Genomic DNA, 132430 nt, shown 5'->3' with positions numbered 1-132430 from the left:
GGAAGGGACCTTATAGGTCATCTGGTCCAACCCCCTGCCCAAGCGGGAGACCCTACACCATTTCTGACAGATAGCAGTCCAATCTCTTCTTGACAGCTTCCAGTGATGAAGCTCCCAGAACTTCTGAAGGCAACTTCTGTTCCATTGGTTGATTGTCCTCACTGCCAGAAAGTTTCTCCTTATTTCTAGGTTGAATCTCTCCTTCACTGGAGTGTAACATATAATTATTACCAAATCTGTGGATTCTCTCTTTTTTAAAAAAAATATACAGTCCAGGTGGTCCTCGACTTAACAACCATAATGGAGCCCAACATTTCTGTTGCTAAGCAAGGTGGTTGTTAAACGAGTTTTGGCCCCATTCTGTGACCTTTCTTCCTATGGTTGTTAAGTGAATCCCTGCAGCCATTAAGTGAGTCATGCTTCTGTTAAATGAATCTGGCTTCCCCTTGAGCTTTGCTTGTCAGAAGGGTCGCTAAAGAGGATCATGTGACCCTAGGACCCTGCGACCTCATAAATACAAGTCAGTTTCCAAGTGGGCTGAATTTTGATCACGTGACTGTGAGGATGCTGCCACGATCATAAGTGTGAAAAATGGCTGCAAGTCGCTTTTTTCAGCGCCATCTTAACTTCGAACGGTCACTAAACAAAGTCAATCGAAGACTTACCTGTGATTTAAATGACACCACTTAGTACTTTTTGGTGTGCAGGAATCTTTCATTCCCAAATCATTCAAACTTTGGCCTCCCTGCCTGGATCCATCAAGCTCAATTCCATAATCTCAGTTTCACTTTCATTCAGATCTATATCATTCCTTAATTTCGTACACAGGCAACATATCTTTTGGGTCATTTCATTCATGAATTCATAAATCTGTTTACTCCATTGACATTCCAAATATATCCACCTTCTATATGCTATGGTCATTGTCTCTGCTGTCCAAGGGTGGGATTCAACTTGTATAACAACTGGTTTGGTGAGCGCTTGCGCCCAGTGTTTAAAGACCGCCAGTTTTCACTCTAATATTTGCCTTCTACTGCAGCCCGGGTGAATGAAACAGTTGAGGTGCAGCAACTGGCTGTGCCGTGTGAATCAGCTGAGCTGCAAAACACGGATTGCCGGAACTACCAGTTCGCCTGAACCTGTTTTGACCCAGGGTTCGTAAACTGTAATTAGTCATAAACTTGTTTTAAAAACTCAAACCTATTTTATTGCAATGCTGGGGATTGTTTCCATTCCCAACCGGAATTAATCTCAAATAGTCCCCCAAGATAGGCACACAGCTTTCAGTATCTGTGAAGTGCTGCCAAAAACAGAAGTATCAAATTAACTAAAAAAAGAAACCAACCAAAGTACAAGAAAAACCAACCAAAGGACAAGGAGCTTCAGGGATGACTCAGAACCGATCGAACTACTTTGCTTCCTGCAAAGGTTTCATCATCTTGGCCTGACTTTTATCCCTTATAGGAGGGGCAGTCACCTCCCAGCCTTACTCCGGAGTCACCCCCTCTGTCTCAGCTGCTCTCTCCTTCTGGCAGCTCTGTGCACACGTATGCACTGAGAATAGGCTCCCCTTGTTCCTCTGCCTCACTGCTGCCAGTCTCCGGAGGCTCCAGAGTCAGCACCTCACTCCCAAATAGTCCTGGCCCTATCTGCATCGGATGCAGGACTCTCGTCTGAGTCCTCTTCAGACTCCTGGACTGGTTCCCATTCTTCCCCACTATCCGATTCCACTGCCATCTGTACCGGCTGCTGACAAACCACAACAGAACCATACATATAAGATATAATTGGCTACAATGCAGCATTCCTTACTTTTATGAAGACACAATACTAATCCAAACTGGCCCCATTTGGGCCCGTGTGATGTGACACAAGCACAACCAATGCACCAAAGTTTTACTTCAAGCACATTCTCCTATGCACTTTATTATGTTGGTTCTCTCAGCATCCCTATATGTGCCAACCCAAACTCTTTTAATGTGTAGGTTATATTATACCTTCCCAAGGTTTGGATAAACTTAATAGCTGGCATGAGTGCTCTCTAGGTTGAAAGGCAAGATTTGTAAAAATAAAAATATGATCCATTGACTGATACATCTTCTCGGTGCATCGAGCTGGTCACAGCAGAAGCATTCTTTTTAACCGTTGCGATGAGTTTTTCCATCATGGATTACTGAAAGTTTATACATGCCTCTGGTTAACTTTTTAAAATTGTTCTTTTCATTGTTTCAGAAAAAAAAAAGGATGGGATCATGGGTGCTAGAAGTTTTATCCAATAGGTTAAGGGCTGGAGTTTGTGAAGGGATGTCATTTATTGAAAGAAGAACAATGTTTTTAAAAACAAAACAAAACAGAGAAAGAACAGGAACCAATGCTTTGAAATTTGTTCTTAAACCTCGTAACGCATCTCTGCCTCTGTCTTACCATACAATTTTTGTCCCCCTTACAGGTTTCCATTGTATTGTGAAATGAAACAAAACATTCATATTCTGTCTGCAGGTAGTCCTTGACTTACTCCCACAACTGAGCCCAAAATTTATGTCGCTTAGTCAGACATTGGTTCACTTAGTAACCCGGTTGTTAAGTGAATCTGTCTTACCCGTGGACTTGGCTTGCAAAAGCCGATCACATGATCCCCTCTCCTGGGGCTCTGCGACTGTCGTAAATACGAACCAGTTGTCAAAGCGTGTGGATTTGGATCATGTGACTCTCTGGGGAACACCGCAATGGTCGTAAGAGTGAAAAACGGCCATGAGTCACTTTTTCCAGTGCTGTTTCACTTTTTTTCCCCGGTGCTTCGGTGTAACTTCGAACGGTCACTAAATTAAATGGTCATAAGTCGAGGACTTGCCTGTATATCACCCAAACCAATTGCCTTTTGAGCCGCTGTTTTAAAAGTTAAAAAAACTAAGGAGCATAGAGGATTGGGTCTGTTCATTCCAGAGCGTTCTCAAATCGCTCTCCTTGCAGCTTATTTCCGTGTGCCGAAACTTTTGATGATTACCTTAGTTATCGAAGGTTCATTCGTACAATCGATGTTGACGACGTGTCCTTGCTAATTCGATGTGGGTGGGGGGAGTGTAGAGGGAGCCCTCGATGCAAACCTAGGGAGTCACACTTAATGCTGTGAGTTACCATCTCTCAGCAGGGCAGAGAATATGACTCGTTAAACTAGACGTACTGAAAAATATTGAGCTTCTGCTGACTGTGTATTCGGTTTTCCCTTTTCTCCCCTGGATAGTAAGGGAAGTGCAAGAGCGCATGGTTCGTTTTCCTTCCCTAATGCAGAATGGATCAAAGATGGCAAGAAAGAACGGAGTTCGCCATGGAAATAGCCAATGGTCCATTATTGCAAGATCTGGGGAGGAACCACGCACCATCATTCAATTCAACCTGATTTCAACTCTCTTTGACTGAGGCCAGGTAGCAGTTGTGTACCTGAGCCTTGAAGCATACACCATCCCATCTTGACTTCTGGATAATTGGCTCCAGAATAAAACCAACCAAAGCATTCCAAGAAGCCGTTATTTTCTACCACGTTTCCCCGAAAATAAGACCCTGCCTTACATATTTTTTGCCACCAAAAAAAAAAAAAAAGGCACCAGGTCTTATTTTGGAGGGATGTAATCCACTGACTAACCTCACTTGTGCACGTCGCCCCCAGCCTCCTTTTCGTTGTCATAGGCCTTCAGGAACTACTACTTCTGCGGCCTGCAAGGTTTTCCTCATAACAGAGTCTTGGATTGATCCGGAACTTTGTTATCAGCTACAGAGGCCTTCAGGAAAGCCTTGCCAGCTGCAGAAGAAATGGGTAGATGTCGGGCTGTGCGAGGCCTGGCTACAACTGTCCAAAGGTAAATAGTAGGGCAGTTCCAACCCCCCATCCCCACCCTACCTTAATTTTTACCTGTGTACTCTGGAGTGGGCAGGATCTTAATTAGGGCTTATTTTGGGGGTAGGGCTTATATTCAGCACACATGTAAAAATCCAGCTAGGACTTATTTTCAGGGTAGGTCATATTTTCGGGAAAATGGTAGATTTCAGGAACGAATGCAGTAAGATTAGCAATCCCTTTCAAATAACACAGCTGTTACCTCTTGAATATTTTAGGGTTGGGGTTATTCCTAGACTTTGGGAAAGGTGTACAGGGGAAAAAAATAGAATTAAAATGTACGTATGCTTGTAAAATGTGTTAAGAACTACGACTGTACTCCTTGTTATGCCTGCTTGCTAGCATTTTTAAAGCCGTGAGCACTCACACATTTCCTGCTACGGACACCATAAACCTGTGGAACCGTTGTGCCAAAATGCTGGTCTCCACCGTTGGGTCTCCTAATCTTTTAGGCACCTCTCAGGAGTGCAAAGAATCCTGGCTTTTTTGCTTGAAATTTAGTTGACCAGCACGGATGGGACAAGGGTGGGATGAGAAGGGAAGGGCCTTGGTTGCACAGCCACGCTTTCCAAAACTCAAACTGATATTGTATAGCTTGCGTTCTCTCCCCTGCTGCTAGGAATATCTAAATCCCGAGTTTGAAACCATAGCTGCCAAGCACTTCTTCAGATTAGCCTTGCGCCCGGTGTGCTAATTTTCTAGAGGGAATAACATTTTTAGAATAAGTTCTAAGCAGGAATATCTGCTTAGAGACGTGAAGTGGGGGCGTCCAGCTGAACATGTAAGCTAGTTAGGAGATTTAAGCCTGAGAATCTGGCAGCCGGCCATGTTTAAGCATTTTTTTTCTTTCGGGAAGAGTGTTATTAATTTTATTTAAAGATTTAACAGCATGCTTTTCTCCCCCCACACCCCCGAAACCTTCATAAGCTCCAAAAATGTTAAGTACAGCATGTAAGAGGGATTTGATGCCTTTTGACGCTGCCGAAGCTGAAGCCAGCTTGCCACGCCTTCCGGTATTCCCGTGGGAAAAAAATTTGGGAAGATAGTTGCCACTACGGGCAAAAAGTGGCTTAAGGGAGGTGTGATTGTTTTAGGTGGAAGAGATGGCTGGCTTTCCTTTGCTGTGTCTTTGGGCACAGTTGGGCAAAGAGAAATCGGCTCCAGATTTGGGGGCTGGGGGGGGGGAACAAGGGATGGAAGGTGGATGCACCAAGAAACCAGCTGGAAAAAGAAAACCCCTATTATTAAGGATTCACTATTCTGAAAGCCCGTTCTTAGCACATCTTGTCCGAGATACAACTATCCATAACTATTGACTGAAGGGGTAATGTAACAAAACTGCACGTTTGTGGATGGATAATTCCCAGAAGGAAACAATTATTGTTTTGATGATTTAACTATGCATTTTAAGCATGTTTTAAATAAAAACCGGATACTGAATAAAAACCTGGTTCTGTATTGATGCTAAGCAGTGCCGTGCAAATTGAATGTCGAATAACCGGGTTGGAACGGACCTTGGAGGCCCTGATTAGATCAACAGAGATGGAAGGGGCCTTGGAGGTCATCGAGTCCAACCCAAGCAGGAGACCCTACACCATTTCTGATAAATGGCAGTCCAATCTCTTCTTGAAAGCTTCCAATGATGAAGCTCCCACAACTTCTGAAGGCAACTTCTGTTCCATAGGTTGATTGTTCTCACTGTCAGAAAATTTCTCCTTATTTCCAGGTTGAATCTCTCCTTGTTCAGTTTCCATCCATTATTCTTTGTCTGGCCTTCAGGTGCTTTGGAGAATAGCTTGGCCCCCTCCTCTCTGTGGCAGCCCCTCAAATATTGGAAGACTGCTATCATGTCTCCCCTGGTCCTTCTCTTCACTAGATTAGTCTTTTAGAATCTAACCCTGTGATGGCGAACTTATGGCACGCATGCCACAGGTGGCACGCAGAGCCATTTGTGCCGGCACGCGAGCTGCAGGCAAACTTACCTCACTGAGCATGTGCAGGCCTCAAAGCTGATTTTCAGCCGGTTTGAGGCTTTTTTTGGCCTCCCAAAGGCTTGAGGAAGGCTTCTGCAGGCTTTGCAGGCCGAAAACTAGCCCCGTTTTGTCACTTCCTGTTTTTCCGAAAATACCTAAAGTGACAAAACGGGTCTCTTTTTTGGCCTGCAAAGCCTGCGGAAGCCTTCCTCAAGCCTCTGGGAGGCTGAAAAAGGCCTCAAACCCGCTGAAAATCAGCTGTGAGGCACAGTGCAGGTAAGGGGGCAGCGCGGGGCTGGAGGGGTGGGGATTGCACGTGCATGCATAGGGGGCATGGGGGGGGGGCATGGATTGCCTTCTGGGTGCTGGCCCGTGAGCGTGAGTGTGCAAACGCACGCACAATTTTTGGCACAGGAGCCCAAAAAGGTTAGCCACCACTGCTCTAACTGATGAATTGTTCTCACTGTCAAAAACCCCCTCCCTTGTTTTAGGTTGGATCTCTCTTGAAGACTGTAATTGACTTAGAACCCCTTGTTTAGTGATGATTTTGAAGTTAACAGTGACCCTGAAAGAAGTGACTTACGACCACTTTTCACAGTTTACAACCATTGCAGCATCCCCACAGTCATGTCATCAAACTTTGGATGCTTGGCAGCTGATTCATATTTATGACGGATATAACGTCCCAAGGTCGTATGATCGCCTCTTGCCCACCTTCTGGCAAGCCAATGGGGAAGCCAGATTCACTTAACCAACATGTCACTAACTTAAACAACTGCAGTGGTTCACTTAACGACAGTGGCAAGAAAGGTCATTTGGGGCAAAGCTCACGTCAACTCCTGTTTAATTAGCAACAGGAATTTGGGGTTCAACTGTCATAAGCCGAGGACTATCTGTACTTGGCCTGACCTCGGGTGCTTTAGACAACCGAACCTTAGTTGAAAAAAATATTCAAGTTTTTCATTTTTGAAGAATAACGCCCAGCAAAGTAGAATAGAATCACAGAGTCGGAAGGGACCTTGGAGGTCATCTAGTCCAACCCCCTGCTCAGGCAGGAAACCCTACACCATTTCAGAGAAATGGTTGCCCAATCTCTCCTTTAAAACCGCCAGTTGTAGTTTTAAAGCATCCACAACTTATGGAGGCAAGTCGTTCCAAAGATTAATTGTTGTAACTGACGAAAGTTTTCCTTATACTGTATATATAAATAACCACTGATAAATTGTACTGGTTGGTTGAGCTGACCCATCCATGCCTGAAGTCCAGGACAGAGTGGAAAGTCCAGAGATATGTTTGGGGAACATGAAGAACCTGTCTGTCTGTCTGTCTGTCTGTCTGTCTATCTATCTATCTATCTATCTATCTATCTACCTACCTACCTACATACCTACCTACATACCTACCTACCTACCTGCTTAATACCCCTCATGCATCATCACAAAATCTCCAGAACCATAAAGCCTACAAACTTGAAAGTTGGCACATATGTTCCTCTTGGCTTCTAGGTGCTCACTAAGAAAGGGTTCTTCGAAATGACCATCAGAGCATTAGTATTTGCTATATTATTATTATTAACACGCTCTGATGCTAAGGAGTTCTACTCCCCCTCTTCTCCTGAAAAGAAATCTGTTCCAAATGCAAAACACAAGCAGAGGAGAGGAGTTTCCGTTTCACAGCACCAAGCAGCTTCACTACAGAACAGTTGAGCTAAGCCACGCCCAGGCTCCTTGCTGTCTCTTTACTCCCACAGCAAATACCGTTTCAGTTTCCAAACAGTCCTCAACTCTCTCACTTCCCACCTGAAAAGAAATCTGTTCCAACTGCAGTTCAGCTAAGCCACTCCCAGGCTCCTTGCTGCCTCCTTGCTCACACAGCAAATACTGCTTCCGTTTCCAAACAGCCCTCAACTCTCTCACACACCGACAAGAATGCTATACAGATGAATACCGATGGATGCTGGTAGGCAGAGGCAGAATTCACACACACCCCCTTATTTTCCTCTCTAAAAACTAAGCCCGACTACATAGTTTCGTAGCGAAGTACGGGTATCCAGCTAGTGTGTTTAGAAAGCGAGGTGCCAATCAAGCCAACATCGGTATGTTTCACCTCTGCTTTTCATTTCCTCTGATCCTGTTTGCCAACCCTCACCACTTTTAATAGTGTTGTAGTCTATTCTGATTGTACGTTAATGCTTTTCTGGCTGCTTTGGAGCGTTCAGTTAGCTGGAAAGGCAGGGTGAGAAAAAATGTGTTAAATTAAATTGACCCCATTGGCTTCTGATGGAGGAAGATCAATCGGCGTTTTTTAGCAGCGGAGTCGACGAAGGTTTTTCCTTCTGTGATGATGTTCACTGTCTTAGACATCTTCAGTGGGGACGCCGGAGGGGAACGTGTGTGTGTTTGTGCGTGTGTGTGTGTCTAAGAAGGAACATCGCTGGGCTACCACTAGCACCGCATGAGAAGAAGTGTGGTTTTCAGTGTGTGTGTGTGTGTGTGTGTGTGTGTGTGTGTGTGTGTGTGTCTAAGAAGGAACATTGCTGGGCTACCACTAGCACCGCATGAGAAGAAGTGTGGTTTTCAATGTGTGTGTATGTGTGTGTGTGTGTGTAACATTGCAAAAGAGGTGCCCAGAGCAAAGACAGATGAGGAGCCAGTGAAGCAGGACTCATTTGGGAGAGGAGGGGCAGGAGGGGAAAACAATAAACCGCCTCCCCCCCTCCCCCCCCACACACACATCCTTTTAGACTTTAAAGGGGATGACCTAAAAACCACATGCACTACTTTCGGATCCAAACTTAGAAGATGGTTGAAAGAAAGGAGAAGAGGAAGGATGGCCTGGAGGACCAAATCTAGAAGCAGCCGAAGAAAGAAAGCGCAGCTGGGGTGGTAGGGAGTTTGTCCCTCTGGCAGCCTGTCCTATGCCAGTATCCTGTAGCCTCCCACCCCTGTGACTGTTTGCACAACAGGACACCCTCTCTCTCTTCCTCTTCCTCCTCCTCCTCCTCCCCCTTACTAGTAGCAGGTGCACTGGACAGTTGGGATAGGGAAGTTATCCCTATTGTAGTCTGTCTTTCCCCAGCATCCTCTCCTTTCTGCCATGATTGTTCACAATCAGGACACACACACTTCCTCCTTTTTCTCTTCCTCCTTCTCTTTCTCTTCTTCCTCTTCCTCCTCCTTTTTCTCTTCCTCCTTTCTCTTCCTCTCTCTTCCTCTTCCTTCCCCTCCCCCTTCTCTCTTCTCCTCTTTCTCTTCCTCCACTTTCTCTTCCTCCTCCTTTTTCTTCCTCTTCCTCCTCCTTTTTCTCTTCCTCCTCCTTTCTCTTCCTCCTCTTCCACTTTCTCTTCCTCTTTCTCTTCCCTTTCTCTTTCCTCCCTCCCTCCTTTCTCTTCCTCTTCTTTCTCTTCTCCTTCCTCCTCCTCTTTCCCTCCTTCCTCCTTTTTGCCCTCCTCTTTCTCTTCCTCCTCCTTCCTCCTCCTCTTCCCCTTTTCTCCTCCTCCTTTTCCTCTTCCTCCTCCACTTCCTCTTCGTTTCTCCTGCTCTTCTTCTTCCTTCTCCTCCCCCTCCTCCTCTTCCTCCACTTTTCCTTCCTCCTCCTCCCCCCTCCCCCGACTAGTAGCAGATGCACTGGACAGTGCTGGAAGCACACACACACGCAGACAAACACACAAACACACACACACACACACACACTCTCTCTCTCTCTCTCTCCTATTGCATGCAGAAGGAGGTGAGGCGTCATCCTTACTTGGAGGAACAGGGGACTTGCAAAATAGGGCAGCTGCAATTCGTTCCACATAAAATGAGGTTTCCTTACAGTTTTCTTCTTCTTCTTCTTCTTCTGAGCACTAGGAGAACTGAGCAGAGAGAACCAAAGGCTGAGACTGCCTTGCACATTGCACCGGCTTTTAAGTGTTGTCCACGGAGAATTGATAATCGCCTGAGAACTAAACCCCCCCCTCCCCCTTCTTCCTCCTCCTCTCCCCAGGAAAGTGGTTGAGATGCTTTTTGGAAACCAAAATCTGGCATTATCTTTTGAACCTCCTCCTGTCGCGGCCACCACCGTGTGACCCCAAGCAAGCTGGAAGAAGAAAGCAGGAAAAGGAGGCTTTGAGTGCCTATGATCTCAGAGGGCATTTTTCCTCCCCCTTCTCCTCTCCTTTCCTTTTCCCAATTAGAAAGCACTAACCCAGCCGTTCTGCAGGAGGAGCTAAAAACAAACAAACGCCAGCTCGGAAAGGTGAAGCATTCCAGAACAGACATGGGAAATGGAAGAAGGGTAGGAGAATAAGGAACACTCCACGGAGAAGAAGAATTTCACAACCAACGAGCTGGAGGGGAGAGATTCTCCGCTTTGAGTTAAAATGCCCACCGGTGAGACAGAACAAAGAAATAAATATGCTAACATTCGATGAACGTGGTTTTTTTACCCCACGGTCAATCCCTGTTCTCAGCCACTTGAATGTTGGCCTGATTTGTCTGGTGCCTCTTGCTACACAGAAGGCAGCGTTCTGACCTAGGCTTCTGTGATGACCCGGTTTGGGTGGGGATACAAAAGCAACAAAGTCCCCAAAACAGGTGAAGTCCCTTTAATTCCTCCAACTTGGCTTCAGAGCTCCAATTATCATTGACTGGAGAAAAAAACTCCCCCACAAACAGTTGCAAAAAGGAAGAAATGCCACTGAAACTCAAAATAAATAGAAAAAAATAACACAAACCACACTGAAGTGATTAATGAGACAAGGCAGGATAAGGGCTTGAAGACATCCACAGATACTGAAATACACATTCTGGGAAGGATGCCAGAACTCAGATAAGAACTGAAAGACTAGAATTATTTCACGCTTTGCTACCAGCACTGGGCCATGCGCAGTTTGTCCTTTTAAACAGTCCTCACAGCTGCCGCCCATGGAGGGGATCAAGGCCCTTTCCTCCCCCATAGACCATGTCATTCACATTTCTCCCTTATCCGCTCCTCCCTGTGTGCCCTAGGATGGAGAGGGGATGGGCCTGGGTCTTCCTCTGAATGCCCAGCCGGCCTGTGCCCTTCCCCAATTTTCTCCACAACCTCCAGAGCCACACTTCCACTCCCTGTCGGCTGTTCCTCCTCTCCCTCATAGTCAGACTCCAACAGGGGCATGACAGCTTCCTTAGAAAGCATAATCTTAATCCTGGCAAAACCTCTTTTATTTCCACAGCTGTGAATTACGTTCATTCCCAGCCTGCAAGCCTTCGCAAACAATCTTTCATGGGAACGTTTAGAAACACCCATCTTTATCACACTTGGAATGTGGCCAGAGAACTAATTGCCAGACACAGGGCAAGGCCAAACTTGACACAGAGTCAAACAGAAGTTTTCAAAGCTTGAACCGACCAGGTGAACTAATTGCTTCCTGCAAAAGCTGACGTCCTGTTTGCTCCTCTTCTATGGGAGGGGATAATCATCTCTGAGTTGTGGCCTTACTCCTGAGTTGGCCCTGCTTTCTCAATTGTTCTTGTCTTCTGTAGCCCTGTACTTGCACAGGCTGGGAACCAGAGTCAGCTAACTGTCAGGATTCCATCAGTTCCCCCCATTTTAATCATGAGTCCCGAGCCAAACTTCCAAAACTTAAAAAGGATTTATTGAGAGTTAACATGTCTGGCACTGCCTGGGTGTAGCTGACTCTGAGGCACATAATTCATTGTCCCCCTTGACCCTGGTTTTCCCCCACCCCCTGGGTGTATCGTAATTCAGATTCTCCAATGGGACACCTCCATAGCCCAGAGTCACCAATCATGCTCTCCAGTTAGAATTTTGCAAGGCATAAACTTTGGTCACCTAGTTACTATCTTTGAAAACATTTATGGAATGCAGTTTCTGTTTGCAAGCGGCTGCACTGCTCCCCCCTGCCTTTCTATTGGCAACTCTAAAAAGACCAGAGAAATATTTTATGAGTTGACACCCCGCATCACTGCTGTCCAAACCCAAAGGCAGCTGCTGACTGCCAGCCTGCCCTGGCCCCATCTCTGCCTCTGATGCAGAACCCTCGTCTGAGCCCTTCTCAGCCTCCAAGACTGGCCCAGGCTCCTCCCCAACCTCCTCACTACTGTCCAACTCTGCTGCCAGCTTGGTCAGCTGCCAGAGGGCCACAACAGGCAGTTGTGTTTCTTCTCAAGTTTTGTTGCTGGGGAGGTGGCAAAGGAACCACCCGTTTGGGCACTGCCCAAACTGGTAAGAATGGAGAGTTCTTAAACTGAAGCTACCCAAGCAAGCTAACTAAAGAGTGAAGAAGGGGCTGCCCAAGGGATTCAGGAGGAGCCGCTAATCTTAACAGATTATCTGGCAATTGACGTCAAGGTAAAAGTTTCCCCTTGTCCAGTGGTGTCTGACTCTAGGATAACAGATAAGCAGAGTTGGAAAGGACCTTATAGGTCATCTAGTCCAACCCCCCGCCCAAGCAGGAGACCCTACACTATTTCTGACAAATGGCAGTCCAATCTTTTCTTGAAGGTCTCAAGTGACCGCTCTAGGGAGCGATGGTCATCTCTGGTTCTTAGCTGAGGGATCCAGCATTGTCTGGAGATACTACTGTGGTCACATGGCCAGCATGACTACATGCTGAGGCAGATGGAACGCAGTTACTTTCCCACTGAAGTTGTACCTAATTATCTGCTCGCATTTGCATGCTTTCAAACTGCTTAGATGGGCGGGAGCTGGAGCAAGGAACGGGAGCTCACCCCATCATGCAGCACTCGGGTCTCGAACCCCGGGCAGGTCAAGCTTTCTAGCTGACAATCTGAACAATCTTTAACTGCTGAGTCATCGCCCCGTCTCTGACAGTTGTGCTTTAAGAAACACGGGGACAAACGATACAACATAGTGCGACGATAACCACAACATCACCAATGTTGAAAGCCTTGGGAGGAATCACAAGACCCTCGGGGTTCAGAGGGTATTGCGGGAGATCTTTCAGGGAACAAGGGAAAAGACATAATTGCCGAAAAGCAACTGGCACAAAGCAGGGCAAGGTCAGAAAGTGAAGTTACCAAAATTAAAACCCAAGAGGTTGTAAGAGGTGAGGGGATGACACCAACTGTTGGAAGGGCTTCTCTTCTGTTCTTACCATCTGGATTTATGACAAGAAAAGGCACGAGGAACTTCAGCCAGGTTCAAGCCATCTGGATGGACTTTGATGGTCTTCAAGGCCATTGTCCAGTCCGCAGAAAGCCAAGGAAAAATATTGAGGTCAACATTGAGGTCAGACGAGCTGAGCTCCCATTACTTGCTCCACCTCCCGCCCCACCTAGCAGTTTGAAAGCATGCAAATGTGAGTAGATGAATAGGTACCACTTCGATGCGTTCCATGCACCTCGGCGTATAATGCTTGGCTATATGACCACGGAAATGTCTTTGGACAATGCTGGCTCCTTTAGCTAAGAAACAAAAGATGAACAAGATTGCCCCCTAGATAGGAGAAACTTTTACCTTTATCTTTAAAACTACGTGAATGGAACCATGCAAATCTGAAAACCCAAACTTCCCCACCCCCACCTCACCCCCACTTTTAACGACTGTACTTGATCCATTAGGACGAGTCCTTCTTAACCTTCTTCTTCTGGCCTTGAAGCCACTTCCTCTCTTCTCTAATGGTTTCCTAGGCAGCCTCTCCTCCCTTCTTCCCCCCCAAAATCCATTCCCCCATTACAGGAAGTGACGGGCATTGCTGAGAACTAAATCTGGGAGGGCTCTCAGGTCCGGTCAGTGTTAATGGCCCCCAGAAGGGGAGAAAGAGCAGGTGGGGGAGGGGCGAAGGAGGACTAGCAACCCAGCTTTCAGATGGGAGCCGGAGATAAAACGCTGGAGAGGGATTTCCTGCAGTGTTGAGTACGGAGAAAAGAGGACTCCCGGTCTCCATTCTTGGCTGTCCCAGAATAGAATTCCTTTATTGGCCAAGTGTGATTGGACACACCAGGAATTTGTCTTGGTGCAAAGGCTACATAAAAGAAAAGAGACATTTGTCAAGAGTCAGTCAATAGGAAATTGAATGAGAATAGAATAGAATAGAATTGAATGAGAATTAGAATAGAATAGAATAGAATAGAATAGAATAGAATAGAATAGAATAGAATAGAATAGAATAGAATAGAACAGAACAGAACAGAATAGAACAGAATAGGAAATTGAATGAGAATAGAATAGAATAGAATAGGAAATTGAATGAGAATAGAATAGAATAGGAAATTGAATGAGAATAGAATAGAATAGAATAAAATAGGAAATTGAATGAGAATAGAATAGAATAGAATGAGAGTAGAGTAGAGTAGAGTAGAATAAAATAGGAAATTGAATGAGAATAGAATAGAATAGAATAGGAAATTGAATGAGAATAGAATAAAATAGAATGAGAGTACAGTAGAATAGAATAAAATAGGAAATTGAATGAGACTAGACTAGACTAGACTAGACTAGACTAGACTAGACTAGACTGGAATGGAATGGAATGGAATGGATTTATTGGCCAAGTGTGATTAGACATACAAAGAATTTGTCTTGGTGCAAATGCTCTCAGCATACATAAAAGAAAAGATACATTCATCAAGTGTCAAGAATCCTAAGGTACCACACTTAATGATAGTCAGAGGGTACAAGGAGGGAAGGAGTTGAAGCAGTTTATGTCCCGGATGTGAGGGGTCTGTAAATATTTTCACAGCCCTCTTTTTGACTCAGGGTCCTCCATGGAAGGCAAATGAAACTGCAAAAGGCTAAGCTTTTCAGGCTCCTGGTTTTGGGCTAAAAAAAAGATAACTGGAAAACCAATTCTTTTCCTTTGAAGAGTTAGCAAACATTTTGGGAAGGGGAAACAACAAGGCGGCAGGAATAGGGCGTTTCAGCCGGGTTCCGGATGCAGCAGGGGAAGCATGTGAAGGGCCTGGCTCCTTGAAATTGGGGGGCTGGGGGGGGGGAGAGCCCACTTTCTGGCCTTTGGCTTCCATCCAGGGGAGGGAGGCTATGGCGGATTAAGGCTCACTGGTGCCCTAAACACGGACAAACCTTGGGGCCACACCCTCTTCCTTTGTACATACTGTACAAACGAAGCCATGTTCTCAACTTTGTGGTGCTCCCCTTTGGGGTTGGTGCCCCTAAGCACGTGCTTAGGCTGCTTCGTGGTTAATGCACCACTGGAGGGAGGCTATCCTGGAGGAAGGGTGCCTTTCCCTTCCCTGTGTTTGGGGCTTTGCCTCTTCCTTGTCCATTGGTGCAACCACTAGGCAGGGGCTGACTCAATTAACTTGCTTAGCGCGCCGTGCAGGTCCGCAGTCAGGACAGCGGCGACAAGCCCGTCCGGCTGAGGCCGGGGTGGGGTGCGGGGGGGCTCCCCAGGCCGGGTGGGGAACCCTCCAATTCGGGCCGAGAAGGCCCTTCCGGGCTCGGGGAAAAGTCCCGGGGATTGGAAGAGAGTCTCCGATGGGGACCGTCTCTCCCGGGCGGACGGGACAGGCCCGGAATCGGGGAGGCTCCCGTTAGGAGCGCGGCTCCGCTCCGCGGCGGGGAAGCGGGAGCCGCAGCCGTGCTCGGCTGACCTAGAAAGCTTCCCATCTTCACCGCGGCTTCCGCGGGACAGCAGTCCGGCGGGGCTAAGGAGCGAGCCCCCTTCCTTGGAGGAAGGGAAGGAGGCGGGCGGGGGGGAAGGAGGAGGAGGAGGAAGGCGGCCAGTCGAGGACACCCGGACTCGGCTCAGTTCAGCTCGGCTCGGCTCCTTTCCGCAGGGGGCGGCCGGGGACAATTCAGCCCGAACGCCAGGCAGGCAGGCAGGCAGGCGAAGAGCGAGCGACCTTGCGGGGGGATACAGCGGAGGGAGAGGCGGGCGGGGGGCGGTCGCTCGGGTGCCGGTGGAAGAGGGAGGAGGAAGAGGAGGAAAAGGAGAAAGAGGCGGAGGAGAAGGAGAAGGAAGAGAAGGAAGAGGAGGAGGAAGAGAAAGAGGAGGGGAAGAGAAGGAGGAGGGGAAAGAAGAGAAGGAGGCTCGCGGCGCTGGGTTGGCTGGCTCAGAGCGGAGCCGCTCGCTGAGCGCCGTCTGCGGGCACGGGAAGGGCCGCTCTTATGGGCATGAAACACTCGTCCCGCTGCCTGCTCCTCCGGAGGAAAATGGCGGAGAACGCCACCGAGAACGCCGAGGTAGGTAGCCAGCGGCGCCGCTTGGCCGTCTCTTCGCTCCGGGCCCCGGAGAACCCGACAGGCACCGCCGCCGCCGTCGCCGCCGCCACTCTCGGACTTCCGCGGCCGCTGCAAGCGACCGATCCGGCGCCTTGTCCCGGGCCGGGCTCGCTCCTCGTTCGGCTGAAGCCGGCAAGCAGGCGGTCTCCGGCGGCGGAGCTGTCCAGGGTGCTGAACCCAGAAGGACCCCCTCTGGAATCTGAGCTGTTACTCGTGTGGTCTCTGCGTGTGTTTGTGAAGGGGTGTGTGTGTGTGTGTGTGTGTGTCTTTGTACACCGCTGGATTCTCTGTTGCGTAGCCCTTCCCAAAACTTAGCACCGGGGTTCAGGGAGTTTCTCTTGCCCTGCGTGGAGCGCGGGGTGCGTTGCTTTGCCTTCTCCCTGCCTGGCTCTCTCTCCTCCCACCCCCAAACATGCAGGAAAGCTATCTGAACTCCCGCGAACTGAGGAAATGGGAGCAGAAGGATCTGGAGAAGCTAATTGAAGCAATACATCAAAAAGAGAGAGAGAGAAAGAAGAGAGGTGCTAATGGCTGCGAGGCAGCGGCTGTATTTAGAGGGAAGTTAAAAATAGCCCCGGCAAGGCAGGTGGTGGCACATCTGTAATCCTTCGAGAGAGTAGCGGTGGAGGAAATGTCATTGAGGTCTCGCGGTTCTGCAGGAGCTGCAGGACTCCTGGGCTTAGGGGTTTATTTGGTACACGGGGTGGGAGAGGAGAACCCCATTCCCTTAGCAGAAACGCATTCGTGGTTTTAATGAGATAGATGATAGATAGATAGATAGATAGATAGATAGATAGATAGATAGATAGATAGAATTCTTTATTGGCCAAGTGTGATTGGACACACAAAGAATTTGTCTTGGTGCAAATGCTCTCAGTGTACATAAAAGAAAAGATACATTCATCAAGAGTCAAGAATCATCAGGTACAACATATAATAATAGTCATAGGGTAGGATAAGCAATCAACTCATACTAGGAAACAGTCAATAAAAATCATTAGGATGCAAGCAACAAGATTGTCAATTGGATGTATCTTGCCTTGATTCTTGGGTTTTGCTACCCTTTGACTGGGAAGAATCGTTTTTGCCAGTATCTCAGTGCTAGTGATGCAAACGAAAATAATCTGCAACAGCTGGAGTAAAGTCCAGCCAACGCTGCTTACAAAGGTCTCAGTCTTGGTGGCTGACCCTGTTAGAAACAATTATAAGGATTATAACTGTGTGTTTTCCTTTGGAATGGGGAAGAGAATAATCCCATTCCAAAGGAAAACACACAATTATAATCCTTATAAAGGTGACCTGGAATGAATGTTCTTCTCCATTTTTTTCCCCTTAGCATCTCTCTGATTCTTCCACTGCTTCTTAACTCCCACAAAACTTCAAAACTGAGATGCGATCCCAGAAAGAGGGTATCCCAACCTAACAGAAGCATAAAGTCAGTGCCATCCAATCTTTCTCAGATTTCAATGTTTGCCACCGACTGTAGTTGGAAAATTGGGGTTAAGGTGATTTTAGGGGCAAGGATTACAGAGAATGTCTTCATGCGTGCTGTTTTTTTTTAAAAAAAATCGTCTCCTTTAACTTGGATTATTATTAGATGTCAGTTCAAATGTCAATGTCAATGCAGATTGTGATTGTAATCAAAATAATCCCATCGTCCTGAGCCAATAATTGCCCCAGATGTAACAAAGTACGCCCCCTCTCCAAATTTATCTCTGTTTGTCTGCAGCCCTTTCTGATTATAAGTCAGATTTTCTTAAGATTTTCCATACGGTCAACTGATATCAGCTCTTTAATAGCCATGAATTGAGTGAAAGGATTGTGTTCGGTTCTGAACTCGCTGTTAATCCTTTTTGATTGAATTCTGGTATCTCGAGAGGAGAAAGAATATTTTATTCTGGTTATGTTTTCTGAACCATTATTTTCTGAATGCAGCCTGATCATAAATAGGAAGCCAGGAATGAAACATCTTTGCCTTGAAAATGAATTAAGGAGCAGAAACTGGACTTTGGTGTGTGGTGTTTTTTTTTTTTTACATTTAGTTTGCTTTATTGTCATTGCACCTTGTACAACAAAATCGAACACCATCTTCAGTGCACATCATGACCATGAAAATAAACACAAACACACATCTTTCACACTCCACACATTGAACTGAAAACCTGCAACACCGCACCAACACTGCACGATACAGTAGAATTCAATAGAGTTACTGCCCTGGGATAGAAGCTGTTTTTCAGCCTATTTGTCCTTGTTTTTATTATCCTGTACCGTCTGCCAGATGATAATAGTTCAAAAAAAGGGTGCCCAGGAAGAGATGGATCTTTGAGAATATTTTGAACTTTCTTCAGGCAGCAAGAGCTCTAAAGCTCTTCCAAAGAGGGGAGAGGGCAACCAATGATCCTCTGGGCATTGACTTTAACCCTCTGGAGTGCTTTCCTATCTGCCCCTGTGCAACTGGCAAACCATACAGAGGTGCAGTAAGTCAAGATACTCTATGATGCAGTAGTAGAAAGTCACCAGCAGTTTCTCATTCAGTTGTTTTCTGAGAAGGCTCAGGTAGTATAATCTCTGCTGGGCCCTTTTGACCAGGGGTGCAATTTGAGCCCCACAGGACAGGTCCTCTTTTGTGGTAACACCCAGAAACTTAAAACTGACCACTTGCTCCACTCGGTCTCCATGGATTAGCAAGGGCTGGATGTCTGATCTGTTCCTTCTATAGTCTGCTATAAGCTCCTTGGTCTTGGTCTTGAGGACCAAGTTATGGCCTCCACACCACGAAAGCAACTGGTCCACCACATCTCAGTAGGCAGACTCATCCCCCCCAGAGATTAGTCCCATCACTGTTATATCATCTGCAGATTTAGCAATAGTATTACTAGCGTGAGTGGGAATGCAGTCATGCACATAAAGAGTATAGAGTAAGGGACTCAACACACAACCCTGTGGTGTACCAGTGTGAAGAATAAGGGATGAAGAGGTATGATTACCTAATCTGATCCTCCGTGAGTGGCCAGTCAGGAAATCCATACTCCAAAGGCAGATTGAATAAGAAAGACCAAGATCCAGAAGTTTAGACACTAGTCTATGTGGAAGAATTGTGTTAAATGCAGAACTAAAATCTACAAAAAGCACCTGCTCTTTGTGTGATAGAAATAATAGCTCTATAGTTCCAAAGAGTTCCTTCTGTAGCCGGGGTGCCCAACAGTGATGGGCTGCAACTGGTTTAACAACCGGTTCTGTGAGCGCATGCGCAGCATTCAAAAAACACCAATTCAAACCTTTACAGCTTACCTTCTAGGCGGCCCCAGTAATTAGAACAGCTGAGGCGCGGAAATCCACTGTGCCACGTGAATCAGCTGAGCTGAAAAAGATGGAAATATAAGACAGAATATGGTGGCTGTGGGTCCAGCTGATCGTTGGAACTACCGGTCCGGTAGAACTGGTCTGAATTAGCAGCAGCCCATCAGTGGTCCTCAATCCTCAGACCAGGCCCCGGTATTGGTCCATGGCTTGTTAGTAAGCAGGCTGCACATCTGGAAGTGAGCAGCGGGTGGGCAAGTGAGCGAAGTTTCATCTGTATTTGCAGAGGTGCCACAATACTCACATTACAGTTTCAGTTTCCCCTCAGATCATCAGGCATAAAATGGGAACCCTACCCCTGTGAACTGGGGATGCGAGGGATCTAAGTTGCACAATCCTCTGCCCCACCACACCCCACAGTCCATGGAAAAAAATGATCTTCCATGAAACCAATCCCTGGTGCCAAAAAGGTTGGGGACTGCTGGCCTGTAGGATACTCAGAAGGGAAGGAGCTGGAAAGCTGCAGAGCATCCAACCACTTGGTGTTAGCAATTGTGATGACCCAGAGCATGACTCTAAAGCAACAAAGTCACAAAGGTAGGTAAAGTAGGTAAATTCCTCCAACTTGGCCCCCAATGTCCAGTTATCATCGGCTGGAGGAAAAAAAAAACTCTCCCAAGAACAGTTTTTAAAGGGGAGAAATTCCATCAGAACCCAAAGTACATCTAAATTATAAAGAAAAACCAACACAAACCCTGCTGCAGCAATTAACGAGACAGGGCAGGATCAGGAATGGCAGACTTCCAAAAGATAATGAAACACACACAGTTGGGAGGATGCCGGAACCCAGATAAGACTTGACAAACAAAGATAATGCACGCTTTGCTTCCAGCAACTTTGCTGTGCATAGTTTGCCTTTTTAAACAGTTTTCCCAGCTGCAGCTAATGAAGGGGATCAGGGCCCTTTCCTCCCCTGTAAACCAGTTAACTCACATTGCTCCTTCTCCGTTCCTCCCTGCGAGCCCTAGGATGAAGAGGGGGGTGGGCCTGGATCTTCCTCTGAATGCCCAGCCGGACTTTGCCCTTCCCCAGGCACCGGAGCCACACTTTCACTCCCTATCAGCTGCTCGACCTCCCCCTCAGAATCAGATTCCAACAGGGGGCATGACAGCAAGATACAAGATAGAGCAAGTCTCCAAGCAGGGGATACTGAGAAGATACTACTGTTGCCAGGATGAGTTTGTCAAGGATACCTTGTGCCTGCCTGATCTGACCTCTCTTTTTTTTTTTGGTTCTGTCTGTTTAGACTGGGTTAACCAAGGGAATGCTATGGATGCAATACATTTGATTGCAAAGAAGCATTTGAGGAAATCTCTCATGATATCCTTCTGGGGCAGATGGCTTAATGTGGGTCTGAAGGTACAGTGTGGAGTAAATTAGCAACTGGTTGAACAATCGCACCCAAACTCTTGTAGAGATTCTCAGTCATCCAGGTCACAGTAGTCCCAAAGGTGCTTTTTCAGAGGCAACGGGACATTCTTGTGTTTTAGATAAACCTGCAAGTGGCCTCAACAACCCTCTAAAACAGGGATCGCCAACCTTTTGGACCTCAGGGACCACCAAACTCATAATTTTAAATCCCGGGGACCACTAACCTGTTCTGTGGGTGTGGTCTAAATTTGTGGGTGTGGCTTGGTGGTCATGTGACTGGCTGGGCATGGCTTGTATGTAAATATTATAAATGTTTATATAAATATTGAATTTTTTATTAAAAAAAGAGCAACTTTTATCCAAAATCAGGCAAAGCAGGCTGGCAGATTGAGTTGCTCACAGAATCACTGATTCACTTAGAGATCTGTGTTTCCGCCATCGGCTACCTGAGTCTGCACGGCTTCAGTCCTAAGGAAGGTTTAGCTCATCTAAAGGTTAGCTAGAAAGCAAGAAATCCAACAATTTCCTGCTTTCTAGCTAATCTAAATCTCCCGCCACAGCAGAACAGCTGAGGGTCGGAAAAAGGAAAAATAGCAATTTAGCAGGCAAGTTTGCCTGATAAGGAGTGAGTGGGCGGGGACGGTTCCCGGGGGCCATGTGGGTGGCACAGCCTTGTGTTCCCGCACAGCCTGGATTAATTGCTTTGGGGAGAGGGCTTTGGGGGGGACATTTCTCTGTGGACCACCAAAATTTTCTCAAGGCCCACCAGTGGGCCGCAGCCCACCAATTGGCAACCACTACTCAGAGCTGAAGAAGCTTCTTGGATGAGAAGTGGAACATCTTCGAAAGGAACAAAACAACAACAACAAAAAAACAATTGCACCCAAAGAGTGCTCATAGATCAGAGGTGGGATTCAGCAGGTTCTGACAGGTTCTGGAGAACCGGTAGTGGAAATTTTGAGTAGTTCCGAGAACTGGCAAATCCCACCTCTGACTGGCCCCGCCCCCATCTAGTCTCTGCCTCCTGAGTCCCAGCTGATCGGCTGGGTTTTCTTTAGTTGCCCTGCACAGGAGAACGGAGCTGGAAAGCAGGCTAGTGGGGTGGGGAGGAAATGGGGATTTTGTAGTATCCTTCCCCTGCCCTACCCACCAATCCACATCCATCAAGCCATGCCCACAGAACCAGTAATAAAAATTTTGGAATCCTACCACCGGTCGTAAAGTGTGGAAAACGGTCAGGAGTCACACATATTTTCAGTGCCATTGTAACTTTGAACAGGCCACACTGCTCATTTTGGGGAACTGCACTTTGAAAAGAACCGGAAGAACCCGGGACAGATTTAACGGAGAAGCCAAAGTGGAGGAATGATGAAAGTTACCCCTCTTTAACTTGCAAGAGAGGAGGCCGGAGGGCGTTTCTAGAATGGTCTAGAAAGACTGTCTGATGCAACAGGGGCAGACTTGGTTTTGGTCAAGACGGAGAGAGAGAACGTTAAAACGAGAAGGAAGGAGATTCAAGCTGGATATTAGGAAGAACTTCCTGAATTGGCAAGGTGTGGAGTAGAGAAGCTGGCTACTGGCATTCCTAATTACAGGAATCTTTTGAGTTCACATCAGAGGGTTAGCTGTCTTCGGGGAGCTGGCTCAGAACACAAATTTCTGACCCAAATGAGGATGCGCCTTCCATGTCTAGAGAGACCCTGCTTCCCCCAAAATATGACCTATCCTGAAAGTAAATCCTAACTTGATTTATACACGTGCACCAAATATAAGCCCTACCTCAAAATAAGCCCTAATTAAGACCCCACCCACCCCAGAGTGGATGGGTAAAAATTAAGCTAGGGTGGGGATGGGGGTGTGTGGAGATGCCTTACTACTTACCTTGGGCAGTTGTAGCCAGGCCTCGCACACCTTGACACCTGTCTTCCTGCCTATTTCTTCTGCAGCCTGCAGGGCTGGCAAGGCTTTCCTGAAGGCCTCTGTAGCTGATAACAAAGCTCTGGATCGATCCAGAGTTATCCACTGCAGAGGCCTTCAGGAAAGCCTTGCCAGCTGCAGAAGAAGAAGTTCCTGAAGTCCCCTGACAGCGAAAAGGAGACCCAGGATCGATGCATGCAAGTGAGGTTAGTGGATGACATCCCCCCAAAATAAGACCTGGTGCCTTTTTTGGTGGCAAATTTTTTTAAAAATAAAACAGGGTCTTATTTTTGAGGAAACACGGTACATAAGCCTCCAACCTTCTTATTTGGCAGTTAACCTGCACATTTCACTTGGCACACAAGAAGGTCATATTTAGAGAGATTGGTCATTCCCCTAAGAAACTTCCATCCTGATTTCTTTTTAATAGCTATTCTTTCTGGTACCACAGATCTTTTGATGCCCTTGCTCTTAACTTTTGGCTACAGATGACTCTGGTCTCACCACAGCTGCAGCTCCACAGGAGATGGTGAAGGATGTGACAGAAGACAGAATGCTGAAATCTATTCTGGATCTCTCGGTGGCTTGGCTTCCCTACTTTTAACATTCTTGAATGTCATCAAATGGGATTTGTTTCCTAAATGTTATGGTTATAAATGTGACGCTGAAGAAAACCGGTATCATGTGTCAAAAATAGTAAGAGTAGGCATTTAAAGCTCTTTTGAAAGGTTGGGAAAAAAATAGCACCATAGCAACCATGGGAAGCGATACAACTTGCAAATAGAAAGGAACTAGCAGGTTCACCCCTAAATGAGATGACCTCTTTGTTCCAGCTTTCTGCAGTTTATAAATAGACTGAAACCTATTTTCAAAAGCACCCAGGAGGGGTGCAAGAAATGACGCCATCTTCCAAACCACATTCTTATTCAGATTGGCTCTGATGGACAGAGATGAGTAATCTAAGGGTAAGACAATCTAATAGATTCAGGTCTCTCTCTCCCTCCCTCCCTCTCTCCCCCTCTTTCTCTCTCTCTCTCTTTGCTTTGAGGCCAGTGATTCTACCGTGTTTTCCCCCAAATAAGACCCTCTCTTATATTTTTGCCACCAAAAAAAGGCACCAGGTCTTATTTTCAAGGGATGCCATACACTGACAAACCTCACTTGCGGGCATCGCCCCCGGCCTCCTTTTTGCTGTCAGAGGCCTTCAGGAACTTCTTCTGTAACTGGCAAGACTTTCCTGAAGGCCTCTGCGGCCAATAACAGAACTCTGGATCAATCTAGAGCTTTGTTATCAGAGGCCTTCAGGAAAGCCTTGCCAGCCTTGCCGGCTGTGGAAGAAATGGGCCAGCAAAGCAGGTGTCGGGGTGTGCGAGGCCTGGCTACAACTGCCAAAGGTAAGTAGTAAGGCATCTCCACCCCCTCATCCACACCTTAGCTTAATTTTTACCCATCCAAGCTGGAGTGGCAGGATCTTAATTAGGGCTTATTTTGGGGGGTAGGGCTTATATTGGGTGCATGTGTAAAAATCAAGGTAGGACTTACTTTCAGGATAGGTCATGTTTTCAGGGAAATAGGGTCTCTGCCACACCTCTGGAATTTGAACAGTGAATTACGGCTTATAGATGGCCAGAGGTGGGGCCCACCAAAGGCACCTGCCAACGCTAGGTTTCCAAATGTAATATATGCAGTTTTTTTTAAAAGAAACAAGTGAGAAGAGAAATAAGGGGGGAAAGGGAGGGAATGCATGAAAACAGTTCTTGAGTGACATGCGGTATCTGAGTTTGGTGAACATCCGTTCCCATTTCCCTTACTCAAGCCCTTTCTGCAAAGAGTGCAAGGCTAGAGAAGAATCTTAGAATCATCAAAAGGGTGATTGGAAGGGGTCTTAGAGATCATCTACTCCAACCCTTCAACCCTGTGCTGTGGGGTCCACTAAATTGTAACTAACAGGTGGATCTCCAGCCCGTGTTCAGAAAACCCCCAGTGAGGGCAACCCATCATCACCTTCTTGCCAATTCTGGTAGTTCTTCCTTATATCCAACTTGGGAGTTGGACTAAAAGATCTTCAGGGTTTTTTAAGGGTGGTACAGGCATACCAATGCAAGCGTACCAAGTTCTCCCAGAAAGCAGAGTGAAGTAATATTTGCACCAAGTCTCAAGTTTATCCAACTCTGTTCTTCTGTTCTGTTCTTCGGTTATTCCCCAAAAGAGAAGTTAGAGAAACTCGAACAGCAGAAAAAGAGCTGGTTGAGGTTCTAGAAATAAAAGAACGAGAAGGATGAAAAGTTGCACTTTCCAAGATCGATAGAGGGAGATGAATCTCAATAGATCCATTTTGCTGGCTGCAGCCACTGTTCTTTCCAGATTCGTGTTTCTCTGCTCTCTTCCTTCTTCTTACAGCTCCTCTGATATTTCAGCTTCGAGAGCTGCAAAATCAGCTTACTTACTATTTGGCTTCGGCTTATCCCGTCTTCATCAAAATAGAACCCTGACCTTCATTACCGCTTGCCTCTGGGTGAAAACTGGGAACATCTGCACTCTGGGGCAGGGCAAATGGCCAAATACTCCAGAAGTCTATTGAATCACGAACAGGATAACATATTCCAATAACCTTTCTGCAGCTATCATACCTTTTTTCACATGGCAGAATAATTCTTCTTCTTCTTCTTCTTCTTCTTCTTCTTCTTCTTCTTCTTCTTCTTCTTCTTCTTCTTCTTCTTCTTCTTCTTCTTCTTCTTCTTCTTCTTCTTCTTCTTCTTCTTCTTCTTATTATTATTATTATTATTATTATTATTATTATTATTATTATTATTATTATTATTGGCAGAAAATAGCACACTTTCCCTCTGTTGGAAGAAATGTCCCTCTGGGTTCAGATCCCACGTGGGGAGAAAGACACTGGAAACATGGAGGCTGATGAGAAAAATGGTTTTAATGGTGGACAGGACCACATGGGTTTGAAGTCCTGGGTAGCTGACCACATGGAGTGGAGAGCGAGATATTTGTATACCTTCTCTTGGGCTTTGTATGTGCTTCCTGTTCCTGTGAAAGAAATGTATCCTGATTGGTTGTCAGACTCCCGTGGGGCCATGCAGGGGTAACTTTGTAGGTTGTCTTGAGTCCCAGGCTTGGGTTGAATCTTGCTGGGTGATGCAGTCTTCCCAGGTGCCATGTGGTGAGATGGATAGAGGGCAGTGGTGGGATTCAAAATTTTTCACTACTGGTTCTGTGAGTGTGGCTTGGTGGGCGTGGCTTGGTGGGCGTCGCAGGGAAAGGATACTGCAAAATCTCCGTTCCCTCCCCACCCCTGGGGGAAAATTACTGCAAAATCCCATTCCCTTCCCACCCCACTTGCCTGCTTTCCAGCTCCGTTCTCCTGCGCAGGGCAACCAAAGGAGACCCAACCAATCAGCTGGGACTCAATGGGAGGCAGAGAAGAGATGGGGGCGGGGCCAGTCAGGGGTGGGATTTGCCGGTTCTCCAAACTACTCAAAATTTCCACTACTGGTTCACCAGAACTGGTCAGAACCTGCTGAAGACCCACCTCTGGTAGAGGGCTAATCCTATTATGTCCTGAGGGTGAAGGTCTTTTGAGTTGTAGATAATCTGGCCCAGCCTTTTGTCTTTAGATGGGATGGCCTTTCTGGGGCCATTAACAAGGGTGGGAGCTGCTTTCCAAGAGCGTGTTTCTTCCTTTCTCATCCAGGGAGGTATAATATTCTGCCTTTTTAATATTCCCTACAATATTTCATTCTTCTAGGAGAAGGGTGGGTGCTAACTTTCTACACCTCAGAATAGGTACAGTCCCTCAATATAACATTTAGGGATCAGATGCTCAATTCAATGCAATACCTTAGTTCTTTCTTTCCCCCACCCCTCCCTAAGGCTGCTGGAAATCCAAGATTAGACTGAAAAGAACCTTAAAACCTCTTGCAAGGGGATTCTTTATAGGTTCTCACTCTTGGAAAAATTCCAACAGAGGATAATGTCTATGTTGTATTTGCAGAGAAAGGTCTAATTACTATGTTGTGACTCGCCAGGGGAAGGAAGAATATCACCTAGCAACCAGAAAAAAGGCAGCTTGGTTTTAAACCCGTTTGTTACCTTTTCTGCTCTTTTGAAATAGATTTGGTGGGAAAATACGGCAACAGGGCTCCCCTTTTGAACCTTCCCGTTTTCTAGCCAAAACCCGACCCAAAACTTCCACCTGTCGATATTTGTGGCTCATCGCTTCCGAAAGCTAGATTGAAAAAGTTGTGCGAACAGGTTGTCACCCTTCCTGAGACAAATGTTTTGCACTTGTAAATTGGCAGTGTGGATTCAGTAAAAAAAAGAAAGAAAGAAAGCGGAACGACTTGAGCTGTGATTTGAAGTCAAATGTAATCGTGCTGCCAAATCGGGGGATTTAGAATAGATTTCGCCAGTAGCCAGTCAACCCAGAGAGGCCTTGGGAGAAACTAGGAGCAAAATTAATGAATGACCATCACTAATGAGTAATTAACTTTGGGTTTTTGCAAGAAAGGGGTGAGGGTATTAGGGTTCCCCCCGTCCCCAGGGAAGGGAGTTTGTGCTGGATCCATTGACAAAAGGGAGAGTGTGATGTGATCGACTCAGGTTTATGGACAGATTTTTCTTTTTAAAAAAACCTCTCATTTCCTAAATTGGGAAACAAGTGCTAACTGAGGACAAGGACTATTTAATCTGTGCCGATACCTCAGATTTTGTGCTTCTTATCTGTTTTTTTCCCCCTCTAATACATCCCACCCCCGTAACTAACCCAATAATTACAACTGATCCTGCTTTGGGAGCTGTGATAGCTACAAATGCAACTAGTTGTACTAGGTCTTCCTCAGCTTACAACCTTTAGTAGACGGTTCAAAGTTACATAGCACTGAAAAAAGTAACTTCGGCCCGCTTTTCACAGTAACAACCCTTTGCAACATCCCCTGTGGTCACGGGATCTAAATTTGGAATGCTTGGCACCTGACTCCTATTTATGCCAGTCCTGGGGTCACAGGGAATCCAGTGGGGAATGAGTCTGCCGACCGAGATGAGGTGGACTGGTTGTTTTCGTGGTGTGGAGACAATAACTTGGTCCTCAACACCAATAAGACCAAGGAGCTTATAGTGGATTATAGAAGGAACAGATCAAACATCCAGCCCTTGCTTATCCATGGAGACTGAGTGGAGCAAGTGGTCAGGTTTAAGTTTCTGAGTGTTACCACAAAAGAGGACCTGACCTGTGGGGCTCACATTGCAGCCCTGGTCAAAAGGGCCCAGCAGAGATTATACCACCTGAGGCTTCTCAGAAAACAACAACTGAATGGAAAACTGCTGGTGACCTTCTACTGCTGCACCATAGAGAGCATTTTAACTTCTCTGTGTGGTTTGCCAATTGCACAGGGGCAGACAGGACAGCACTCCAGAGGGTTAATGTCATTGCCCAGAGGATCATTGGTTTCCCTTTCCTCTCTTTGGAAGAGCTTTAGAGCTCCGGCTGCCTTAAGGAAGCTCAAAACATTCTTATTAAAGATCCATCTCATCCTGGGCACCCCTTTTTTAAAAAAACTATTGCCATCTGGCAGACAGTACAGGATAACTAAAAAGAAGGACAAATAGGCTGAGAAACAGCTTTTATCCCAGGGCAGTAGCTCTTTTGAATTCTGCTGTAGAGTGCAATATTAATGCAATATCAGGGGTTTTCAATTCAATGTGTGGAGTGTGAAGGATGTGTGTTTGTGTTTATTCTCATGGTCATGATGTGCACTGAAGACGGTGTTTGATTTCGTTGCACGAGATGCAATGACAACAAACTAAACTAAACTTTTGCACCTTCTGACAAGCCAAGTCAAGGCGGGAAGCCAGGCTCCCTTAACAAACCTGTGTTACTAATGTCACAACTGCAGCGATTCGCTTAACAACTAGGTCGTAAAATGGGACAGCGGCCACTTAACAAATGTCTCACTGAACAACAGAAACGTTGGGCTCAATTGCCGCTGTAAGCCAAGGACTACTGTACTAAAGCATTTGGCCTTTTGGTTTCGTTAACATTATACATTTCCTCCCAAATCATAGCTGTGTCTTAAATTACGGGCAGGGAGGCTGTACACAGCAAGAGATCTCTCTCTGTGTAATCACGAAATCAATTTCAGTGGCACTTTTTCTAATGCAGTTTTTTTTTTAAAAAAAAAGAAAAGCGTGAATTTTTGGCTCTCCTCCTACAGGATTTATCTCTCTCTTTTTTTGGGGGGAGCACGTTTATTAACATTTCAATAAATAAATGATCAGTCTCTCTACCTTGAAGAAAAATGGAGGGAAAAAAAAATAGAATCTAGCCTAAATTCCATTGTCAGCAACGGACAAAGCTCAATAAATGCTGCTTGTCTATTAAAAATCTTAAGGTGTGTGGCAATGCAGACTGAAGATAAGAAGGCTAATTAAGGAATCCTGTCTCCTGCTCAGCCCTCTTCTGCGTTGGGTTAAAATTGTGAGGTCCCTTGACGCCTAGCTTAGGAAAACCGGGGACATCACAAACTCTCTCTCGGAGTTCTCAGATCAAGAGCCAGGAATTAGATTCACAAGAATCTAACTCCTTCTGTCTCTTCTTTTTTAGCGAAGAGAGGGCCACTCCAGGTGAGGAGGATGGCTCTGCAAATTCCATAAATTATCAACGGGGCCTTCCTTTTGCTCCTGAGAGAGCAAACATCTGGCCAGCTGGAATCCTGCCCACTTCCCTTCATCGATGCAGAAGAGATTTATAGGGCTGATGTAGTTTGGCTCCTACATCTCAAACCTTTCGTGAGCATTCTCATAGTTGAGGTACGGGGATACCCAGATAGAAAGCATAAGGAGCTGTGTGTAGAATTGGTAAGCGAGACCACGCCTTGAACATTGCATCCAGTTTAGGTCACCAGATTGTAAATAAAAGATGTTGAGATTCTGGAAAGAGGACAGAGAAGAGCAAGAAAGGTGATTAAGAGCTTGGAAACCGCAATATATGAAGAACTGTTGCAGGAACTAGATATGGCTGTTCTAGGGAAAAGAAGGACTAGGGGTGACATGATAGCAGTCTTCCAATATTTGAGGGGATGCCACAACCTTGTGTAGGAATTAGATATGTCTAGTTTAATGAAAATAAGGACTAGGAATGATATGATAGCAGGGTTCCAATATTTGAGGGGCTGCCACAAAGACCAGAGGCTCAACCTGTATTCCAAATCAGTGATCGTCAACCAGCAGGAAAATTTTGGTGGTCCATGGAGAAATGTCACCCCCAAAGCACCCCAAAAAGCACCCCCCCAAAAGCAATTAATCCAGGCTGCATGGAAACACAAGGCTGCGCCGCCCACATGGCCTGCGGGAACACAAGGCTTGCGTCGCTTGCATTGCGAACAACATGAGGTAGTGAGGAGAGGGGGGAAAGGAGGAGGGGGGGAACTTGCCCCACTCACTCCACACACCTGGCCTGGCCACTGGGCTGCTTCTTTCTGCTTCTTCCTTCTTCTGCTTTTGGCTGCACGCAAGGAAAGCAGCCAAAGTCTTTCTTTCTCCCCCACAAACTCCGCCAGAAATGAGTCTTTGGGACCCTGCAAGGCCTCCTGCTCCAAGAGGCTGCACCAGTGCAACTGGTCTCACAAAGACTCATCTCTGGCAAAGTTTGGGGGACAGAAAGAAAGAAAGTCTGCTGCTTCTGCTGCTTTCCTTGAATGAAGCCAAAAGTCTCTCTCTTTCTTCCCCTGAGAATGGAGCTGGAGATGCTATATTGCGATCCCAAATAAAGAATGATTGATCGGTAGGGAAATGGGGTGGGGAATTTTCCTGTGGACTTTTTTGGGGATTTTCCCAGGGTCTCTAGTCCGCGGGATTTAAAATTATGAGTTTGGTGGTCCCTGAGATCCAAAAGGTTGGTGACCCCTGTTCCAAAGCACCTGAGGGCAGGAGAGGAAGCAGTAGACAGAAACTCATCAAGGAGAGAATCAACCTGGAACTAAGGAGAAATTTCCTGACAGGGAGAACAAATAACCAGTGGAACGTCCTGCCCCTAGAAGTTGTGTGTGCTCCATCATTGGACATTATTTAAAAGGAGACTGGACAGCCATTTGTCTGGAATGGTACAGGTAGTCCTTGAGGTACAACAGTTCATTTAGTGAGCATTCAAAGTTACAATGGCACTGGAAAATGTGACTTATGGCTGTTTTTCACAGTTACAACCTTTGCAGCAATCTCCCGGATCGAGGGATCAAAATTCAGGTGTTCGGCATCTGACTCATACTTATTACCTTTGCTGTGTCCTTGGGGGTCATGTGATCCCCTTTTGTAACCTTTTGACCAGCAGAGACCATTGGGAAGCCAGATTTGCTTAACAGCCAGGTTACTAACTGATTAACTGCAGTGATTTACTTAACAACGGTGGGAAGAAAAGTCATAAAATGGGGGCAAAACTCACTTAACAAATGTCTCACTGAACAACAGAAATTTGGGGCTCAATTGTGGTCATATGTTGAGGACTTACATAGGGTATAAGCAGGGGTGGTATTCTACCGGTTCAGACCGGTTCTAGAGAACTGGTTGTTATGATTCTGCGCAGTTCAGAGAACCGGCAAATCTAAATCCTACTTGATCAATGGATTGGACTAGAAGACCTCTAAGTTCCCGTCCAATTCTGTTCTTTTGTAATTCTGTTATTTATTTATTCATGGCATTTATCTAGCCAACCAGCTCATTTTGCCCTTAATATTTTCACGGCTATTTTAGCTACCTCTTTTGCAGCCCAAACCAGATGGTTGCTTTTTGCTTTAGATATTGACAGAGACCTATTTATTGTTTGCTTGGACGATGCCCAAGAAAACTTTGCTTGAAGTTTGAAAGAGGATGGTTTGAGCTGCAGCTCCTGAGAAAGATGTCATACTTGAGGTCCCGGAAATGCAAGAGAGATATAAAAGCTATTAAAGAGGCTGTTAACAACCATAATGGACAATTTTCTTTGTCGGTGATTTAAAGGAATCTCCATTTGTGCGAGCTTGTGTAAGCCCTACTGCAGAGAGTGGTCAGATTTTCTGGCAAGCTTTAGCGAGGGAGGCAGTCTGAGAGTGAATGTGCCAGAATATCTGAGAGACTACAGATAGCTCTTAACTTACAACAGTTCATTTAGTCAGTTGCCAAAATTGTAAATTTTGATTACATGACCACCGTGGGGTTGCTGCAATGATCATAAAATGTGAAAAATCGTCATTTTCTTAAAAAAAATTCCAGTGTTGGAGAATTCACAACTTCTGGAGGCAGCTTGTTCCACTGATTAATTGTTCTAATTGTAAGGAAATTTCTCCTTAGTTCTACCCTGTTTCCCTGAAAATATGACTTAACCTGAAAGTAAGTCCTAGCTTGATTTTTACACATGCACTCAATATAAGCCTTATCCCAAAAATAAGCCCTAATTAAGACCCCACCCACCCCAGAGTGCATGGATAAAAATTAAGCTAGGGTGGGGATGGGGTGGTGGTGGAACTGCCCTACTAGTTACCTTTGGGCAATTGTAGCCAGGCTTCGCACACCCCAACACCTGCCTTGCCGGCCCATTTCTTCTGCAGCCAGCAAGGCTGGCAAGGCTTTCCTGAAGGTCTCTGTAGCTGATAACAAAGCTCAGGTTCGATCCAGAGTGCTGTTATCAGCTGCAGAAGCCTTCAGGAAAGCCTTGCCAGCCACAGAAGAAGTTCCTGGAGGCCACTAACAGTGAAAAGGAGCCTGGGGGTGACACACACAAGTGAGGTTAGTCAGTGGATGACTGAAAATAAGACCTGGTGCCTTTTGTGGTGGCAAAAAAATATATAAGACAGGGTCTTATTTTTGGGGAAACAGTGTAAGTTTCTTCTCTTCTTGATTAGTTTCCATCCGTTGCTTCTTGTCCTAATTTAAAGAGAGCAAGACAGGAAGAAGAGGTTGAGCTGGTAAAAAAAGTAAGATCCTTAAATACCGAAAAATATGAATAGAAAGAAAAGCAAATATGGAAAGTGCAGAAGAAAAAGATGCGTGGGCATAAAATGCTATGACTATTTATTTTTTCTTTTTTTTTGAAAACAATTTTATTGATTTTTTAAAAACAAACAAAACAAACAAAACATAAAAACATCAGCTCTCTTCCATACATATATACAAGCAGTGTGTTGGTTGGTTCATCAGTTTTGTGCATTCATTTCATAGTCTCAATTACAGTTACATTACATAATAACTCGTATTATCAATCCAAACTTATATATACTAGTATCACTATTAGAAAATCATTTGGCTATAATTTTATTCATTCATACTTTATGAGATAACTATAATTTAGGTAGTATTTATTAGGTAGTATTTACTATTTATTTTTTCTTGTGACGCCTTTCAGGTGTACAGCGGTGGCCCCAAGCCTCTCCAGCCAGTCACCATACCGAATCCTGTCCCGCCTGCCATTCAAACTCCGTTGGCGCCAAGTTGTCCCGGCCGAGGCAAGATGGCGAAACTCCTGAATCCAGAAGAAATGACGTCGAGGGATTATTACTTTGATTCGTACGCTCACTTTGGAATCCATGAGGTAATTGGTCCAAGAGGCTGAGTGGTTTTGTCACAAGGCCCAGAACGGTGTGCTATGGGGGTTTGAGGGTGGACTTAAGCTGAAATCCAGGTTTTTCAGCCAAGCCTCTGAAATCCATTTGAAAAATCCACTCGGAATTCAATGTAGAGAAAAGCAAGATTTTGACACTTTAGGCAACGAAAACCAAATTCACTGATATAGAATAGGTAGAATTTGATACTAACTTTGAGAGGGATCTTGGAGTCCTAGTGGACAATCATTTAAATATGAGCCAGCCTTGTGCAGCAGCTGCCCAAAAAGCCAATGCAATCCTAGGCTGCATTAACAGAGGGATAGAATCAAGATCCTGTGAAGTGTTAATACCACTTTATAAGGCCTTGGCAAGGCCACACTTGGAATGCTGCATCCAGTTTTGGTTGCCATGATGTAAAAAAGATGTTGAGATTCTAGAAAGAGTGCAGAGAAGAGCAACAAAGAGGATTAGGGGACTGGAGGCTAAAACATACGAAGAACAGGAACTGCGGGAATTGGATAATTCTAGTCTATGAAAAGAAGGGTAAGGGGTGGGCTGCTAGGGGTTCGGGAAAGCCCCTAGCTAAAGTTTATTTATTTATTTTATTTATTCATTTATTTGATTTGTCAATCGCTTACAAGATAATAGGTATAAGAAAAAACATAGTTATGAATACATGAAATGGATCGATATAAGAAAAACAAAAAGAAACAATAGGACAGGGACGGTAGGCAAGGGAAAGGGGTGACATCAATAGTAAACAGTCTAAGGTTAAAGTTTTTGGGGTTTGGGGAAGAAACCACAGAGTCAGGCAGAGTATTCCAGACATTGACCACTCTGTTGCTGAAGCCGTATTTCTTGAAATCAAGTTTGGTGTGATTAACTTGAGTTTGTATCTATTGTTTGCTCTTGTGTTGTTATGGTTGAAGCTGAAGTATTCATTGACAGGTAGGACATTGCAATGTATGATTTTATATACCATACTTAGATCAGACCGAAGACGGCGTAATTCAAGGTTCTCTAGTTCTAGAATTTCGAGTCTGGTGGCATAAGGTATTCTACAGCGAGTAGAGGAGTGGATAACTCTTCTTGTGAAATATTTCTGGACTTTCTCCTCTGTGTTAATATCAGAAGTTCTGTGCAGTTCAGAGAACCCCCAAATCCCACTTCTGGCGGGAGAGGGAGAGGGAGGGAGAGAGGGAGGGAAAGATAGAGAGGGAGGGAGAGAGGGAGGGAGGGAGGGGAGAGGGGGGAGGGAGGGAGAGAAAGAGAGAGGGAGTGAGGGAGAGAGAGAGGGAGGGAGAGAGAGAGTGGGAGAGGGAGGGAGAGAGAGGGAGGGAGGGAAAGAAAGAGGGAGGGAGGGAGAGAGAGAGAGGGAGGGATAGAAAGAGAGGTAGAGAGAGAGGTAGAGAGAGAGGTAGAGAGAGAGAGGGAGAGGAGAGGGGGGAGAGAGATAGAGAGGGAGGGAGAGAGGGAGGGAGGGAGAGGGAGAGGGAGGGAGAGAGAGGGAGGGAGAGAAAGAAAGAGAGAGGGAGGGAGGGAGGGGGAGAGAGAGGCAAGGAGGGAGAGAGTGGGAGAGAGAGAGAGGGAGAGAGAGAAAAGGAGAGAGATATACATCCGATCTAACCTCGGAGGGCTGGTGGTGATGTTCTCTCCCTCCCTCCCTCCCTCCTCTCTCTCTCTCTCTCTCTCTCTCTCACACACACAAAGACACACACACAGAGGTCCCTCGCACACACCCCATCCCCTCCAAGGCAGCCACATTCCTAACCTCCTCACTACCTCGTGTTGTTCGCAATGCAATCGACGCAAGCCTTGCGTCCCCCTGGGCCATGTGTTCCAGCGCAGCCTGGATCAATTGCTTTGGAAGTGACATTTCTCTGCGGACCACCAAAATTTTCTCGTGGACCACCAGTGGTCCCTGGCCCACTGGTTGGCGACCCGCTATTCTGTACGATGTTTTCTGCCCTGGCTCCCTTCACGTTTGAACCCAGGCTCAGGCTGTGGATGGCTGAAAATCTCCACAGCCATTTGGCTATGTAGGGACACCCTCAAATGATGCAAGGGTATGAACAGATTTCCATAAAGATTGCAGACTACAGGAACCCTTCGCATTTCAGTTTGAGATGGAGACAATACAGACTTGTCCCCAACAGCCCATGTTCAACAGTGAAGGGACCCAGGGCAAAAAACGTCCTGCAGAAAAAAACAGCTCCACAAACAGCAGTTCCAAGAAGGCTCCGCACCCGTTTGCACCACTCAGGTGGCCCTAAGGACACAGAGAGACTTCCAAGTGGCCTCAACGACTCTCTAAAAAGGATGCAAATGACCAGCAGTCTGCAAGGAGGATAAATCCTTCCATTCCCCACCATTCAGTCAGAACTGAAGAAGCTTCTTGGATGAGAAGCGAAACATCTTCAAAAGAAAAAGAAAAAACCAGAAAGTCCAGGTGCCTCTTGGAAAAAACAAAAAAAGTACCTTTAGGTTAACCATGACCTGGATGGCTGAGAATTTCCACAAACATCCAGGAAAATTTGCATCACCCTATTGGTAATTTCTCTTCAGAATTGCTCTGTGTAGTTTGTAGACTTGGCCTCATCCCGTAAACTTCTCTATAGTGGGAAATCTGCTTTCCGAAAGAGCTTTTTCCTCCCTTCTATTTGTGTATAATTTGATCCCACTGGAATCTCTGTTTGCCAACTGAAGCCTGCAGCTTTGGTATTGAGACTGTTGACGCATTATTGAGTCAATGTTTAGCCACCCGTATTCTTCTGAGTTAGCCAATTGCGTTGAAACAAGTCTTAGCAATATCATTATCGCTGCTTGTGTCCTAGGTTCCTTTTCATAAGCAAATGCAGGATTCAAGGCAAAGTGTGGATGCTTTTTGTTTTTAATTCTCTTGTCCCGGTCAAATCACACAGTCTCAGTGGACTCTGAATTTCTACCATTTCTACAGAGGTGGTATTCAAACATTTTTCTTTTTTTACTACTGGTTCTGTGGGTGTGGCTTGGTGTGTGTGGCATGGCTTGGTGGGCGTGGCTTGGCGGGCATGGCAGGAGACGGATACTGCTAAATCCCCTGCCCACTTGGGAAGCCATATTGAGACCAGATGCTCCCACCCCTGCCACATTTTGAGCCTGGGAAAGTGGGAGGGTGGAAGTTCTTGGCGTATGTTTAGTTAGACAAAATAACATCCTTTTTGTAGTTCAAGGTCATGCTAGTGTGCGCACAAGTGAGGGGAAGTATTAACTTGGGACGGATGGTGATTGGGGCATGTGATGTGATGATGGGTGTAGCGGGTTGGATCTGTAGTTTTGATTATTGCAAGGAAGCCCTGAATTTTCAGATTTTTCAGATCCAGTTGTGCCAGTTACTATCCAAATAAAAGAGAACTTTTGAGCAGTGCCTGTCTTGGAGTTATTGGTTGGAGTGGAGATTTGCTGGAACGCTGACATCTCCATTCTCTCTCCACTCCAGGGGAAGGTTATTGCAAAATCTCCACTCCCTTCCCACCCCACTAACCTGCTTTCCAGCTCTGTTCTCCTCTACAGGGCAACACAAGAAGACCCAGTGGATCAGCTGGGACTCAATGGGAGGCAGAGAACAGATGGGGGTGGGGCCAGTCAGAGGTGGGATTGGCCGGTTCTCCGAACTACTCAAAATTTCCACTTCCGGTTCTCCAGAACCTGCTGAAGGCCACCTCTGCATTTCTACCTTTGCAATTCATTGAGACTGCATAAAAGCTTCTGGTTTGGCAGCCGGCAATATTGTACAGGGAAGATCAAATGTGATTTTTTTTCTCCTCATCCTATTCTCCCGTGAAAATAAATTCAGAACCGTCTTGGCCAAAGCTGTCTTCGGGCTTGCTGTTGCGTGGCTGAGATTCTCCAGGGACACCTGAAAAGAAGATGTGGAGACACACATATTGAACAAACAGTCCTAACAAAAACCCAACCTATTGCAACTGCAGCCCCATTTTGCAAAAATCGATATAGGTCATCACCCATGAGCAGCCTGAGACACAGAACAATGGGAACAGCTTCAGAAATTCACAATAGCTGTCAGGTGTGAGATGCTGTCAAACAGCCAGCTGGTGATTTTCCACCAGTGTTTATTAGGATCTAGTTTCTTTCTGAACACAAGTTCCAAAGCTGCTTTTTCCAAAAAAAGCAACTCGATTTTCTTGGGTTTTTCACTCCCCCTCCCCTTTGAAACTCATTCGCTTCTCAAAGAGATTCTTACTGATGAAAATGTGATTAGAAAAATATTAGAATGTGCAGCAATGAATAGATTAACACTTGCAATTAAAGAAGGGGAGAAATCTTAATACTATAAGATAGGGGAGCTATTTTATCGGCAGCTAGAGAAAAAATAGGAAAGCTAAAAATAGCTAATAGATCAATGAAATATAGAAAATAGGTTTACAGAATTAAACATGCTAAGAAGAAGAATGTTATAGTAATAGAGATACTATGTATCTTAATAAGAGAAGAATAAGATGAGAATGCACCAAGACAAATTCCTTGTGTGTCCAATCACACTTGGCCAATAAAGAATTCTCTTCTCTTCTCTTCTCTTCTCTTCTCTTCTCTTCTCTTCTCTTCTCTTCTCTTCTCTTCTCTTCTCTTCTATTCTATTCTATTCTATTCTATTCTATTCTATTCTATTCTATTCTATTGATGAATTAATACCAAAGTAATGAACATGGATGTAAATTTTAATTGTTATTGCACAAGATATTTGTACTCAGAAGACGCACCGTTAAATGGAAGATGAATTGTATGTGCCTTAAATAAAATTTTAAAAAATTACAAAAAAAAAACCAAGAAAGAAAATAGTTCTAAGAAGCTTCTTCAATTCCAACTGATTTGGGAGAATGGAAGGATTTATACTTTACACTTTAGCTAGCCAAAGGTGTTTTGTTTGTTTTTTCCAAAAGGCAACTGGATTTTCCTTGGTTTTGCTTGAAGACATTTCCCTTCTCCTCCAAGAAGCTTCTTCAGTTCTTGGAGGAGAAGCAAAACGTCTTCAAGCGAAAACCAAGAAAGTCCAGTTGCCTGTTGAAAGAACACTTTGGGGACAACCATGACTTGGATGACTGAGAATTTCCATAGACATTGATTTGGCCAAGTGTGTGGTGAGGCACACAAGGAATTTGTCTCTGAGTGCAAAAGCACTCACTGCTTTTGAAAAAACAACAGATAAAATAATAATACTTTATTTATTTATTTTATTTATTTTGTCAAAAGCTTACAATACAATAGAAATAAGAATAAACATAAGTTTAAATACATGAAATAGGAACTACTAATTGGGGACAATAGGACAGGGACGGTAGGCACGATTATGAGCTTCTGCATGCTACTTACAGACCTCTTAGGAATGGGTTGGGGTCAATAGAGGTTAGTTTGAGGGTAAAGGAGTGGGGGTTTGAGCAGGTGACAACAGAATCAGGTAGTGAGTACTAAGGTACTAAAAGTGTGCAACTAGTAGAAGATAGAAAGAGTAGGTAATAAAAGCATAAATAATGCAGCAGCCACGTTCTATGAGTTAATATGCATATAATTAGATAGAAGTTACTATATTCCTTGTGGTCATTCACTTATTAGCACTTATTAGCAGAATATAATTTTTTCCATTCCCCACCAGTCATTTGCAACCGAGGAAGCTTCTTGAATGAGAAGCAAAATGTTTTCAAAGGGGGGAAAAAACAAGAAAGTCCCATTGCTTTTTGGAAAAAGCACCTTTGGAACAACTATGAATAAATGAATGAATGAATGAATGAATGCTTTATTGGCCAAGTGTGATTAGGCACACAAGGAATTTGTCTGGGTGCAAATGCTCTTAGTGTACATAAGAAGAAAAGATACATTCGACAAGAATCATAAGGTACGACACTTAATGATAGCCATAATGTACAAATAAGTAATCAAATCATACTAGGAAACAGTCAATATAGATTGTAAGGATACAAGTGACAAAGTTACAGTCATACAGTCACAAGTGGGAGGGGATAGGTGATAAGGAGTGATGAGAAGATTAACAATAATAGTAATGCAGACTTGGTAATAGTTGGACACTGTTGAGAGAATTATTTGTTTAGCAGAGAGATGGCGGTTGGGAAAAAACTGTCCTTGTGTCTTGTTATTCTGGTGTGCAGTGCTCTATAGCATCATTTTGAGGGAAGGAGTTGAAGTAGTTTATGTCCGGGATGTGAGGGGTCTGTAAATATTTTCACAGCCCTCTTTTTGACCCATGGTGCAGTATACAGGTCCTCAATGGAAGGCAGGTGGGTAGTAATTGTTTTTTCTGCAGCCCTAATTACCCTCTGGAGTCTGTGTCTGTCCTGTTGGGTTGCAGAGCCAAACCAGACAGTGATAGAGGTGCAGATGACAGAGTCCATCATTCCTCTGTAGAACTGGATCAGCAGTAACTGAATCACCATGACCTGGATGATTGAAAATCACCATAGACCTTTGAACACAAGTGTTCCTTGTTTGGATCTAACATTCCAAAATGTTTGGGGGTGGGTGGGTTGGAAACAACATTTCTGTTAGTGGCAGAGCTTTTAATGCACTTGAAAAGATCTTAAAAATGCAGGGAGAGCTTTAGAGACATATCTGCCTTACAAGTAGCCCGTGTTGAACTGTATAGTTCAACATGAGCTACTTTTAAGGCAGACATGTCTCTGAAGATCTCCCTGCAAAGCAGAGATAAACGTTAGGAACTGAGTGGTCAGAATGTTTTAAGACGTGTGGAATTCCATCATAAACTGCTTTACCACAATGTTCCTTGAAAAAGGAGAGTATTTGTAGCTTAGGGTTGAAACGAGGGGTCCTTGGGGCTCTCTGAATTTTTTTCTTTCTTTCTTGCAGTCATTTACAAAAAAATTACCTTTATGGTTTTTACTATGCGCACACTGGCCCACATTAAAAACGAAGAAAGGCATGCAGAGTTGCTCCTAAGCAATTTCCTTTATGGTTCCTTACCCGTAGAGAAAAACCTTACTAAACTAAAACCACGACTTGCATCATTAAAGATATACTTTGAGAATCTCTAGGGAGAAATTGTCTTGACTCCCTTCTCTCAACTAAATTAACTAAACTTTGTTGCCTCTTGGTCCTCTGGGACATAATCCCTCCCTCCTGGGAATCCAGACTACATTCCACCACAGCATTTGCCAATTGTAGTCAAGCTGTTGGTTTTTCAGTGTGGTCTTCAAAAGAACTCTCTCAATATTATGACACTTTGTGGGTGGTTAATCTATAAGATTCAGCACTACTCCAGGATGTCCAAACTTTTATAGTGTTTCATCTTACTGTGGTCCTGGAAGGCTCCGTGGAAGCAGATGCAATTCACATTCTTGGAATAAGCAGAACGGTTGTTCTCCAAGTCGTACAATGTTCTCCAGAATTAATGCCTGTTCTTCCCAGGACAGCCACAGCTTGTTAATGGTGCTGGGCTAGGTCATTCTTAAAAAGATATATCACTCACATGCTTTCAATCTCTCATTCACATTGGGGTTTATGTTCTCTCGCCTTTAAAGAATTATCACAAGAGAATCCTTGAATTCTGCATCACAAAAGCTACTTTTAGGGTTCTGTTTCTGTGGCCTCCAATAGAGTAGAGTAGAATTAATAGAATAGAATGGAATGGAATGGAATGGAATAGAATAGAATAGAATGAGGAAATTAAAATGGAATGGAATAGAAGGATAGAATGGAATGGAATGGAATGGGATGGAATAATAGAATAGAATAGAATAGAATAGAATAGAATAGAATAGAATGAGGAAATTAAAATGGAATGGAATAGAAGGATAGAATGGAATGGGATGGGATGGAATAGAATAGAATAGAATAGAATAGAATAACAGACTTGGAAGGGACCTTGGAGGTCTTCTAGCCCAACCCCTTGCTCAGGCAGGAAACCTATACCATTTCAGACAAATTGTGGTCTTCTTAATCTTCTTCTTCTCTTCTTAAAACCCTCCAGTGTTGGAGAATTTACAACTTTTGGAGGCAAGTTATTTCATTAGTTAATTGTGGAATTTCTCCTCAGTTCTAAGTTGCCTCTCTCCTTGATTAGTTTCCACCCATTGCTTCTTGCCCTGCCTTCAGGTGCTTTGGAGAATAGCTTGACTCCCTCTTCTTTGGGGCAGCCCCTGAGATATTGAAACACTGCTATCATGTCTCCCCTAGTCCTTCTTTTCCTCAAACTAGACGTACCCAATTCCAGCAACCGTTCTTTGTATGTTTTAGCCTCCAGCCTCCTCTTTGTTGCTCTTCTCTGCACTCTTTCTAGAGTCTCAACATCTTTTTTAGATCGTGGTGACCAAAACTGGATGCAGTATTCCAAGTGTGGTTTTACCAGGGCATTGTAAAGTGGTATTAATTAACACTTCATGTGATCTTGATTCTATCCCTCCATTTATGCAGCCTAGAACTGTATTGGCTTTTTTGGCAGCTGCAGCACACAGCTGGCTCATATTTAAGTGATTGTCCACTAGGACTCCAAGATCCCCCTCACAGTTACTACTATTGAGTGAGGTACCACATATACTGTACTTGTGTAGTTGGTTTTCCTTGCCTAAATGTTCAAATGTTCAAATCTTCAAAGCCTTTATTGTCATTGTACATCATGTATACAACAAAATTGGTTTAGCCTCTACTGGTGCAGTTCATACAAGAATACAAGACAACATGAATAGTATAGAGCTGTGATGGTGAACCTATGGCAGAGCCATTTGTGTGGGCACACGAACTCCAGGCAAACTTACCTCACTGAGCATGCGTGTGCCCCCCAGCTGATTTTCGGGCTTTTTTTGGAAAATGTTTTTTGAAAAATAGGCCTGTTTGATCACTTCCTGTATTTCTGGAAATACTGGAAGTGATGAAACAGGCCCATTTTTTTGGCCTCTGGGAGGCCAAAAAAGTCCTGAAAATCAGCTGGGAGGCGCACGCATGTGCAGTGCAGATAAGGGGAGGGATCGCATGCACAGGGGTCATGGGGGGATGCGCATTGCCTTCTGGGTGCTGACATAGTCTGCAAATCCATGAAGGAAGAAGTTAATTTCAAATACTTTGGTGACATTGACACAGTTCTCCCTAATTGCTCATTACTAGTTAGAACTTGAACCAAAAAATAGATGACATTTCAATTAGAGTTTGAACGTGCAACCCTGAAGGGTAAGGAAGACATTTACTGTTAAGTAGCAAGAACAATGAAAACTAAGAAGTGTTAATTCCTTGTTAATGAACCAGAATCAATCTGGATAAATGCAACCTTCACCATAGTAGGTGATACTGGGTTTTAGAACCAGGTCTCTTTCATTCATGAGCCAAAAGCCTTCTTGCTTTTACCACATCCTGACTGTTCTGTCCTAGGCTTTCCAAGATCAGAAAGCCGACTCATCGTCCTGATAAAACCCCTTTTATTTAGGTTAAAGTGAATTTCTCTCCAGCAAAGTCCTGGCAAACAGTCTTTCATGAGATTTCACAATTACAGACCTTTATCAGGCATTTTTCACCATCCACCTGCGCCCTTACTCCTGAGTCGACCCTTGTTCCTTAACTGTTCCCTTCTCCTGGCAGCTCTGTGCATGCGCACACTGGGAACAGGCTCCAGCTGTTCTTCTTCCCTACTGATCTCCCAACTCCAAAGGCAGCTGATAACTGTCGGACAACCTTGGCCCGATCTCTGCCTCCGATGCAGAGCATTATCCGAGCCTTCTCCAGACTCCAGGATTGGCCCATGTTCCTTCTCAACCTCCTCACTGTCCAAGTCTGCCACCAGTTCTGCTGGCTGCTGGCAGGCCACAATACTGACTTCTGCTACCTCAATTAGAAATCAGCAGGAAAGGTTTATCTGAGATCTTGGAAGTAGAATGGTAGTTGGAAGAAGATGGATTCAGTGTAAAGAGCTGATCAAAGCATTTTCACCAAGCCAAGAAAGGCAGGCAGAGTTGCTTCTAAGTAATTTCCTTTCTGGTTCCTCACCTATAGAGAAAAAATTTACTAAATCAAAACCACTACAAGTAGCCCTTGAACTTACGACCACAATGGAGTCGAAAATGTATGCTGCTAAGTGAAACATTTCTTAAGTGAGTTTGGCTCCACTTTAAGTCCTTTCCTGCCGCAGTTGTTGAGTGAATCACTGGTGGTATTCAACAGATTCTGACCAGTTCTGGAGAATTGGTAGTGGACATTTTGAGTAGTTCAGAGAACCGGCAAATACCACCTCTGACTGGCCCTGCTAACCCCATCTATTCTCCACCTCCCATTGAGTCCCAGCTGATCATCTGAGCTGGAAAGCAGGTTAGTGAGGTGGGGAGGGAATTGAGATTGTGCAGTATATCCTTCCCCTGCTACATCCACCAGCCATGCCCACCAAGCCACACCTACCAAGCCACGCCCATAGGACCAGTAGTAATTTTTTTTTAATTCCACCTCTGGGATGCCACATCGTTCGTAACCGTGAAAAATAAGTTATGTCACTTTTTTTTTCCAGCGCAGCTGCAGCTTCGAATGGTCATTAAGTAAACTGTTGTAACTTGAGGACTCCTTGTAAAGTCTAGAAGGGCTTCTGGTTGTTTGCAGTCTACAGCAGCCCAAAGTGAGAAGGAGTCTGGGATAGGTAGTCCTCAACTTATGACCACGATTGAGCCGTACATTTTGGTTGCTGAGTGAGACATTCGTTCAGTGAATTTTGCCCGATTTTACGACGTTTCTTCCCCCAGTTGTTAAGTCAATCACAGCAGTTGTTAAGTGAGGAACATGGTCGTTAAGCGAATCTGGTCTTCCCCATTGAGTGTGCATGTCAGAAGGTCGCAAAAAGGGATCACGTGACCTGTGACCGTCATAAATTGGAAGCAGTTGCTAAGCGTCTGAATCTGGATCATGTGACCAAAGGGATGGTCGGAAGTGAGACACGCTCATAAATCCCATTTTTAGTTTAGTTTACTTTATTGTCATTGCACCTCGTACCATGCAATTAAATGCCAGGTTCAGTGTACATTATGCATTAAAAAATAAAACAGACTAAAACACAAACACATCCACTTCACATGCTATACGATTGAATTGAAAAACCCCTGATATTGCATTCATATGGCACCATACAGTAGAGTTCAATATCTTCAGCATGTTGTAACTTCTTTTTTTTAGATAAACTTTACTGATCTTTTATATCTTTAAAAACCTAAAAAATATACATATTATATAACATTAACAGTGTGTGACATCTATCTCATATACTTCTATTTTGTGCTTATTTACAAATATATACAATATGTGCAAATATAATCTATAAATTGCTTATCATTAATTCTTCCATCATCCATATGTCTTAATTCAATCCAATCATACCATTTCCCCCAAATTCTATAATATTCAGACTCTTCTTTCTCTCGTAACATCAGAGTTAATTTATCCATCTCAGCACAGGCCATTATTTTTTGAATAATCAATTCGTCTGATGGTATACACTTATTTTTCCAACACTGAGCACAGGCAATTCTAGCAGCCGTTAGGATGTGCAATATTATATATTTTATATTTTTCCCACATTTCTTTTTAAATATCCCTAGCAAAAATAATTCTGGTTCCAAATCCATTTGTTCCTTGAGGATCTCTTGCAACCATTTTTAAATTTTAAGCCGGTACTTCTGGGCTTCTAAACAAAACCACTATACAGTAGAATTCAATATTTTCAGTGCGTTATAACTTCTAACAGTCACTAAACAAGCGCTTGTAAGTCAAGAACCTACCTGTCATGAGTTCATTGGGAAAGGGGGCACCAGAATCCTCTGGATTTGGAGTGGCAAGCCAAGAAATAGGGTTGAGCAGCTGAAAGTGACATTATTTATTTATTTATTTACTAAAGCATATTAGCTCAATTTACAGGCTCGGCATTCACCCAGAGATTAGCCTTGCGATATTAAACTGTGCTGCAAACTAATTACAGCCAATGCTCTAGATATTTGGGGGGCACTTTTTGAGATCCTGTTCTCGATGACAATTTTGTTGTCAGTGACACGGATGGAGCAGCTGCTGGTTGGATAAAAGAAAATATGCTTTGAAGGTTGATATCTCTGGTTAACATATTCATGGTTGCCATGGTATAGAAACCCTGGGCGTCTTCTCTCGAAATTGGCAATGGTTTTTTTTTTTTTTTTGCTTTGAGAGAAACACAGAGAGAGAGAGAGACAGAGAGAGAGGCAGAGAGACAGAGGGAGACAGAGAGACAGAGACAGAGAGACAGAGACAGAGAGAGAGAGAGACAGAAAGAGAGAGACAGAGAGAGAGAGACAAAGAGAGACAGAGACAGGGACAGAGAGGCAGGGGGAGAGAGAGAAAGAGACAGAGACAGAGACAGACAGAGAGACAGAGACAGAGAGAGACAGACACACACACACACACAGAGACAGAGGCAGAGAGAGACAGAGACAGAGAGACGGAGAGAGAAAGAGAAAGAGAGAGACAGAGACAGACAGAGAGAGAGGGACAGAGAGACAGAGAGAGAGACAGAGAGAGACAGAGAGAGAGAGAGAGACCGAGAGAGATCGAGGCAGATAGACAGAGAGAGACAGAGAGACAGAGAGACAGAGAAATAGAGACAGAGACAGACAGAGAAAGATTCAAGTCACCAGCAAAACAATGTAAATTCTGATTTTGATGTGACCGCATGCTGTCTTTTTTTTCCTAACCCAGGAAATGCTAAAGGACGAGGTGCGCACGTTAACCTACCGAAATTCCATGTATCACAATAAGCACGTCTTTAAGGAGAAGATTGTGCTGGATGTGGGGAGTGGCACGGGCATCCTTTCCATGTTCGCTGCCAAGGCGGGAGCCAAGAAAGTCTATGGGGTAAGGAGAACGGATGCTAGCTGTTGTTTTGCTTTTTTGGCAGCAATTTTTCCCCCCATTTGCCAGCTGGATTCCCAAACATCCTCCTCCTCCTCCTCCATTCCATAAACCCTTTTCCCTTCTAGCACTGATGAAGTCACCTAATTTGGTAATGAAACATATTCAAGAAAACAACTAAGCTCAGGGAACACCAAGGACCCCACAGTCCTCCTCCCCCTCCCCCTCCTCTTCTTCATAAACCCTACTCCCTTCCAGCACTGAAGATGTTACCTTGTTTGGTAATGAAACATCTGCAAGAAGAAAACAACCAAACTCAGAGAACACCGAGGACCCTTCATTTCAACCCTGAGCTACAAATATTCTCCTTTATCAACGGGGTTCTTTAGTAGGAATGCTATCGACATGACCTCTCTTCCCTTGACCAAAGAGCCCACAATATTCTGATGAGCAAGCTAGCTAACTGCAGATTAGATGGGATGACGATTGATTAGACACTTGTCTGGCTAGACAATAATTTTCAGCCAGCGCTCATCAAGGACGCCAGGTGTAAAATACTAATTGGATCACTCCAAGATTTGATCTTTCACCCTCTTTATCAACGATCGGCAGAAGGAAGGAAATTACTGGCTTTATGAATAAGTAGAGGCTTCAATTGGCGCAAGTTGGCTTTAGCAGCTTCAGCATGTACAGTTAAGTACAGGGAGTCCTTGACTTAACCACAGTGACCATTCAAAGTTCCAACGGCGCTGAAAAAAAATGCGACTCGTGACTGTTTTTCACACTTATGGCCACTGAAACATCCTCATGGTCAGATGATCAAGACTGAGACACTTGGCAACTGATTCGCGTTTATGACGGTTGCAGCGTCCTGGGCCAGTGGTGGGATTCAAAGGTTTTTTATCACCGGTTTGGTGGGCAAGTGTTTGGCACGTGCATGCATGCAAAGTCTTCCACTATTTGAGGGGCTGCCACAGAGAGGAGGAAGGAGTCAAGCTAGTTTCTAAGGCACCCAAAGGCCAGACAAGGAATAATGGACAGAAACCGAACAAGGAGAGATTCAACCTGGAAATAAGGAGAAAATTTCTGACAGTGAGAACAATCAACCAATGGAACAGCTTTGCCTTCGGAAGTTGTGGGAACGCCATCACTTGAGACTTTCAAGAAGCGATTGGACTGCCATCTGTCACAAATGGTGTAGGGCAGTGGTGATTAACCTTTTTGGGCTCCTGTGCCAAAAATTGCACATGCGCCAGTGCACATGCACTCACATGCCAGTACCCAGAATGTAAGGCATGCCCCCTTCCTCATGTCCCCTGCGCATGCACATGCAATTCCCCTCATCCCGCCACCCTCTTACCTGCACTGAACCTCACAGCTGACTTTTTGGTTGGTTTGAGGCCTGCAGAAAAAACAATTACTACCCACCTGCCTTCCATCGAGGACCTGTATATGGCACGAGTCAAAAAGAGGGCTGTGAAAATATTTACAGACCCCTCACATCCTGGACATAAACTGTTTCAACTCCTATCCTCAAAACGCTGCTATAGAGCACTGCACACCAGAACAACTAGACACAAGGACAGTTTTTTCCCGAATGCCATCACTCTGCTAAACAAATAATTCCCTCAACACTGTCCAACTATTACAAAGTCTGTACTACTACTACTATTAATCTTGTCATCACTCCTTATCACCTATCCCTTCCCACTTGTGACTGTATGACTGTAACTTTGTCGCTTGTCTCTTAATTATTTATATTGACTGTTTCCTAGTATGATTTGATTGCTTATTGTACCCTATGACTATTATTAAGTGTTGTTACCTGATGATTCTCAACTCCTGATGAATGTATCTTTTCTTTTATGTATACTGAGAGCATTAGCACCAAGACAAATTCCTTGTGTGCCCAATCACACTTGGCCAAGAAGGTATTCTATTCCATTCTATTCTATTCTATTCTATTCTATTCTATTCTATTCTATTCAAAACTCATTTCACAAATGTTTCACTTAGCAACAGAAATTTGGGGCTCAACTGCAATCGTAAGTTGAGGACTACCTGTACCCCTTTCCTTGAGCGTTCCCATGTGTTTTGCACCTGATGAGGACTATCATCTTCAGATCTTTCTGAGGATGTTCTTCAGCACATTGATTTGGCCGCCTGTGTGCATTCCTTTTTTAAAAAAATAGATCCATTCTCATTTTGTGAGTCTTTTACTACATATTAAAAGAGAAGTTGAATAAAAAGAAAAAGAAACTTCACATTTTCATTGGTAACGCAATTATTTGCCAGTGCAAGAGATCCCCAAAGGTGCTTTTTTTCAAGAGACAACTGGACTTTCTTGTTTTTTCTGTGAAGATGTTTCACTTCCCATCCGAGAAGCTTCTTCAGCTCTGAAAGGATAGTAGGGAATGGAAGGATTTATACTCCTTGCAGACAGCTGGTCATTTGCATCCTTTTAGAGGGTCCTTGAGGCCTCTTGGAGGTTTATCTGTGTCCTCCAGGTCACCTGAGTAGTGCAAATGGTTCACGTAGTCTACAAAAGACTTCTCTGAATTTTCAAGATCTCTTCAAGTGCATTAAAAGCCCTGCCACTAAAAGAAATGTTGTTTCCAATCCACCACAAACAAGATCTTCTGGACTTCAATTCCTAGAATGCTGGCTGAGGAATTCTGGGAGTTGGAGTCCACAAGCCTTAAAGTTTCCAGGTTTGGAGAGCCCTCCACTAGACACAAGGTGTGAAGGCCTTCTGGAACCTGTGTCTTGGTAGAACAGCTTCTCTGGAATAAGCTTATGATTTCTGCATATGCGATTCATGGGTAGGCTTCAAAATTTTTAGCAACTGGTTCTCTGCCCGGTTGCTGGGTGGGTGTGGCCATGATGAGTGTGGCCTAGTCGGACTTCTGGGAAGCCCGATTTTTGCCCTCTGAAGTCTTTCCTCAAGCCTCTGGGAGGACAAAAACAGCCTCCCCAGGATCCGGAGGCCCTCTGGAACCTGTTTCCGGCCTTCCCGAATTTCTGGAAGGCCCATTTTTCACCCTCCATGAGCCATTGCACAGGCCCTGTAATTACCTGAGATCAAAAACGGGCCACGTGGAGACTCCTTGGTGGGGCGGGGCAGGGCCGATGGGGCCAGCCAGGGATGGGATTTGCCAGTTCACCTGAACCGGCCATAAAATTAGCTACCTGTTAGCTATGGGTTCACCTGAACTGAGGCGAACCAGTAGTAGCCCAGCCCTGATACAATTTGATTCATCTGACATGCTCATTGTCGGGCTTCTTTTATTTCTCTTTTCTTTCTTGCAGATCGAATGCTCCAGTATATCTGACTACTCCGAAAAGATTATCAAATCCAACCACTTGGATCACAGTAAGACATATCGATGACGATTGGTTCTACCTGCTGTTTCTATTTTCCTTATTTTTCAGTTTCTTACCTGATGCTCTGTAGCTGGGTTTTACAGTATTTATGACTTACAATCTTATATCGTTCCAAATATTAAATTTTGTAGATTCTGGGTTTTTAAAATTTGTTTATTATGGGAGTTACTTCAATAAAAGTGACTTAATTATTAAAGTTTATTAAACTTTAAAGCCCTTTATGGGATTAAAGTGGTCTAAAGGCAAGTAACGTTAATAAATAAATTACTTAACTCCTCCTATGATTATTTCACTTTTCCTAGGGATAAAAAACTGCAGAACTTTTGTGGCTTCCAGTATTTAAATAATTCCTCTGGATTTGTGACTTTACTCTTGCTGACCTTGTCTTTCTTCTTAGTTTCACTAGTAGCAGTTAATGAACTTGGAATGACACCCGTAACGCCCCCTCCAATTATTTCTCCCATGATCAAACTCTCTGAAAACAAACATTTGATTCTATTTTTAATAGCCATGATAAACTTACCTCCTCCAAAAGTCAATCCAGTTATCCGCCTTTTTTACCACTGGTATCAATGAATTTGTGATGACCCAGGGTGGGATACAAAACAAACACAGTCACAGAAAACAGGTGAAAGCCCCTTTTATTCCTTCACTTTGCTTACTTGACTTTTGGACAGATTACTTGAATTTTTCTTCTTTTTATGACCCTGTATATCCCTTAATTCAAGGTAGGGTTGAGGCTACTGAATCGATCTGAGCGTTTACTAGCCAGATGCCCTATGCAGAGTTCACAGCAGATATTTTCTTCTTGCAACCTGAACATCTGTTGCTGCCTAGGATTGAACTCTCAACCTTCTGAGTGGGAGGCGAATGTTTTCACCTCTAGGCCATCATGCCGCTCTGGAATACAGATGATAATTGTTTCAGTGTAATCATACATACATGCATGCATACATACATACACATCCATCTATCCAATCCACATTTATCCACTTGCCAATCAGTAGGCCTGGGACATTTTAAGAAATGCTTTGCAAAAGTCAAGATATAGGATGTATTGCAGCGTTCTCACAATCTACTATGGAAGTTACCCATTCCACAAATAAGTTAACTGCTTAGAGTCAATTGAATATGGCAGGATATAAATGCTAGTTAGTAAATAAATAACCTGGCAAATTGATTGTGGACCAATAGATGTAATTTCTAGCCATTGTTTACAAGGTGCATAAGAGCTGTATCTTCACCATCTGCTGAGGAATTTTCCTAAGAATTCATATTAACCTGATGGGGTCTCTTGGCTTACTCCATCTTCTTTTTTTCCTCTTTCTGAAAATAGGGACTTCATTTGCTCTCCTCATTTCACTTCAGCAGGATTTCTCCAAGATCATCATCTTCTTCTTTTAATGACCTCAATAATAATCCCTTGCGGGGTGGAGTCTCGGCAACTGAATGGAGCTGAGTGTTTACTGGCCAGATGCCCTTCCTGTTACCAATGAGGAGTTTTTTCCCCAGCAGATATATTCTCATTGCGCCCAGAGGGAGAAATATCTGCCTCTACCTAGAATCGAACTCACAGCCTCCTGATTGTGAGGCAAGAGAGCTCCACCTCTAGACCACCTCAGCATTCGAGGATTTCTCCAAGATAATACATAAGAATTTGGCCCAACTATCAGCTGCTTCCTTCAGTCCCCTAGGATGGCATTTATCTGTGGAGCTTTAAACATAATCAGAATAAAGAGGTATTCCCTGTGTTGTGTTTCTGTCAATCTCAGGGCTCTTATTTCTCTATCCTGCTCTTCGGTTTTCTAGTGGAATGCATATATTTTGTTGGAAAAGAGCAAACCCAATAGGAGTTGAGTAGCTGTTTCTTGGTTTAACAGATTAACAGAGTTGGAAGGAACCTTGGAGGTCATCTAGTCCACCCCCCCACCCAAGCATTTGTATGATTACCCAATCATACGTGTCTTCACTTCAGCTTCATGGTTTGCATGGGTGCTACTGCTTTTAGCAGGTTTTGTAATAACATTAAAGCATATCACATCATGTGTTAATGGGATTACATTTAACCTGAGTGTATAATTTGGATTGCTTTATTTAATTTACCATTCTTCCTTTTTCACTGAGCAGCCAATACACCGACTCTTTGCTTTTCCCTATATTTTGAACATATCTAAATAAGTCTTTTAAAAAGAATACTCAACGTCCTTTGCCAACCTCAGTCACTTCTGAATTTCTCTTACCTGTCACCATTTCTACAATTCTCGGCTACATTTCTGCACATTTTACTTTCCCATTTCATACATATGTCCTTTTAAAAAATATTTGGATTATCCCAAAGCTTTCTGTATAGCTGTGTATGCCGCTTTTGCCACAGGCCACAGTGCCTCAGATAGAAAGTCCCTACAGAGAGTGGTGAGGACAATGGAGACAATTATAGGCCGTGTGTGGATTTTAACATAGAATTTTATTTGTTAATGCTATCCTTCAACTCTTTTTTTCTCATAATTTTTTTTTCTTATTTCCACTGTGCTTCTCAAAGGTCCTTTGGTGTTTTTTTTAAAAACGAAATCTCACCCATCTCGGATTATTTTTCTCTCTCTCCCTGTTTTCTTCTTTCCTTGATCTTCCTCAACGGGTATCTGAGCTTATTAAAAACAACTTAAAAGCGATTTCCATTGGTGCCATTTCCTGAAAAGGCTATGTCGGGTTTTTTTATAGTCTATTATCTCCTTGACAATTTAAAATTGGTTATTGGAGAGGGCTGTCAGAAGTTCACCATCAAAGAGTAAATTGCTGCCAGCAGGATTTAATCCACTAAAACCTTCTGTATCCATCTTGAAAAAATAGTCTCACCCCCCCCCCCCCCTTGATAATCATTACTATTAAGATCACGTACTGTTGCTTAAAAATTCTCCATCTAATTTAAAAAAAAATGAATTCCATGGAAACAGTGACATGGACCAACTTTTTCCCCCTTGACCCACTCCTGTTGCTCCACTCCTGTTAATAAGTGAGATAAGCCTCCAAATATATCATTTTATTACAAAAGAGGTTTTATCTTACTAAAAGATGGAGAATGAAATCAGGTGAAAAAGCCATCTTATGAAGCCATCTTATGAAGGGTAATCCAGGGAGTTTCTTATTTCTACTAGAAATTAGTTTATAGGCAATCGGAAAAGGTTTTAAATCATCATCATTTAATGATCCCATAATCCCTTCAGTCTGGGCAACTGAATGGAGCTAGCAGAGTGTTCACTGGCCGAATGCCCTTCCTGTCACCAATGTGGAGTTTTGTTCAGCAGATATATTCTCAGGGTACTCAGAGAGAGAAAAGGTTTTAAAAAATAACTGTATATTCATGTAACTACAGTTAGTCCTTGACTTACAACTACAGTTGGAACCAGGATTTCCAAGGCAGTTGTTAAGAGGGTCATGGCTGAACTTACGACCTTCTTTCTTTGATGGTGAAGCGAATCATGGCAGTTGTTAAGTGAATTGTGAAGTTGTTAAGCGAAGCCAGATTTCCCCAGTGACTTTGCTTGTTGGAAACTCCCTAGGAAGGCCACAAATGGTGATCACATGACCTCAGGAGATGCTGCAACCAAATACTTGCCGGTTGCCAAGCAACAGAATTTTGGTCAAGAGACCATGGGGTTGCAGCAATGGTCATAAGAATGAGGACCGGATATCACTTGCCTTTTTTTTTAAAGGCTGTTGTAACTTTGAATCATTGTAAGTCAAGGACTAGCAGTATTCTGACAGTTGGGCCTACTCAGATAGCCCTCGGCTTACAAAGGTTCGTTTAGTGACCATCTGAAGTTACAATGGTGCTGAAAAAAAAGGGACTTACAGCTGTTTTTTCACACTTATAACCGTGGCAGCCTCCCCATGGCCACGTGATTTACATTCAGGTGCTGCTTGACAACTGGTTCTTAGTTATGACCATTCCAGTGTCACGCGATTCTCCTTCTGACCAGCAAAGTCAACGGGGAAGCAAGATTCACTTAACAAACACTCACTTAAATTAATAAGATTCACTTATTAATTTAACAACTGCAGTGACTCAATAAATGTGGCAAGAAAAGCCATAAAATGGACTCACTTGACAAATTTCTCACTTAGCAAGATAAATTCTGGACACGGTTGTCGTTGTAAGTCAAGGACTACCTGTAGGATAAAGGTTGAATGATTTCCTCTCCTGAAATCCCTCTGCCCCCCCACCTCCTGGCCTCTAAGCGTGACACCCCACTACTACCACCTAACCCCCAAGGAGCCCCTTATGTGGCTCTGACCCTAATCTCTGTTTGTGACACAATTTGGGCTCCCCAAAACTACGTGCCTCACTCGTGATTAAAAAGGAAACCAGAATTTTAAAAATGGGAGAAATATATAATGTAATCTTTTGGTCAAACGGCCCAGATGAGTACAGGTACTCCTTGACTTGCAACCAATTGCTGAGTATCCATTCAAAGTTATAGTGGCATTGGAAAAAATGAGTGGTCCTCGCACTTATGACCGTTGCAGCATCCCTAGAACCACATGAACAAAATTCAGTCGCTTGGCAACCGGCCTTCATTGATGATGGTCTCAGCCTTCTCAGCTGACTTCTGAGTCAACGGGAGAAGCAACCTCAGCGATTTGCTTAATTAATGTGGCAAGAAAGGTCATTGGGCATGCCTTACTTAAGAACTGCCTCGCTGAACGACGGAAATTCAGTTGGGCTTGTAAGTAAAGGACTACCTGCATGAACAGAGATTCCAGCTCTTCTTCCTAAAGAGATAAATCAGATTTAAAACCAGTAAGAAACAATAAAAATCAAACATACTTGTCTTTTTAAATTATTTATTCAAAATATTATATTATTATATAATAACACAATTATATTACTATAATATTAATATTATATAAGATTATAAGATAATGATACAATTATATTACTATAATATTAAGATTATAACATTATAAGAGTACGTTATGTAATAATACACTGTAACATTAATTTTATATAAGATTGTAAGAGTATATTATTATAATATTAATTTTATATAAGATTATAAGAGTATATTATTATAATATTAATATTATATAAGATTATAAGAGTATATTATTATAATATTAATTTTATATAAGATTATAAGAGTATATTATTATAATATTAATATTATATAAGATTATAAGAGTATATTATTATAATATTAATATTATATAAGATTATAAGAGTATATTATTATAATACAATAATGCATATTATTATAACATTAATATCACATAATATTATATTATTATATAATAATACAGGTGGTCCCCAAGGACCTCCCTATGTGAAGAAGATGCAGATTCAAATTCAGCTGCAAACTGGCCCTCTTTGAATATCAAGGGGGGAACGATACAGCCGGCCGATTCACTCCAGTAACTTTATGTGTTTTGATTCTGTTTCCAGTCATCACAATATTTAAAGGCAAAGTGGAAGAGATTGAATTGCCTGTGGACAAAGTAGATATCATAATCAGTGAATGGATGGGTTACTCCCTTTTCTATGAGTCCATGCTTAACACAGTCATCTTTGCTCGAGACAAGTGGCTGGTAGGCCTTTGGTATCTTCTACCGTATTAGCTTCTTAGAAGGTCTTTTAAAGGTTGGTTTTGGAGTGACAGATGCCACGCGATTTCAGTGGCAACTAAAATATGAATGCCAAGGATATCTAATGCTTAGTTGTGCTTGTTAAAATGTATGTATTTCCATCTTTCCATAATCATTACTATACAATCGCTCACATATATGGTATATTGTTTATAAAACAATCGTCCCAGCACTGATGGTGTTGCCTAGTTGGGTAATGAAACGTCTGCAAGAAAACAATCAAGCTCAGAGAGCACTAAGGACCCCACAGTCCTCCTCCTCCTCCCCCCTACAATCCCTCCTCCCTTCTAGCACTGATGATGATGTTACATAGTTTGGGTAATGAAACGTCTGCAAGAAAACAACCAAGCTCAGAGAGCACCAAATAGCTCCCCACAGTTCAGCTCTGAGCTACAATTATTCTCTTCTTTTGAAACCCACTTAAATCACATTCAAATGAAAACTAAAAACGGAGGCGTATCCTTCTCAACCTCTCCAAAGTTGAGACAAACAAACAGATGAATCTGCCAAAATCTTGACCTCACTAGATGTTACAATTTAAATTCAGATTTACATGAGAAACTTTATTCACTGAGAGTCAATTAACCACCACAAGGGCTATTCATGCTTCCAAAATTTACTTTATTCACTGCCCATTGTCCTTTTTTGATCCAGTTTTTAATTGTGTGTGTGTGTGTGTTTTTAACTAGTGGGGAAAATATCTGACATTGATATGGTCAGGATTTTAAAAGTTAAACAAAACCAGAGATCCTCAGAACACATATTTTTATTTTTGGGAAGTGTGGGAGAAACGCTAGATGGCCCTCACTTCTGGTAAAATCGTTTCTCCCATCATGTAAAGCTTCTAGATCAGGGTTTGACAATCTTCTCAACTTTGAGATGTGTGGATTTCAACTCCCAGAATTCCATGCTAGTTGGGGAATTCTGGGAATTGAGGTCCATGTGTCTTAAAAGTTACCAAGGAAGATCATCCTGTTCTCTGGAACTGTAATGTGACAGAGAAAAGGAGAGATGATTTTCATTATCTTCCTCCAGTCAGGTTCTGGTTTGGTTTTGGTCTAATTTCCCCTTTGTCCTTTACTCCATTTCAATGATTCCAGACTGAGGGTAGGGAACTATGCCCCTTTTATAACCTGTGGAGTTAAACTCCCAGAATTCCATGCTGGCTTGAGAATTCTGGGAGTTGAAGTCCAGACATCTTAAAAATTGCTGGGTTGAGACATGCTGGTTTTGAGCATCAATCACAGACATATATAAACACCATTTAGACCCAGGGTGGGCAACTATGGCCCTTTTATGAGTTGTGGACTTCAAAGAGGAGGGGGTCAAGCTATTTTCTAAAGCACCTGTAGACCAGACAAGGAATAATGGATGGAAACTGAACAAGGAGAGATTCAATCTGAAAATAAGGAGAAATTTTCTGACAGTAAGAACAATCAACCAGTGGAACAGCTTTTATTTGGAAGTTGTGGGAGCTTCATCACTGGAGACTTTCAAGGAGAGACTGGACTGCCATCTGTCAAGAATGGTGTAGGGTCTCCTGCTTGAGTGGGGATGGGGTTGGGCTAGATGACCTCCAAGGTCCCTTCCAACTCTGTTAATCTGTCGTCCAAACTCCCAGAATCCCATGTCAGCTCAGGGATTCTGGGAGTTGAAGTCCACAAGTCATGAAGGGGGCCATTGTTCCTCACCTTTGTCCTAGACCAAAGAAAGATTTGAGATGGCCCCGAATGTCATCCTTCCAAGCCCTTTGGAGTTGTGAAGTGACATGAAAGAGGAAGGGATGTTTTGTCTGGTTGTTGTGTTTTGTCACTTTTATTCGCGTTCAAAAATGTGATGTTTTTGTTAGGTGAATAGATTAAGACATCCATTTCCACACAATTCGTCAACAGAAACCTGGAGGGCTTATGTTTCCAGACCGAGCGGCTTTGTACATGGTAGCCATCGAAGACCGACAGTACAAGGATTTCAAAATCCACTGTGAGTCCGCAGACAACTTATACAGCTTCGCCAGGGATGGGATTCAAATTTATGTGGGTGTGGCCTAACTTGTGGGTGTGGCTTGGTGGTCATGTGACTGGGCGGGCATGGCTTGCTGATTGGGTATGGCTTAATGGTCATGTGACTGGCTGGGTGTGGCTTGCATGCAAATATTGTAAATATTGATGTAAATATTGATTTTTTTTTAATAAAAAAGAGCAACTTTAAGCCAAAATCAGGCAAAGCAGGCAAGCAGATTGAGTTGCTTGCAGAATAACAGATTCACTCAGAGATCTACCTTTCTGCAATCTGCTGCCTGAGTCTGTCACATAAAATTTGCTTGCAAGCAAACCCACAAAATTAACTTACAACACACCATGTATATAAATATTGATTTTTTTATTTAAAAAGAGCAACTTTTACCCAAAATCAGGCAAAGCAGGCAGGCAGATTGAGTTGCTCACAGAATCACAGATTCATTCAGAGATCTATCTTTCTGCAATCTGCTATCTGAGTCTGCACTGAAAAATAGAAGCTTCAGTCCTAAAGGAGGTTCAGCTCTGCTTTTAGATTAGCTAGGAAACAAGAAATCCAATGATTTCCTGCTTTTTAGCTAATCTAAATCTCCCGGCACAGCAGGGTGGACTCAAATAAATACAAAAATAAAATTATTATTATGGTGACTAATTGAAATCAGGTCACTCTTAAATTTGATTTATTCAAGGACCAGGGTTTCTGAATCTTGGTAACTTTTAAACAGGTGTGTATAAATATGTTGGACTTCAACTGCCAGAATTCCCTTGCTCTGGCTGGGGAATTCTGGGAGTTGAAGTCCACCCAATTGAAAGTGGTTAAGATTGAGAAAAGCTGCTGTAAGCGCTTATTTACGCCAATGAAAACCATCCCCTTCTTTGCCTTGACAGGGTGGGAGAATGTCTACGGCTTCGACATGACCTGCATCCGGGATGTGGCCATGAAGGAGCCTTTGGTGGACATCGTTGACCCAAAGCAAGTGGTGACCAATGCTTGTTTAATAAAGGTTTGGTGCTTTTCAAAATATAAACTTTCAAACAAGGTCCTTCTGCAAGACTGTCATAGGTTTTTTTTAACTCCTTCTATTGCAGGGGGTCTTCAAACTTGACAGCTTGAAGATTGGTGGACTTCAACTCCCAGAATTCCTCCTCCAGTCACGTTAGCTTGGTAATTCTGGGAGTTGAAGTCCACAAGTCTTAAACTTGCCAAGTTTGAAGACCAGAGAGAGAGGGGGGGGGAGGGAGAGAGAGAGAGAGAAGAGAAGATGATCAGGGGTGTTCAAACTTGACCGCTTGAAGATGTGTGGACTTCAACTCCCAGAATTCCTCCTCCAGTCATGTTAGCTTGGTAATTCTGGGAGTTAAGTCCACAAGTCTTAAACTTGCCAAGTTTGAAGACCAGAGAGAGAGAGAGAGAGGGAGGGAGGGAGGGAGAGAGAGAGAGAGAGAGAGAGAGAGAGAGAGAGAGAGAGAGAGAAGAAGAGAGAGAGAAAGAGAAGATGATCAGGGCGTTCAAACTTGACCGCTTGAAGATGTGTGGACTTCAACTCCCAGAATTCCTCCTCCAAGTCACGTTAGCTTGGGAATTCTGGAAGTTGAAGTCCACAAGTCTTAAAGCCGTCAAGTTTGAAGACCCTTGTTGTATTGTCTTTGCATGTGGCTGTTAAATAGTAGGTGTGGGTTTTCCTTTCTTTCAGTGAAGCGAGAACCTTCATTTGTATAGATACTTTTCAACTGTGAAAGCTGGGATTTGGAACTTCTGCTGTTGCAAGCCTGCTGTTCTCATTTAGTCCCACTTCCAAGGAATCTAACATTGGCAAGCCAAGTTAACAAATTGTTTAAGAAACAGAAATTTGCAAGCAGTGAAGGGGGTGTGGGGAAACAGAGGAGGTGAGAACTGCAGCTGAGTGTTGGCAGCACTAAGGAAACACCAAATGCTGGGGTTGTAAGAAAATCCCCACCACGAAAAAGGAAAAGGAATTCCAATAAAGGTTAGATCAGTTTTGAATGAATGAGGGTTTCATGTCAGATTATTTAGATTATTTCCCACAGTAAAGCTCAAGTAGAATTAGAATCAACTGTAGAATGTTCTGTTTTATATCCATAGCCTGCTGAGACACAACCACAGCCAAATCTGTTGAGTAGCTAAAAGGTTGTTATTTAAATGCAACGCTTTGAAAGCCTAAAGATTACAACTTTTTAATTTCATTTTCCAAATTTCTCTTTGTTTGGGGTATTTCACTGTAGAAGTGTAGAGGTATAGCACTCTCTCTCTCCCTCCCCTCCCTCCCTCCCTCCCTCTCTTTCCCTCCTTCTCCCTGTCTCTCCCCCTCCCTCTCTCTCCCCCTCTCTCCCTCCCTCTCTCTCTCCCTCTTTCTCCCTCCATCTCTCCCTCCCTCCCTCCCCACTCTCTCCCTCCATCTCTCCTTCCCTCTCTCCCCTCCTCCCTTCCTCTCCCTCCCTCCCTGCCTCTCCTCTCCCTCTCCTCCTCCTTCCCTCTCTCTCCCCTCCCTCCCTTCTCTCCTCTCTCCTCTCTCCCTCCCCTCTCCCCTCTCCCTCTCCCTCCCTCTCTCCTCCTCCCCTCCCCTCCTCTCTCCCTCCTCCCTCCCTCCCCCTCCCTTCCTCCTCCTCCTCCCTCCTCCTCTCCCTCTCTCTCCCCCTCCCCCTCCCTCCCTCTCTCCCCTCCCTCCCTCCCTCCCCCTCCCTCCCTTCCCTCCCTCCCTCCCTCCTCTCCCTCCCCTCCCTCCTTCCTCCTCTCCCTCCCTCCCTCCTCTCTCCCCTCCCCCTCCCTCCCCCTCCCTCCTCCCTCTCTCCCTTCCCTCCCTCCCTCCCCTCCTCCTCCCTCTCTCCCTCCCTCCTCCCTCTCCTCCTCCTCCTCTCTCTCCCTCCCTCCCTCCCTCCCCTCCCTCCCTCCTCTCCCCTCCCTCCTCCCTCTCTCCTCCTCCTCCTCTCTCCCTCCCTCCCTCTCCTCTCCTCCCTCCTTCCCTCCCCCTCCCTCCCTCCCCTCCTCTCCCTCCTCTCCCCTCCTCTCCTCCCTCCCTCTCCCTCCCCTCTCCCTCCCTCCCTCCTCTCTCCTCCCCTCTCCTCCCTCCTTCTCTCCCTCCCTCCCTCTCTCTCTCCCCCTCCCTCCCCTCCCTCTCCCTCCCCTCCCTCCCTTCCCTCCCTCTCTCTCCTCTCTCCCTCCTCTCTCCCTCCCTCCTTCCTCTCTCTCCTCCCTCCTCCCTCCCTCCCTCCCTCTCCTCCTCCCTCCCTCCCCTCCCTTCCTCCCTCTCTCCCTCCCTCCTCCTCCCTCCCTCTCCTTCCTCTCTCTCCCTCCCTCCTCCTCTCTCCTCTCTCCTCTCCTCCCCTCCCTCTTCCTCTCTCTCCTCTCTCTCCTCTCTCTCCTCCTCTCTCTCTCTCATACTACAAACATACAAACACAAAAACACACAGTCAGAGAAACACCATGAAAACAAAGGCAAAATAGCAACATTTTTAAATTGGTGACTTTAGCACTTGCTACTCGCTTGCTATTTTGCTTCAACAGCTCAACAACTTATGCTACAGAATTTGAGCAGGAAGGACTTTGAGGGTCTCAGAAACCCCTCCAAGCAAGCAGGGGGTTGAGCCTAAGAGATATTATTTCTATTTCTTTTTTTATACAGTTTTTAATTTTTTTTTAAAGACAAAGACTAGCAAAACACAAACATAAAACATCAACATAAAACCGTCTTCCAAAATACAGTGTGTCGGTTGGTACATTTCTTTCGTGCAATGTCACAAGATCAATGGTCTTCCCTTCCAAACATACATTCATATTACATAAGTCAACTATACATATTATATTATGTTATATTGTGTTATTATTGTATCATTGTTAGACCCACTAAAATGTATATATTTCTTATCGAGCAAATCTCTATTTTAACAAACCTGGGATCATACAATTCATTTCCTTATATTCAATTATCTAACATAATTACATCATATTATCCTACATATTATACTATTCCTTTCCATAACATAGTTAACTTCTCTATTTTCTTATCTAGCCATTGATAAAATAAATCCCAAATTTTATAATATTCTTTATCTTCTTGCTCTTTGCTTGTTAATGTCAATTTACTCATTTCTGCACATTCCATCATTTTCTTCATCACTTCTTTCTTTATTGGAATTTTTTCGCTCTTCCAATTTCTAGCAAATACAATTCTAGCCGCCGTTAACACATTTATAATCAAATACATCAATTCTCTATTGTATCCTTCAGGCAAGATACCCAATAAAAATATATGTGGTTTCAAGTCTATATGCTGTTTTATCATTTCTTCAAGCCATGTATGAATCTTAGTCCAGTAACTCTTTGCTTCCACACACGTCCACCACATATGATAATATGATCCAGGTATCTGATGATACTTCCAACATCTCTCTGATTTGTTTTTGAACATCCTTCCTATTCGTGTTGGGAGTAAATGCCACCTGTAAAACATCTTATACAAATTCTCTTTATATGCTACAGACATTGTCAATTTATAATTTTGAGACCATAGTTTTTGCCATTTATCTAAATCTACCCCATGTCCAAAATTCCTCCCCCAGGCAATCATTGCTTGTTTAACTTGTTCTTCCTCCAATTTAATTCCAAGTAAGTAACCATAAATTTTTTAAATCATTTTCTCATCAGTACCTGTTAAGATTTCATCCAGTTCTGTAAGTTCATTATAAAATCCCTCTGTTTTACAATCTTTGTCATACCCAGAATATATTTGCATATATGTATACCAACTCATCTTAATTTCTTGCTCCTCTAGTTCTTGTTTAGATTTCAGTTCACCCTTTTCATTTAAAATTATTTCTATTTCTATTACAGATAGTCTTCGACTTACCATCACAACTGACCCATAATTGCTAAGCAAGGCAGTTATTAACTAGCCCATTTTGTGAGCTATTTTGCCACAGTTATTAGGCAAATTACTGCAGTTGTTAAGTGAATCAGTTGGTTGTTAAGTGAATCTGACTTCCCTCATTGACTTTGCTTGTCAGAACCCAGCTCGGAAAGTTACAAATTCTATTCCTATTCTGTTTCTCTGTTCTGTATGGTTCTGTTCTGTTCCGTTCCATTCCATTCCATTCCATTCCATATTTTCTATTCTATTCTCATTCAATTTCCTATTCTATTCTATTCTATTCTATTCTATTCTATTCTATTCTATTCTATTCTATTCTATTCTATTCTATTCTATTCCACTCCACTCCACTCCATTCCATTCCATTCTGATTTCCTCTTTCTATTCTGTTCTGTTCTGTTCCGTTCCATTCCGTTCTACTCCATTCCATTCCAATCCAATCCAATTTCCTGTTCTGTTCTGCTCCATCCCATCCCATCCCATTTAATTCACTCCACTTCACTCCACCCCATCCCACTCTACTCCATCCCATCCGTTCATTCCACTTCATTCCATTCCTTATGGGAAATATTGTTTTTAGTGCTCATCGTTTTTGGTATTCATTGTGCCTCCTGGAACCAATTGACGAAGAGTACCAAGGTACCACTGTGCCTTGCACCTCCTCTTCTGAGTCTTAAACCCGCTTTGAGACATAAGCATCTTCTGACTGGGTTGTGCTGTTCTCCTAGGGCCCGTTCTAAATATTGCAGGCTGAGAAATCTGTAATACTTAATGAAACTCTTCTTCATCTCTCCATCAATGCAGGACGTTGATCTTTACATCGTAAAGCCGGAAGACCTGGCCTTCACCTCTGCGTTTTGCCTCCAGATTCAACGCAACGACTACATTCACGCCTTGGTCACCTATTTTAATATAGAATTTACAAAGTGCCATAAGAAAATTGGGTTTTCTACAGGTAAATAATTCCTTCCTTCCTTCCTTCCTTCCTTCCTTCCTTCCTTCCTTCCTTCCTTCCTTTCTTCTTTCCTTTCTTTCTTGCCTTCCTTATTTATTTATTTATTCTTCCTTTCTCTTTCCTGCCTTCCTTCTTCCTTTCTTCCTTTCTTTTTTCTTTCTTTCTTGCCTTCCTTTCTTTCTTCTACCTTCCTTCCTTTCTTTCTTTCTTTCTTTCTTTCTTTCTTTCTTTCTTTCTTTCTTTCTTTCTTTCTTTCTTTCTTTCTTTCTTTTTTTCTTTCTTTCTTTCTTTCTTTCCGGCCTTCCTTCCTTCCTTCCTTCCTCCCTCCCTCCCTTCCTTCCTTCCTTCCTTCCTTCCTTCCTGGCGTAATAGTTTCCCCTTCCCCCCTTACTTTAATTCATTTCTTGTAACCTAAATGTTCAGTTCTCCTGCGATGAAATGTGCTCTGATGTCCCTTAGTTTCAACCTTGCCCTGCAGTGGGCAATGGATTATTGCGGATTTCATGGGGAGCTATAAACCGACATTGTCGGTTGCTTTGGGAACAAAACAGGGCTAATGGCTCTGATCTGGCATCTCACAACGCTGGAAAAAAAACGATGCTTTACAATTGAAACCTAAAAGCGATGGCTTTATTCATGTGGAAAACGTGCTGCATGTGCTATTATTATTTTAAACCACCACATTTTTCACTTTTACTGCCTTAAGTGCTATCTGGGGGAGGGAGGATTCCCATTGAAGTAATTCTAACAATTCGGTCCCAAATGCAAGCACATAACTATACTCAAGCAGCGGTGCAGAAAGCTTTATTATTTTACTTAGCTCAATACCGGTGCTTCGCTATGAAACTATGTGATTGGGCATAGTTTTGGGGGAGGAAAATAAGGAGAGAAAAAATTCTGCATCTGCCTACCATCATCCATCGGTATTCATCTAGCTAGTGTCCTGTCAGTGTGTGAGAGTTGAGGGCTGTTTGTAAACTGAAACAGTCTTTGCTGTTTGAGCAAGAAAGAGACAGCAAGGAGCCTGGGCGTGGCTCAAGTGTTCTGTACTAAAGCTGGTTGCTGCTGTGAAACTAAAACTGAAATTGAAACTTGTCTGCTTGTGTTTTGCATTTGGAACAGATTTCTTTTCAGGTGGGGAGGGGGAGTAGAACTCCTTAGCATCAGAGCATGTTAATAATAATAATATACAAAATACTAATGCTCTGGTAGTCATTTCAAAAAAGCCTTTCTTAGTGAGCACCTAGAAGCCAAGAGGAACATAAGTGCCAAATTTCAAGTTGGTAGACATTACGGTTCTGGAGATTTTGAATTGATGCGTGAGTGGTATTTTGCTTTTATAGAGAGAGATTTTCATTCTAAGGGTGTCTTCTTCTCTGCTTCTCTGCTTCTGATGCCCTGGGCCTGCAGCTCAGGAGGGGTGTAGACCTAAAGGTGTTTCTCCTCACCTTTTGATCTCCAATGTGTGTGTGTGTGTGTGTGTGTGCTTGAAGGTCATCTAGTCTAACCCACTGCCCAAGCAGGAGATCCTATACCATTCTAGACAAGTGGCTTTCTAGTCTTTTCTTCAAAGCCTCCGGTGATGGAGCAGCTACAACTTCCGAAGTCAAAGCTGTTCCACTGGTTAATTGTCCTCACTGTATAGGAAGTCTCTCCTTTCCAAGTTGCTTCTCTCCTTGATTAGTTTCCATCCATTGTTTCTTGTCTTGCTTTCTGGTCCTTAGGAGAATAAGCTGACCCCCCCCCCTCCTCTTTGTGGCAACCCCCCAAATACTGTAAGACCGCTATCACATCACCCCGAGTCCTTCTTTTCTCTAGACTGGTTATACCCAGTTCCTGCAACCGTTCTTCATGTTTTTGTCTCTCCAGACCTTTAACCATCTTAGTTTGCTCTTCTCTGCATTCTTTCCAAAGTCTCAACATCTTTTTTATACTGTGGTGACGTAAACTTGATGCAGTATGAGTGGCCTTACCAAGACATCATAGCAGTGATGGCGAACCTTGTGCCCAAACCAGAAGGCACCAGAAGTGGCATTCAGCAGGTTCTGACCAGTTCTGGAGAACCGGTATTAGCGGAAAGTTTGAGTAGTTCAGAGAACCTGCAATCCTGCCTCTGACTGGCTCCGCCCCCATCTATTCTCTGCCTCCCATTGAGTCCCAGCTGATTGGCTGGGTTTTCTTTTGTTGGCCTGCACAGGAGAACGGAGCTGGAAAGCAGGTTAGTGGGGTGGGGAGGGAATGGGGATTTTGCAGTATATCCTTCCCCTGCCACACCCACCAAGCCACACCACACTCACCAAGCCACGCCCACAGAACCAGTAGTAAAATAATTTGAATCCCACCACTGGAATGTGCATGCATGTGAATGCATGGGACGCGCCCCGAAGCACAAGAACCCGGAGACCAGCTGGCCGGCGTGTGCATGCCTGATTTTTGGCTGGTTTGGGGGAAAACAACCCCCAAACAGACAGAAAACAGCCTGAAGAACAACCTGAACATGGCAGAAAAAAAGACAATAACCTGTTTGGGGGCCATTTTGTTGACCGTTTCAGGCCATTTTCCAGCACTCCATCGACTGCAAAGACCAGCTGACCGATGCCCATGCTCACAGAGAAGGCTCTGCATGCCACTTCTGGCATGCGTGCCAAAGGTCCGCCATCACGGTCTTATAGAGAGATAACTCACACGTCCTGGGCTTGGGACTTGGGATGGACTCACTAGCAGTGGTGGGATTCAATCTTTATTTTTACTACCGGTTCTGTGGGCGTGGCTTGCTGGGCGTGGCAGGGGAAGGATATATGCAAAATCTCCATTCCCTCCCCACCCCACTAACCTGCTTTCCAGCTCCATTCTTCTGTGCAGGGCAACCAAAGGAGACCCAGCGGATCAGCTGGGACTCAATGGGAGGCGGAGAAGAGATGGGGGCGGGGCCAGTCAGAGGCGGGATTTTCCGGTTCTCCGAACTACTCCAAATTTCCGCTACCGGTTCTCCAGAACTGGTCAGAACCGGCGGAAGACCACCTCTGCTCACTAGGGCAGCTCCATTGTGGCTGTTCTTGGCTATTCAGCTTTTGCAAAAGGCCACTTGACCTTCCCTAACTCAACAACTGCAGCGATTCACTTATATGTACAGATAGACCTCGACTTAATGGACCCAAAATTTATCTTCCTAAGCAAGGCAATTGGTAAGTATCTCATTTTACGACAGTTTTTTTTTGCCACAGTTACAGGTATTTCTTGACTGACGCAGGGGTGGGGCTGCTGGGGGTTCGCAGGGGTTCGGGAGAGCCCCTAGCTATGATTCTGTGCAGTTCGGACAACCACCCAAATCCCACTCCTGGCTGGCCCCGCCCCACCCACCCCACCCCTCCCAGGAGTCCCCACCTGGCCCATTTTGGATGCAGGTAAGTGCAGGACACACACAGAGGCTCGGAGTGTGTGTGTGAAAAAATGGGCCTCTTGGAAGTTCAGGAAGGTTGGAAATGGGTCCATTTCCAGCCTCCAGAGAGCCTCCAGAGCCTGGGGAGGCCCTTTTTGTCTTCCCAGAGGCTCAAGGAAAGCCTCTGGAGCCCAGGGAGGGTAAAAATGCCCGGCTGACTAGGCCACACCCACCATGGCTACATCCACCCAGCAACCAGACAGAGAACCCTCTGCTAAAGTTTTGGAAGCCCATCCCTGGACTTACCCCAGGATATTTACTGTTCAAAGTTACAGCAGCCCTGAAAAAAAGTGACTTATGACTGTTTTTCACACTTACGACCGTTGCAGCACCCCCAGGGTCACATGATCAAAATTCGGATGGCTGGAAGCTGATTTGTATTGATGTCAGTTGCTGTGTCCTGGGGAACCTCAAATTCAGGATGTCCTCGACTTATAACAGTGCATTTAGTGGCCGATCAAAGTTAGAACGGCACTGGAAAAAGTGACTTAGGACTACTTTTCACCCTTATGACCGTTGCAACGTCCCCATGGTCATCAAAATTCAGACACTTGGCCGCTGACTCATATTTACTATGGTTGCAATGTCCTGGGATCATGATATTCCCCTTTGGCGGCCTTCTGACAAAGCAAAGTCAGCAGGGAAGCCGGATTCACTTAATAACTGTGTTATTCATTTCATAACTGTTTGCAGTGTGACTGCTATTGTTGGACAACCCAGGAGCAAAATAGAGCACGCAGACATTTAACAGTGGTTTATATACAAGACATATACAGAAATATAAGTTGTAGCAGGGGTGGGATTCAAATTTCTTAACAACCGGTTCTGTGGTTGTGGCCTAATTTGTGGGTGTGGCTTGGTGGCCATGTGACTGGGGCAGGACCTGCTGACTGGGCATGGCTTGTATGTAAATATTGTAAATATTTATGTAAATGTTGATTTTTTATTTTTTTAAAAAGAGCAATTTTTATCCAAAATCAGACAAAGAAGGCAGGCAGATTGAGTTGCTTGCAGAATCACAGATTCAATCAGAGATCTACCTTTCTGCAATCTGCTGCCTGAGTCTGTCACATAAAATTTGCTTGCAAGCAAACTCACAAAATTAACTCACAACACACCATCTATGTAAATATTGAATTTTTTATTAAAAAAGAACAACTTTTACCCAAAAACAAGCAAAGAAGGCAGGCAGATTGAGTTGCTCGAAGAAGCACAGATTCACTCAGAGATCTACCTTTCTGCAATCTGCTGCTTGAGTCTGCACTGAAAAATAGAAGCTTCAGTCTTAAGGAAGGTTCAGCTCTGCTCTCAGGCCACTTTTCTCCCTGCACACAACTCCCTGAATACTACCCCTGAATGGCCTTTCAGGGAAGCCTCCTGGGCGAAGGCAAAGCAGTACAACAGCGATTTAGATTAGCTAGAAAGCGAGAAATCCAACAATTTCCTGATTACTAGCTAATCTAAATCTCGCGGCACAGCTGATAGTCAGAATAGCTGATGGTTGGGGGGGGGGGGAAAGGAAAAATAGCAACTTACCAAAAATTAGGCAAAGGCATCACTTGGGCAAGTTGGATGGCGCGCATGCCAGGTAAGGGTGACTGAGCAGGGTAGGGCCAGCCAGCGGTGCGATTTGCCGGTTCTCCGAACTGTGCAGAATTGTAACAACCAATTCTATAGAACCGGTCTGACCAAGTAGAACCTCACCCAAGTGATAGGCAAAATACCTTACAAGCAATTAATCTTCTTCTTAACTCTACATGGAGAACTCTGCAATGAATGCCGGACACAAGGAGAGAGAATACACCCTCTAATGGCTGCCTTATATAAACTTCTGTGACTCATTCTTCATCTTAATGATTCACCCTCAATTGCATTCAGCCTTACATTGCATCAGCCTTAGAGGAGCTGGCAGCTATTAAATCTTATACCTCAACAATAACTGCAGTGATTCACTTAACAACTATGCCTAGAAAGGTGGTAAAATGGGGCAAAACTCACTTAGCAACTGCCTCTTTTAGCAGGAAATTGGGCTCAATTATGAGCATAAGTCAAGGGTTACTGTATGTGTACTTATCTCACATTTCTATCCCAGCAAGCACTCATGGCAGTTAATAAAAAAAAAAGATGAACAAAGTAGAAAAGATTTTAAAAATACAAATAGAAGTTAACAATCAACTAAATTCTAAATCATTTAACAGTTCAAAGCCAAATGCAAAAGATGTTATCTTTACGGGTGTTTTGAAGCAAGCAGAAGACAAATTTATTTCTTGAGACAGCATGTTCCAGCCTGAGAGCAATGCAGGAAAAATGTCTCCTAGGATATCCCCTGACAGCAGAATAGCATCCTGCAAAGAGCCTATCCTGCAAATCCGTTCTGGGCAGGGTTGACTCAGTTGAAAGGCGGCCAATCCCTTAGAAAGTTAAGCTCCAAGCTTTTGAACAAGATCAATACCTGCAGTAAGGGAATTGTACACAGTAAGCAGTTGGCAACCAAGGGCAGATCTTTCTGGATCTCCCATTCTGGGATCTATGTACCGCATCTGTCAGCCCCCAGCTGTCATAGTTTGCACTAAATGCAGTTTCTGGATTCCTTCGGGGAGGACTTTGTGGCAGAGGTGGGATTCAGCAGGTTCTGACCAGTTCTGGAGAACCGGTAGCGGAAACTTTTAGTTCGAAGAACCAGCAAATCCCACCTCTGACTGGCTCTGCCCCCATCTCTTCTCTGCCTCCCATTGAGTCCCAGCTGATCGGCTGGCTCTTCTTTGGTTGCCCTGCACAGGAGAACGGAGCTGGAAAGCAGGTTAGTGGGGTGAGGAGGTAATGGAGATTTTGCAGTATCCTTCCCCTGCCACGCCCACCAAGCCACTCCTACCAAGTCATGTCCACAGAACCAGTAGTAATTTTTTTGGAATACCACCACTTCTCTGTGGTCAGCATGTTGCTGTAGCGAAGGTAACAGAAACAGGTTGTAAAATGGGGCAAAAACCCCTTAACAAACGCCTCACTTAGGATCAGAAGTTTGGAGTTCAATTGTGGTTGCAAGTCAAGGACCACCTGTGCCAAAGACCCTCATGTTAATCCTGAGCTACAAATATTGCTTGAAACTCGTATCTTGAGGAACTTCAAGTGTGATCCTAACACCGTTGTGAATCCCTAATCATAACAGAATAGAATAACTGAAAAACAGAGTGGGAAGGGACCTTGGAGGTCTTCTAGTCCAACCCCACCCCCAAGCAGGAGACCCTACACCATTTTTGACAGATGGCAGTCCTGTCTCTTCTTGAAAGCTTCCAGTGATGAAGCTGCCACAACTTCCGAAGGCAACTTCTGTTCCATTGGTTGATTGTTCTCACTGTCCGAAAGTTTCTCCTTATTTCCAGGTTGAATCTCTCCTTGTTCAGTTTTCATCCATTATTCCTTGTCTGGCCTTCAGGTGCTTTGGAGAATAGCTTGACCCCTTCCTCTCTGTGGCAGCCCCTCAAATATTGGAAGACTGCTATCCTGTCTCTCCTGGTCCTTCTCTTCACTAGACTAGCCAGGCCCAGTTCCGGCAACCTCTCATCTTATGTTTTAGCCTCCAATCCCCTAATCATCTTGGTTGCTCTTCTCTGCATTCTTTCTAGAGTCACAAAGTGAACAGCTGCAAGTTGAGGACAACCTATATATATAGTACTTTCTTTCAAAGCCAAAGGGACAGCCATATTAGTGAAATCAGTATTTTAATTCTGTGACTTTATTCTTAAATACAGGTTGTTCTCGACTTAACAACAGTTAGTGATAGTACAAAGTTACAACGCCACTGAAAAAGTGACTTATGACTATTTTCCACACTTATGAACATTGTAGCATCCCCACAATCACATGAATAAAATTCGGACGTTCGGCAGCTGACTCATATCTATGACAGTCTCAGTATTCTGATGAGCCAAATCAATGGGGGAAGCCAGATTCACTTAACAAGTGTGTTTATGACTTAATAATTGTTGTGGTTCGCCAGCAGCAGGTGTGGAGGGCCAAGGTCTCGGAGAGCGAGGACTCAGATGAGGGGCCTGCGTGTGATACAGGGATGGGGCCAGGACTATCAGGGAGTGGAGTGCTGCCTTTGGAGGTTGTGGAGGCTGGCAGCAGTGATGAAGAGGTCCCGGAGGAGCCTGTGCCCAGTGCGTGTGTGAGCAGGGCTGCTTGAAGGAAAGAGCAGCTGCAGCAGCACGGGCGACTCAAGAGTAAGGCTGCAAGGTAATGGCCCCTCCCTTCAGAGATAAAAGCCAGCTGAGAAACTGCAGTTCTTTGCAGAAGGCAAAGACGTTTGATACTCGACCCTGGTGGACGTTAGGAATATCTGAGTTGGTGTTTGGAGACTCTTTGATTTATTGTTTAAGAACTTTATCTGTTGTTCTTGGCAGCCTTGCAAAAACTTGGCAAGGCTCTTCCTTATCACAGCTAATTAGTTGGAAGCAGCCTTTTTTACCTGTGAAGGAAGGGGATTCGTAAATGAAACAGTAAAAGGTTGTGCTGTTATCTTTGTCTTGTGTTTGCTCTCTTGGAACCAGGTTTGGGTCAGAACAATAACTGCAGCAATTCACTGAACAAAAGTGACAAAGAAAGACGTAAAATGGAGCAAAACTCACTTCACAAATTTTCTCACTTAACCACATACACTCTGGGCTCAATTCTGATCGTATATCGAGGACTACCGGTGCCCCCCGAACCATTTCTTTGGTCTTTAGTTTGCAGAAACAGGTCAATACGAATAAAGCGAGGATTTCAAAACCTTTGATATCGGAAAACTCTTTTCTTTTTTTATTTATTAATTAGCCTACCATAGGCCATTATCAATGTACAGGATCAAACACATATTATCTATAAAATTCAAAACAGACCATTTAAAATGAGAGTAGGATAAAATACAATTTAATACATAAACATGTACAATAGATTAAAACAACGTAAAATTGTATTTCTTTTATCACCCCTGTGATTTATCCCAGTCAGGCCCACATAGGCTGATCTCAGTTGGACCCACCCGGTGATCAGATCAGCTGGTTATAAAAATCCTTGCAGTTGTGTGAAGTCTTTTGTATACTTTCTGGGGAAGTAAAATCACTGAACTTAATCCTATCTCTGAGTGTCGCTTTGCAGAACTGCCTTCTCAGGTAAAATCTGCAGGTAAACAGTTTGTCCCTGGTGGAGACTGACTCTGAGGGAGAGGAGGAACAGCCAACAGGGAGTGGAAGTGTGGCTCCGGAGGTTGTGGAGGAGGCTGGGGAAGGGCAGAGACCAGCAGGGAAGTCAGAGGAGAACCCAGGCCCATCCCCTCTGCATCCTAGGACATGCAGGGAGGAGAGGATCAGGGAGAGAAGTGGTCTGCTCGGGAGGAGAGGGCCTTGATCCTCTTCATGGGCTGCAGCTGTGACAACTGAATAAGAGGACAGACATGCATATGAGTGAGTGCTGGAAACAAAGCGTGGAAATATCTCTAGTTTATGGTTCCTCTCTGAGTTTGGCGTCCTTCCCAGTGTGTGTTCTGCTATCTGCGAACATCCTCCAGCCCTTATCTTGCCTGGTTTGTGTTGCTTTTTTCCTTCTTCTTGTAACTGTTTGTGTGGGAATTTTTTGTCTCCAGTCAAGGATATTTGGAGCTTGGAAGCAAAGTGAAGGAATACAAGGGGCTTCACCTGTTTTTTGTGACTGTGTTTATTCTGTATCCCACCCTGGATCATCAGTTTCTAAAAAGAACCAAATGTCTTTTTTTTTCCCCGTAGCTCCGGACGCGCCTTACACTCACTGGAAGCAAACTGTATTTTACCTGGAGGATTATCTAACTGTCCGAAGAGGGGAAGAAATCTATGGAACCATATCCATGAAACCAAATGAAAAAAATGAGGTAAGTTAGGTATATATATATATTATATATATATATATATATATATATATATATATATATATATATATATATATATATATATATATATATTATATATATATGAATGCTGGCGTCCAGATTGGGCAGCTGGTTTCAGGGATAGGATTTTAGAGGCATTTTTGTCAGACAAGTTAGTAGGTTAAAATCCCAGTCTGATCTTAAAGAATCATGTTTTATAGCTAAAGGCTTAGGATTTTTATTTATTTATTTGTATCCCACCTTTATTATTTTTATAAATAAGCCAAGATGGCAAACATATCCAAGACATCTTCCTCCTTGCGTTGAGTAAATGAGACCCATTAGAGCAGAGTTCACCAACTCTTTCCGGGTTGGCGGTCCAGAGTGCGGTGGGGGGGAATAGGGGATGGTTTTGTGGGAGGGGTAGGTGCATGTGCACGAGCACCCATTACTTGCGGGAGTGGGGCCTTAAGCATCCACCATGGGCTGCGAGTAGCTGCGTGAGTGGGCCGGTCAGCGCCCGTGACATTTCCACACGCACCTGCCAGCTACTTGGAAAAGGAAAAACTTGGAAAAACTACTTGGAAAAACCCTTTACTGTTCTTTGGAAGGGTAGATCCTGCAGCAGAATCTGAAATATGGGAACTCCTCGACTTACAACAGTGGCAACAATTTAGTGGCTGTTCAAAGTTACAATGGCACTGAAAAAAGTGACTTAGGACTACTTATCACACTTATGACCTTTGCAGCATCCCCATGGTCATCAAAATTCCTTTATGACAGTTGCAATGTCCTGGGATCAGAGATCCCCCTTGGGGACCCTTCTGACAAAGGAAAGTCCACGGAGAAGCCAGATTCACTTAACGACCACATTACTAGCCTAACAACTGCAGTGATTCACTTAACAACTGGGGCAAGGAAGGCCCTAAAATGAGACAAAATTCACTTAATGAATGACTCTCTTAGCAAGAGAAATTTGGGGCTCAATTGTGGTCATAAATCGAGGGCTACCTGGACATTGGCCACTCCTTGGAGAAGACCTCGATGTTGGGAAAGTGGGAAGGCCAAAGGAGAAGAAGACGGCAGAGGAGAAGATGGCTAGATTGGTTTGTTGTCATGATGAACATTGAGTTTGGGTGAATTCTGAGGGACAGGAGACAGGACCACCGATGGGATTCAAATAATTTAACAACCAGTTTGCCCAGGGTCAGGATGGCTGTCCTGGGAGGCGTGCCCCATTCCTATCCTCCAGCTCTGCCCCACACGTGGGAACACAAGACCATCCTGCAATGGCCAACCTGACCCTGGGTGAACCGGTTGTTAAATTATACCTCTCTGCTATCAAGGTGGATCCTGGTGCTGCGCTGCAATGGAGAAACAGGCAACGGAGCAGACGGCACGAGAGATGGAAAAGGAGCAGGGAGAAGAAAGAGGGAAAGCGGCCTTCTCCTTCCCTCACGACGGCTGCTCCGTTGCCCATTTCTCCATTGCAGCGCAGCGAGTAGTGGGACTCATCCAGTTTGCACCACTTCAGGAGAACCGGTTGTTAACTTTCTGAGCAGTTTGGTGAATTGGTTGTTAGAAGAAATCATTAGGGCAGAGGACCGGTTGTTAAATTATTTGAATCCCACCACTGAGCGCAGTGCCCAGGAGTCACTTTAATAGTTGAGGGGGAAAATAATTTAACAACCGGTTCACGTGAACCGGTGAGAACCGGCTGAATCCCACCACTGGACAGGACTATGGGGTTGTGGGGAGTCAGGCACAACTTAGTGCCGAATAACAGCAACCAGTCGAAAGAGAAGGACAGCCTGGGTTGACTCTCTCTTGCATGAAGACGCAAGATGAAGCATGGGTTCCATCCCACTGACCTGGCATAAAACCAGAGAACATCGGCTCAGCCGGCCAACGCAAGCCATCTGAGGCATTGAGCAAACCCTGAAAAATGGTCGCTGGAAACCAACATTATAATCCATCCGGAAGTCCCCAGGTGGCAGGGCACCATCTGTTCTCATTAATGGGAACATTTCTGACTTTCCTCGAGCGTGAAAGAATCCTCTCCGTTGGCCAAGACTTTTTTCCATTGTGCCTACAACATCATTGACTTGATGTCAACAACTTGGCTCTCTTGAGTGCTCCGGCAGGCTCATGGATCAGCCCTGGAAAATATTTGGTGTTTTATCACAGCGAGGGTGGGGGGGTCAGCTTAGAGCTGGGCAGCTGTGCATTTGATTGAAGGGTGCCAGTAAAATAGTTTCCTCTAATTCCCTATAAATTGCCGTTCCCCCCCACACACACACAGCCTGACTGGAGGGTTGCATGGAGGGAGCTCTTTCAAACTTAGCAAGACTTTGGAGCACGGTGTTATTTGGGACTCGGAGGGAATCTCTTGAATGGCGAGGCGGAGATCTTTTTGTGAATTGCTTTGGTTTGGGGGTTCCCGTTGACTAACACAGCTCTCCCGGGGTGTGCAATTCACACAATTGTTGTCTTGCTCCAGAAAGCTTCTTTAGGGAGCTTCTGGGCACCTTTTCCAAGCTGAAGGGGTGGGCAGCCATTGGCAGAACCGCAATCTCCATTGGCGGTGAAGCGGGGGAGGCACAGCCGTTCCATGCAGGAAGAGACCAAGAGGATTGTCCCTTTTTGAAATCTCCCCCCACCCCCCACTCAATGGAAGTGGTTGAATGACATGTTCCTGATCCAGTAAGGCAGACCATGTGTTCTGACCAAAGCTCTCCGAGACCATAATTAAGCACATGCTTAGTCCAAACAACTGTTGTTTTATTTCGACGCTGGGAATTATGCTCATTCCCAGCCCATAATGAGTCCCAAACAGTCCCGCAAGATAAGCACCCACCTTTCTCTCCTTTGAATTGCTGCCAACAACTAAAGTGCCAAATTAACTGTAAAAAGCCAAGCGGAGTACAAAGTCCACTCCACACAAAGCTTCAAAGTTTAATCTGAACAGAACGAACGACTTTGCTTCCTGCAAAGGTTTCTCTACCTTTGCACCTCCTTTATACCTTATACTGCAACTGAGACATAATTTCTATGGCTGAGTGAGAAACTTTTTAAAGTGAGTTTCCCCCCATTTTAATGACTTTTTCTTAAGTGAATTCCTGCCATTGATTTTAAGTTAGTAACATGGTTGTTAAATGAATCTGGCTTCCCCATGGTCTTTGCTTGTCAGGTGGTTGCAAGAGGGGATTGCCTGACCCCAGGACAATGCATCTGTCGTAAATATGAGTCAGTTGCTGAGCGTCCGAATTTTGGATCGCGTGACCCTGGGGGAGGCTGCGACGGCTCCAAGTGCCAAAAACGGTCCTAACTCACCTTTTTTCAGTGCCGTCGTAACTCGTAAACTGAACCGGTCACTAAGTGAAGTGTTGTAAGACGAGGGTCTCCCCAAAGTGCAGGGTTAACCACAGGCCTTCTCTCGTTCATAACCGGTAAGCAAAAGGATCTGATCTCTACGTTCTTTGCAGCGTGACCTCGACTTCATGGTGGAGTTGGATTTTAAAGGGCAGCTTTGCGAAGCCTCTGTATCTAATGACTATAGGATGCGCTAATGAGCAGCTGTCTTTGAAGACGTGCGGTTCTGGATTTGACCCCCCAAAAGAAGTGCAGTTCTGGATTTTGACAGTGCCAGAGGAGTGAGCTTTATCACTATCAAAACTCGCCGCCCGGACGTTCTGTGGATCTGGAAATTTGTTCATCTCCTCACCCTGCCAAGATCGTCCAAAGAGTAACAACAACTTCCCGTTAAAGGATTGTATACATATTTTTACAGGCACCTGGTGTTGTGCTGACTTGTATCCCGACACGTTTAAGCAGAGGTGGTATTTAGCCAGTTCCAGAGAACCAGTAGCAAAAATTTTGAGTCATTCGGAGAATTGGCAAATCCCACCTCTGACTGGCCCCGCCCCCATCTATTCTCTGCCTCCCAGCTGATCGGCTGGGTTTTCTTTGGTTGCCCTGCATAGGAGAATGGAGATGGAAAGTAGGTTAGTGGGGTGGGGAGGGAATGGGATTTTATAATAACCTTCCCCCAGGAGTGGGGAGGGAATGGAGATTTTGTAGTATCCTTCCCCTGCCACGCCCACCAAGCCAAGCCACACCCACAGATCTGGTAGTAAAAGTTTTTGAATACCACCTCTGGTTTAAGGGGGGCAGCCAAATTGAGATACCATCTTGTTAGTTTTGACATTTCTTTTTTTCATTTTGTTTTTTAAAAAACAAACCTGCATACAAATAATATTCACGTGCTTGTATCATATATATATATATTTTGCAAGCTTTCATGGCTTTTTTTAAAATACAGCCCTTGGAATACAACCAACTCCTAAATTTGTCTTAGGAAACGGTCTTCTTTTTTACCGCCTACAGGTAGTCCTCGAATTAGGACCACCATTGAGCCCAGAATTGCTGTTGCTAAGTGAGATGTTTGTTGGGTGCCCCGTTGGATGAGCTTTCTTGCCCGCTATTGTTAAGCAAATTGCTGCCCTGGTTCAATTAGTAACACGGTCATTAAGGGGGAGAAGGTTGCAAAAGGGGATGACAACCGTCATAAATACGAGTCAGTTACCACGCGTCTGAATTTGGATCGCATGACTGAGAGGATGCCTGTTATGTGAAAAACGGTCAGTCACTTTTTTTCAGTGGTGTTGTAACTTTGGTCACTAAATGAACTGTTGTTAAGTCGAGGACTACCTGTATTCAATTGTGACACTCGATGGAATTGCCAAAGCGGAAGTGTTGTGTTTTCATTATTTTGAGGCAGGACGTAAGAGACGGCAACGTACCCTCCCAAAATAAGCTTAATACTCTTTTAAAGAAAATCTTGACACCCCCTCCTCAAGACAAAAGAGAAAAAGACACCCCTCCAGACACACACACTCACACACACACACACACAGAGCAGATCCAGCATGATCTGAAGTTGTTGGTCTCTGGCACCACAATGGCTCTTCTCTCTGGCCAGCGCAGGATCTCCAGTCTGCTTCAGAACAAGTATGAAAGGAAGGATAAAATAAAATAAAACGGGGAAGTTCTTGGTGCTCTCTACGCTTGGTCATTCATTTTCAGATGTTTGGTTACCTGACCAGGTAATGTTCTCAGTGCTAGAGAATAAAGTTTCCTCTTGCAATAGAAGTCTCTTGGAATTTGATGGGTTTCTCTCATTTTACATCTGTTCAAAACAGAGCAGAAAAACACCTTTTGCTTCAACAGCCCACAGGAAAGTGTGTGTGTGTGTGTGTGTGTGTGTGTGTGTGTGTGTGTGTGAGAGAGAGAGATTTTTTGCTGCCCTACTATAACGATCAGAAATCCACCTACCTGCCAATGCATGCAAGAAGATGATTTAAGTAAAGCACAGTTCTTAACGAATGTGCTTGAATTTGCCTCTGTGTTTGTGTGTGTATCTTTACACTTCTCTTTGTCCAAAGCAGGGATGTCCAACCTTGGCCACTTTTAACTTCCAGAATTACGTACGTCAACGAAGACTCCATCATCCAGGCCAAAAGTAATCTAAAAAGGTTCAGTCAGGGGCAACAGGACCAAAGTATATTCGTACACTTTCATAAACAGTTGCCATGATTTAACTTTTTGAACTCCCAGAATTGGACTCGCAGGGCTGGCTGGGGAATTTTGGGAGTTGAAGTCCACATGCAGGCTTCAAAATATTTAGCAACTGGTTCTCTACCCGGTTGCTGGGTGGGTGTGGCCACGGTGGACATGGCCTAGTCAGTCTTCTTCACCACAGCGAGGTGTGTGCGGTTTTGCCCTCCCGGGCTCCGGAGGATTTCTTCAAGTCTCTGGGAGGGCAAAAAAGGCCTCCCCGGGCTCCGGAGGTTCTCTGGAAGCCAGAAACAGGCCCATTTCCAGCCTTCCCGAACTTCCGGGAGGCCCGTTTTTGACCTCCCTGAGCCTCTGCGCATGCCTCGCACTTACCTGCATCCAAACCGGGCCACGTGGGGACTCCTGTGAGGGGCAAGGTGGGCGGGCAGGGGCCATCCAGTCGTTGCAACTACAGGTTCAGTGAACCTGAGGTAAAATTAACATCCAGGTCGCTTGAACCGGTGTGAACCGGTAGCAGCCCACCTCTGTCGACATGTCTTTTAAGCGGCCAAGGTTGGAAGTTCCTGGAAATTCCAGGAAGGATGTTCGTAGGCTGCCTCCGGATAGGAAATCAGAAGGACCAAGGGCTTCATGAGGGCTAAGCTTCCATTCTTTGAGTTGAATTGGTTTTTGATTAACAGATTAACAGAGTTGGAAGGGACCTTGTAGGTCATCTAATCCACCCCACCTTTTTTTTTTTTTTTTAATAAGGACAGGCGGGGGGGGAAATGGGACTCCAAGGACTTTCAGGGAGGTAGGTGACCTTCCCTCTGTCTCCAGAGATGCTTAGCACCCAAACAACCTTCCAAGGCACTTTGTCTTTCCACACTGGTCTTCTTGCAGAAGGAAGAGAGGCGGGACAGCACAGATGGCCTCTGACCTTGCCTCCACCCTCGACCAGCTCCAAACTTTGCGGTCAGTGGGGCTTCGTGTCTATGGAGATTCCCAGCCATTCTGACCTCCCGCAGGTGGAGAGGCCTGTCTTCTGAGCTGAATGAGGTAGAAGAACAGATGGGGCCCAACCCAGATGCGCATATGCGTAGAGAGGAGAGCAGCTGGAAGGCAATAAGCTGGCTTTCAGGGAAAAGAAGCCGTAGACCAGAGGTGTCAAACTCGATTTCATTGAGGGCTGTATCAGGGGTGTGTATGACCTCGGAGAGCTGTGTGAGCAGGACATGGGATTCGTGTTGGGGGCACCTGTGGTGGCCAAGTTCTAATGCAGGACTTCAATGAGACTCCCCTCACTCTCATTATAATCAATCTTCCTTCCTTCCTTCCTTCCTTCCTTCCTTCCTTCCTTCCTTCCTTCCTTCCTTCCTTCCTTCCTTCCTTCTCCACCTGCACCGTTTTCTCCGTAGGAGGCCGTTGCGGCCAAAAATGGGGTGCAGGGGGCATGTGTGACCCAGTGCCCCATTTCTGCTGGCAGAGGGTTGTAGGAGGCAATCACACCTGAAACTGGCATGGGGGGCATGTACACCCCCCTTGAGCTCCATTTTCACTGGCAGACACACTGCTGGCCAGTTCTTTGCTATCTGTAGGCTGGCCCCACAGGCTGGATCTAAGCACCCCATGGGCTAGGCCTTGAGTTTGACACCCCGTCGTAGATGCGAGCCAGTTCCTCCCTGGCTGGGAAATAAATAGCAGGCGCTTGGGAGTGGACTGTTGTCGCAGACAATCGTTTGTTTTCCAGGGTACATCAATCATGTCGGATCTCTTTACCAGAACCAGGTTTGTCAGCGCTCTGTATTTGAGGTGCCAACAGCGTCTCCCTGCTGGGAAGTAGCTGAGAGTAAATTTGCCTCAGTTGACGTGAACAGGGCTGTCCTTGTTCTGTTTTTAGAAGGGGAAAAAAAACTTTCATTTGTGACTCATTGCTTTTGGTTTTGTTGATCCGATGTGAACAAAGACTGTTCCTTCCCTGATGTAAATAAAAAAAAGGGTTTGTGTTACTCATGAGTAAGCAGTTTCTCATTGCTTGGTGAAAACTGGATCAGAACAGGTGCAGAAAAAGAAGCAGTTTTTTTTATTTTTCCTGAAGAGTTTCGCTTCTCATTTAAGTATCTGTGGAGATTTCCCACCATCCAGGTCCTGGTTTGTCCCCAAAGTGTTTTTTCAAAAGTGCCTTTGTTTGTTTGTTTGTTTGTTTGTTTGTTTGTTTTTGCTTGAAGACATTTTGATTGGGGTCGGAGTTAGGGTTGGACTTCTCATCCAAAAAGTGTTAGAACTGAAGAAGCTCCTTGGAGGAGAAGTGAAAAGATCTAAAAGAAAAATCAGAAAGTCCATTTGCTTTTCAGAGAAAAGCACTTTTGGGACGATGATGGCCTTCCTCAAAACCACGAAACCTCCCTTCTCATCGCTTTTCCTTTGGCACAAAAGATGGAGGCAGACACTGCAGGGCCCAAGCCGTCGCTCAACGGGACAGGCACCGACACTTTGCGACAGAGAAACGAGCCATGCCACAGCTCTATATAGCTCTATAGAGGGCTAATCATTTCGTCCTCGCGTGCTGAAAGTGCGCTCGCATGCCTGCACCCATAATGCAAGGTGCGACCCCTCTGCGCAGGCATGCACGACCCCTGCCGCACACTCCACGCCTCTGCGCATGCATGCGGGCCTTCCCCTTGCGCCCCACCCCCCACGCATACACAGCAGATACCGGACAATCTGCTGGCTGGTGGAAGTCACGCACACATGCGCCAGTGCACCTGATCTGGGGCAACGGCTCATGTGCCGGCAGAGATGGATGCCTCTGCATGCCACTTCTGGCATGTGTGCCACGAGTTTGCCATCACGGATATAGGTAGTCCTCAACTTATGACCTTATTCAGCAACCCAAGGTTTCCTCACACCCCGAGGCACCCCATACTCTACATAACGACTGCAAGGGTGGGAGAGAGCTGGAACTGCATGGGTGCCTTGATTAACAACAGCAACAACTTAAAGGACCGTAATTCTGGGCCCAATTGTGGTCGTAAATTGAGGTAACTGTACTGGTAATCCTCGGCTTACGACCACAATTGAGGCCAAAATTTCTGTTGTTAAGTGAGACATCGGTCAAGGGGTTTTTGCCACCTTTCTCCCCACAGTTAGTCACACGGTTGTTAAGTGAATCAGATTTCCTTACTTGTCTGAAGGTCGCAAAAGGGGATCCCATGGTCCTGGGAGCACTGCAACTGTCATAAATACGAGTCAGCACCACAGGGCTGCTTGCAATTCGTCGTAAGTGTGAAAAACGGTCACAAGTCACTTGTGCCAGACGGTCATTTAGAACTGTTGTGAGTGGAGGACTACCTATAATCTCACCGAACTCCGCCTCCCCAACCCACCCCCTCCTGGGAAGCGCCAATCCGGGGAGGCTCCGCTTTTGTGTCGCCCTCGCCCCCGTCGCAGCAACGAGGAGCAGCGACGATGAAGAAGGCGGGAAAAAGTCCAGCGGAGGAGGTAGCCTGGCCCCGCCCCTCTCTCCTTGGCCGCCCCGTCCCTCTCTCTCCCTGGCCTCCCCGCCATTGGCCGCCCCGCCCACGTGATCGCAGCGAGCTTTGCCGGCGCGAAATTCAAACCGACCCGCGGAGGCGCATCGATCGCTCGCCCGGCCGCTCCGGTCTCGCCGCGCAGCCCGTTGGAGGGGGCAGCCGGTAAGAGCCTCCGCGCAGACGGGGAGGGGTGGAAGGCAAGTCGGGGCGGCGGGAGCCGTGGTGGAACCGGCTGCCGAAGCGGGATTTCGTGGCCCCGTGTTGCATGGGGAGCGGGTCGTCCTAGCCCAGGATCCCAGGATCAATGCTCTTTTCCCCGTGGAAGCCCGGGGTGACTCTTCCCCCTCACGCCTCCAGGCCCAGATCTCGTAGGATCACCGAGAAAAGTCAGTGCGTTCCGCCGGGGAGTCGGGATCTTCTTTCCTTGTTCCTGCCCCCCACCCCCCGCCCGGTTTCCCCACGTGGATCTGAAACCGTGGACCGGCTGCCTCTTCCGCTGGATCCGTTTTGCTTCCCGATGAGGATCCCTTGCGCTCTCCAGCATGAAGAGCCGATCTCATCAGCCGCTGATCCTCAAGAAAAGGAAGTCCTCTCGGCCGGGCAGCCCAGCGGAGGACGAAGAAGCGAGGAGCCCAGCGGGCCGGCTCAAACAGGAGCAGCAAGGAATCGCCCGTGATCTCCAAGGCGTCCCGGGGGGATCTCCCCGCCAGATGGCCGTAGCAGGGGACCGCTTCGCCTTGATCAACCCACGCGGGGTCAGCAGAAGCCCGGCCCCAGCAGAAGCCCAAAGCCACAAGGACTTGCTAGCCGCTGAGCAGTCTCCTAGGAAGGACCCAGCCTTGGGGAGTCTATCCGGGAAAGCGAGCAGCTCTCTGGGCTTGGACGCCAGGCCGTTTCAAAACATATCCGGATCTGAAGAAGGGAGCATCACTGCAAGCCAGGGGGGCCCCGAGGAAGAAAAGCTGGCTGGGCTATTGTCCTGGACCCAGGAAGAGTTGGATTTTTTGGCCTCGCAGTCTTTGGGTAGCCAAGAAGAGGAAAGAACCAGTAGGTAGACCTTTTTCGTTTGGGAGGTTTTTGTATGATGGGCTATGAAGAGCCCCACAGAGGTGTTTTTAGTCATAGTAAATAGCCTTGATTGTCATTGTACATCATGTATAAAAGGGAATTGGTTTAGCCTCTACTGGTGTAATCTGTAAGGGAAAATAAGGACAACATGGATAAAAGCAATTGGGGGGAAAGAAAAATAGTCATAACAGAAAATACAAGACAACATGGATAGTCTAGAGAATAATCCCTATACAAGCAATTGAGTGGGAAAAAAACTAGTCACACGCTTCTTTTTTTTAGTATATGTTTTTTATTCATGAACATTTTGAATACAGTGTATTGTCAGGGCATATCAATTGCAGAAAAGCAAGATAATTCTGTTAATTATATTAGCATATTAAAAATTATAAACTGTCTTTATATTTAGTTCATACATAGCATTAATCTTTATCTAATTTCTACCTCTTATCTCTAACCATTCGTAAAATCTATTCCATGTTAGGTAATATTCTGTGTCTTTATATTTAATGTCAACCTGTCCATTTCTACACAGTCTTAATATATTCTGAATTACATCTTCATCTGATGGAGTGTTGTCATTTTTCCAATATTGTGCAAATACAATCCTCACTGCTGTCAATACATACAATATTAAATATACAGTCCCTTTATCATAGCCTTCTGGCATTATACCCACATATTTCCATATGTACATTGAGTGATTGTGTTTAGAAGTCTGATTCTTTTGGAGAATAGAGAGAACTGGAGCTCCTTAATCATCGCTATTGGTAGTCCTTGACTTAAAACCATTTGTTTAGTGACTGGAGTTATAAACAACACTGAAACAAGTGACTTATGACTGTTTTTCACACTTACGACCATTGAAGCATTCCCGTCGTTGCGTGATCAAAATTCAGATGTTTGGCAGTGATAGCATGGGCAAAATACTTTGGATATGCTATAGAATTAGATAAATGGCAGAGGTTATGGGACAGGAATTATAAATTAACAATATCGACAGCATATAAAGAAAATTTGTACAAGATGTTTTATAGATGGCACCTTGCACCGGCAAAATTAACTAAGACAGTGGTGGCTAACCTTTTTGGGCTCCTGTGACAAAAATTGCACATGCACCAGTGTGTGCACACTCGCATGCCAGCACCCAAAATGCAATGCGCGTGCCCTTCCCCACGCCCTCTGTGCATGCATGCGCAATCCCTCACCTCCCGCCACCCCCTTACCTCCCTACACCTCCCCCCTACACCTCACAGCTGATTTTTTAGGTTGGTTTTACGGCCTTTTTCGGCCTCCCTGAGGCTTGGAAAAGCCTCTGCAAGGCTTTTCAGGCTGAATTATAGGCCAGTTTCATCGTCACTTCTGGTATTACAGGCCTCAAACCAACACCCCCCAAAAAAAAATCAGCTGTGAGGCGCGTGCATGTGCAGTGAGGTAAGTTTGCCTGCGGCTCGCGTGCCAGCACAAATGACTCTGTGTGCCACTTGTGGCACGCATGCAATAGGTTCTCCATCACGGAGCTAAGATGTTCAAAGATCCGCCAAATGCTGGAAGTGCCACCAGACACCTGGAACATACTACCTACCATATGTGGTGGACTTGTACTGAAGCTGAAAGATATTGGACAAAAATACCCACATGGTTGGAAAAAATGATAAAGCAACACAGATTTGAAACCTGAAGTATTTGTATTAGGAATGGTACCTGAAGGTTACAATAAAGAAAAAAAACCATTTAATTATACATGTATTAACAGCAGCTAGAATTGTATTTTCTCAGAATTGGAAAAGTGATAAGATACCGATAGAGGGAAAAGTATTTGAGAAAATATTTGAATGTGCAGAGATGAATAGGTTAATATTGGTAATCAAAGAAAAAGAAGAAACGGAATATTCCATGGTATGGGATTTATTTTATCAATGGTTGGAAAATAAAACAAATTAAAATGGATTAGATGAGTATATAGAGAAACAAGTTAAGATTATTAAATAATAATAGATATATCAAATAATAGCTATAAGAAAATGTGATCATTGTTATATTGGTAAGAAAAGGATTAATTATAATTGTAAGCACAAGATGTATGTCGACACATGGTTTGAAATGAAAGATGGAATTATTGTAAATGCAAAATAAATTTTTTTAAAAAAATTCAGATATTTGCAAACCTCTATTTATGATGGTTGCAGAGTCCTGGGGTTGTGTGATTCCTTTTTGTGACCATCTTACAAGAGGAAAGCCAGATTTCATTTAACAAGGGCAGAGATTCGCTGAACGGCCGTAGCAAGAAAATTTGTCAAATGGAACAAAAACTTATTTAAACAACGGTCTCGCTCAGCAAGAGAAATTTGGGGGCTTGATAGTGGTCATAAGCCAAGGACCACCTGTGTAAAACTTTGTGGTGACCAGGATGGAGGATGTTTGGTGCCTGCTTGGCTTTTCCAAAAACGGAGATGCCATCAAAGCCCTTTCTAAAAATTAAGACCTAACAGGACAGAATTGGGAAGTTAACTCCTTGGAATGGGGGGGGATGATGGATAGATGGATTGGACTTAAGTTTAGTTAGTTTTGTGAGAAGTCCAGTTTAACTTTGGACTTGACCCTGTCCTCTTTCATCCAAAGGTCAGGTAGAATAGAATAGGGAATTGAATGAAAATAGAATAGATTAGGAATAGAATAGAATAGGGAATTGAATTAGAATAGAATAGGGAATAGAGAATAGAATAGGATAAAAAAGAAAAATGGAATGGAATGGAATGGAATAGAATACAGAATAGAATAGAATAATGTAGTGGAATGGAATAGAATAGAGAATAAAATAAAATAATGTAGTGGAATGGAATAGAATAAAATAGAATATAGAATAGAATAATGGAGTGGAATAGAATGGAATAGAATAATGGAGTGGAATGGAATAGAATAGAATAGAATAGAATAGAATATAGAATAGAATAGAATAATGGAATAGAATAGAATAGAATCCTTGGCTTTGACTTCTGTGCATAAGCTCTCAGTGTACTTAAAAATACATTCATCAAGAATCATAAGATACAACACTTAGTGATAGTGATAGGGTATTAAATAAGCAATCAAAATCATGCTAGGAAACTAAATAAAACTATAAATCATAAAGATACAAGCAACAAGGTTATAGTCATAAGTAGAAGGATATAGGTAATAGGAAGGATGACAAGAATAATAGTAATACAGTCAGTAAGTAGTTTGACAGTGTTGTGGGAATTAGTTGTTTAGCAGAATGATGGCATGTGGGGGAAAAAACTAGATCTAAGAAGTTGCCTAACATTTGTCTGTTCTATTCTTTTGATGATTTTCCTGTGTGTTTCTATGGGATGGGTTTTTTTAGTTATGGGAAACATTTTTATCCAATGATGCACTACTACGTATTATTTATTTCAGTAGGAAATCAAACCCTATATTATCATTAATCATTTTGGTAGTATGGGAAATGTTAAGCATCCGATGATTCTCAGAGATTACAGGTAATCCTCAAGTTATGACCACAACTGAGCCCAGAATTTTTGTTGCTAAGTGAGGCACTGGTGAAGCGAGTTTTGCCCCATTTTATGACCTTTCCTTGCCACTTTTGTTAAGTGAATCACCACAGTCGTTAAGTTGGTAACACGGTTGTTAAATGAATCTGCCTTCCTCATTGACTTGTCTTGCCCCCGGGATGTTGCAACTGTCATAAATAGGAACCTGTCGCCAAGCATCTGAATGTCAATCACATGATCCTTGCGGATGCTGCGACGCTCGTAAGTGTGAAAAACGGTCGTAAGTCCCTTTTTCCAGTGATGTTGTAATATCCAAGGGTCAGTAATTGAACTGCACTACCTGCTATTCTAAGAAGGTTAAGAAATAATTGTGTAATTAGCTCACAAAAGCCCAACTTCACAGAGTTATAATGTGATCATATATCACGGCAAAAAACGCTCTCCTTTCGCGATAATAGAACTGGACGCAGTGGGAATTTCATTGTACCTAATCCAAACCTGCACAGTCGGCAAAAGTGTTGTTATTTTTTTTCCCGACTGCAAGAAACAGCAGCCTCTTCCCTATTCATGATAACCTGCTTTTATGTAAAGTCTGTTTAAATAGAAATCCCCTAGGAGACGCCATTTTCTTTATTAAAATATCAACTGACTGAACAATTAATCAGTGGAATGGCTTGCCTCCAGGAATTATGGGTGCTCCGACACTGCGGGCTTTTTTCGAAAAAAGATTGGACAACTGTTTTTCCCTAGCGGTATAAGATCTCCTGCTTGAGCATCCACTAACTAACCTCACTTGTGTGCGTTGCCCCGGCCTCTTTTTTGCTGTCAGGGGTCCTTCAGGAACTTCTTCTGCGGCCGGAAAGGCTTTCCTGAAGGCCTCTGGATCGATCCGGAGCTTTGTTATCAGCTACAGAAGCCTTCGGGAAAGCCTTGCCAGCCTTGTGGGCTGCTGAAGAAATGGGGTGTGCGAGGCCTGGCTACAACTGTCGAAAAGGTAAGCAGTAGGGCAGCTTCAACCGCACCATCACCCTAGCTTAATTTTTATCTGTGCACTCGAGTGGGTGGGATCTTAATTAGGGCTTATTTTAGAGGTAGGGCTTAAAATCAAGCTAGGACTTACTTTCAGGGTAGATCGTATTTTTGGGGAAACAGGGTATATTCCTTACCGGGAATTCTGTTTGGGGAAAAAAATGTTCTGAGTCTCACTCACTGATGGTGGCACCACCAGAACTACCAATCTCTGCCTTGATTTTTGGCAATTGGTACTGTGTAGTTAATTCTGTTTTCATGAGACATTTTATATATTCGTTAAAGGGTTTGCTTGTGTTGTTCCCAAAACCTTAAAATGAAGTTTGGAAAAATATCTGGATGATTTTAAGGGTTGCTACCCGTTTCAATAAACTCTTTTTAGGATATGATTAAGTTAAATGGAATATTTTCTGGGCATGCAGTGGAGTGCCAGAAAAGCAGAAAAACGTTGGCAGAGCTAGGTAAAATAAGATATAAACCCATATCTGAGAGTTTATATACTACCTGTATTCTCTGAGTTTGGATCTTTTCCTGCAGAAATTTCATTAGCCCAACTGGTTAACTTCATTTACATCATCATAACACTGATGATGTTACCTAGTTGGGTAATGAAATGTCTGTGAGAAAAGAACCAAACTTGGAGAATACAGGAAGTCCTCGACTTACAACTGTTCCTTTAGTGGCTGTTCGAAGTTAGAACGGCACTGAAAAAAGTGACTTACGACCATTTTTCACACTTACATTAAGGACGCTTGGCAACTGACTCATACTTATGACCGTTGCTGTGTCCCAAGGTTACGTGACCAGCTTTTATGACCTTCTGACAAAGCAAAGTCAATGGGGAAGCCAGATTCCCTTAACAACCGTGTTACTAATTTAACAACTAGTCATTCACTTAATAACGTAAAATCACATCATTCATGAAGCAAAATTCACTTAACAAATGTTTCATTTAGCAACAGAAATTTGGGGCTCAATTGTGGTTGTAAGTCAAGGACTACCTGTACCAAGCACCCTGAGCTACAAATATTTATCGAAATTGGCATCTTGGTGTGATCCCAACGCCATTGTGAATCCCTATCATAACAGGATAGAATAAAAGAATTGGAAGGGACCTTAGAGGTCTTCTAATCCAACCCCCTGCTCAGGCAGGAAACCCTACACCATTTCAGACAAAGGGTTGTCCAATCTCTTCTTAAAAACTTTCAGAGTTGGAGCATTCACAACTTCTGGAGGCAAGTTGTTCCACTTATTAATTCTTCTCACTATCAGGAAATTTCTCCTTAGTTCTAAGTTGCCTCTTTCCTTGATTAGTTTCCACCCATTGCTTCTCATCCTGCCCTCAGGTGCTTTGGAGAATAGCTTGACTCCCTCTTCTTTGGGGCAGCCCCTGAGATATTGGAAGACTGCTATCATGTCTCCCTTAATCCTTTTCATTAAACTTAGACATGCTCAATTTCCGCAAACATTTTTCATGTTTTAGCCTCCAGTCCCCTAATCATCCTTGTTGCTCTTCTCTGCACTCTTTCTAGAGTCTCAATGTCTTTTTTACATCGTGGTGACCAAAATTGGATGCAGCATTCCAAGTGTGGCCTTACCAAGGCCTTATAAAGTGGTTTTAACACTTCACAGGATCTTGATTCTATCCCTCTGTTAATGCAGCCTAGGATTGCATTGGCTTTTTGGGCAGCTGCTGCACATGGCTGGCTCACATTTAAATGATTGTCCACTAGGACGCCAAGATCCCTGTCACAGTTATACTCAACCTCTTATTGCCGAAAGGCAAAAAATTCAAGCTCCCTCTTGAAGGATCTACACATACAATCTAAAAACTCCGAGTTTGCATCCATGTAGGCAGTGAGGAGGCAGCCAACTCTGGCCTGAACAGCAGCCTGACCAACATCCATTGGTTGGGGAAGATGACTTCAACCCCACTCAGCTCCTGTAGCATGAAAAAAGACACGGAGAAGGAAAACCAGACCCCCAAACAGAAGACAATTAAGGTAAGCAGAAGGGCCAAAGAGCCCAAGCGGTAGCCTTACATACAAGGTGGATTAAAAATATGTTTTGATTGAAACCAGATTTTTAATTTTTTTTCTCAAATTTATTTTAATAAAATGCTTTTGGAGTAAAAAAAAATCTATCGGTAACTAAAGATAGTTTTCTATTTAAGATACATTAATAATTTAGTTTATTCAGCATGAAATGGAGCTTAGTTAGGTAGCATGAGGCTGCATATTCTGCAGTATTTACATTTTTTGGTAAACTCATTCCATGAACCCAGGTTGTACAAGCTGAGATAAAATTGCACTGCACTGATGGATTCACACAATTTCACAGTAACCATGAGATAAACCATAAAAAGAAGTTCAGGAATATTCCTCTACCCTGTTGTTATACAAATCTATGTACACTACAAATTGTATGGTTGTTTGAAGAGAAATGGAGGAAGGGCAAGTGGTAAAAATGAAAGTGAAACCTTCTAAGCAGCTTATCAATATATTAAAAAGCACTTGTCATTTCAGATCCACCATGGCAGTGGGGGGGTGGACTAGATGACTTACAAGGTCCCTTCCAACTCTGTTAATCTGTAGCCTGCTGCCTGCCATGTCCCTCACCTTGTGTCACTGCCGCATCTCCAACCGTCCCATTAAAGTGAATGGGATGGTTGGTGAGTCAGTAGCAGGTCAGAGGAGGAGCCACTGTGGGACAGAGATGACAATTGCTCTTTAAAAATTATGATTTCAAGCAAGCCTTTTTACTAGGGATTTAAATAATGGTTTCAATCGGCTTGATTTCACTCAAATCCACCCTGCTTACTAAGCATGAAGCTTCTGCGAGACTGGAGGTTTCACGGGGCATACATGCATATGACTCTAGATCAGGGGTGGGATTCAAGAACCCCAGCAACTGGTTCGCCGCCCAGTTGCTGGGTGGCCTACCGGAACTTCTGGGAGGGCCGTTTTTCGCTTTCCCTAGGGTCCGGAGGCTTCCCTCAGGCCTCTGGGAGGGCAAAAATGGCCTCCCCTGGGCTCTGGAGGCCCTCCGGAAGCCGGAAAACAGGCCTGTTTTGCGACTTCTGGTACTTCCGGTAGGGCCATTTTTCGCCTTCCCAAGGGTCCGGAGGCTTCCCTTAGGCTTCTGGGAGGGCGAAAAAGGCCTCCATTGAGCTCTGGGGGCCTTCTGGAAGCCGGAAACAGGCTGGTTTCCAGACTTCTGGAAGGCCCATCTTCCCTTCTCCCAAAGCCCCTGCGTGGATTCTGCATTTACCTGCATCAAAAATGGGCCACATGGAGACTCCGGGGAGGGGTGGAGCGGGGTTGGCCCAAACCGGTGCGAACCGGTAGAATCCCACTCCTGCTCTAGATGTCTGAGGGGTGTCAGGTTAATGTCATGAGAAGAACAGCCCCTTGCCACTTTCTAAGAGACCAGCTGACAAGCCAAGCACAGCAGTTGCCTGCATAGGTAGTCCTTGACTTATGTCAGTTCATTTAATGACCGTTCAAAGCTACAACGGCACTTTAAAAAACTGATTTATGCCTGGCTCCCTCCTCCCCTTAAAACCATTGCAATATCCACGTGATCAAAATTCAAATGCTTGGCAACCGACTCCTGTTTATGACGGTCACAGTGTTCCCGGGGTCATGTGATCCCCTTTTGCGACTATGACAAGTGACATCACTAGGAAGCTAAATTCACTTAACAACTCTGTCACTAACGTAACAACTGCAGTGATGTAAGTTGAGGACTACCTGTATTAATGCAAAAGTAAAAAGCTGAGACTCTAGTGTTGTTGTCTTCTGTACTAAAAAGACTTGGAAGTCCATGTCTTTTCCTTTCTCCACCTCCTCTCCTCCTCTTCTTCTCCCCCCTCCTCCTTTTCTCCTTCTCCTCCTCCCCTCCTCTTCTTCTCCCCCCTCCTCCTCACTTTCCCCTTTTATCGTTTCCCCTTCCCTAGTTTCCCTTTATTGTCATTTTCCTTCATATTTTATATTCTGATAAACTAATAAAAAACTTTTGATACCCAACTGATTAATGGAATTCTGACTAGCCGAGGATCCCAGAATCATCCTCATTGCTCTTTTCTTTTTTCTTTAAAGACGTTTTTAAGATGAGATTGGAGTACCATTTGTCTGAAATGGTACAGGTTTTCTGACCTGAGCAGGTCGGTTGGACTAGATGACCTCCAAGGTCCCTTCCAACTCCGTTAATCCGCTCTCTTTCTATCCATTCCTTGCCGTTTCATAAGTCCCTGTGAAGGATCCTCAGTGAGTCAGGCTTTCGAATAGTATTGTCATAATGTGGCAGGATGACTCAAAATTTCCAATCACCTGAGCGTGTCTTCACAAAGAGCACATCCACCACGTAGGCCGGTATCTTTAGAAAGTTAAAAGGGTAGATACAAGACCGTGAATTATGCGTGGAACAATTGCTCTAGGTGGGAAGGGGTTGAGCTGTTCTCAATTGGGGAAAAGAAAAGGAAAAATTAATATACATCTGCCTAATGGGGGGGAGGGAATTGCAGATGGGAAAATTTAAGACCCGCGGAGACAAAATGGATGCCTTTTCTGTACTGAACATGTGAACCAGAACGATTTTGGTGGCATTTTCCATGATAACAGTCATCAATGTTCCGCAAACTTGCAACTTTATACAGTCCCCGACTTATAACAGTCCAGATGGCTCTTTAAAAAAAGTACCTTGGGTACAGTGAAGAATGTTTTAACATCTGTTATGGTGGGAGGGAGTTGCCCTAAATCAGTGGTGGTTAACCTTTTTGGGCTCCTGTGACAAAAATTGCGCACTCGCGTGCCAACACCTAGAAAGTAATGCACACAGCCCCCCCCCATGCCCCCTGCACATGCATGTGCAATTCCCCACCCCCCCCCACGCTGTCCCCTTACCTGCATTGTGCCTCCCAGCTGATTTTCACCCCGTTTGAGGCTTTTTCGGCCTGCCAGAGACTTGAGGAAAGCCGCTGCAGGCTTTGCAGGTCAAAAAGTGGGCCCATTTCGTCACTTCCGGTATTTCCGGAAATACAGGAAATGATAAAACAGGCCTATTTTTCCTCCTACAAAGCCTGCAAAGGCTTTTGTCAAGCCTCTGGCAGGCCGAAAAAGGCCCAAAAATCAGTTGGGAGGCTGTGTTTCACAGGTTGTATGCAGGGCCATTTGTGCGGGCACGCAAGCCCCAGGCAAACTTACCTCACAGCTGATTTTTGGCCTGTTTGAGGCCTTTTTTGGCCTCAGAGCCTTGAGGAAAGCCTTTACAGGCCAAAAAATAGGCCCGTTTCATCACTTCCTTTATTTCCAGAAATACTGGAAGTGACGAAATGGGTCCATTTTTCAGCCTGCAGAAGCTTTCCTCAAGCCTCTGGGAGGCCGAAAAAGGCCTCAAACGGGCTGAAAATCAGCTGGGAGGCGCAGCGCAGGTAAGGGAGTGGCAGTGGGGGGATTGCACGCACTTGCACAGGGGGCATGGGGTGTGTGTGCAATGCCTTCTGGGTGCTGGCATATGAGCACACGACCGTGACGCACACACTTTTTGGCACAGGAGCCCAAAAAGATTAGCTACCACTGATATAAGGGTTTATATTCTTTGGAGACAGCTGGTCATTTGCATCCCTTTATTGCAGAGGATTTTTGTACGATGCCTTTCCTTTCTTAATTTTGATATATTTTTTTTTTTTGCTTCCCCTATTCCAGTCTGAGGGGAGTCCCACAGCCGCCACCGTCTCTTCTGCTTTGTGGAAGGAATCCTTTTCTGAACGGCCCCCGTACTCTTACATGGCCATGATCCAGTTCGCCATCAACAGCACCGAGAAGAAGCGCATGATGCTGAAAGACATCTACACCTGGATCGAGGATAATTTCCCCTATTTCAAGCATGTTGCCAAGCCAGGCTGGAAGGTAAGACAGCTTTTGACCTGTGAAAAAAAACACAGATTGGAAAAGATGATGAGTAGTATTATAAAATGTTATTAAAATAGAATAGAATAGAATTCTTTATTGGCCAAATGTGTTTGGGCAGTTTTTTTGTACAATACAGGTAGTCCTTGGCTTACAATCACAACTTGGTGTGGCCGACTGGGTGGGTGAGGCCAGCTTGATACCACTCCACAAACTGCTGGCATGTTTCCCCTTCGCATTGGGTAGGCCGGGCCGAAGCGATGCAGGCTGGGCCCTTACATTTTCCAGGCCGGCCCCATGGGTCAGATCTGTCCCGTGCGGCCTTGTGTTTGACACCTCTGTTTTAGCGATTCGTTGAAGCACGTGGTGACACAATTATTTTGCTGGTGCAAGAGACCCCACAAAACATGCTTTTTTCAGGAGGCAACTGGACTTTCTTGTTTTTTCCTTTTGAAGACATTTCGCTTCCCATCCCAGAAGCTTCTTTAGCTCTGACAGGATGGTAGGGAATGGAAGGAATTATATCCGTCCTTTTTAGAGGGTTGTTGAGGCCACTTGGAGGTTTATCTGTGTCCTCAGGGTCACCTGAGTTAGTGCTCCTGGTTCCTGTAGGCTGCATTTTTTTTCCTCTGGAAATCCATTCCGACTCCCACACCATTCCAAGGGAGTTCATCCCAAATTGTATAGCTAAAAGTCTATAAAGATTCTTAGCCATCCAGGTCATGGTTATCCCAAAGGTGCTTTTTTTTCAGGAGGCAACTGGACTTTCTGGTTTTCTTTGAAGACATTTTGCTTCTCATCCAAGAAGCTTCTTCAGTTCTGACAGGATACTGAGGGATGGAAGGATTGATATTCCTTGCAGACAGTTGGTCATCTGCATTCTTTTTAGAGAGTCGATGAGGCTGCTTAGAGGTTTATCTGTGTCCTCAGAGTCACCTGAGTGGTGCTTCTGGCTTCTGTAGGCTGTAATTTCTCCTCTGGAAATCCATTCCGACTCCCACGCCATTCCAAGGGTGTTCATCCCAAATTGTACAGTCTGTAGAGATTCTCCATCATCCTGGTCATGGTTTTCCCAAAGGTGGTTTTTCAGGAGGCAACTGGACTTTCTTGTGTTTTGGGGCTGTTGTTGTTGTTGTTGTTGTTTTTTTTGAAAAATCCAGTCAGAGCCGAAGAAGCTTCTTGGATGAGAAGCGAAATGTGTTCAAAAGAAAAAAACAAGAAAGCCTAGTTGCCTCTTGAAATAGCATCTTTAGAACATCCCCTAGATAGTTTTTTTTTCAACCTTGGCAACTTGGAGATGAGGGGGGTTCAGTCTCCCAGAAGTCCCCAGCCAGCATAGCATATTTAACTGGGGAATTTTGGGATTTGAAGACCAGCCACCTTCAGGCTGCCACGGCTGAGAAACAATACTCTGAGATTTTGCAACCAATTTTTTTTTTTTTTTGCAGACTCAGTTTTAGGGATGGGTGGAATAAACTTACTGCTTGGGGACCTCGAGTGTGTGTGGGGTATCTCTTTCCTAAATCAGAACAGAAATGAATAAATAAAACATTGAAATCTTGCTTGCGCCTTCCTCAATAATTCAACCAGCGAGAGGCTATTCTCGCAGCGATACGGACCAGCGAACGATCCAGATGGCATCGCTGCCTCCAAGAACCTGTAAAAGAATCTCCATTTCGAGATAGTGCCACTCTGGGAGCTGCTAACATCATATCTTCGTCCTCCGGTGTAAGATTTGCCTTCATCCATCTCCTCCCAGCCTCCCTATATCCTTTACAGTAGGCAGGACCGATCTCCATTCAACAGGAAAATGGAGTAAAACCCCGAGAGCATAAATGTTTATCCCCTGGCGCTTCAATTCCCAGCAGGCGCTGGTCTTGAAATGGCTGTTGAGGAAGAAAAATAGCCCTGAAAGGCCCGCTGTGCAAAAACTGCTGAACAGAAATTCATTTAGAACAGGGGTGGGTGGAAGGAAGGAAGGAAGATAGATTATAATGAGAGTGAGTGAGGCCACTACAGGTGCCTCCAACATGAGGCCTGTATCGGGGGCCCTCTGAGGTCAAACACAGCCTGTTGCAAGTGATTCTGCCTCTTTTATGTCCCACTTCTAAAATAATTTTACGTCTGACCTCTCTCTTCTCATCCTTTCTTGACCCACTCTCTAGCGGGTATATTAACTGTTCTCTTTCACATTCCATCCATCCGGTACCACAGGCTACGAGCCAGGAAAGCAAGAAGAGAATATTTATATATCAGATTTGAACTTAGTGCACTTTGAGCTTGGCTGTTTTCTTGGAAACGCCTCATTGCCAAAATAACCCCATCAGTGCACTGATGATGTGACCTAGTTTGGTAACGAGACGTCTGCCAGAAAGCAACCAAGCTCAGAGACCACCAAGGACCCCACATACCCCCCTCTCCTCCTCCTCCTCCTCCTCCTCCATCATTCCTCAAACCCTATTCCCTTTTAGCACTGATGATATTACCTAGTTTGGTGATGAGATGTCTGCAAGAAAGCAACCAAGCTCAGAGACCACCAAGGACCTTACAGCCCCCCCCCACTCCTCCTCCTCCTCCTTTCCTCAAACCCTATTCCCTTCTAGCACTGATTATGTTAGCTAGTTTATCAATGAGATGTCTGCAAGAAAGCAACCACAGCCCCCCCTCCGTCTCCTCTTCCTCCTCCATCATTCCTTGTAGCACTGATGGTGCTACCTAGTTTGGTAATGAGACGTCTGCTAGAAAGCAACCAAGCTTGGAGAGCAACAAGGACCCCTCAGCCTTCCTCCTCTTGCTCCTCCTCCTCCTGCTCCTCCTCCATCATCATCATTCCTCAAACCCTATTCCTTCTAGCACTGATGATGTTACCTAGTTTGGGTAATGAGACGCCTGCCAGAAAGCAGCCAAGCTCAGAGGGACCCCACACTGTGGGAATCGCATTGCTTCACCTTTACGTACTTCTTTCCCTCCGCACCTGGCTACCTTTTTTGTTTTTATTTTTTGGCGACTGAAAGTAACGGACGTTTTATCTTTGCAATGCAGAACTCCATCCGTCACAACCTTTCCCTTCACGACATGTTTGTTCGGGAGACATCCGCCAATGGGAAAATTGCATTCTGGACCATTCATCCTGAAGCAAACCGCTACCTGACGCTGGACCAGGTGTTCAAGGTAAGCACCAGGCAGGGAAGGAACCTTCCCATTGCTTGGTGTCCCTACAATTTTAGTAGCTAAAGCGACAGACTCTTATCTAAGTGAAGAGGGGGCATGTTGACAGCCAACACCTGTTGGGGACTAAGGGCAAGGTGAATGTGGATGCAAGGCTCAGGTAGATGTGTACATGTAGTCCTTGATTTTTTTCTGCCTGAGTAGGGGGTTGGGCTAGAAGACCTCCCAGGACCCTTCTAGCTCTGTTATTCTCTTCCAAAGGTGCATTTCTGAAGCCATCAACCCCGGATAGCCCTTTTTTTCCAGGGTGGTCTTTTTATTATACTGAATTTCCTTGTAAGAACTCCTTTGGGAGCATGACTTGGGCAGAATTTCAAAGACTTTGGAGAAAAGTCTATTTATAGTCTTGGTCGCCGTCCTTTAGAAATTATTTTTTTTGTAAAAGTGCTGTGTCTCGTGGCAATAGTCAAAGTGGAAAGGAGGATCTTGACCTTCCAAAATGAGGCTTCAGCGTTATTGAGACCCATCCAAATTTAATCCCCATGACAAGGCGAATTGGGTGATTGGAGAAATGGTATCAGATAACAGACTGAGTCAGACAGATCCCTGGGCAGGAGACTGAGAGGAGACGAGGTCCCTCTTAACCATTCAGAATGACAAACCATCCCTGCCTCTTTTCGTTGGACGAGAATCAACAGTCTCCATCTTTCTTTTTCTCCAGGGTGGAAATTGATAGATCTGGTGCCTATGGAGAGTCTCAGTCATCCACGTTCAGAGTTTTGCAGCGTAAATTCAGCACCAGAAAAGTAAACACAGATGACTGAGGCTTCATTGAACTTCTTTATAAACACATGAAGTAAATTTTACAATACCAGTTGTAGATTTCTCCAACATGGAGCAAACTCAAAACAGAAGCAGACATGTCACAGGTTCAGAACGGAGAAGCAACTCAACTTCAGCCGACAAGCAAGTTAGTTAGTTACGCAGCAGAGGAGAGAAGCAGTTTCATTTTCAATAGACAGACTCAGAGCTTAATATAGAGCCACGCCTAGGCTACTTCTAGCTTCAGTTTCCAAACAGTCCTCATTGGCTGACTTAGTTGCTATGCCTATTCATTGACTGACCTTGACTTACCAATGCTCTATTCCAGTTCATGAATATACTCTGACAATCCAGTTTCATGGTTGTCCCAAAGGTGCTTTTTCAGGAGGCAACTGGACTTTCTGGTTCTTTTTTCTTTTCTTTTGAGGATGTTTCGCTTCTCATCCCAGAAGCTTCTTCAGCTCTGGCTGGATGGAGGGGGGAATGGAAGGATTTATACTCCTTGGGTCATTTGCATCCTTTTAGAGAGCCGTTGAGGCCACCTGGAGGCTTGTCTGTGTCCTCAGGGTCTCACCTAAATGGTGCAAATGGGTGTGGAGCCTTCTCAGAGCTGCCGAAAGGACGGTGTTGTAGACTGGAGATAGATGATGTCGTATCCCTGCCCCTCTGTTGAGCGAGGGCTCTTCGATTTTGACACAGATTGGCCTCTTTGACCCCTCTTTCAAACCCGTGGTCCTCTCTTTCCAAAATGTGGGCTTTGCTGTCTTCAAAAGAGTGGCCCTTTGTCTTTTAAATGCAGGTGGACTTCTGAATCTCGTCCTGGTGGGTTTGTTCTCCTATGTGGTGCCATGCGTTTGTGAAGTGGTTGTTTTGTTTCCCCAAATGTACAGCACTGGACGTGGCTCACTGCGTTGTACTGCACATACCACATTGCTCAGTGCGTGTCTGGGTATGGGCACCAAAACCCCAGTCAGAGCTGAAGAAGCTTCTTGGATGAAAAGCGAAATGTCTCCAAAGAAAAACAAGCAAGTCCCGTTGCCTCTTGGAAAAAAAGCACTTTTGGGTTTGATATAGATGACCTCTCTGACCCCTCTTTCAAACCAGAGGTCCTCTCTGTCCAAAATGTGGACTTTGCTGTCTTTCAGAAGAGTGGTCCTTTGTCTTTTAAATGCAGATGGGTTGCCGATTCTTGTCCTTGGCTGCCTGCAAGGAGTATAAATCTATGATCCTTTAGGAACCCAAAGATTTAGCTAGTCTTTGACTTATGATCACAATCGAGCCTGGAAACTTCCCTGGCTAAGTGAGATAGTTGTTCAGTGAATTTTCCTCCATTTTATCACCTTTCCTGCCACCGTTGTTAAGTGAATCACTGCGGTTGTTCAGTTAGCAACACGGTCTCGTTGTTAAGTGAATCTGGCTTCCCCATGGAATTTACTCGTCAGTAGGACGCAAACGGGGATCGCATCAGGGTGGATTAGATTTAAAATCAACTCGATTTAAATCATAATTTTTAAAGAGCAGCTGTGATCTCTGCACCGCAGTGGCTCCTCCTCTGGCCTGCTGTTGACACACCGACCGTCGCATTCCCTTTAATGGGACGGTTGGAGATGCGGTAGTGACGACAAGGTGAGGGATGTGGCAGGCAGCAGGTGAGTGGATGCCTACGAACAGGCACTGCCATGGTGGATCTGAAATCACAGGTGCTCTTTAATATTATATTGATTAGAATGGCATAGAATAGAATAGAATAGAATAGAATAGAATAGAATAGAATAGAATAGAATTCTTTATTGGCCAAGTGTGATTGGACACGCAAGGAATTTGTTTGGTCTCAGTGTACATAAAAAAAGATACATTTGTCAAGAATCATAAGGTACTACACTTAATAATAGTCATAAGGTACAGTAAGCAATCAAATCATACTAGGAATACTATAAATCCTAAGGATACAAGTGACAACGTTACAGTCATAAGTGGCAGGGGATGGGTGATGAGAAGATTAGCAGTAATCGTTGTGCAGACTTTGTAAATAGTTGGACAGTGTTGAGGGAATTTGTTTAGCAGAGTGATGGCGTGCAGGAAAAAAACTGTCCTTGTGTCTAGTTGTTCTGGTGTGCAGGGCTCTATGGCGTCGTTTTGAGGGTAGGAGTTGAAACAGTTTATGTCCAGAATGTGAGGGGTCTGTAGCAGAGGTGGAATTCAGCAGGGTCTGACCAGTTCTGGAGAACCGGTAGAGGAAATTTTGAGTAGTACAGAGAACCAGCAAATACCACCTCTGATTGGAGATTTTACAGTATCTTTCCCCTGCCACTCCCACCAAGCCACATCCACAGAACCGGTAGTAAAAAAAATTGAATTCCACCACTAGTCTGTAGATAGTTTCACAGCCCTCTTTTTGACTCGTGCAGTATACAGGTCCTCGATTGAAGGCAGGTTGGTAGCCATTGTTTTTTCTGCCGTCCTAATTACCCTCTGAAGTCTGTGTCTGTCTTGTTGGGTTGCAGAACCAAATCAGACAGGTGCAGATGACAGACTCAATCATTCCTCTGTAGAACTGGATCAGCAGCTTCCTGGGCAGTTTGAGCTTTCTGAGTTGGTGCAGAAAGAACATACTTTATTGTGCCTTTTTGGTGACATTTTTGAAGTTAGGTGTCCATTTTAGGTCTTGTGATATGATAGAACCTAGAAATTTGAAGGCCTCTACCGTTGATACTGTGTTGTCTAGTATTCTAAGAGGTGGTGATATGGGAGGGTTTCTCCCAAAGTCTACCACCATTTCTACAGTTTTAAGTGTTTCTAAACTTCTAAGTTTCTTAGGTTTCACGTTCATTTTTACTGCTTGCCCTTCCTCTGCAGACTTAAGAGCCTTGGGGGCACATATTCATTTCTCTTCAAACAACCATACAATTTGTAGTGTACCTAGATTTGCAAAACAATGGGTTAAAGGAATATTCCTGAACTTCGTTTATCTCATGGTTACTGTGAAATTGGGTGAATGCATCAAGGCAGTGCATGTTATCTCAGCTTGCAGGGCCTGGATTCATGGAATGAGTTTGCCAAAAAATTGTAAATACTGCAGACTATGCAGCTTTGTGCTACCTAACTAAGCTCCATTTCATGCTGAATAAACTAAATTATTAATGTATCTTAAATAGAAAGCTATCTTTAGATAGATTTTTTTTTTACCCCAAAAGCATTTTATTAAAATAAATTTGATAAAAATAAAACAAAATCCGATTTAAATTTTTTTAAAAAAAATCAGATTTAAATTTAAAAAAATCTGGGTTTTTTAAAATCTTTTTTTTAAAAAAAGTCATCGATATTTTATCCATCCTGGATCACATGATCCCGGGACATAAATAGATGGCCAGTTGCCAAGTGAATTTTGATCATGTGGCCATGGGGAGGCGACATGGTGAGAAAAATGTTTTTTTCCAGTGCCGTTACAACTTAGAATGGCCACTAAACAAATAGCTGTAAGTCAAATATTATCTCCATCCCTTTTTCTTTCTTTTGAACCCGAAGTGGCAATAACACATCAGGGTTGCCGCTTTTAGAAAGATCCTTAAACATCAGAAAAGATATATAAAAATCTTGCGGTTCCTCCCCGGATCTGCAGCTCCAGCTCTCCTGCCAGGAAAAAGCTGCAATATTTCCTGTGTTCCGTCCAAATCTTTCTTACCCTAAACAGTCAGGCAGAATAGCCCAAAGGATGAGTATTGTGAGGACAGCCAAGCCTGATTTGAATTGGCAAGACATGTTGCTCAAGCTCTGGATTATGGGCTGTGCATTGATCAGTAGGACTGATCCAGGGGTGGGCTTCAAAAAATTTAGCAGTGGATTCTCTGCCCGGTTGCTGGGTGGGCGTGGCCTAGTCGGCCTCCTGCACCGTGGCAGGCAGGGGTGGGATTCTACCAGTTCGCGCCTATTCGCTAGAACCGGTTGTTAACATTCTAAGCAGTTCAGAGAACCGGTTGTTAGAAGAAATTACTGGCCTAATCCTGTAAGGAAGGCAGGAAGGAAACATTCTGGTGTTGCTTACAGAAACTGCCTCTCCGTTAACCCTTATTACATTCTTGGCAGGACTAGACTTCTCAGGAACTTTTCTGGAGTTTTTTCCCCCTCCTTTGCTGGTACTTTGCTTGTGTGGAGTGACCATTCAAAGTTACAATGGCACTGAAAAAAGTGACTTATGACCATTTTTCACACTTACGACTGTTGCAGCATCCCCAGAGTCATGAGAGGCCAGGCGAGGAGATGCATGCCTCGATGTGAGTGATATTGAGTTGGCCACGCCCAGGCAGTCACATGACACCAAGCCATGTCCACCCAGTCACATGACCACCAAGCCATGCCCGCTAACTAAGCCACGCCCACAGAACCGGTTAAAATTTTTGAATCCCACCCCTGATGGCAGGGGGCCGTTTTCTCCCTCCCTGGCTCCGGAGGCTTTCCCCGAATCTCCAGGAGGGCGAAAATGGCTTCCCCAGGCTCCAGAGTCTCTCTGGAAGTTGGAAACAGGCCCATTTCTGGCCTTCTGGAGCCTCTGAGAGGCCTGTTTTTCGCCCTCCCTGAACTTCCACGCAGGCCCTGCACTTACCTGAGATTCAAAACGGGCCGCGTGGAGACTCCTGGGAGGGGTGGAGGTAGGCGGGGCCAGCCAGTCGTTGCAACTACCAGTTCGGCGAACCAGATGTAAAATTAACATCTGGTTCGCTCGAACCGGTGCAAACCGGTAGCAGCCACAACAGAAACAAGCGAAGCCCCATCCATGGGACGCAGGTGGCACACGAAACCACATCTCCTCTGGTCCGTAGTAAAACCTCTCTCCATGCAACCGGTCCCTGAGGCCCAAATGTTTGAGGCCACTGATGTAGTATTCTTTCCTAAGGCTAGCTAACCTTCCAGTGATAGTCACCTTTTGCTCTGTGAAGAAGAGATGGAAGGTCTGATCTGCCAGTAAAAGGCAGATCAAAATAACAGTGTTGGAAGGGACCTTGGAGGTTTTTCTAGTTCAACCCCTGCTCAAGTAGGGAAGCCCTATACCGTTTCAGTCTCTTTGTAACCACCTACACTTCTGGTAGTTGCAACGACTGGCGGGACCACAACTTCTGGAGGCAAATTGTTCTGCTGAGTAATTGTTCTCACTGTCAGGAAAATTCTGCTTAATTCCAGGTTGTTTCCCTTTTTTGCTTAGTCTCTGTCGTTTGTTTCTTCTGCCTTTGGGGAATAGGTTGACTCCCCTTCTTTTCTTTGGGGCAGCCCCTGAGATATTGGAAGACTGCTATCATGTCACCCCTAGTCCTTTTCATTAAACCAGATATGCCCAGTTCCTGCAACCGTTCTTCATATGTTTTAGCCTTCAGTCCCCTAATCTTCCTGGTTGCTCTTCTATGCACTCTTTCCAGAATCTCCACATCTTTTTTCTTGTGTGATGACCAAAACTGGATGCAATATTTTAAGTGCGGTCTTACCAGCGCAATATAAGGTGGTATTAACACTTTTTGGGATTCTATCCCTTTGTTAATGCAGATCTGGACTACTTTGGCTTTTTTGGCAGCTGCAGCACACGGCCAGCTCCCCAGTCCTGTATCAAATCTGCTTTACCTTCCATAAATCCTTGGCGGTTGGACCCTAACTTTCTTTATTTTCTTGAATGCAGCAGCAGAAGCGTCCAACTCTAGATCTGCAGAAGAACTTGAAAGTCACCAAAGCGGAGTCCCAGACTTCCCGTAAGTATAGGTGTGTCCTTGTGAACTGTATTCCACGCTGGTCATTGGAGGAAGCAAATGGCAGCCATTTGGCTGATGGGAAACGCATCATTGTAATGGTATAGAGCAGTGATGACTAACCTTTTTGTCGTTGCGTGCTGGAAGCACGCGCATGCGTGCGTGACAGAGCATGCGTGTGCCTGCACCCATAATGCGATGCGCATGCGACCCCCCCCCCCTCCTGCTTGCCCCAGTCCCCTGTGCATTTGTTTGCTCCCCCTGTGCATGCGCAAGACAATCCCCTACACGCACCGCCCACACATGTGCGTGCGACTCTCTGTGCCCTGTTTTGGGCCTAGTAGACCTCCCTGGAGCCTCCTGGGAGCCAAAATGGGCAGCGGGGGAGCTGCACCGCACACCCACTCCTCATGCCCCGTTTTGGGCCTAGTAGGCCTCCCTGCAGCATCCTGGGAGCAAAAATGGGCCACGCCGCACCCCCGTCGCACTCCCCTTGCCCTCCGTGCATGCACACGCGTTTCTTGCATGCCCCCTGCCCCCCACGCATCCGCGGCAGAGGCCCAAATATCAGCTGGTTGGCGGGAGGTGCGCACAAATACATCTTCGAGCTGAGCTGAGACGATGGCTCATGTGCCCACAGAGAGGGCTCTGGGTGCCACCTGTGGCATGTGTGCCATAGGTTTGCCATCACGGGTATATAGGAATGAGCTTGGGAAACTGCAACAGGGAGGAGAGCCGCTGTCTAGGGAATGATTAGATAAGAGAGACGGAGCCTGCAACTGTATAACAGGTAGAGTAAAAAAAATCAGTAGGATCGTCCCTAACAACAGCTGTAAAAAAAGACAGTAGATGATTTGTGCTTTCAGACTTGCAAGATTTTGTTAATGTCGCCTTACAGTTTTAGCTCATCTGGTCCTATTTCCTGTCTGGTCCGTTTTGGAAGGCTGACATCTCAATTTTGGATTCCATTGTGGTCGTAAGTTGAGGATTACCTGAAGGTGGAATGTAGCAAGGAGATGGATTCCAGGGGAGGGAGGGGCTGCATTCCGGAGGCGTAAGAGGCAACTCAGTGGTAGATATCATATGTGAGAGAAGGAGGGTGAAGACAGCTCCTTCCTAATACAGGTAGTCCTCGACTTAAGACCACAATCAAGCCCAATCTTTCTGTTGCTAAGCGAGACATTTGTTAAGTGAGTTTTGCCCCAATTTTTATGATCTTTCTTACCACCGTTGTTAAATGAATCACTGTGGTGAAGTTAGTGACACGGTTGCTAAGTGAACCTGGCTTTCCTCGTTGACTTTGCTTTGTCAGAAGGTCGTAAAAGGGGATCACATGACCCCATGGTAATAAATATGGATCAGATGCTGAGTGTCTGGGTTTTGACCACATGACCATGGGGATATTGTGACGGTCGTAAGCTTGAAAACTGGTCATAACTCACATTTTTTAGTGCCGTTGTAACTTTGAACAGTCTCTAAACGAACTGTTGTAAATGGAGGACTTCCTGTAATCCACACAGCAATGTTGTAGATGCGGATAGTAGAGTGTTTAGTATGGCAAGATTCTGTCTACAGGTGTGGATACAATAAAAAAACTCGGCTTGGAAGAGTTGCGAGACGTGTCTTTCTTGACTTTGAGGCTGACAACCAAGTTTTTCTTTCTTAGGGCCGAGGATTAAGCCCTTGCTACCACGGGTCAGTTCCTACTTGGTTCCGGTCCACTTCCCGGCAAGCGAGCCATTTCATCTTCAGTTGCCTTCAAGGCTACCTCAGCCTGCAGGCCCGACTACTTTGGGGACCACGCAGATCAATACAGGGGAGCGCCCGGCATCGAAGGTCAGTCTCCCACGTCTCGTTTTTCTCGGGTGCGTATTTGTCTGGATTGGGGAGTCAAACTCAAGTCCCGCAGGCTGGATCTGGCCCCCATTGGACCACCCTGGAAACAGTGAAGGACCGGCCCACAGTGCCACTGCCAGCAAAAACGCAGCTCAAGTGGGCTGCATCTGGCCTTCCCGAGCTCTGTTTTCAGCTGCAATGGCGAAAACGGAGCTTGGGAGGAGTGTGTGTGTGGCCATCCCAGGCTCGTTTTCGCTGGCAGAGGGCTGCAGGAGGCCGTCGTAGCCGAAAACGGAGCCTGGGAGGAGCGTGTGTGTGGCCCTCCCAGGTTCGTTTTTTCTGGCAGAGGGCTGCTGGAGGCCGTCGCAGCCGAAAACGGAGCCTGGGAGGACAATGGATTCCCCCAGCCCCACCCGGGCCACCACAGGTGCCCCCGACACAAGTGACGTCAGTCTGGCCACACACACACCCAGCCTCCCCTCTGAGGTCAAACACAACCCTGATGTGTCTCTAAGGAGCTTAGACAGGAGTTGGTGTCCCTGGGAACTGAGGAAGACCTTGGCAGGAAGTAGGTTTATTTCCCCTGCCCCTTGTAGGTCATAGGGTTCAGAGAAGCTCTGTCTGTGTATCTCAGAGACTCCGTGCTGAGTCCTTCCTTGTCAGCACTGCATTTGAAAATATTTACTTGGCAGCTCTCCAAGGTAGATCAGGTCTGTGCTCCTAATTACACCTTGAAAGACTGTTTGCCAGCTCTTTGGCTGAATGAATGCAAGAAATTCACTTTTGTTTAATAAAAGGGATTTTGCCAGGACAAAGAGTCTGCTTAGTGCTTTTGGGGGAAGCCTAGGTCAGAACAGTAAGATTGTAGAATGGGGCAAAACTCACTTAACAGTCTCGCTTAACAACAGAAATGTTGGGCTCAATTGTGGTCGTAAGTTGAGGACACCCTCTAAAGGATCTGTGGCCCATGTATAGATTCCCTAGAATCATGATGGCGAACCTATGGTGGTACGCAGAGATGGCATGCAGAGCCATTTGTGCGGGCACACAAGCCCCAGCCAAACGTAACTGTGCATGCACGCGCCTCCCAGTTGATTTTTGGTCTGTTTGAGGCCTTTTTCGTCCTCCGGGAGGCTCGAGGGAAGCCTCTGCAGGCCTGGGAGGCCAAAAAACAGGCCTTCCGGAAATACCAGAAGTGCCCGTTTTCAGAAGTGCCTGTTTTTGCCCTCGCAATGGCTCGAGGGAAACCTCTGCAACCTTTGGAGGCCGATAAACAACCCGTTTCAGCACTTCCGGTATTTTCGGAAGGCTGCAGAGGCTTCTCTTGAGCTTCCGAGAGGGCGAAAACAGCCTCAAACGGGCCAAAAATCAGCTGGGAGGCACGCACATGCGCAGTGCAGGTAAGGGGGGTTGTTGCATGTGCATGCGCAGGGTGGGGCACATTGGATTGTGGGTGCTGGTGCGCGTGCACTTTCGGCACACCACAACAAAAAGGTTCGCCATCACTGCCCTAGAAGATTTTGGAGACCCTTCTTGGCTCAAACTGCAGCTCTAATGCCTGAATAAATGTAGACTAAGAACAATGGTCAGATTAAGAGGGCAAAATACATTTTTTATGAATAAATGATAACTGACCCGCAGGTGAATATGTCTAAAAATCAAAAGCGTTGCTGAGCTTCCTTCCCACATTGGTTTTGCAGCTCCTGCGCTCCAGCGAAGATCCGGTCCTGTCGCCTCCTCCAGGTTCCATAAAGGAGGAACACTATTGTGGTGAAGAGTCTTCTTCATTAGCCCTCTGGTGCCCTCTTGAGGAAGGCAGCTGTACCGATAGCGGAAAACCATCGGCGGGAGTTCTGAGTGACGTTTTTCACGCCCAGGAGTGGATCTCCTCTTTTGTCCCAGGATGGCCTGTAAAGGAGGAACCAGCGGGAACTGGCGAGGAGCAGACCCTCTGTGTCCAAGCATCCCCCATAAAACAAAAGAGACAGGTTACAGGTCTTAGGTCATCCCCCCAAAACAAGAGGCAAGAGTTGGGTAGGTCCAGAAGGAAACAGCACTTAGCCCTCTCTTCCTCAGAAGAACCGGTTCTCCTTCTGCCCCTCGGTGGTGACTCAACTTCCTTCCCGATGGGACACTGTCCTTCCAGTCAGGAGGAACCTCTAGGAAACCTCGTCTGTGGTCCAGAAGAAGAACCTCCAGTGACTTGCAGGTTGCCGACTGCTTCTACCCCAAATAAAACACCTATAAACACCTCTTCGCCCCTGGCACCTACTGACCCGTGGAGATTGACCCCTTCGGTCAACGAAAGGAGCCAGGTTGATTTCAGTTCCCCGAAATCTTCTCCCTTGCCATTCCTGTCCTTCCAGGATAATTTAGATACGGAGTTTAACGAGAACCCGCTGAGACAATCCCTGGGTGATTCTCCCCAGGATTCTCCCCTTTTGAACGCAGACACGGGTGAAATAGTTGCTGGGCTCTTGAACACTTCTTCTCCATCCAGCAAGGTAGCCTGTGAGTTTGCAGGGGACAATTCCCTTCTGGAAGACGTCATCTTGGACAACATGCCTGAGAATTGGAGCAAGCTCTCGCTAGACATTAGTTTTCCAGACCCCGGGAACGACAACCTGGAGACCGACCTGAGCTGGTCCCAGCTCCTTCCTCAGCTGAAATGACCCATTTGGGGCTCTCCAAAAATATCGGTGCCGTGTGCTCGGAAGGAACCAGTCCTGTACCCTACTGGCACTTCAGCCAATATGGCTCTTGATTAACTGGGAGGTTGCATGAATGATCAAGGAAGCCTTAACCATGGAGCTTGAAAGGAAACTCCCCGTCCTGTTTCCTACAGCGTTTTTTCTTTGCAGATGATGGTTTAGGCAAATTTACAACACCTTGTTAAAGGGGTCAGGTCAAAAGCTCCAGGCCTGCCAATAGTTTCGGAGACAACTTCCTTCTTTCAAAGTGGCAAAGTGTCTGGGCTACACAAACGCCATCTTGTCTAGCAAGGGGCCTTCAAACTTGGCAAGTTTAAGACTGGTGGACTTCAACTCCCAGAATTCCCGAGCTAACATGGCTGGAGGAGGAATTCTGGAAGTTGAAGTCCACAAGTCAAGTTTGAAGACCCCTGTTATTTAGCCTTGAACCCCTTGATGCTTTGTGGTGTGTGTGTGTGTGTGTGTGTGTGTGATTGCACGATTGCTTGTTTTCTCCCCTGGCTTTTTCTAGTAATAGGAAGCCTGATCTATACCAATCTTATATCGCTGTCTGAAAAGCCTCAACAGGTTCAAGGCCTGCCAGACAGTCAGAAAATAATAATAATAAAAAAGTGACCCTTCACAGGCTTTCTGCCACATATGTAGCCTAAACCAGAGTTTACCAACATTTCTAGCTTTGTGGACCGGCTTGGAGGGGTGGGCAGAGGGGATCTGGCAAGCGGCCAGCAAGCGTGCGCAGGCAGTTCTATTTCCATGAGCAGCGTGCGCACCCGCCTGCCACTCAACACAAAATGGAGCGCACGGATCGTGCTCGCCCGCCACTCGCGTACGTGAGGATGTGCGTGCATGCGCTCGCCGCCCAGTTGCAAACCCCCTCGTGGCCCAAGCAGGTTGGGGGGACCCCCCCCGGCGTAAAGTCTGAAGAGAAATATTTTAAGGAGCCGCATTTAAGCTAACACTGAAGTGGGATTTGCTTTATCAAGAAAACGCTGCGTTTTAGGGCCTAGCTAGAACGTCTTTTGCCTCTGCACGAATTGCCAGGGCTTAAAAGCCGCACCCAAGTTCAGGCACCGGAAGATGGAAAGGACAACCCAAAAGGCCACTGCTCTGCTCCCAAGGATTGCTGAAAAGCTGGGCTTCTCAGTTTGCAGGCAGAGCAAACCCCCCGCTCCCCCCCCGAGGTCATGGAGCTGGAAGTAGATTGAATTCCTTCTATTCAGATTCCAGTTGCCTTGATAATCTCCAGCAGTGACGCAGGGGTCCAGATATAGCGCAAAAGGCCACTCTAAGATGGTAGTTTCATCCTCGTAAAGTTCTGGATAAGAGATTTCAGTGCAGGTAGTCTTCCATGGAAACAGTCCAGCCTGCTCTCTCTCTTTTTTTTTGGAGAAATGTCTAAAGCAGAACCGGAATCAGGAAAGGACTATGAACCGTGTTCGTGGTCCTCGCTGCAGCAATAAAACCCGAAGGTTTGTCTTTTTGCACAATTTCTTCTCTTTAAAATCCTGCTTTGGCCTCCTTGTCAGGAGGAGGGAGCAGCCTGAAACTCAGGCTCAAGGCGCGGCCTTGCGATCTCGACTCAAAAACTGGGTGCCCCCAGATTGAAACGAGACTGGCGCTTTCCCAAAAAAGGTGTGCCGAGTTGGGCCCAGTCTCAGAACGGGGGCCTTTTAAGCAGCTTTGATCCGATGATAGTTTCCTTGAAACGTGTTGGAAAATGGGGGTTTGGGGCGATCTTAAGTCAGGGGTCTCCAACCGTGGCAACTTGAAGACTTGCGGACTTCAACTCCCAGCGTTCCTCAGCTGGCTGAAGAATTTTGGGACTTGAAGTCCGCAAATGTTCAAGTGGCCCAAGGATGGAGACCCCTGTCCTAGGTGATGCTAGCCAGAAGAGGCACAGAGATGGACCGAGGCATCTAACTGCCCCAATTTGACAACTGTGGCCACTGGTTAAGCAGGATGCTGCCTCCTGGTTTTGAGGGAGCGCATGGCTGCTTCTAAGCATCCAGCCTTGTCTGAATAGCCCTTCCGTTCTGTGCATGCCCTGTCACTTTATCATTGTTTTGGTAGTCCTCTGCCCTGATTCCAGGGTGGTGGTATATTCTGCCTGGACAGCTCTGATCTTTGGGAAATGAAATCACTGATGAAAATTTCCCTCTGGTTGGATAACTGCAGCAAACCGAGTCCCTCATGTCCAGTTGGTTGGAATGATGGGAAGGTGGATGAGAGGATCACAAAACACTTGTTTTCTTGCCCCTCCCCCTCTTACCAGTGCCCTCAGCTGCAAAAGCGTAGCGTCCATTCCTGAATCCATATCAGGCACCTGCTCCTTTTAATATTTGGAAGCTCCCATCTGTTTTCTTGTGACATCTTAACTCGGTGGCGGCTCTTAAAATTGGAATTCAGGCAACCGTGCAATAGCTCTTGCGATGTTTCTGTTCACTCTGGCTTGTCGTAAGCTCACGCCAAATGTCAATCTAGCAAATAAATAAAACCGCTTCGAATCAGCCTCATCCTTTGTGACCTCAGTGTGGTTTTCATGGCGACAACACATGCGGGTCCATTGTTCCCCTCCAGGAGGTTTTTCTGACTTTCCCAACACGGCATCCAAGCTCTGTTGCTCTTCCATCCGATCAGTTCTGATACCACCCATCCAAGATCTTGCATTAATTAAACCACGGGTGGGATTCTACCAGTTTGGCCTAGTTTGGCTCAAGCGGTAGCTCCGATGATCACCTGGGAGCGAACCAGTTCGCTCCAACGATCTGCTGTTGAGCCCTGCCACCTGCCTGGGCTCCCATACTGACCTTTATTTCCTGCTTTTGAAGTTTAGCTGCTTTGCACAGTACAGATTGATGTGCGTCATCTGTTAAAGACACAGGGAGAGCGTAGGATTGCAGGAAGTAAGTAGGAAAGACTGCCTGCACAAAGTGTGTGTGTGGGGGGGGGGGCACACGCATATGTTCAGAGTATTGCAGCATAAATTCAGCACCAGAAAAGTAACACAGGTGACTGAGGCTTCATTTAACTTCTTGATAAACATACAAAGTAAATTTTACAATACCAGTTATAGATTTCTCCAACACAGCAAACTCAAACAGAAGCAGATATCTTACAGGTTGAGAGCAGAGCTCTAGTTTTCAGCAAACAGGCGGCAAGCAAGTCACAGAGAGGCAGTTTCATCTTCAATAGTCAGACTCAGAGCTTAACAGCTCCAGAGTTGCAGAGCTTCATATAGATCCCACGCCTAGGCTATTTCAAGTTTCAGTTTCCAAACAGTCCTGTTTCTTAAATACATCTGGATTTTAGCTAGGAACATCAACATCGATCAGGACATCCCAAATGAGTAGGCACAACATGATCCTAGACTGAGTTGTGGGATATGGATGAACTAAAAATGGCTCCTAACAGGCTGAATTGAAGAGGGCCTCTTCGGAAGGATGTCCCTGAATTTGATGGGATTACTCAAGGTAAGTATACATGGGATTACAGAGAAGTTAATACTGGCTTATATTCCGTATTAAACTTCTAAGTCGCACAGGCTTGCTTGCCTTTAACCGAATAGCACGAATAAATCAAGAACAGGCAATCAGGCAACCAGTTTCAAAAATTAAAAATCTTGACAAGTGGGTAGCAAAATTGGAAGCCCAGGAATGTTTTTAATCCCTTCCCCCATCCCTGTGTAGGAATAAAAAAAGCCACCGTTTTCCTCCTTCAGCCCTTGACTGAAGTCACAGTTCCTAGGATGTGACATCACAACTAGTTGCTGTGGCAATTCTTCAGCTATGAAAATGGGAAAACCAACTATGTAGAAGGCAGAAGAGAGCAGTTCACAGGACAAAGGCAGGTAGTTCCCTCGGCTTTATAGATGGGGAAATACAGTTTTTCAATCCCATAATTCAGTTTTGTTAAAATATTCATAATCGCCTCCTCCCCTTGTTGCAAACACTGGTTTTCTTCCCAGGTCTTTGAGGTATGTAGGCCTATAGTTTACACTATAGGGACCTGGTGACTCAGTGGCTAAGACGCTGAGCTTGTTGATCAGAAAGGTTGCCAGTTCGGTGGTTCGATTCCTAGTGCCACGTAACAGAGTGAGGTCCCGTTACTTGTCCCAGCTTCTGCCAACCAAGCAGTTCAAAAGCAGGTAAAAAATGCAAGTAGAAAAATAGGGATTACTTTGGTGGGAAGGTAAAAGTGTTTGTGTGCCTTCAGCATTTAGTCATGCCGGCCACATGACCACAGAGATTTCTCCGGACAGCGCTGGCTCTTCAGTTTTGTAATGGAGATGAGGACCATCCCTTAGAGCCGGAAACTATTAGCACCTATTTGTGAGGAGAACCTTTACCTTTAGATCAGTGGTTGCCAACCAGCGGACCGGGGACCACTGGTGGTCCGTGAGAAAATTTTGGTGGTCTGGAGAGAAATGTCACCCCCAAAGCAATTAATCCAGACTGCATGGGAACACAAAGCTGCGCCACCCACATGGCCTGTTATGACTCCCCTTCAAAATTCAAACGAACAAAACAGAAAGCAGCCGTTTCACAATTAAATCAAACGGAAAGAAGTCTTACAAGATAACAGCTGGCAGAAACCACAGCATAAATCTTTACTCTGTCCGGCAAATCAGTCCTGGCAATAAATCTCCAGTCTCAGAGCTCCTTGCTGTAACGTCTTCACTCAAATAGTTATTTTGTTCCTGGCGAAATGTACCAGCCCAGCTGTGTCCTTTTATACTCATTAAGGCAACGTGCTAATTTACTGACTTTCTCTTCTCATTCGCTCCAGCTGATTTTGCCTTTTCAACCGTCTTCTATTTTTTACATTTAACCACAAATTTTCCAAGTTCTCATCTCCACTAGAAGACTCTCTCAAAACTTCCCTGTCAGCCATTCCTGGCTGTTGATCAGATAAGGAACCAGAGGAGGTCAAAGGTCCTGACAATTCTAATACATCAGGTCTGTCGTCCTTTGTCACGTCCATCTCCTCATCCTGGTTATCAGTCCAATCAGTAAGCCAGGCCGGCTCATATTGTTCTGCCATAACCTCTTCACTTGAACTCATATCAATCACAGGAGCTGAATCCAAGCCCGGAGCCACAACATGGCCCGCAGGAACACAAGGCTTGTGTTGCTTGCATTGCAAACAACATGAGGTAGTGAGGAGAGGGGGGAAAGGGCAGAGGAGGGAAACTTACCTCCTCACCTCACCTGGCTTTCTGCTTCTGCTTTTGGCTGCACGCAAGGAAAGCAGCAAAAGTATTTCTTTCTCTCCCCCAAACTCCGCCAGAAACGAGTCTTTGGGATGTTGCAAGGCATTCTGCTCCAAGAGGCTGCGCCAGCACGACAAGTCTCACAAAGACTCATTTTTGGTGGAGTTTGGGGGAGAGAAAGAAAGACTTCTGCTGCTTCTGCTGCTTTCCTTGCATGAAGCCAAAGAAGTCAGTCTCTCTCTCTCTCTCTCTCTCTCTCTCTCTCTCTGAAAATGGGAGGGGGAATTTTCCTGCAGACGTTTTTGAGGGGATTTTCCCAGGGTCTCTGGTTCGCGGGATTTAAAATTATGACTTTGGTGGTCCCTGAGGTCCAAAAGGTTGGTGACACCTGCTTTAGATTACAATATAGCTATTTACAAGTAGTCCTTGACATACAATCATTTGTTTACTGACTGTTTGAAGTTACAATGGCACTGAGAAAAGGGACTTAGGACCATTTTTCACGCTTACAACCATTCCAGCATCCCCATGGTCACGTGGTCAAAATTCAGGGGTTTGGCAACTGACTTATATTTATGACAGTTGCAGTGTCCCTGGGGTCATGTGATCCCCTTTTGCAACCTGACAAGTGAAGTCAGTGGGGAAGCCAGATTCACTTAACGGCCGTTTTGCTAACTTAACAACTGCGGTGATTCCCTTGACAGCTGTGGCAAGGAAGGTCGTAAAATAGGGGAAAAACTCTCTTAGCAACAGAAATTTTGGGCTCAGTTGTGGCTGTAAGTCAAAGACTACTTATAATTTTGGAACGAGAGAAATGTTGCACATTTCTTTCACAAAGCCTTCAATTCTCTTTGAATATCTATCGCTAATACCCAACTTTGGAAAACACTCTATTGACTCAAAGATTGTGGTGTAAGATTGTTTAGGAAATGCCATTTTGATTTTCTCATGCAAAGTGGATAATGAGGAAGCCATTTTGGGGTAGTGGATAAAGCACTGGGCTGAGTGATAGGGTGGCCTAGAGGTGGAGTTCTCGCCTCACAATCAGGAGGCTGCGATTTCTATCCTAAATAGAGGCAGATATTTCTCTCTCTGGGCACGTTGAGATGATATCTGCTGAATAAAACTCCTTGTTGGTGATGGGAAGGGCATCCGGCCAGTAAACGCTTGGCTCCATTCAGACTCCACCCCGCAAGGAATTATGGGGTCATTAAAAGATGATGATGATAAAACACTGGGCTAGAAACCAGAAGACTGAGTTTGACCCAAAGCAGCTGGGTTCCTGTTCATCCTTCTTAGCCCCAGGAGAAAGAACGCAAGGACAAACCGCTTCCAAAATCACGCCAAGAAAACTGAAGGGATTTGTCACCAGGAAAGCTATAAAAAGAACAAAAGGAAACTGATGAATCAGTTTGAATTGCAAACTTTAATGGTTGAATAGAACAAAGAATTAGCAATTCCTATTATAACTAGGCAATGGGCAGATGTGTCAACATCAATATCGGGTCTTCAAAAGATCTCGGGTAATATTTTCTTCCACAAAATATTATAGATTTATTGGACTCCATTATTTTTACATCAAAAGGGCTTGAATAAATTATGGTTATTGGCTATGCGATGCTTTAAGAAAAAGAAGAAGCTTGCACCATGTCCTATAATGGTTTCATTTGGGGAGAAAGTTATTAACCGGTATTAACTCGACAATGAGACATTTAATATTCCCAGATGTTCTTTTGTGGGTTTTTTTGGAGCTATGTTTGTATTGCATCGAAATTGTCTAAGAAGCTGCCACAGAAGAAGGGGGCCAACCTATTTATCAAAGCACCTGAAGGCAGGATAAGAAGCAATGGATGGAAACTAATCAAGGAGAGAAGCAACCTAGAACTAAGGAGAAATTTCCAGACACTGAAAACAATTAACCAGTGGAGCAGCTTGCCTCCAGAAGTTGTAAATGCTCCAACGCTGGAAGTTTTAAAGAAGAGACCGGACAGCCATCTGTCTGAAATAATATAAAGTTTCCTGCCTGACGATGGGGTTGGACTAGAAAGGCCCCTTCCAACTCTGCTATTCTGTTAAAGTGGATTCTCCGTGCCCCATTTATATCTAAAATATTTAATTCTTCAGCATTAGAAAGTTAAATATAGAATCCAGAGAACTTAATATCTGCAAAAGTGGCTAGCAACCTATGAATCATTCGCATTGAGATGTGGATTATCTAGGGGTGATTAAAATGAAACATGGCTACAGCTCACTGAAATGTTTAGAACTTATATAGGAGTATCTCTGAATATATGTGTGTGGTTTTTGGTTTGCCTGTTTTTTTCTTCTTCTCTTTGTCATTTTCTTTCTGGTTTATTTTTCTTTCTGTTGATTTAATTTTTAAATTCAATGAACAACAGTATAATTCTTTTCTTTTTTTTTTAAAGACAACATGCCACCTCTTAGAACAGCATGGACCGACTTGGTTCACAAACGGTTTCTTTCTGTTCTAAGGCTGGAAGTTCTGGATTGGAACTGACTGAGCTTTGCAAGAAGCATTTCTGAGAGCTCCAGCTGCTGTCACACCATGTGTATGGTTAAGGGTGCTACATTTGTCACTAGGGATGTCATGATAGCAGTGTTCCAATATCTGAGGGGTTATCACAAAGAAGAGGGAGTCCACCAGTGTTGGGATTCAAATTTTTTTTACTACCAGTTCTGTGGACGTGGCTTGGTGGGCAGGAGAAGGTACTGCAAAAACCCATTCCCTCCCCACCCCACCAACCTGCTTTCCAGCTCTGTTCTCCTCTGCAGGGAAACAAAAGAAGACCCAGCCAATCAGCTGGGACTCAATAGGAGGCAGAGAATAGATGGGGCTGGGGCCAGTCAGAGGTGGGATTTGCCGGTTCTCTGAATTACTCCAAATTTCCACTACCGGTTCTTCAGAACTGGTCAAAACCTGCTGAAGGCCACCTCTGGAGTCAACCTATTCTCCAAAGCCCCTGAAGGCAGGACAAGAAGCAATGGGTGGAAACTAATCAAGAAGAGAAGCAACTTAGCCATTTTAAAAAAAGATTTAGGAAGTGTCTTTCTGTTGTGCTTTGCTGTTGTTGCTATATAGTCCAGTTTATTGTCCACAATTCCATTAAAGTCTCCCATCATAATTATATTAGCATAGTCCAGTCCAGTCATTTTCATATGTAGTTTTTTATAGAATTCTTCTTGTTTATCATTCGGAGCGTAAATTGCAGTCAAAAGTATTTTTATATTATTATCCATCATTTCCACCATTAATATTCTTCCATCTTCATCAGCGTAAATCAATTTTGCTGGGGTGGCCTCTTTAATATATAAAACCACTCCTCTTTTCTTACATTGAGTCAGAGAAGTAAATAATTTCCCTAGTTTTGGCTGTACTAACAATTGTTCATGTTGTTTTTTAATGTGTACTTCTTGTAAGCAAATTATATCAAACTTTAATTTCCCTAATTTATGAAAAATCTTCCTTCTCTTAGCAGCTGAATTCAGTCCATTTATATTCATTGTAATCAATTAATGTTTTCCTTCTGAAGTTCTAGGTGCTCCATCACTGGAGATCTTTAAGATGCCATTGGTCCAGAATGTTTTAGGGTCTCCTACTGGAGTAGGAGGATGGACTAGAACAGGGGTCACCAATCTTTCGGACCTCAGGACCACCAAAACCATAATTTGAAATCCCACGGACCACTAATATGAATTTTGACTGACAGTGGCTTGCTGACGTTGATGGGAAAGTTGGGCCCATATTCCAGAGCTGCAGAAGTCACAGAATTGGCCCTTTGGTCACCACATAGCAGCTGCTCCACCCCCTGGGTGCACGGACCTGCCATGGACTGGAGGAGCTGCTCCTGGATGAGTGACTTTCCCACCAAGGTCAGCAAGCCATCCCAGGGCGGGTTTCCCTCCTCTGCCATTGGTCTTATTTTCCAGTTCTAGCTTGTATGGCTCTTCTCAAGGTAAGGTTTGTGCTTGGCTGAAGGGTGGGGGTCAGTGGGTGGGCAGGCCATGTGGGCGGCGCAGTCTTGTGTTCTCACCCAGCCTGGATTAATTGCTTTGTGGGGGGGACATTTCTCTGTGGACCAGCAAGATTTTCTGACGGACCACCAGTGGTCCCCAATCCGGTTGGCGACCACCGGACTAGACCTCCAAGACCCCTTCCAATTCTGTTTTTTGGTTATTTGGGCATTCCCTTTAAACTTGGGGGTGGGAAGGATATTACAAGGCAGATGAGGAGTGAAGGAGATGGCTGATTTATGAAGAATGAGTGCGACTGGGACACAAAAGCCAGAATTGTCTCCCCAAGGAGGCTTAAGTAACGCATCTGAGAAACCACTTCGCCCGATGGGATTAGCCCACCCCACCTATGCTGGCAGAAGGGACTATGTTGTGGATCCTGTCAGCCAGGGAATTTTGGCTGGAGGGATCCAGAAGAGCCTTTTCTGCCATGGTTCTCACCCTCTGGAAAATCTTGCTCCCCCTCCCAAGGTCGGATCCGCTTCCACCCTTTTCCCCTCCCTCTCCAACGGCCTTGGAAACGTGGCTGTGCCAACTAATCTGTGGCCCCAATGGGGATGCGACACACTGGAGGTGGCTGATGGACCATCTCCACCCTATGAGCACTTTCCCCTCTCCCCCTCCCGCTGCATCTTTTTAAAATCGATTTTAAATTTTATTCAAAATATTAAAATGCAAATTCCAAAGAGGAAAAAAAAATACAAAACAAAGCTAAACAATTCTACACCCCCCAAAATTGGATAAACAAAACATGCATATACATAAATTGTCCTCCCCAGTTGTATACTGATAAATCAAAGATAATAACTTCTCCCTCCCTTGTGAAGCAGGCACACAATTTATAAATTTGGATGATATTGTTTACCCAAACCCACTTAGCCTGACATCTATTCTAGATTGATATCCTGCTTGGTTTTATTTTAATTGCATTTTGAAATGTAAGATGTTCATTTATTGTTTTTATGTTCTCTCCTGCATTTTAACAGAATTAACAGTTGGAAGGGACCCTGGAGGTCCTCTAGTCCCACCTCCTGCTCAAGCAGGAGACCCTATACCATTTCAGACAAAAGGTTGTCCAGTCTCTTCTTAAAAACCTTCTGTGATGGAGCATTCAATAACTTGGTCCTCAGCACCAATAAGACCAAGGAGCTTATAGTGGACTATAGAAGGAACAGATCAGACATCCAGCCCTTGCTTATCCATGGAGACCGAGTGGAGCAAGTGGCCAGTTTTAAGTTTCTGGGTGTTACCACAAAAGAGGACCTGACCTGGAGTGCTCACATTGCAGCCCTGGTCAAAAGGGCCCAGTAGAGATGATACTACCTGAGGCTTCTCAGAAAACAACAACTGAATGGAAAACTGCTGGTGACCTTCTACCGCTGCACCATAGAGAGTATTTTAACATACTGCACCTGTGTCTGGTTTGCCAAATTGCACAGGGGCAGATAGGACAGCACTCCAGAGGGTTAATGTCATTGCCCAGGGGATCATTGGCTGCCCTCTCCCCTCTTTGGAAGAGCTTTATAGCTCCCACTGCCTTAAGAAAGTTCAAAACATTCTCAAAGATCCATCTCATCCTGGATCTTTATTTGAACTATTATCACCTGGCAGACGGGACAGGATAATAGGCTGAAAAACAACTTCTATCCCAGGGCAGTAACTCTGTTGAATTCTACTGTATAGTGCAATATGAATGCAATATCAGGGGTTTTCAAGTCAATTGTATAGAATGCGAAGGAGGTGTGTTTATTTTCATGGTCATGATGTGCACTGAAGATGGTGTCTGATTTCATTGTATGAGGTCCAATGACAATAAACTAAACTAAACTAAACTATAAACTAAACTATAAACTAAACTAAACTAAACTAAACTAAACTAAACTAAATTCACAACTTCTGATGGCAAGCAGTTCCACTGATTAATTGTTCTAAACTGTCCAGAAATGTCTCCTTAGTTCTAGGTTGCTTCTCTCCTTGATTAGTTTCCACCCATTGTTTGTTCTACCTTCTGGTGCTTTGGGAAATCGGTTGAGCCCCTCTTCTTTGCGACAGACATACAAATATTGGAATACTGCTTTCATGTCAGCCCTGGCCCTTCTTTGCACTGGACTAGACAAACCCAATTCCTTCAACCGTTCTTCATACGTTTAAGCCTCCAGCCCCCTTCACTGAATAACACAGACATTTTATTCATTGTCCGTAAGCTGTCTAGGGTCGCCCTTTGGCTGGATGGGTGGCATGCAAGATGGATCAAATAAATAAAATATCATAATCAGAGGTGGTCTTCCGCAGGTTCTGACCAGTTCTGGAGAACTGGTAGCAGAAATTTTGAGTAGTTCGGAGAACCGGCAAATCCCACCTCTGACTGGCTCCGCCCCCTCTATTCTCCACCTCCCATTGAGTCCCAGCTGATCGGCTGGGTCTTCTTGGGTTGCTCTGCACAGGAGAACGGAGCTGGAAAGCAGGTTGGTGGGGTGGGGAGGGAATGGGGATTTTGCAGTAAATTTCCCCCAGGAGTGGGGAGGGAATGGAGATTTTACATGCCCACCAAGCCAGGCCCGCAGAACTGGTAGTAAAATTTTTTGAATCTCACCATTGATCGTAACTGTTATGTCCTGAGGACTCAAGGAGTTCTCACTCTGGTCCACTCACTTTGTGTGGGCGATATTCCCCCATTCCCATTGGTTGGCTCTCCCCAGCAGCCTGCTATAAAAGCAGGCTGCGGGGTCCAACTGGTCGCTGATTGCTGCGAGCCAGTTCCAGGCTTGGCAAGCACGGTCAGCCCTTTATTTGTAAAATAAAGTACTGTTGCACTCATGCTCTGGTTCAGCCTCTCATTGCTCAAACTTAACACTGGCGACGAGGATGGGATGGCTACCAGATGCACCTTGCAACCGCTGAGTCACTAGCCACCGATCCGCAGCCCAGAGAGCGATCGGCTGGCGATAAGGAAACGCTGATCCGCAGCCAGAGAGAGCGGTCAGCTAACAAAACGAGCGATCAAAAAGAGCAAACGCAGATCCGCAGCCAGAGAAAGCGGTCTGGGTCAAAGTTAGAAGCGTCTGTAGCCGCTTGTTAGCCCGCTACGGGAAAAGTGAAGCGCTGCGAGCACGCAGCCGCTCAGCATTTGGCGCGAAATTCAAACGGGTGTCATTTGAATTTCGAGCCAGTAGGAATCACAGCACAGCGCTGTAGAGAGTCACTAACGCCCACTTTTTTGGCGCGAATCTAGACACCTCCAACGGCTAGCAGCCTACGTGGTAACCCAGAGAGAGAGAGAGGTTAGCAAAAACCTCTCCAGAGCTGATATCACTAGTAACTCACGGCGCTCGTAGTCCCAGAGAGATTTTTCCGCAGGTAGCCCAGCCGTTCCAGCACCATGAGTTCCAACCCAGTATTCCCAGCGTTTAAACCAGACGAAGAGAAGTGGGAATCGTATAAGAACCGTTTCAATCATTACATCGATGCGGTCGGCCTGGCGGATGCGGGAGAGCATCGGAAAAATCCTATTTCCTAATCTACTGCGGAGCCACCGTTTACGATACCGCCGCAGCACTTGTAGCGCCGAGAGAATTAAAAACGCGTTCCGTGGTCCGGAGTTGCTTGAGATCCTCACTAACCACTACGCACCCAGACCTTCACAAATTGCCAGGAGGTTCACGTTCCGTATGAGGAAGCAATCAAGTAAGGAGACCATCAATCAATATATGGCGCCCTCAGAACAGCAGCCCTGCACTGCGGGTTTGGAACATACCTGGAGGACATGCTCCTCAATCAATTAGTTTGTGGGGTCAAGGATCTCAACCTACAGAGGCGACTGCTAGCTAAAAAGACCTCAACCTTGCGCAAGCGGTAGAGGAGGCCCTAGCAGCCGAGCTAGCAACGAACTCAGCCACCGAAATTCAGGGCCCAAGTGCCAAGCTAGCATCGTTCCCAGTCCATTCCGAAGAGGTGGAAGCGGAGGAAGCCCACAATGATGAGAACGATGTCCATCGCCTCACCAATGACAGACGGTCGCAGGTAGGGGCCAAACAAGAATACACCGGTCCACCCAAGCACATCACGCTGTGCCTAGCCTGTGGGGATCACATCAAAGGCCACCTGCAAGTTTAAAGGAGCCGTTTGCAACAACTGCCATAAGAGGGGGCACATCGCGAGAGTCTGCCAAGCCCCCAAAGCGCTGCACACAGACCCCCGTCCTCGCACTCGGGACCACAGAGGCAAGTATTAAACTGTCGCACGCACCGCCTTGCCAGGCGTGCTTACACTGTTAGTAAAATTTCTCTCTCCGTTTCCCTAGAAGGTAAACCGTGCCACATGGAGGTGGACACAGGGTCAGCGCTCTCAATAATCTCGTGGAACACCCTCAAGAGACTCCACCCCAGCATATCTACTACCTGGCTTCAGAGATGCCAGTTCGGTCTGAAGGACTACCAGGGAAGGCCATTCCCGTGATCGGCAGAGGCAAGTTCTTTGTCAGTTTTAGAGCTTTTAAAGGCCACCTACCTCTAGTGGTAGTTAACGGCAATCTACCCACCTTATTGGGGCTCGATTGGTTTCCCCACCTCGGCCTAGGGTTAACAGGAGTCCATGCTGTCTCAACCTCAGACACTGACTCCTTATTCGCTGACTACGCAGATGTGTTCAGCGAGGAGCTGGGGTGTTATAATGGAACCCCATCTCGTTCACCGTTGACCCCAGGCAGTCCCAATCAGATTAAAACCACGTAGAGTTCCATTTGCTATTCGACCAAAATTAGACGCTGAATTGGATAAACTACTAAAACAAGGGGTCATTGAGCCAACAGATTTCGCCAAGTGGGAGACGCCCATTGTCACACCCCTCAAAAAGATGGTAGCCTGAGAATTTGCTCGGACTACAAGACAACAATCAATAAATATTTACAAGTTAGCGCCTACCCTGTGCCCGTCATTCAGCACTTATTTGCACACATTCGAACCGGGCAGTATTTTTGCTAAATTGGACATGTCTCAAGCATATCAACAGTTCCCTGTTGATAACCAAACAGCGGAACTTCAGACCATCGTCACTCACAGGGGTGCCTTCCGATGCAAGCGTCTCCAATTTGGCGTAAGTGTTGCCCGGGTATTTTTCAGTCCCTCATGGAGCGGATTTTACAGGGCCTCCCTGGTGTAGTACCCTACTTGACGACATCTTGGTCTCGGCCAGGGACAGACCCCAACTCTTCCAGAGAGTGCGAGCAGTGTTAGAGAGGTTCAGACAGCATGGCCTCAAGTTAAAAAAAGAAAAATGCGCCATTGCCACTAGACAGGTGGACTTTCTGGGTTATAAAATTGACGCCTCTGGCATTCACCCCTGGAGTCCAAGGTCAGGGCGATCCACGAAGCTCCCACACCGACCTCCAAAACGGAGCTACAAGCTTTCTTGGGGCTCCTAAACTTTTATGCATCCTTCTTGCCCCATAAAGCCTCAGTAGCCGAACCCCTACACAGATTACTAGACAAAAAGTCGCCGTGGCACTGGGGCACAAAGAAGACCAGGCGTTCAACGCCATCAAATCACTACTTACGTCCAGAGGCAGTGCTCATCCAATTCGACCCCAACCTTCCTTTAGTACTGGCAGCAGACGCATCCCCTTTGGAATTGGGGCGGTCCTTAGTCACCGACTCGCCAATGGCGCCGAGGCCCCCATCGCCTTTTCTCCAGGACGCTCTCGGCCACGGAGCGAAATTACAGCCAAATAGAAAAGGAAGCCCTAGCAGCTGTTGCAGCCGTGAAAAAGTTTCACGAATTCCTTTTGGCCACTTCTTGAACTGGTCACCTACCATAAGCCCCTCCTGGGCCTACTGGCCGGCGACAAACAGACACCTCAAGTCCTCTCCCCTCGGATGACAAGGTGGACACTTTTCCTAGCGCCTACTCATACAAACTTATCCACCGCCCGGGCAAAACTCTATCCCACGCTGGCGCACTCAGTCGCTGCCCCTTACCCGCTCCGGCTGAAGACCCAGCTCCTGTCAATGCCATTTTTGAAATCACCCAGTTGGACCTGCCCATCACCGCCCTTGACATCGCCGCCAAAACCAAGGCAGACCAAACGCTCGCCCAGGTGCTCGACTGGGTGAGGAGGGGGTGGCCGGGAGGCAACGTTGATAACAAATTCGCACCCTTTAAGACTCGCATGCAGGAGCTGTCCAGTTTGCAGGGTTGTCTACTGTGGGGCACTCGAGTGGTCATTCCGACCTCACTACGTACCCGAGTCCTGGAGGCGTTGCACGAGGGACACCCGGCATTGTGAGAATGAAGGCGTTGGCACGCAGCTACGTGTGGTGGCCGGGTTCAGACGAGGACATTGTCAATTGGGTAAGTTCCTGCAGCATTTGCCAGGAATCCCGTCCTGCTCCCCCATCGCCACCCCCTACCAGATGGGAGAGCGCCAGCGCCCCTTGGTCTAGAATCCATATCGATCTGGCCGGCCCCGTGCATGGAAAGATGTTCCTAGTGGTCGTGGACGCCTATTCCAAATGGATAGACGTGGCACAGCTATCCACGACCACCACACTAGCAATCACCAACGTGTTAACGCGCCTGTTAGATTACACATGGACTACCCGACTCCTTGGTCTCCGATAATGGCCCACAGTTCGCATCAGTAGAATTCAGCCGTTTGCAGCCAACCTAGGCATTCGCCACATTTCACAGCCCCATTTCACCCTGCGAGTAATGGGTTGGCTGAAAGGGCCGCCAGGACCACCAAAGAGGCCCTCGCTAGGTTTGGCAGAGATGACTGGCACCACAAACTCTCACGGTTCCTGATGAGCCAGCACTCAACCCCTGTGCAGTCACCAATAAGTCCCCAGCGGAACTTCTGATGGGCCAGCGCCTGAGGACTGTATTAGATAGACTGCACCCACAATACTGCCCTGACTCTCCCCTCGCTTCCACTTCGGGGTTAGACATTTTATGTTGCAGGAGCCGATATTTGCAAGGAATTTCGCTGGGGACCCACTTTGGATTCCGGCGAGGTCATCGCCGTCACCGGGCCGAGATCGTATAGAGTCAGGCTGGAGGATGGTCGCGTCTGGAGGAGACACATAGACCAACTCAGAAGGCGCCTCAGCAACCTCGCAAACAAGAATCCAGAGTCTCCAGTCGAAGGGGAACCGTCTCATCCACCGCCCAGCCACATCGCACCCAGTGACCAGTCTGCGCCAGCGGTCGTTCCGGTCAGCCCAAACTCGGACAGCAGCGCCCAGAGAGTTGACCTACCTGATCCAACCCACGAGAGCTCGACCCCAGAAACCAACCCGGTGGTTCCCGAGGATGCCCAGTCCAGAGAGAGTATTGGCGACACTATGCCAGCTCAACCGTCACAGACTGATACCGAACAGACAGACAATGTTCCCGAGTTGCGCTGCTCCGGGCGCCAACACAAACCCCCATCTACCTCAAGGACTATGCGTGTTCGCATCTGGGGGAAGGGGTGTTATGTCCTGAGGACTCAAGGAGTTCTCACTCTGGTCCACTCACTTTGTGTGGGTGATATTCCCCCATTCCCATTGGTTGGCTCTCCCCAGCAGCCTGCTATAAAAGCAGGCTGCGGGGTCCAACTGGTCGCTGATTGCTGCGAGCCAGTTCCAGGCTTGGCAAGCACGGTCAGCCCTTTATTTGTAAAATAAAGTACTGTTGCACTCATGCTCTGGTTCAGCCTCTCATTGCTCAAACTTAACAGTAACCTTGTTGGAGCTTATGAGGGCTGTGGGTCACTTTCTTTCTTCCCCAACTAGGAGTCCTCCGATGGCCTTTTCAAGATGTCTACATGGAAAGAGAGGCACTACCTCTGTGTGGAGAAATACATACCATGGCCAGGATTTTCTCCCCGACCCTACCACAAACTAGCTACTCAGAAGCCTCCGTACACCGATTCCAAAATCAAAGTTTGCCAGAAAATCCGCTGCCCCCTCGAAGAAGCTGTCCTTTGGCACATCTGGGGCTACCATACCTGGTTGGATGTAGGGAGGTTGCCGCCCGTCTACCGATCCAGACCGGACAAGCCTTTTGATAGCAACACCTGGCGATGGATCACTGCTCCCAGGAAGCCTTCCTTGACCGAGCCCCCCGTCCCACCTCCTTCCCTCTTGGCTGGGAACACCTACACCAAGTTCATTGAAGGGGAAGGCTTGTTTGTGGACCTCAGGCACAAGAAACGAGTCATGGGCCTAACGCAGAAAGAAATGAACAAGTGTGAGCAACTGAAGTTCCGGAGTGAGTGTCGGGCTCCACCTTTAGATGCTCACGGAAACATCATGCCTCCCGAAATGCTCAGGCGGTAAGATAGCAATATCACTTAAGACTTATATATTGCCTTATAGTGCTTGACAGCCCTCTCTAGGCAGTTTACGGAGTCAGCCTCTTGACCCCAACCATCTGGGTCTGTGATGACCCAGAGCAAACCACAAACGTAACAAAATCCAAAACGTAAATAAATGTCCTTTAATGCCTCCAACTTGGCCCCGCCGTTCAGTAATACTCAGTTGGAGATAAAACGTGCTCAAAAATAGTCTTCAAAAGAAAGCAATACAGTCCAAACTTAATGAGCAGATAAAGGTGAAATAAAAAAACCAAACAAACTGCAATGATGAAATTTCCACAGCGGACTAGGATAAGTAATTAGCAAATTCAAAGACATAACACGGCACAGTCTGTTGGAAGGACGCCAACCAAGATAACTTCAGCCCAAGATAAAACATGCTTTACTTCTGGCAACATTGTGTTGTAATTGTCTCTCTTATATACTAGTCTCCCCAGCTGCCACCAATGAGGGGGATCATGGCCGCTTCCTTTCTCATAAGCCAAGTTGTTTCCTTCTCCGTTCCTCCCTGCGTGTCCTAGGATTCAGAGGGGATGGGTCTGGTTCTTCCTCTGACTGCCCAGCCAGCCTCTGCTCTTCCCCAGCCTCTTCCACAACCTCTGGAGCCACATCTCTACTCCCTGTTGGTTGTTCCTCTTCTCCCTCAGAGTCCAACTCTACCAAGGGCATGACAGGGTCCTCATTTTACCCACCTCAGAAAGATGAAAGACTGAGTCAACCTCAGATCAGTGGTGGTATGCTATCGGTTTGGACTGGTTTGCCTGAACCAGTAGTAAAAAATGCCTCCCACGATCAGCTGAGAGGAGAAAGAAGAGAAAAGAGTAAGATAAGCCCTCCCACCCACCTCAGCGCTTTTCTCTCAGCTGTTGTTCTGTGAAGTGCAACCCGATTTTATGAAGTTTGTTTGCTGGTTTGTTGTTAATTGAAGTATTGCAATTCGGCGAAACATGTGGTTGTTAAACAAACCCAGCTCACTTCATTGACTTTGCTCATCATAAGCCAGCTGGGAAGGCCGCAAATGGTGATCGTATGACCTCAGGATGCCACAATACAGCTAATCCTCTATTTATGGCCAACAGTTCATTTAGTGACCGTTCAAAGCAGAATGGCACCGAAAAAGGTGACTTATGACCATTTTTCACACTTATGACCATTGCAGTACCCCCATGGTCATGTGATCAATGTTCAGACACTTGACAACTGGTTCATATTTATGACGGTCGCAGTATCATGGGGCCGCATGATCCCTTTTCGCGACCTTCTGACAATGGGAAGCCAAATTCACTTAACAATTCTGTTAGTAACTGAACAACTGCAGTGATTCACTTAACAACTGTGGCAAGAAAGGATGTAAAATGGGGCAAAGCTTGCTTAACAACGGTCTTGCTTAACAGCAGCAATATTGGGTTCAATTGTGTTCATATGTTGAGGACTATCTATATATCAAAATGGGAACAAGAAGATGGACAGGTGGACAGCAGCGAGCCAGGGGAGAGGTAGAGACTGCCATCAATCCAGCATCCACCTACACCTCCGGTATAAAGCTCCACAATATAGTCCCCGGCAGAATTGTTCCTATCACCTATAGACAGAATCTTGCCAAATTAAAGCAAATCACTTCCATCATTAAAATGTACTCAAATAACTTCTAGGGAGGAGCTGTGTGGATTCTCTTCCAACTAAACTATCTAAATTTTGTCTACAGAGATCCAGGTCATGGTTGTCCCAAAGGTGCTAACTGTACGTGTGTGTGTGTGTGTGTGTGTGTGTGTGTGTGTTGTGTGTGTGAAGACATTTCGTTTCTCATCCAAGAAATTTCTTCAGTTCTGACTGAAGAACTGAAGTCAGAACCGAAGAAGCTTCTTGGATGAGAAATGAAATGTCTTCAAGGAAAAACAAAGCCCAGTTGCCTTTTGAAAAGATGTCTAAATTCTGCTCTCTCTTGGTCACTCGGAATGCAGCTCTTCCCCACCTGGGAATCCAGACTACATTCCACTACATTAGCTGTTTCTCAAGCTCCCTTCGGTGCTGGAGATTTTGCGTTATCTGAGGAGACTTCCAGGTAGTTGGGTTATGGAGGGACACTGGCAACCTCCAGAGCTGGATTGCATTTCCTTGCTGTTTTGTTCCTCCTCCGTTTTCTTTTGTTCTGACTTTTCTACTTCCCTCTCAGTTCTGCTGCCTATTAAAAGGGAAGTTCTGGTGCCTTGTGCTATTGTGGTCAACAATTGTGTGTGCCTTCTGTTCAAGCAGTTGGATCCTGGTGCTCCTGAGAGTTTCTCACTTTCCTAGTGTCCTAGTGGAACTCTGAAAATAGAGTCCTCCCAGTGTGTATTTGCAACGGGGCCAATCTCTCCCTTTGGCAGAGAATTTAGGCTTATTTTTTCAGCCCGCATCTCAAGGAGACCATCATCTTGGACCATTGATTCATTCTTAAACAGTCCAACAACAAACCATGGCTTCCCCATGGCTTGGAAGGAGATCCTGTTCCAACCTAGGCTTCTCCAACAACACGAAGTCGACTCCTCGTCCCAGTAAACCCCTTTTATTTAGTTTACAGTGAATTCCTCTCCAGCAAAGTCAGGGCCAACAGTCTTTCAAGAGATTTCACAATTACAGACCTTTATCAGGCTTGGAGAGCTGCCAGGTCAATATCTTCCAAACGTCACTCTGTAGCAGACAATACTTGGCAAGGAGTCAGGAACAGATCTTCACCCTAATGAATTGAACTGTCTCCTGCAAATACCCCTCCCCTTTCGCTCCTCTTTTATTCCCTATGGGAGGGGCCATTCTCAGTACACCTGTGCCCTTGCTCCCACGTCAACCCTTGTTCCTTAGCTCTTCCTTTCTTCTGCCAGCTCTGTGCAAGTGCACACTGGGAACAGGCTCCAGATATTCTTCTGCCTCACTGATGTCCAACTCTGACAGCAGCTGATAACTGTCAGACGGCCCTGGCCCCATCTCTGCCTCCAATGCAGAGCCCTCGTTAGAGCCTTCCCCAGACTCCAAGACTGGCCCATGTTCCTCCCCAACCTCCTCACTGTCCAAATCTGCTGCCAGCTCTGCTGACCGTTGGTGGGCCACAACCGATCCGGCAAATCTAGGTCTTATCTCAGCTTAATCTAAAATGCCGGTAGGCCTCAACCTACGACCAAAACAGAGCCTCAGATTTCTACTATTGGGTGAGACATTTGTTATGTGAATTTTTGCCTTGTTTTATGACCTTCCTGGCTCCAGTTGTTGAAGGAATCCCTTCAAGTGCTAAGTTACCAACATGGTTGTTAAGTGAATTTTGGATTCCCCGTTGACTTTGCTCATCAGAAGTTCGCGAAAGGGGATCACATGATGCTGAAACAGCATAATATTATAAATATAAAATATAAATACAAATATAAACCAGTTGCCAAGTGTCTTGAATTTTCATCCCATAGCCATGGGGATGCTGCAATGGTCATAAGCATGAAAAAAAAGTCATGCCACTTTTCTCAGTAGTGTTGTAACATTGACCCATCACTAAATGAATGGTTGTAAATTGGGGATTACCTGTACCTCTGAGTAATCTGTAGATTATGGTACATGATAGCAATAGTAATAGACTTATATAGTGCTTCAAAGTTCTTTCCACCCTCTCTAAAGCAGTTTACAGAGTCAGCCTATTGCCTCCAATAATCTGAATTCTCATTTTACCGACCTCAGAAGGACGGAAGGCTGAGTCAACGTTGAACCAATCAGGATCGAACTGCTGGCAATCGGCAGAATTAGCCTGCAATACTGCAGTCTAACCGCTGTACAACCATTGCAGAGATAGCAATAGCACTTAGGCTTATATACCACTTTACAGGGCTCCACAGCCCACTCTTAGCAGTTAATAGAGTCAGTACATTGCCCCCAACAACCTGGCTCCTAATTTTACTGACCTCGGAAGGATGGAAGGTTGAGTCAACCTTGAGCTGGTCAGAATTGAACTGCCAAACAGCTGGCAGTCAACAGAAGTAGACAGCATTCTAACCACTGCACCCACACGGCTCTTAATATACTTGTAATAGACATATGGTGATAGCAATAGTCAATCAGGATCAAACTGCCATCAGTCAGCTGAATTAGACTGTACAACCATTTCAGAGATAGCAATAGCGCAGACTTTTATACCACTTCACAGTGCTCCACAGCTCACTCTAAGCGGTTTAGAGAGTCAGCCTATTGCCCCCAACAATCTGGGTCCTCATTTTACAGCCGGTCAGGATTGAACTCTGGGCAGTAAGCAGAGTCAGCCTGCAATACTGCATTGTTACAACTGTGCCACTATGTCTGTCTTCCTTCCTTCCTTCCTTCCTTCCTTCCTTCCTTCCTTCCTTCCTTCCTTCCTTCCTTCCTTCCTTCTTTCCTTCCTTTCTTCTTTCCTTCCATCCTTCCTTCCATCGTTCCTTCCTTCCTTCCTTCCTTCCTTCCTTCTTTCCTTCCTTCCTTCCTTCCTTCCTTCCTTCCTTCCTTCCTTCCTTCCTTCCTTCCTTCCTTCCTTCCTTCCTTCCTTCCTTCCTTCACAAGCACTAGCACTTAGACTTATCTACTGCTTCATAGTGTTCAGAAGGATAGAAGGCTGAGTCAACCTTGAGCTGGTGAAAATTGAACTTCCGAGCTGCTGGCAGCCAAAGTAGCCTGCAGTACTACATTCTAACCACTGCTCCACCACCACTCTTACAATGCTGGCTTCCTTAATACAATCCTGGTAAGCAACGGTAACAGTTGTTATTGTTCTCCTTATCTTTTGGACAGGTACAAACATCCGCTTTCAGGAAGAACCCTGGCCTCCATCTGTGTGGCGCTACAACCTGTGGTACCTTCTTCTCCAGAATGTTGGAATTATCCCTGTCCGAGCTTTCAACCCCATTACCAAGACTCTGCTGTTAAGTTTGCTCTGAAGAACAGTGGCCCCCTTTACAAGGAAGTGGTGGACAAATACCAGGAACTGGTCCTTAGTGGGAGCCAGATACGGTATTCCACTCCAGCCAGCCAAATAAGCAAACAAACCTAAATTCTACCCTCTAAAAAGTCCAGATTTGGGGTGTCCAAATACAGTCCGGACTAGTTACCAGCATTTACCCCAATGTTGTCATTCTGGGTGTACGTACATTAATTTTATAGTCATTCCTTCTCCCAACAATATCCACTGGGAAGTTGAACATACCACTGGGGTCCTCATTCATGATGAACACAGGTCAGAGGTTTGTGGGAGTGGAAAAGAAGCAGCATTCTTGCCCTGCTAATGGTAAGAGATGCTAGTTAAGAGCTGCTCGTTGACCAACTATTTGCCCAATAGAGCAAACACATGTTGATTAGGAAGCACAAACCATCATCGACACAAGCTGCTTTTCTGAACTTTTCTACCAAGCTTCAATGCTGGATACAACCTACATGTGTTGGACCGTATTTTGGATATGTTGTAAGGGGGCTACTCAAAATTCAGAGATCCAGTAGCTGTAGGGAGTTAGTTGTAGCTCCCTTGTTCAACATAACAAAGAAGGAGAAGGATGTTCTTCAGTCTTTGAGCAATGTTCTTCAATAATGATGCTTCTTCCTCACCCTTGACACTTCCATCTTCTCTCCATCTCACTCAAGGGTCTTCAAATTTGGTAAGTTTAAGACTTGTGGACCAACTCCCAGAATTCCTTTTTTTTATTATTAATGAAGTTTTACTGAATAAAGTGTTAAAAACATAGGATGCGGTGTGATCATTCTGACATTCCTGTTTGTCATATATATTACAGTTGTCATGCCTCTGTTGGAATCTGATTCTGAGGGGGAGGTTGAACAGCTGACAGGGAGTGGGAATGTGGCTCTGGTGGCTGTGGAGGAAACTGGGCACAGGCCAGCTGTGCATTCAGAGGAAGACCCAGGCCTACCCGCTCTTCATCCTAGGGCACGCGGGGAGGAACGGAGAAGGGAGCAAGTGGGTTACATGGGTTATGGGAGAGAGAAGGGCCCTGTTTCCTTTCATTAGCTGCAGCTGGGAATACAGGGTTTAAAAAGGGCATTTGCTCACAGCCCAAGCGTGGAAGCAAAGCGTGAATTATATTTGTTTGTCGAGGCTTATCTGGGTTCTGGCGTCCTTCCAACTGTGTGTGTTTGGTTATCTTTTGAAGTCTGCAATTCCTTATCCTGCTTTGTCTCATTAATTGCTACAGTGTGGTTTGTGTTTTGTTTTATAATTTATATGTACTTTGGGTTCAGACTGAATTTCTTCCCTTTGGTCATGCCCCTGGTGGAGACTGACTCTGAGGGAGAGGAGGAACAGCTGACAGGGAGTGGAAGTGTGTCGCTGGAGGTTGTGGAGGAGGCTGGGGAAGGGCAGAGGCCGGCTGGGCAGTCAGAGGAGGACCCAGGCCCATCCCCTCTCCATCCTAGGACATGCAGGGAGAAGAGGATCAGGGAGAGACGTGGTCTACTCAGGAGGAGAGGGCCTTGGGATTAAAATTTTTTTTACTACTAGTTCTGTGGGCATGGCTTGGTGGGCATGGCAGGGGAAGGATACTGTAAAATCTCCAGTCAGAGGTGGGATTTGCCGGTTCTCTGAATTACTCAAAATTTCCACTACCGGTGCTCCAGAACTGATCAGAACCTGCTGAAGACCACCTCTGCTTGATCCTCTTCATGGGCTGCAGCTGTGACAACTGGATAAGAGGATGGACCTGAATACTGGCGAGTGCTGGAAACAAAGCATGGAAATATCTCTAATTTATGGTTCCTCTCTGAATTTGGCATCCTTCCCAGTGTGTGTTATCTCTGGACGTCCTTCAGCCCTTATCTTGCCTGGTTTGTGTTAGTGTTTACTCTTTATAATTTAAATGGCATTTCTTCCTTCTTGTAACTGTTTGTGTGGGAGTTTTTTTTGTCTCCAGTCAAGGATATTTGGAGCTTGGAAGCAAAGTGAAGGAATACAAGGGGCTTCACCTGTTTTTTGTGACTGTGTTTATTTTGTATCCCACCCTGGGTCATCACACCTTTACAGACCGTTATTGGGAGAGTTTTCTTTTCTCCAGCCAAAGATAACTGGACATTGGGGGCCCAGTTGGAGGTATTAAAGGGATTTTACCTATTTTTGTGATTTTGTTGCTTTTGTGCCACGCCCCGGGTCATAACAACTACAGCATAGAATACATGCCTTATATACATTTACACATTTATGCAATACTTTATATTTCTAATTATCTGTTCTGCCAACTCTTGTTTAATTTGATTCTGGATACTTCCTGTTTTCCCCACCATTGACAATATTTATCCCATACTTTATAATATTCTATCTCATCTTTATTTTTCATTTCCAAAGTTAATTATCCATCTCAGCACATATCCACATCTTTTTTATTACTTCACTTTCATCGGGAATTTCTTTGTCTTTCTACTTTTGAACAAAGGCCAACCTTGCTGCTGTGATAACTCTCCCAGAATTCCTGAGCTAACCTGACTGAAGGAGGAATTCTGGGAGCTGAAGTCCACAAGTCTTAAAGCTGTCAAGTTTGAAGACCCCCTGCCTCTTAGACAATAACGTAGCAGCAGAAATATAACAAGTTCTTTCTGCTCTACTGTGCACGCTGGACCAGAAATATTTGCATTT

The 132430-nt window shown here is 45.2% G+C and overlaps 3 protein-coding genes across 3 annotated transcripts; all 3 read left to right on the top strand.

Moving 5' to 3' along the window:
- Positions 1-15777: 15777 nt before the first annotated feature.
- PRMT8 (protein arginine methyltransferase 8) lies at positions 15778-76686 on the top strand. Its single transcript, XM_026701941.2, has 10 exons — positions 15778-16017; positions 33089-33274; positions 45999-46154; positions 49461-49524; positions 54976-55118; positions 57068-57155; positions 58079-58194; positions 62881-63031; positions 72233-72354; positions 75837-76686. Exons 1-10 carry the CDS (start codon positions 15943-15945, stop codon positions 75918-75920), a joined length of 1185 nt encoding a protein of 394 aa, XP_026557726.1. The 5' UTR covers positions 15778-15942; the 3' UTR covers positions 75921-76686.
- A 4825-nt stretch (positions 76687-81511) lies between these two features.
- On the top strand, positions 81512-109736 carry FOXM1 (forkhead box M1). Its single transcript, XM_026695756.2, has 7 exons — positions 81512-82487; positions 88904-89052; positions 92755-92958; positions 96001-96129; positions 102611-102680; positions 104344-104513; positions 106214-109736. The coding sequence occupies exons 1-7, from the start codon at positions 81983-81985 to the stop codon at positions 107183-107185; spliced, it is 2199 nt and encodes a 732-aa protein (XP_026551541.2). The 5' UTR covers positions 81512-81982; the 3' UTR covers positions 107186-109736.
- Positions 109737-124258: 14522 nt separating this feature from the next.
- Positions 124259-129850, top strand: TEX52 (testis expressed 52). Its single transcript, XM_026695883.1, has 2 exons — positions 124259-124776; positions 129592-129850. The coding sequence occupies exons 1-2, from the start codon at positions 124259-124261 to the stop codon at positions 129848-129850; spliced, it is 777 nt and encodes a 258-aa protein (XP_026551668.1).
- Positions 129851-132430: the final 2580 nt, after the last annotated feature.

The sequence above is a fragment of the Pseudonaja textilis genome, chromosome 5 (genome assembly GCF_049901715.1).
Source record: "Pseudonaja textilis isolate UNSWEBS1 chromosome 5, rPseTex1.2, whole genome shotgun sequence".
Lineage (NCBI taxonomy): Eukaryota > Metazoa > Chordata > Lepidosauria > Squamata > Elapidae > Pseudonaja > Pseudonaja textilis.
Note: the sequence above shows the minus strand (reverse complement) of the source record. Positions and strands in the feature narration are given on the sequence as shown.

Excerpts from the sequence above, each read along its gene's own strand:
- PRMT8 (XM_026701941.2), top strand. The coding sequence starts at position 15,943 with ATGGGCATGAAACACTCGTCCCGCTGCCTGCTCCTCCGGAGGAAAATG. Across the intron at positions 49,525-54,975 it reads ATCCAACCACTTGGATCACA|TCATCACAATATTTAAAGGC; the intron begins GTAAGACATATC and ends TTCTGTTTCCAG. Across the intron at positions 72,355-75,836 it reads AACCAAATGAAAAAAATGAG|CGTGACCTCGACTTCATGGT; the intron begins GTAAGTTAGGTA and ends CGTTCTTTGCAG.
- FOXM1 (XM_026695756.2), top strand. The coding sequence starts at position 81,983 with ATGAAGAGCCGATCTCATCAGCCGCTGATCCTCAAGAAAAGGAAGTCC. Across the intron at positions 92,959-96,000 it reads TTGCCAAGCCAGGCTGGAAG|AACTCCATCCGTCACAACCT; the intron begins GTAAGACAGCTT and ends TTTGCAATGCAG. Across the intron at positions 102,681-104,343 it reads AGCGGAGTCCCAGACTTCCC|GGCCGAGGATTAAGCCCTTG; the intron begins GTAAGTATAGGT and ends TTTCTTTCTTAG.
- TEX52 (XM_026695883.1), top strand. The coding sequence starts at position 124,259 with ATGTCTACATGGAAAGAGAGGCACTACCTCTGTGTGGAGAAATACATA. Across the intron at positions 124,777-129,591 it reads CCTCCCGAAATGCTCAGGCG|GTACAAACATCCGCTTTCAG; the intron begins GTAAGATAGCAA and ends TCTTTTGGACAG.